This window comes from Mytilus californianus, unplaced genomic scaffold (assembly GCF_021869535.1).
Source record: "Mytilus californianus isolate M0D057914Y unplaced genomic scaffold, xbMytCali1.0.p SCAF_3, whole genome shotgun sequence".
Classification (NCBI taxonomy): Eukaryota; Metazoa; Mollusca; class Bivalvia; order Mytilida; family Mytilidae; genus Mytilus; species Mytilus californianus.
In genome coordinates, this window is record NW_026262679.1 from 25,758,242 (window position 1) to 25,902,420 (window position 144,179).

The 144,179-nt window shown below is 31.7% G+C and overlaps 6 protein-coding genes across 17 annotated transcripts in view; 4 read left to right on the plus strand and 2 right to left on the minus strand.

Annotated features, from left to right (window-relative positions):
• Positions 1–2,392: 2,392 nt before the first annotated feature.
• LOC127733429 (DNA-directed RNA polymerase II subunit RPB1-like) lies at positions 2,393–3,481 on the plus strand (the record flags this gene model as incomplete). Its single annotated transcript, XM_052242794.1, has 1 exon — positions 2,393–3,481. A coding segment is annotated over one exon (972 nt), but the record flags the coding sequence as incomplete, so codon positions are not given.
• Positions 3,482–21,047: 17,566 nt separating this feature from the next.
• Positions 21,048–63,681, plus strand: LOC127734218 (TIMELESS-interacting protein-like). 2 transcript variants are annotated; one of them, XM_052243975.1, is made up of 9 exons: positions 21,048–21,079; positions 43,494–43,642; positions 49,699–49,792; positions 58,051–58,126; positions 58,626–58,748; positions 59,369–59,479; positions 60,601–60,813; positions 61,460–61,550; positions 62,418–63,681. In XM_052243975.1, exons 2-9 carry the CDS (start codon positions 43,513–43,515, stop codon positions 63,008–63,010), a joined length of 1,431 nt encoding a protein of 476 aa, XP_052099935.1. In that variant the 5' UTR covers positions 21,048–21,079; positions 43,494–43,512; the 3' UTR covers positions 63,011–63,681. The 2 variants fall into 2 exon arrangements, with proteins under 2 accessions (XP_052099935.1, XP_052099934.1); XM_052243974.1 differs by lacking the exon at positions 21,048–21,079 and adding an exon at positions 35,421–35,539.
• A 2,574-nt stretch (positions 63,682–66,255) lies between these two features.
• LOC127734219 (alpha- and gamma-adaptin-binding protein p34-like) lies at positions 66,256–81,382 on the minus strand. Its single transcript, XM_052243976.1, has 9 exons — positions 81,300–81,382; positions 76,943–77,133; positions 76,308–76,407; positions 75,738–75,836; positions 73,910–73,990; positions 72,474–72,677; positions 72,133–72,240; positions 68,837–68,886; positions 66,256–66,517 (listed from the first exon to the last, which is right to left on the minus strand). The coding sequence occupies exons 1-9, from the start codon at positions 81,364–81,366 to the stop codon at positions 66,443–66,445; spliced, it is 975 nt and encodes a 324-aa protein (XP_052099936.1). The 5' UTR covers positions 81,367–81,382; the 3' UTR covers positions 66,256–66,442.
• A 37-nt stretch (positions 81,383–81,419) lies between these two features.
• LOC127734220 (IQ domain-containing protein H-like) lies at positions 81,420–118,282 on the plus strand. Of its 8 annotated transcripts, none has more exons than XM_052243983.1 (26): positions 81,420–81,585; positions 87,972–88,082; positions 89,424–89,590; positions 90,073–90,172; positions 90,947–91,066; positions 91,862–91,939; positions 92,891–93,062; positions 94,732–94,958; positions 95,795–95,809; positions 96,657–96,677; positions 99,390–99,523; positions 100,147–100,224; positions 101,258–101,366; positions 102,784–103,011; positions 103,590–103,740; positions 104,134–104,309; positions 108,722–108,994; positions 110,238–110,426; positions 110,689–110,809; positions 111,231–111,505; positions 112,080–112,265; positions 112,614–112,739; positions 113,068–113,129; positions 114,371–114,479; positions 115,037–115,090; positions 116,148–118,282. In XM_052243983.1, exons 1-26 carry the CDS (start codon positions 81,535–81,537, stop codon positions 116,232–116,234), a joined length of 3,420 nt encoding a protein of 1,139 aa, XP_052099943.1. In that variant the 5' UTR covers positions 81,420–81,534; the 3' UTR covers positions 116,235–118,282. The 8 variants fall into 8 exon arrangements, with proteins under 8 accessions (XP_052099943.1, XP_052099944.1, XP_052099937.1 ...); XM_052243977.1 differs by lacking the exon at positions 81,420–81,585 and adding an exon at positions 83,862–84,369; XM_052243981.1 differs by lacking the exons at positions 81,420–81,585; positions 115,037–115,090 and adding an exon at positions 83,862–84,369.
• A 5,688-nt stretch (positions 118,283–123,970) lies between these two features.
• On the minus strand, positions 123,971–143,918 carry LOC127734222 (probable tRNA (guanine(26)-N(2))-dimethyltransferase). 4 transcript variants are annotated; one of them, XM_052243986.1, is made up of 7 exons: positions 143,827–143,918; positions 134,253–135,694; positions 133,371–133,461; positions 129,536–129,808; positions 128,873–128,957; positions 128,054–128,103; positions 123,971–124,236 (listed from the first exon to the last, which is right to left on the minus strand). In XM_052243986.1, the coding sequence occupies exons 2-7, from the start codon at positions 135,665–135,667 to the stop codon at positions 124,060–124,062; spliced, it is 2,091 nt and encodes a 696-aa protein (XP_052099946.1). In that variant the 5' UTR covers positions 135,668–135,694; positions 143,827–143,918; the 3' UTR covers positions 123,971–124,059. The 4 variants fall into 4 exon arrangements, with proteins under 4 accessions (XP_052099946.1, XP_052099947.1, XP_052099948.1 ...); XM_052243987.1 differs by having other exon boundaries at positions 124,094–124,252; XM_052243988.1 differs by having other exon boundaries at positions 124,097–124,236; positions 128,895–128,957.
• A 139-nt stretch (positions 143,919–144,057) lies between these two features.
• Positions 144,058–144,179, plus strand: part of LOC127734223 (phosphomevalonate kinase-like) — an 8,678-nt gene continuing 8,556 nt past the window's right edge. The window contains exon 1 of the mRNA XM_052243990.1: positions 144,058–144,179. This exon is cut by the window's right edge and continues 21 nt beyond it. Coding sequence (XP_052099950.1) covers positions 144,115–144,179 — 65 coding nt within the window. The 5' untranslated portion in view covers positions 144,058–144,114.

The following is a 144,179-nucleotide window of genomic DNA, read 5'->3' on the forward strand; positions in this document are numbered from 1 at the left end:
TCCTTAGTAAGTTTTGTAAATAGTTAATTTATAATCATGACCAAATCAATGATAGTTCATGATAATACAGAGGCACTAACTACAAAAAGAGTTCAAAATATGATGGAGAATTGATTTGGTATGTTTTTGTCATTTAGTATACTAATGACGTGTATTGTTGCATGTTTTAGATCCCACTAACCACAGACAAAGCGGCCTATTAATTAATATTCGTTTTAATCAAGTACATAATTTAACCAAAGCTTCGATTTATCATTTCCCATTTATTTAATAAATAGCTTGCAATAATTAGTATACGTTAGTCATATCTCATTTATTTGTCCAAATATAATGAGATCAATAAGTAATTTTAAAAGGCGGTGTAGCTGTCTGCCTGTAAATTTACACGTATGCTTAATTCATTTTTCTACACTTTATAGTTCATAAAGTTGATTGAATGTTTGAGTTCCAATACTAATAGTTTCGTTTAGGTTAAAACCAAATTCTTTTTTCTCACTTTGCAACATCAATATTTTATTCAGATCAAAGAAAATGTTTATATCAATGACTGAATACATCATCTACAGTCTTTGGGTAGGTAAAGTCAAAAACCTTAATACTGTCACTGGAAGAAATAGTTCACTTATCATTGTTGCTCACCCTATAATCATATAATTTTTACTTAATAATCTTTGGTTGTAAAGAATCCCTATCAAGAAAATCGTCATTGAGACAGCATATCAACCAATCAAATACTAGTAACTAAAAGACATTAAGATATTAAAACCACTACCGAGTTTCCTGACTTGAGACAGACTAATGACCGTGGAGAGTTGTCTCCTTGGCAATTATACCACATCTTCTTATGTTTATAATGAACATGCGGCGCGTATAATCGAGATTTTATTAGATCCCAAACCTCAACCTTTTAAAGGAGATCAAAGAACTCGCGAAAAGTACATATAAGAACATACAATTAAATTCAATACAGGAAAAGTCCTTAACTCTTAAATGATGATATATTAGATAGCAAAAACACAAGTGAAACAAACAATACTAAAAAAAAATATACCACAGCAAAGAAGCTCGCATTTACTGAAAGCAAGCTCAAATTACTTAACCTCAGATATGAATTCATACCGTCCTCGACTCTTATATGGTTGGCTGTGCTTTAAACGATATAAAACAGCAACGACATAAACAAGTGTGTATGTACTTTATATTTTAGAACCGTCTAATGAAATGATTCTTCATTGACAAGAAATAGTATGTAAATTAATGATGAAATGAATGTCAATTATCATAACTATATTAAGCTTACCTTGAGCCAAAAAGATTAGAAGAGAACTAAGAAATGTCAGCCAATAAGACAGAAAAACCTGAAAAAAAGTAAAAATATAATTATGGTCAGATAATTTGAATAATAGACTTGTTACTCATTTCAAGATTTTTGAATCTTATTTGATTTCCGTTTCGAGAAGATAGTACTGATTGTAATGAGAATTATTTAGAAATTTGTCCCTTTTTTAAGATATGAAAACATTTTCATCTTGATCATTTTGTGGGGTTTTTTTTGTTACATTTTAACCATGCTTAAAATAACTCTTTTTCTGTTCTTCTTAAAAAAAATCTTCCAACGGTTAAACGTTTTAACAATTTCTTAATTTAAACACCCCCCCCTCCTTTCTTTTGAGCACTTTGCACAATGCTAGGTGAAAGTCTATCAAATAAACGATATCCTCATGTTATTTTCAAGCTAGCTGGTAAAGTAGTTATACTTTAATAAACGATTATTCGGAATTTAAAAAAAAAGATGGATACAATGCATTGGTTGCGTCCTTCTATACACCCCCAAGATATAATGCATCGCGGTTTCGTCCTTCTATACATCCCCAAGATATAATGCATTGGTTGCGTCCTTCTATACATCCCCAAGATTCAATGCATTGGTTGCGTCCTTCTATACATCCCCAAGATACAATGCATTGGTTGCGTCCTTCTATACATCCCCAAGATACAATGCATCGGTTTCGTCCTTCTATACATCCCCAAGATACAATGCATCGGTTGCGTCCTTCTATACACCCCCAAGATATAATGCATTGGTTGCGTCCTTCTATACATCCCCAAGATATAATGCATTGGTTGCGTCCTTCTATACATCCCCAAGATTCAATGCATTGGTTGCGTCCTTCTATACATCCCCAAAATACAATGCATTGGTTGCGTCCTTCTATACATCCCCAAGATACAATGCATCGGTTTCGTCCTTCTATACATCCCCAAGATACAATGCATCGGTTGCGTCCTTCTATACATCCCCAAGATTCAATTCATTGGTTGCGTCTTTCTATACATCCCCAAGATACAATGCATCGGTTGCGTCCTTCTATACACCCCCAAGATATAATGCATCGCGGTTTCGTCCTTCTATACATCCCCAAGATATAATGCATTGGTTGCGTCCTTCTATACATCCCCAAGATTCAATGCATTGGTTGCGTCCTTCTATACATCCCCAAGATACAATGCATTGGTTGCGTCCTTCTATACATCCCCAAGATACAATGCATCGGTTTCGTCCTTCTATACATCCCCAAGATACAATGCATCGGTTGCGTCCTTCTATACACCCCCAAGATATAATGCATTGGTTGCGTCCTTCTATACATCCCCAAGATATAATGCATTGGTTGCGTCCTTCTATACATCCCCAAGATTCAATGCATTGGTTGCGTCCTTCTATACATCCCCAAGATACAATGCATTGGTTGCGTCCTTCTATACATCCCCAAGATACAATGCATCGGTTTCGTCCTTCTATACATCCCCAAGATACAATGCATCGGTTGCGTCCTTCTATACATCCCCAAGATTCAATTCATTGGTTGCGTCCTTCTATACATCCCCAAGATACAATGCATCGGTTGCGTCCTTTTATACACCCCCAAGATATAATGCATTGGTTGCGTCCTTCTATACATCCCCAAGATATAATGCATTGGTTGCGTCCTTCTATACATCCCCAAGATTCAATGCATTGGTTGCGTCCTTCTATACATCCCCAAGATACAATGCATTGGTTGCGTCCTTCTATACATCCCCAAGATACAATGCATCGGTTGCGTCCTTCTATACATCCCCAAGATTCAATGCATTGGTTTCGTCCTTCTATACATCCCCAAGATTAAATGCATTGGTTGCGTCCTTCTATACATTCCCAAGATTCAATGCATTGGTTGCGTCCTTCTATATATCCCCAAGATACAATGCATTGGTAGCGTCCTTATATACATATCCAAGATTCAATGCATCGGTTGCGTCCTTCTATACATCCCCAAGAATGCTATTTGTTTGTTATACGAGTATTTCTGGATTGTTGTAACGACGGTTAGTTATTCTTACGTGTAAATGTATATATATTTTTTTTTTCTGAGGGTCAAATAAACAAGATGTTTTTATTTGAAGAAATGACAGATACAATGATAAAGTATATATAATATATCGGAACAAAAAATAAATAAAACAACAAATCTTTTTTCTTGTCATTTTGATTGCTACCAGCAACTTTTGTTCACCTTTAAATTAAAGCAGATTTTGCATTTGGTTTTCGTCTGCAAACAGATGTGCCGAGAAAAGATGATTCGGATTTCATAAGTTGAAATGGTAATGATCAATCATTTTTAACATATTTTATTATATAGCTTCCCATGTATAGATCCATCTTTGTAGGTACGTCTCATCCATACATTAAACTCTAAATTAAGTCAAACATTTTCAAGACAACAAAAAAACAGCTTATCTGAGGGTCTTGATTTTTATTATATTTAATTCTCAGTTTGGTAAATTTTATCTATCCTTTATTTTGTATCCGTTATTCTCTATTCTTTAGATGTTTTATTTCCATTAAATGGGCTCACAAGGAGCATAATACAATATAAGACATTAATAAGACAATAACAAACAAAGAAAAGGCAGTTTGAACATAAATAAACCACACACACATATATAAATATATATATATATATATATATACGTTTAACAGTTCTTTATATGTTATCACTCCATTATTCTTTATTTTTTCTAATTTTATCTATTCTTTATTTTTTTACCCATTATTTTCTATTCTTTAACCGCATCCGCACCATTCAGAAGATTGTTTGTCTTCCATTGATATTATTAATTTTGTTTGTAAATATTACCTGTTTTAAACGTATGTTAAGAATTCAAAATTTAATTTGATTGTTAATTAACATACCTTAATAAATGTGTTACGTACATGACATGTGAACAAAACTATTATTATAAATAAACATAGAATACCGTGAGTACGTATAACCTTCTTCAGGTATGCTCGATGCCTGGGGTTTGAAAAGCCGGAAACGTTTCAGAGCATGTATTAACCTTAGCTTAACTTAAGACTTAAGTGACCAAACAGATCAATCACAACCTTATTTTTAGTTATCTCATTACTTATTAATACTGCATAAAAAAGGAGACAAGTTTTCTTGCACAAAAATCTCAATAAATTAAAAACCAGGGCTGATATGCATAAAACCACTTAAGTTAAGATATCCTATCGTAGTACTAATTTATCGTAGGACATGTATAAAAATCCGACCTTTCGGCACATATCGTAACTTAAGTAGTTTTATGCATACCAGCCCAAGCCAATAAGTCGTACGTCTTGAAATCTTGCTTTTCAAATCAATGGTATTTTCTGGCAATCAAAATATGTGACTATCAAAATGTAGAATTTCTTATTTATACTTACATCCATTGAAACGGAGTTCGTCTTTATATCATATAGATTTTATTTCATTACTCAGAGCATAGCTGTATAAGCCCACATCTATGCTCAGATAGATTTAATAACAAGGCTTTCAATATGTGGTAAAGCTATAAATCAGATTTCAAAAACAGGAATTGCATTAACCTTCTTCGTTATTTTAAGTTTTGTTGCATTTTGATATTAACTAGCATGTAAAACATTTTATACTTCAAAATTATGATAATTGGTACGTACTGTTATAGACACAATCAATGCCTTTTTTTTCTAAAGGTTTATTTTGAAGCATGAATTTTTTTTCAATTTATTAACTGAAAATTTATACTTACATCCATTGAAACGGAAATCATCTTTATTCCATATAGATATTGATTTGTTACTCGAATAAATTTAACAAAACAAAGTTTCTAATATGTGGTAAAGCTATAAATGAGATTTCAAACAGATTGCATTCGTTCTCATTGGCCATGACTGAACATGATATGTAATTGACATTTACGATGTTTAAAATTAAAATAATCAGAGAAAATGATGATTGATTTCCGTGGTCATAACTGATATATGTAATGATGTATCGTTTTTAAAGCATATTAAACTTCATGATGAAGTAAAGGTTTCCGCTATAAATCACGATTTTTAAATCTTTTTTATTGAAAAAATATACTTTATATAATAATTTGACTTTAGTGTGGTAAATGATATCTAATAAATATATTGTTATATAAAAAAGATATCACAGAGAAACACAGATTGAATACGTTGTATGCTCAAACTCCATTAGGCAAAGTTGACCTCAGATTAATTTGACTGTTCCTTATAGCTTGGCCATATAGCTCCTAACGTTTCTACGTATTTATACATCCCTGGCTTACAAATGTTTTGGTTTGGGCGTTCCTTGTGAAAGTAAATCAAAATAAAGCGCTTCTGGGACGCGCATAATTTATCAAGTGTCATTTTCATGTTGTAGTGCGATATACAAATATGCCATACAGAACCGTGACAATTCAAAGTTCGTTCAAACGTGTAGGTTTTTTTTAAATCGTTGCATTTTAGAAGTGTTTTTTAATGCACACTGACATTTTGAATACTAGTAGATGTCGCTACATACAAATATTCAGTAAAATACGTAAAGGAATAAAAAACAAAGGATCTGAGAAAAATTTGCAAAATCCAGGTTAAGAAAAAAAAAACATACTTAATTAAAAAAAATATGCGTTAATGGAATGAGATTCTCATGCCTATCGAATCAAGGTGTGGTAAATTATACGAATCGGAGATATAAGACAAAGTAAGTGAACTTGGAAAGAAAAAAAATCTTGACTAAACTATCTCTAACACAAACTAATCATAAAAGAAAATCTAATAATTTTTTTTTATTACAAACAATTCCAGCAAACTTGAAACCAACAGAGACGAAGCAGCAGATAATAATAATGATAACGTTTGTCATGGCAATAGATAAAACATAAGTACATCTTAACAAATCATTATTTTTCTAACCATGAAACATCTGTTATATTGTCATCCATTGATTAATATTACACAATGTTTCTTGCATTATTCATTATTTTCAACTTTTAAAATTTTGCATTTTTCCATCGTGACAAGTTGATTAAAAACCATATCAATAATTCAATTATTAGTATATTTTTTATGTACCACATGACACTTAATTATACCTGCGGATGTTGCATAATGAGACCACAAGTGTGTTTACTAACTGTTTGTACATTTTCTAAATATTAATTTAAATTAATTGTCATAATTTCCCATGTTTTTTTTTCTTCTAGATAAAAAATTATAAATCACAGGAAAATTATTTCATACGATTTATTATTTTATTGTTAAGGTTTGATTTTCAGTTGACCAGTAAACCTAATTCATTGTGGCATTTACAAGTTTGTTACATTGTATAAACTACATTCATTAAGTGCAAATGATAGTTTCAATCTTTAAAAAAAAGTCCTGTAATATATTTGTGTTGAAATCTTTATCAAGTCATGCATATTGAGGAACTCAAAGGAAGATAACCGATGGCAGTTCAAAAATCAGAATGTGTGTCTTCCTAGGATGACGTTTGCCCCTACCATCTCCAAATAATTAACAAACAGAAACAGCCAAGTTGCTTAAATCCACGTTATTTGGACTTTGGTGGATAGTTGTCTCATTAACAATCATAACACATCTCCTTATTTCATATTAAGTCCATGTTTGATATGGGAAACCCAATAAATAACTCAGATGAATATTTATCAGGTCCTCTACTCATGACCATTGTCTTGTAGAAAAATCTGTGCAAGTTTGGTCAGATTTTGTTGAGTCGTTTTCAAGTAGTTGCGGATTTTTTTTAATCAATTGTAACATAACTAAATATGTATTTTTATACAGTTATGAACACTAACGGTCCTACATCCCGTCGGTACATATTGACATAGCGCAATGTCGTGCTTTTCTCAATCATATAAAAATGAGAAGATGGGATATGATTGCAAATGAGATAACTGTCCACCAGAGACCAATTGATAAAGAAGTAAGCAACTATAGGTCACCATACGGCCTTCGACAATGAGCAAAGCCAATACCACACAGTAAGCAATTAAGGTGGATCATCGGTATATATTTCCTCAGATAGATTTTTTTTATATTTTTCCAAAATGAAGATTTTTTCATGCTTTTTTCAAAAATATAATAAAAAGTATGGGTTACCGTGCTATTTTTCAAGCAACAAGTCGTGCAAAATTGCCCAAATTTGTATAGATTGTTCATGATAAAACACATTTTTGAGAATAAAAAGAAATCTATGAGATAGAATTTTACTATCATTCCAGTATACATTTTTTACTACAAGAGTTAACTCCCCTTAAATGGCCAAGTTGAAAAATTAATTCTAAAAACATAAATAATTGTTTTTTTTTAACATTTTGGATAATGCAATGAATCACTTATTTTTCTTTATACAAATAATCAGTCTAACACATAATTGAAAATCTGTCTCAAAATTTGAAGATTTAGGCAAAGAACTAGACCGATTGTGTACTGCTGTTGTACAACCCAAGATGGCGGTATACAGTGAATCTACCATAATGGCCCCTAAATCACTAATGTAAAACAACGCAGACGAGAAAACTAACGGCCTTATTAATGCTCAAAAAAATAAACGAAAATCAATTTTGATATACGGAACAACAACGGTTTTCAATGAATTACAGCATCCTGACTTGGGACAGGCACGTACATAATGTTTTGACAAGTAAGCGGGCGCCCAACCCTTCCCTAACATGGGACAGTGGTGCAACAGTACAACATAAGAACAAACTGTACAATACCGATCATGCATAGACCAGATAGCCACACTACGCATAATAATAGAACAGTCCTTAGAGCGGAACACATCCCTACTGATTAACTTTGTAGACTTTGAGAAGGCATTTGACAGCTTGGACAGAGAAACCCTTTGGAACATCATGGATCATTATGGAATACCACAAACATTCATAAACATCATCAGAAACTCCTATAACAACATGAAATACAGAGGTATACATGAAGGCAATATCAGCGAGAGATTTAATGTCAAAACTGGAGTAAAACAAGGCTGCCTGCTATCACCTTTTCTTTCCCTCTTGACAATAGACTACATCATGAAAGAAGCAACTGAAGGGAAAAGAAATGGAATCCAATGGACGATGTGGCAACAACTAGAAGACTTGGATTTTGCGGATGATATAGCCCTTATATCTAATACACAACAACAGACGCAAGAAAAAACATCCCTTCTCTCTTCAACATCTATAAAGCTCGGACTCAAACCAAACGAAGAAAAGACAAAAGTAATGAAGATCAATACCAAAAGTAAACAACAAATAAAGATGAACGACACCAACATAGAAGAACTAGAGGAGTTTACTTATCTAGGAATCATTGTCAACATAGACGGGGGTACCGACGCTGATGTTAAATCAAGAATCAACAAAGCCAGAGTCACCTTTAACATTCTAGGGAAAGTATGGAGTACCAAAAACATCTCAAGAAGAACAAAAATGAAAATTTTCAACTCAAACGTAAAATCTGTGCTCTTGTATGAAGCAGAAACATGGAGAACAACTAAAACAATGTTGTCAAGACTCCAAAGATTCATCAACTACTGCCTAAGGAGAATCATGAACATCAGATGGTTTGACAAAGTAAAAAATGAAGACCTATGGAAAAGAGCTGACCAAGAACCTATTGACATCCAAATCAAGAAAAGAAAATGGGTATGGATAGGCCACACACTGCGAAAACCAACAAGCAGCATTACAAGGCAGGTAATTAAGTGGAACCCACAGGGGAAAAGAAACAGAGGACGACCAAGAAACACCTGGCGCAGGCACACAGAATTTGAAATGAAGCAGCAAGGATACAACTGGAACACTTTAGAAAAACGATGGAGGGAGTTCGTCAATGGACTATGCTCCCCGGAGGAGGAGCCAAGGGCCTAAGTAAATAAGTACAATACAATAAACGAATAAGATATATGACAGACATCAGCCCACAACAACCACTGAATCACAGGTTCCTTACCTGGGACAGATACATACAGCATGAAGCGGGGTTAAACATGTTTGCTGGCGCTCAATCCTCCTCCTAACACGGGACAATGGTGTAACAGCACAACATAAGAACAAAACTATTGAAATCTGTTGAAAAGGGCTTAACTCATCAGATGGGTATATAAAACACAAAAACAACAAACAAAAACACAAAAGACACAATGAACAGATCTGCGAGTACTCACAAATACTAAAAGCTAATGCAAAGCAAATATCAATTTATAAAACAAATCATGTATCTAGACAAAAATATCAATCATTACACATCCAACATACAGACGTCTTAAATAGTAAGAGAAAACCCTGACCTAGTGCAAGGCCAAAATACAGTATCTGACATAAATATAGGACAGATAATGTTCATATGTGTATGGCAATACTATATAGTTTTGTTTTAATTATTGATAACAAAATCCATATTTACACCGACCATAGCACATCTCATTTCTTGGTATTATGATTTAAGCTGAAATGGCTTCGTTCATGTTTTGGAATCGGAAAACCCAATCCCCATAAGTTTGATTGAATTCTGCCAAGCCGTTTTCAAGAAGTTGCGGATTACTAAAGTGTAAAGCAAGGCCATATATAGGAATAATCATATGCATCACTTCGCTGTCTGGCGACACAATAATATCATATATCAACAGACAAAAACGATTTGAATCGTATTAACTATAAACATAAACTAGGGGCACCGAAAGGGTAGAAACTCCTAATACGCTTGCAGTAACTGTTACATAACATTTGTGTTTTAACTGTCATTGGGTCGGTACCACTTCTGATGGTCACAAAGGGTACCATCCCTCCAGTAGCCAGTGCTTCGGTAATGGCATGATCTAAATATAAGTTATATATTTTGTTTGTAAATTTTCATTTCATCAAACTATGTAAATGTGCTTAAATAAGGTTGCAACTCTATTAGGCAACATTAACCCAGTGAGTTAACCAAGTCAGGAATAGGACAGTTGTTTTCCATTTATTTCGTTGGTTGATAAAGTCTAACGTTTTATTTTGTCAGTTTTTATGGACTTCCCCTTTTTGAAATAACCTTGTTCGGTGTTTTGGTAAATACTTTTCTAGACGGTTTAGTAGTTCTATTTAGGCCGTTTTGGTTTTTCTTATTCTCTCGGACGTTTTATGTGTGTTTGTTATCGGTCATTGGCGAGTATGCCCAATGAAGATTATACCAGAACCACGTGTTGTGCACACGGAAATCACATCAATTGTATATTTATATGGAAAGTCAGAAATTATGTCATATGGATGATAGACTATTTTATATTCACTCTGTATAGCCCACAGTCGATTCATTACATAGAAAAATATTTTGAATAATGACTACATTAAAATTTGCTGAGTGTGAAAAAACGCACCGAAAGTATTATTCTTATTTTAGTTTCAAATCGTCAAAATAACGTTATAAAAGTATTCATAAAAGTTCACAAGAGATAGAGGCCAAAGAGGAAGGGCCAATTTCCCATGAATTTACTTTCCACCAGGACCATTTTATTAAAATTTTCAATATTTACTATAATTCATAATTTAATGGGTGCACTTTAAGATACGAAAGATATGATGGCTTTTTTTAAACTAATACCATATTATAAACACCTGGAGATAGCCCAAACCTCAACTTTGACAGATTTTGGCAAATGTTCAGTATCTATCTCCAAAATGTATGACAACATCCTCAATCAAAACCAAAATTATGTTTGAAGTATAGCTACTAATATGAAGGTATTTCACGACCTAGACTGCCCTTGAGAGTCTCGCACGCTCGGGAAGTAAACATATGTATTGTTTTTCGGAATAAAATCAATTCATTTTGGATAGCGAATGCTCGCCGAATTGTTTACCAAAACATGTTTGATTTGCAACTTTGTACCAAAATGTCTTCAACAGTTCACAATGAAGCCCTGAAAATTTACATTATAAATTTATGGAAATCAGTAAAATTTTGGGAAAATGGTTTAAGTATATGATATAAGCTCCTTAATTCTAAGGTAAAGGTGTTTAGATTTCTTTTAATCACCTTTACCAATTTATTTTGACAACACTTTATGACGAAATTTGTTCATTTGTAAAATATCATGCTTTCCTAGTTTTGTAACAACTTTTGAGTTTATTTTGTATTGAAAAAGGATGTTCATGATCAAAAAACAATTTCATATTTGGTGAGATTATGTTAATAGCTATAAGAAAGCGTCTCTAAAATTATTTCATTTCTTGAAGTTGCACGATGTTTCCATGGATGATGAACTGCACAAAATCAGCAGCGTTTTTCTGGGTTGAACTTCATCAGGAAGGCTCAAACCTGAACATTTGAAAGCCAAGGTGTGTGTAAATATGTAGAAATGTTAGTATGAGCTATATTACTAACGGGACATAAAAACAGAAGCCAAATTCATCCAAGGTTGACTTTGCCTTAGGGAGTTGGAACATAAGCTTCTTAATAATTTCCTCATTTGTCAACGGGAATTTTAGAATATTATGTTATAAATCATGTCAGTACCGAAGCTATGACTATACTGAATTGATGATACCCTTGGGGACTAACAGTCAACCATCAGGGGTATCGGCAAAGTGTTAGAAAATGAACTTCTAACGTTTTATCATTGATGTAATATTTACAGCTCTACATTATTATGACTTTCCATCATTCTATTATTGGTGTAAATGAAAGTAACACTTAATATATTTCGTTTGTCCGATAAGCTTTTCAGGATTTATCTTCATCAATAAGGCTCAAACCTAAAAATGTGAAAGGAGCGTGTAAATACATAGAAACGTTAAAAGACCCTTAATTACCACAAAAGGACATAAAAAATAAGTCAGATTAATCTAAGGCTCACTTTGCATGATTGAGTTGGAACATTACTTTCCTACCGACGCATTGACTACAGGGCCGATGATACCCTCGGGGACTAACAGTCCACCAGCAGTGGTATCGACCCAGTGTTGTAAATGAAAATAGCACTCCATAAACTGTATGCGTCAGAAGTTTATTCAATCGGGAACGACCAAACCTTAACATTTGAATGTGTAAATGAAAATAACATTTAATAAATTTTCTGCGTCCGAACCTAACAAATGTGTACGTAGAAACGAAAGAGCTATATGACAAAAAGAGACATAAAAGGAATAGACAAATTCATCTAAGATCAACTTTGATTAATATAATAATGTTATACAGTTCAGCTCTACATATCAGTAATATACGATGGAATGTCCATCATTCTTTTATTGGTGCAATATCTACAATATATATGATTAACAATGGAATTTCTATCATTCTTTTATTGATGAAATATGTACTATATTTATAATTCACGATGGAATTGCTATTATTCAATATTATTGATGTAGCATCTATGAGGTTATTTTTATGTTATATCATCAGTTAGATGTCACAAATAAAAATCATTTTACGTCGTGATTTATTTTCTGATACATATATTATAAGGTCTGTATATTTTGGCTTCTAACGTGGTTACGTATCCCATTAAAATATATATGATTAGTAAATATGTGTCAAATTTTGTATACATCGTTCTACAACATAGTATGTGCATAAGTTCTTAATGTTAAGAATGCTGAATTAACAAAATTGTTTTTCTTTATTGTTCCTTTGGTTTTGAATTTTTTTATTGTATGCCGGTTAAATTATGAATTTATAATAATAACGATAATAATAATAATATTAATGATAATAATAATAATTATGATTATGATCATTATTAAATGTATTATTATTATTATTTGCCGAATATCTCTGGACTTTTAGCTACAATCTGTCAATCTTTTGAAACAGACGATAGTCATTCATATCTTTTATATCTCAGCATTATATACTATTACGGTATGATTTGTGTCCATCGAAGGTCGTTCGTTGACCTGTTGTTGTTCACATCCTTGTTTTTTTTTGTTTTTTTTTTTGTGAATACATTTGTAGTTGTCTCCTTGGCAATCATGCCACATCTACTTATTTTATACTTTATGTGACAATGGTCTATCAAAAAATATAAACAGAACGTAACTTCATGAAACGAATCTTGTTTTCTTGAATTAACTGTTTTGAAAGATATATGCAGACAGAATTAACTTAAATAACTTTTGCTGTTAATTATCATTGATCATTACCCTATTCTATTTAAGAATATAATTTTTTAACCAAACCAGTTCTTTTATTTCTTTTTGGATGAAGGATTTTTTTTGGGGGTGGGTTTATTTCGATTTTATGTTTTGTTTATGTTTATGTTTTTTTTTTTTTTTTTTTTTGTTTGTTTTGTTGTTGTTGTTTTTTTTTTTTTTTTTTTGGGGGGGGGGGGGGGGGGGGGGGGTGTCTGGATGGTTGTTTTGTTTTGGGGTTTGTTTTTGATTTTTGTTTGTTTGGGGGGATGGTTGATTTAGGTGGTAGTGATCAATATATTTCTTTATGTATGCGCTTCGATTCGATTTTTTAATATTGAAATATTTTTTTCTATAAATATAGAATGCAAATTTCTATAATAGCTGATATTTGGTCAACAATTTACTGTTATTTATTTATATGCAAATACATAACTTTTGACAAAGGAGGAAAAAAGATATTAGACCCGATGATTATTTTGTCTCATATTTTTGAGAGATCTGTATGTTGCCTGCTGCAAGACGAAAGTTCTGCCCCTTTCCAACATATCCTCATTTCCCGTCCTTCATCCTATAGTCGACAGAACTTTGTATCTATTATTGTTAAATTATTTTCGTTCTGAATATACATGAAAAATAACCACTGGACGTAAAGCAAACAACAATCACTCTTAAATGTCGACTTCTTGTGATATAGTACTAGCAATGCAAAACTAATTTGTAGATTTTGTAGAATGAAACAAAATTGAGTTTTTGTTATCCCTTGTCTTTTCTTTTTTTCTTTTTTTTTATTTAATCCCATTGTAATACAACAAGTACCATGTGTTTACTCTTCCTGTGCACAAACCGGTTGTTACTCCTATACTTTTGAATTTTATCTCCATGCACATGTTCGTGTGCCTGTCTTAAATGCCTTCAATTTTTGTCCTTGTGATTTCGATTAATGACTTTCTCTCAATTGTGCATGGTTCTATAGTCTATCTTGTTATCAACTCGTATAATTTTAAATTCATTCTGGCGATATTTAAATTTAATATTCAATTCTTCTAGTTTTATAGATTTTCCCAAGTTGAAATAATGTTAATTGTATAATAGTTTAGGGCTACCTATCAATTGAATATGATTCTTGGATGATGTTTTCTCAAATATCTTCATCCCAAAGCTTACTTTTATAAGAAAATAAAAAATACGAGACGAACTATAAAATGAGTTTAAACGTGAACCCGTACATGACAACCTTGTCGTTTGCCAATAAGCAACACATAAGAACACGGAATTTGTTTTACGCATTTTGTGTAAAACTGTTGTTTCCTGTGTTATAATATTCAACTGATTTATTGCAATTTTCCTTTTTTTTTTCTTTATTTATTTGTTTTTGTGGTTAAGGGGGGATATTGGAGCCACATTGGTTTTAACATTTGTAGTGATGCGGTGTGCATTGTCATAGAATCAATCGTGTTTTCTTTTCTTTTATATGACATTTAACGTACAATATTTAAAGTTTGAAGGTATCGCTCAATGTCCTTGTCAATACAAATATGGCAATAAATAGTATTATTATAAAGTCTGCTAAGAACAAGTCAAAATAAATTATTGTTCATCACAATATATTTGCGTTTCCCTAAACATGTTCACTTCAAATCTTAGAATCCTTATCCAAATATTTTTTCTGCGGGTGGCTTTCTCACCAAAAATCAACTTATTTTTATTATTTCATTAATTAGAGTGAATTTTAGAATTCAAGAACTTATTTTAACAGAAAATGTATTTATATTTTTTTTCATTTTGAGGTAAATGTAATCTCGCTGGTGTTAAATCGCTGAAAAAATAACATACCCACCATTGAAATCGTTGATAGAATGAAATAAATTATAGAGAAAAATCACTTTTAAAAAAGAGTTAAATGAATCCAAGTCTTTCTGAAAAGGATGGTAATAAGTGTGTATTAGTGTGTACTTACCATTATTTCTTAAACGCTATTTAAATCGGACATAAACAGAAATATGCCAAGAAAAATAATTTCCTCCCGATGATCCAAAATTTGCAATATAGCTTACATAGTCGCTAGATTGATACTAAATATAGCGATACAGGTAAACAATTATTAATTATATCACAATGCCAGGTGATGCGTGAACCATCAACGATGAAACAAATTTTGACTTTTATGCTATGAAAAATTTATAGTGCGTCAACCATAACGCCTTTTGGTAGTTTTTATAACAGATAAATATCAGCCTCCGGCTACTGCACCGAAGAAGGCAAGACTGCAAACGCATAAGAAAAAATCTTAGATACAAACTACTGTATGATTTATATATTAAATTAAGAAGGTGTGATCAGAGACATACATATGTCTCTGATGTGATCATAGCAGGAGCGTGTTCTTTGTGTTATATTATGTTTACGTGTATCATTCAGTTGTTGGTGTAACAAATGTATTACATATGTATACATTGTGTAAAAACATGTAACCAATCCTAAAAACGTCATTTTTTTTTTGTGTATTACATGTTTATAGTGTCTCTTGTGGTTGTCTGTTATTTCCTCGTTCAGGACAAATGAGATGAAACAGTTATAAATACTTAAGTTATAACACGTACATTTTACTTTTACCTTTAAAAAAAGTAATAACTGCATTGCAAGTTTAATTGGTGTTCTAAAAATAATCGCGTTTTTAAACACGAATGAGTCTTATTTGAAGACTTTTCATGTGCCATCCCTGAACAAATTACGTTTAGCATGAATGACATTAATTCAAACTATTTCAGATATCCCGGCCATGTCCTAGAATTGAAAATATTCCCTTATATCCCATACATCAGTACATGTACATCTCCAGGCTGACAGAGGTATATATATTTAAATGGCTTTGTGTTTTCAATGTTTATTGCTTTTTGGCCCTGGTGTTGTCTGTTTTTCTACTACTTGTGATTTTGATTGTCCCCATCATGTTATCATGTACATCTTTTCTACTGAAAAATACGTTCTCAACACATTTTCTAGCCTATGATCCTTGTTCAGTCACTGCTAGGCAGTAGGCTGGCCAACATAAAAAATATATTGGACAATGATCCATGTACATCATATCATACTTTGGTTCTTCTTGAAATCCTGGATTAGACTTATTCCCAATAACTATTACTTGTTTGCTGGTTTATTACTAAATTATTCAAATATATACCATTAATAGTTTAAGCGACCCAGCACTACTTCTCAGCAAGGAGAAAAACGTGTAATAGTATATCTTCACCACTTTCTGTGAGTCTGTTGGTGTTAAGTAGGACGAAACCAAAGTAGAGCCTGAACCAGTTGAAAAACAGTATTTTTCCATTAAGGGTTATCTCAAAACACATTTTATATATATTTATTTGCACAATGATGTAAAATTAAAAGCGTAATAACACCAATTGTAATACATTTCTCAGTGAACTTATTTCAGAAATTAAGTAGAACTTATGGTAACATAAGAAACAAAAGAATTACATATATATTTTTTTTTTGTGATTCTCTCGATCTCTCTGAATCCTGATGTTTCACTTTTAATGAAGAAGTATTAATGTTATACCATATATATACAAGTCTAAATTGAAAACAACGTTCAAACCTATGAGTGCGTTGGATAAAAACCGCAATTTTTATACGTGTGCATGCAAAACAAATTTCTTGATAGAGGGGTCTAAATACAGCACAAACTACATTTTCCAAAAGACCAAAAAAGTGAAAAAGTATATTTTAACAAAACGCATTTGACTAGCAGGTCGAGCAACGGAAGTTCTTAAACCCTGCTGACTGCCATGGCGATTGCCAAATAAACGGATCACCAGATGTAACAAAATGGATCTTAATTATTAATTCAATACCAAACAGAAAACAATAAACTTGCGGAAAAGATGGTATATCGCAAACATGAGGTGCAAAAATTGGTACAATATATCCGGATTTCGACAATTAATGTCTCTTGATCTTATTTTTTTTCTTAGTAAAAAATATTCAAACGTGTTCCGTCAGATGAATTTCGCCCACCTTCTATACTGCACTTCTTGATTAGATTTTGTCAAAGTATTTCAACCCTGGTGTTACTTCAAAATAATTAGAACATTTAGACAAATCCTCTGTGAACAGTGTTTTTCAGATGTGCGATTCGGAAGCAAAGGTTTCATTTTGTTTACCTTTGTATTTATATGTTACTTAATTTGTACTTTTAGAGAGAGTGAATACTATATATACTGTTTGTACTATCAACTACAAAAACTTTTTTGTTGGCGTCTTTGTCAAATTTCATATTAACTACAAACATGCACTTGTTTGTTGGAGTCTTTGTCAAATTTACTTTCAGTTACAACAACTTTTTTGTTGTCGTCTTTGTTAGATTTATTTGCATGTTGGTTTGATTTTTTAGTCAGTTGTGTTGTGTGTCTGTGGTGTATGTTAACACAGTTTTGGCTGCTGGATCCCACTTATTGACACATTTTTTTGACCTATTATCTGTTATCATTATGATTATATTTGTTTAGGTCACTCTCTCAATTTTGTCAATATACGGAACGATTAACAACTGTCATATACAAGTGGGAGGTTTAGCTAGCTATAAAACCAGGTTTGACTCACCATTTTCTTTGGAAAATGCCTGGACCAATTCATAAACATGACAGTTGTTTTCCTTTCGTTCGGTAGGTTGATAAAGTCTAACGTTTGATTTTGTCACTTTTTTTGGACTCCCCCTTTTGAATTTACCCTGGAGTTCTGTATTTTTGCTTATGCCTTTTTACAGTTTTGAAGAGATACAGATATGAAACATAAGAGTACAGAGGAGCTGCACGTATGAACTAGTTAGTGTAAGATGTATGCAGAAAAGCAAAAACACATAGAATACTAACCCGAATAATGTCAGTCGTTATATTCCGCCGATCTCCGTCTATTCTCAGATTGTTACATTACCTCGATAGGCTATAGGCCGCTAGAGGGCGCAGAATTATTCGAGTTAATAGAATACGGGAAAATAATTTGAAATATTAGAAAAATTAAAAAAAAATCTCTACCACTAAAAAAAAAAGGAAAACGGATATCAATGCCCCACCAAATTACCAAATTAATTGTTTATGTACATGACCAAAGTCAGGACTCTGTAGTCGGTTGTCAATCTGCCATAGCTGACTTTGATCAAAGACATATAATTCCAGAAATTGGGAACTCTGTTAAATGGACACATTTTCTTTTGAAGTATCATGCGGCTCTCTCATATATATCTTTTTAACTAATTTGTAACTCACTACCGTGTTCCTTATGTGTTAATTTTTTTCCAATTTTTAGAACTTTTCCAAAAGGAGGGTCACGGTTTCGAGTGGTTAGAAAACTAAAATAATACTTGGTTTTGTTTAATTTAATTTATATGATTATGGTCACTAGTATAGTTGTCCCTTGATAGAACTTTTGGGTTTCAATGCTTTTAAAATACATAATTGAATTGGCCAACTGTTTTAATTCATGCACCACTGATTTGTCATATGGAGACGAAACACATGTTGTTCGTACTAACAATGTTCTCGTTAAGGCGTGTTGTAAATGTGTGTATTGGTTATTTCCAAGTAAAGAAATGTTGTTCTTATTGTATTAAGAGAGTTTATATGAGTTGTCAGAAGTTATTTCTAGTATTTCTAGTATATTGAATGAGTAATTAACGTACGTTTTACTTTATGTTATTAGATGTATCGATTACGTCATATATGGCGCAAATTTGTCATGTATTATTCAGAACGTTACCGTTGGGTTAATATTGTAATCGTGAACCCAAAAGTGTTCATTTGTGAGCTCTCAACTGGAAGAAATAATATGTCTTGATTGTTTTAGTAACAAAAGTTTATTATTATAAGTATTTTGAGTCGAGGACTTGTATATTTTATGTCAGCGTTTGACGTTATGTTTTTCTTCCTGCTTAGAATATTTACTTCCGGGAATTTCAAATAAATACCAGTGCAACGTCACGTTCGTCAGTCTTTGCTGTGTTTACATTTGGCTTGCAGCAAGGCTCAGCCCGGGGGTTTCTAGAGGTGAGAAGCAGCGCATTTAGCTGTATGCCTCGCAGTTTATATTACAAGTAAGGGTCGTAGTCTAGAGGTAAGAAGCAGCGCAGATAGCTGTATGCCTTGCATTTATTTACGTTGTCATTGTAGAATTTATTAAGATGATCCCGTTTGGTCCGTACAAAAATACAAGAGAAAGAATGTTATTTTAGTAGCTCCGCCCCGTATGTAAATTATATAATTGTTGCTCGAATATTGTACATGTATGGAAATATATCGGCTGTTCTAGAAGTTTAATAAAGTATCATTTTCTACTATTGATTATTTATTCACGCTACCAATGATGAGAGAGAACAGACAACAGATTTGACGGCCGTATTTATTTATCCCTTAGTTTAGTCACAAGTTTTGTGGGTTTATTCGTATTTGCTGGCTTTAAAACTATACAAAAACATAGCAAGAAGCAGAAATTACGACAAGGCGCGTATTCGCTCCCTGGGCGCATGGTTTTCTGTCTTGGACGCGTCATTGCATGAACTGTGAAAAAAATTAAAGTATGATGAACAGAAGAATAAAGTAGTGAAAACTATTGAATAGAAATCAGCATATTTGACTAAATGCTAACCGCATTAGGGTCAACATCAAAAGTTCAATGTAGATCGGAATAAACAAAAACTTAATTCACATAGTTTTTTGTGGACACCCCTTTTACTTGATTTGATTAATAACCTAACAACGATGCACATTTAGGACCGCACTTTGATACATATTTATTCAACCAGAAAGTTAATGTAGGATAACCAGATACATAGTTATATAGTACCTATATATATGTCTTTTAGGGTTTAACCGCACCTTTTAACTTTTTTTAATTAATTTTTTTTTCATCCAGCTACTTCGATCTGCTAATTTATGTTGTTCCTTAGACTGTGTCGACTTTTATTTTACATCTTACAAGGATTTGTATAGTAATACCATAGACATATTTGGTAATACTTTAGAATTTGTTTCTATCTGTACGATTTGTTTTTAATGATTTATATTCTCTGTATGCATTTCCGTTTCTTTCCTCTCGTGTTTTAATTTTTCATTTAGAATATGGGTTTTAGTTGCAATGCTATATATTTTGAATTATTGCCAATTTTTTAACGTTAAATTTGGATATGTAGTTTGCATGTGCTACTGTTTTTATGTTATTTAGCTATATGTTTAATCAAGGATTTGTCTCAGTATAGTGCACTATACAAATCCTTGGTTAAATATATTATATTTGGACAAAACATCAATAGAGCTTGTGTTTTATTGTTTTGTTCATCCGAATCGAAATAAATTTTCTTATCTATAATGATTGGCCAAAGGGAAATAACTAAGAGCAAATTTAGAGATTCTACATTGCAATGAGAAGAATCGAAATGTGTGGCGAACCAATATTGGGGCGAACGGACCTAGATTCACAGAGACATGCGCGAATAAATACCGCGAAAAACAATAACATTAAACAGAGGAAACGGCAGAAAATATAGACAGTGCCAGTGGTGTAAAAAAACTGAACTCAAACCGTCTTCAAGGTAAATTAGGTATGCTCAGCCCTACGTAATAAATATTGAAATGTGGGGGATCTCCAAACACATGAAGTCAGTGATGAGATCGCTGGACATTAACCCTCGCTTCTAAGCGATCATACCGTGTGTATGTTTCCCATCTACATAACAGGTTACAAAGCACTGTCTTCTTAGACCATTAATTATACTTTTGCGCAGCTTGGGTGGTTTAGAACTTAACGTTTTGAACTGATAAGAATAAGATAACAGTAATAGGCTGAAAGAAAGACCGTTAGAAAAAGATTTCCAAATTGCGTTTCGGTTCTTTTGCTTACATCAATACATGGCTTTAATAGCAGACATTAGCAGAGATGCAGACAATACACCTTATCGCTATTTGTCCGCCATTACTGGACATCACACAGGTTCCCGTAAAATTTTGACGTCATAATACAAAATATCTGACGCCACAATGGAAAAGTGATTGTTGTATGACGTCAATAGTTCAAGCGGGACAGATTCTCGGGTCAGCCGGGAATAGCGATAAGGTGTATTGTTTTTCCTGTCAAATATTGGATCCTGCATGGAAGACGGATATGCCAGTCCTATCAACTGTTTGCCAGGCCTGCTTTTTTTTGAAAAATAATAACTAGTTCCCAGTTGGATCAAGATGCACATTAAAACCTTGACTAGAACGACCAGGTTTACAGGTTGGGAACAACCCCCCCAAATGAGGGGTATCCCTTAAATGAGGGACTGTCCCTAAGACAAGGGATCATTTTACTGTTGTAAAAAAGAAAAATTTAGATTTTTTAACTTAAAAGTGGGAAAATTCATTATACTTGGAACAAGTTTTCTAAAAGAGGGGTCCAAATATTTTTAATAATGAAGATATAAGTCCAGGAATATCACACAATTCTTGGACATGTTTTGACCATATAATACCAGATAGATGTATAGTTCTTTGGGAAAAGTTTCTTCAAATGATATAAATATGTGCTCATTTGTACTAAAAAGTGGTTTTTACAAAAAAAAATAATTTTCACTTGAAATGTACCCCTCATAAAAGGGATAGTCCTTACATTGAGGGGTTACCCCACATTTGGGGGGTTGTTCCCAACCTGGGTAATATATAAGGATTAGCTGCTGAACCATTACTTATAGGTCCTTATGATATTTTTTGACAATTGCAATTCGCAAATTGTCAAAAAATATCATGAGGACCTATGAGCTACATGTATGGTTCCCCAGCTAAATAAGATATGACCAGGGGGGGTTTAATGACTGTGACCACATTCAATTTAAATTATCCTGCAACATCAAATAAATTAATGAGAATGTGTACTACACTTGCCAATGAGACAACTATCCATTAACTTTATGGATAGTTGTCTTATTAATTGGCATAAGAACAGTTACATGTAGATCAAAAACAAAGACAGTGGCAAGCTACATTTACATCAAAACGAATATGTGTGTTCACACATTAACTAAAATGTAAAAAATACTCTTAGAAAATTAAAATAATACTTGGTTTTGTTTAATTTAATTTATATGATTATGGTCAGTAGTTGTCCCTTAATAGAACTTTTGGTTTTCAATGCTTTTCAACTACATAATTGATTTGGCCAACTGTTTTAATTCATGCTCCACTGATTTTTCATCATATGGAGACAAAACACATGTTTTTCGTACTAACAATGATCTTGTTAAGGCGCGTATTCGCTCCCTGGACACATGGTTTTCTGTCTTGGACGTTTCATTGCATGAACTTTGCATCCAAAGGACTCGTCCTGATAATCATCAGAATTACCCCTCAGCTATCAAAAAGAAGCTTAAAACATGCTTCTATTCAATATTTTTACCGGAATTTTACTTTTGTTTCATTCATTGCTACATGTTATGATAAATCACAGGAATAAGAAAACAATTATGCTCACATGACTTATGCAAATTGGATAAACACAGAGAAGATAGAGATCTGTTTACATCGCCATATTTACCTATTACCAGCAATAAATGTATCATTAGAACTTTTGGTTTTTAATGCTTTTCAACTACATAATTGATCTGGAAGCCAAGGTAACCAGGACCAACATAAATTTCAATTTTGACGGCCCCAAACTGTAAAAATATTTGCCAGTCATTGGGTCTGACATAAAGGCGTCATTTGCCGGACCCTCTAAAATTCTGTCCCCTAGGTACGACAGGTCCGACGATTAGCTGCATCTCTGGCTTGAACCAATCCGGCTACCATAGCAGCCCCTGGGCATACATTCAAATGGCACAGCATTATAACTTCCTTACAATTTGTCACGTAACAAGTTAAAAAGTAAGTGATGATAGCCCTGCTTGAAAGATATCAAGTGATCCGGCCCCATATTAGAATAATGAATTATAATTACTATAAAAGTCGGAAAGTTTTGTGAAGTATTTGAGTTAATGTAAGTGGCAATTTGTAGATGAAAAAAAGTTGTGTAAATTTTGCTACTCTGGGTCTGAATACTTATAAGGAATCTGCATTGATGACCAATGACAACAGGTAATTAACTTTTTACAGAAGGTATTAGGCCAATCAAACATGTACAATATATCTCAATTTGAGTGTTTTTTGAACACCTGTGAGATAAGTGGTCCAAAAATGTGTGGTTACGCTTCAAACTTTATTTTTATCTTTTAAAATCTTTTTAACAGTAAGTGAAATGATCATTTCTCATGTTATCGTTTACAGATTATTAAATGGCGATTAAAATGATTCCAACATTACAAAAATCTGAGCTAATTTTAAAATTAAACATGCAGAATTGTAGAAGTGGTAAACAAATTTAAATTTATTAAGTGTTGATCATTTATGGCTCTGAAAATAAAACTAATTGCAAGATTATTCATTAAATATGTATGTCAACATACTCAAATATAATAATACTAAAATAAAATACAGTTATATAAATATGATCCATACAGAATATTTTTGAAATTTTCAAAGTAGAAACAAATATTTTTCAAGAAAGTGTAGTGTCTGTAACCAGCTCATTATTCTCCTAGAAAGAATAGCTACAGTAAACAATCAGCTATTTTTCTTTATAGATTTGACACTGAACACTAACATGATAACAACATTTTGCAACTTCTTTTTAGAATTTAAGTCTGAATAAATGAAAATATGGTTACTGACACTACAAAAATGATGTGGTGTCCGTAACCATGATGTTATAGATATTTTTATTTATCAAAATAGGCTTAATTTGCTGCATCATCATTGTCTTTTGATTAAAATTTTTTAAAAATTAAAAAAACTGATAACTGTTAAAAATATTTGAGCTGATAGTATTCCTTGACATACTAATTTGAATCCAGAAAATCTTATTGTAAAACCCCCATTTTGGTATCATTTTGTCATAAACTCAAAAGATCAGTTCTTTTGTAATGTTAGGTTAAGAAAATTCATCTTCATGATTATTTTTATGGTTTTTATATCCACATTATTTTTGTAGTTTCCGTAACGCAGGGATTTTTTTATTTCTGGGTCAAAAAAATAAATATTTTTTTTCATTTTTCAAAATCTCATGTTTTTTTCTTCCTCCAATTGATTTATACCATGTATATAGCATGTAGATTTGTTAAAGATCTGTACTTGACATTAGTATATGACATTTTATAAAATTTAAATACACTTAAAAAGTTAATTTAATGAACTCAAGTATATTTGAAGGTAAAGTATGCCTTATGTTTGTTTTATCTACAATTTTGGTAGTGTCTTATGATAGAAAATGATTTATTTTATGAAGTTCTGTAGAAATGACGTCCCTTTAATCCACAAAAAGTATGTTATTTTTAGAAAATTTTTGGAAAAAGTAGCCAGTGTGAATTGTCGGTAACCATCAGCATTTCTTTTTAGATCACCGGGGCCCTTCGGGCCCCATGTGAGCTTATGCCATCACTTGGCGTCCGTCGTCGTAAACTATTTCAAAAATCTTCTCCTCTGAAACTACTTGACCAAATACCTTCAAACTTTAACTAAATGTTACTTAGGGTATCTAGTTTATAAATTTTATCCGAAGTTTTGATCCATCGACAAACATGGCAGCCATGGCTAAAAATAGAACATAAGGGTCAAATGCAGTTTTTGGCTTATATCTCAAAAACTAAAGCTTTTAGAGCAAATCTGACATGGGGTAAAATTGTTCAATTGGTCAAGATCTATCAGCTCTGAAATTTTCAGACGAATCGAACAACCTCAGTGTCTTCCCTAGAAAATTTTTCATGCATGGTGGGTCCATGGTGAATTTGCAACGCGGTGCGTGACGCTTTTTCAGAATTGGTTACATAACATAATTTATATGTTTAAAGCCATATACCAATCTAATTGTTTTATTATAGGTACAGCAATTCATATAAGTCATGGAATTTTAAAGTATTTATCACAGATGAGAGTAATTAATGAAAGACCATATAAACAATAATAACAATAATCCAGTCTGCAATAGTTATTTACAAATTAATGTCATATACACATTATTTTGTTGATATCTTCCTCTGTTTCAACTTTCCAAAGGTCACCACATATTTTTCAAAATCAAAAGCTTCTTCCTTTGGTCCTTCAATTGATATATGCATTAAGCAATTGAGCACTTTTTGGCATAGTCTGTTTCTCAAAGGTGATTTTCATCTGTCTGACTACAATTTGATGAAGGAGTAGACTTCTCTAACCAACTTGTCAAAAAAGTTGGGCCAGTAAGGCGACGTTTCTTTGATGGTTGCTTGGACATGGTTGTTAAACTGATGATTGTTCTTCGAATTTTGCTGATAGAATGGTTTCAGCATCAACAGCAAGTTGTTAAATAAAACTTTGAATGTCATCATTGCTTCACAGAGATTTTACAGGAAACAATAAAAAAAAATTTATTTGCGTTAATTACAGAAGTCGTCAGTGAAGAATACCTGACATACTGACACACGGATGACATATTTGGCAATTACCTGTTTGGAAGCTAAGCTGACATTTATTTCATGACAATTAACTATTTTTTTTTAAATACATCCCTGTCCGATTTATTTATAACGCTTCATAATTGTAAAAATCCTATCTTGCCGAAGTGAAAGAAATTTAGCCCCACTTGTGAAAAAAAACGGCAAATGAATCCGCTACACGTGAAGCTTGTGGCCCATTGAAATAAAAATAGAACAACACAAGTTTATTCAAAACAATATTTCCGTAAATAAATACGTATATTTTGAAAGTTTTCTATCAAATCTTTTAAATATTTCATAAGACACGTCTTTTTCTCGGCCCGGTGGCGGTGATGTGTATTCTTTGATAAAATTAATCAACCGCGACTAATCTAAAAATAACTGATTGTTGTGACCAATCAAAAAATAATTCATCGATGTAAATATAGCTGATGAAGTAACTGTGAAACTTTATTAAAAAAAAATGTTTTGTCCATTCACGGTGAAATTACTGAAATTACGTTAGTTTTATTTTAAAATACCAGAGACTACACCAAATTTTAAATTTCTACTTTTTAAAGATCACAGTAAAATAACGATGTCAAACACCCGGCCGTTTTTGAGGTGAAATTTATACAGGAAAAGGTTAAACTTTTTATTTAGCACAGAAAGATATGCATTGGAGATAAATCTGACTGGTAACTTCTATTATGTAACCGAAGTCTCGAATATAACCATCTAATCAAGAAGGTTGTAAAATCCCGGCACGCGCGACGTGATGCATCCAATTATTAGTTGGATGAGTTTAAAACACCTGTAGAGTGTTGTCACTTGTTACTTCACTTTCAAAATATCGATAATAAATATTTTACACAGTTATAATTTTCACACATAGCGGGATGCATGGCGGTCGAAATTTATGCGTAGCGGTACCGCAATGCTTGAATAGCCTAGGGAAAACACTGAACCCATTGTTGAGTTGCTGCCACCAAATTGGTAGTTTTAACAAAATTTTGCCGTTTTTTGTTATTATTTTGAATATTATTATAGATATATATAAACTGTAAGCAGCAATAATGTTCAGCAAAGTAAGATCTACAAAAAAGTTAATATGACCATAATTGTCAATTGACCCCTTAAGGAGTTATTGCCCTTTAAAGTCAATTTTACACAATTTGTTCATCAAGTTTGCTAACATTTAAAAATCTTCTCCTCTGAAACTACTGGGCCAATTACCTTCAAACTTTAACTAAATGTTCCTAAAGGATATCTTGTTTATAAATTGTATCCGAAGTTTGTATCCATCGACAAACATGGCCGCCATGGCTAAAAATAGAACATAAGGGTCAAATGCAGTTTTTGGCTTATATCTCAAAAACTAAATCTCTTAGAGCAAATGTGACAGGGGTAAAATTGTTTATATAATTAATTGGTCAAGATTTATCGACCCTGAAATTTTCAGACGAATCGAACAACCCATTGTTGGGTTGCTGCCACCGAATTTTCTGCATTGATTTATATTCCCATGAATAGAAGGTCAACTCTTAATGGTTTTGATGGGCTACATGTATATAGTCTTTCATTTTAAGAGTGGTGCTATTCTTACAATAATCCTTTTTTTTACTAATTAAGAAAGGGGGTATAATTTTGCAGAATGCTCAAGTTAAGCTTTATTCCTGTGATTTTTTTTGGTTGGCATTTTGTTAATAAATTGCATTGGAATTATAATTGTGCAAAAAGACTTGGGATAGTTAATTAAAGACATAAATTTCCAGAGGTTAATTTTACAAGTAGTGTCCATAACCAGCACTTACCTTACCCCAAACAAAGTAGAAAATAAAACATTTCTCATTGTTTTTTCCACTAACCAAATGAGTTTTACAAATTTCAAGCATTACTTATTCCAGATCACAATTTTTTTTCTATTGTGTTGACCTAGAGGAGGGACGACACTTTGTACTCGGCATGCAGATTTGTCTTATATTATCAATCGGTCGCGGTGGTACTGTGCCATTTATATCAAACACTCATGGTGTGGACATCACCGTTATTGACATCTGGACAAGCGAAATTTGTTGAATCAATTAAAAAAACAAGTAATATACAGAAGGGCTAATTATACAATATACATTGTGTACATATACTTTGTACATACATAATAAACAAATTTGTTAGTTATTTCTTGGGAATAAACATATTTATACCCAAACTGACTGTTTATTACCAAGGGCTAATCTCGACATCGATAATCACTGAATTCTTCATATTTTAATTTATTCAGTCAGTTTTAAGTTTTTAATGGGCACAAAGTTTTGTAAAATACTAAATTTTAAATACTGCATTATTTCGTCATTTGTCAGTTAACAAAACAGAGATAACACTAGAGAGAAGGCAATTAAGCAATCCAATACACAAATAATGCATGATTGAATAATGAAAAAAACTATATTTTTTCATCATGGCTATTCATAAGACAAAATTTTCATTTCAAAATAATTAAAATACATATGAGTTTATATGCCTAAAATAACATATGTAGTCGTGGATTTGACAAAAATTTTTTTTTTACATTTTACTTACCGGAAATCATATTTTAGCGACTTATTATGAAGCAACAGCTGGATACTTAAGAAGATTTAGAATGTTCGAATAGTGTTCTTGAATTATAATATTAATAATAATAATCTTTATTTCAAGAGGGTATGCTCAATTAGTACAAACACTATTCTCCCTTGAGGCCCTCACACTCCACTCACAATGCATCACACAATTTCTTCAGAACAAAGATAAACATAAGAAAACATAATCAAAATTGATACATAATCATTTAAATAATTCCTTGATTTTCAAGTAAAAACTTAAAGCAGTTTGTTTTAAAAGTATTTATGTTTGACATGTGTCTTAGTGCTTCTGGTAGTTTATTCCATAAAGTTGGGCCAGAATATGAAAAAGATCTTCTAAATGTGTTTGTTCTTGCCTTTGGTATATTAAGTAATTGGGTAGTATTTGATCTAAGTTGCATTCCATTTTTATTTGTAACATAGGAGATTTTGTTAGACAAATATTCTGGGACAGATCCATATAAACATTTATGAACATATAAGGCCTTGTGGTAAATTACACGATCAGTACATCGAAGCCATGATAACTTTTTAAACATTGTATTAGATGGGGTATCTGGAAGTTCATGAATAATTCTAGCTGCTCGTTTTTGAAGTTTATCTAATCTATTTGTATTTTGGTCACTGGCCTGGTGTTTCCCCAAATTGTACAACAGTAATCCAAAATAGGGAGAATATAACCATTAAAGTATAACTTTCGTGTTTCCAGGGGGAGGGATTTCTTTATCCTAGACAAAAGATTTAGCCTGGTACTGATTTTTGTGCACAAAGTGTTAATTTGGGCTGTCCACTCAAGATTTTCATCAATAAAAACCCCTAGGAGCTTTTCGCCATTAACATCTCTAATGTGGGAGTTACCAACCGTCAAATTAAGAACATGGTCTGTTTTGCTAGTTTCTGTCTAGAACCAATAACCATAGATGTAGTTTTTGTTGGATTTATATACATCTTATTTCCCTTGCACCATTCTTCAATTCTGTCTAAATCATTTGTAATGCTGTCCTGGATGGTATTGAGACTACGACCTGTGCAGTGAATGGTAGTATCATCTGCAAAGAGGTCTGCTTGAGATGAGTTTATATGAAGGGGCAAATCATTAATGAACAATAAAAATAAAAGGGGGCCTAATATGGAGCCCTGAGGTACTCCAGATTTTATTTCTAGTGCCCTTGACTTGATTGTCCCATTTTCAACTTGTTGGAATCTATGAGATAGATATGATTTAAACCAGTTACATGATAAATTTGAAATTTTGTAGCACTGCAGTTTTTGAAGAAGGATAATGTGATCTACCAGATCAAATGCTTTTTTAAAATCTAGGAAGATAATACCTATAATTTCTCCATCATCAATGGCTTTCAACCACTGATCAATAAGTTTTAGTAAAGCAGTGTGACAAGAGTGGTGGCTTCTAAATCCAGACTGACTTGCATGAAGGAGCTTATATTTTAATAGGTATCGGTATAGGTGTTTGCAGACATGCTTTTCAAAAATCTTTGAAAGAGTAGGCAAAATAGATATTGGTCTATAGTTGTCGACAGTATCTTTAGGACCCTTTTTATGACTTGGCATGACACAGGCATTTTTAAGCTCAGAAGGAAATATACCAGCAGTGATACTCCTATTTATAATATAAGCTATTGACGGTGAAATAACTTCTGATGATAGTTTAAGTATGCGAGGACTGATCTGATCAATGCCTGTAGCTTTTGCAACATTTAAATTGCTAAGGCAGTCCTTAACTTCTGCAACTGTAATCAAGGGGATGTAAAACCAAGTATCTTGAGGTACTTTTGCTGCTACCTCCTCATAAATCTTATTACTATCAAATTTGTATGATTTAGATGTTGATAGGCTATCTTTCGGGGCAATATTTATAAAATGTTTGTTAAAAGCATCAACTATATGCTGAGTTTCTGTGATAACACCATTGTGTATCTTAAGTTGTGATGGAAAAGGAGAACTTTTAGTTTGGTTGAGCCCCTTGACATATTTCCATAATTCTTTTGGATTTGTAGCCTGTTCAATAGATGTTTTATAAAAATTGTTTTTGCATCATCTATAAGTGATGTGCTTTTGTTCCTCCAGAACCTGTATCTGTCTAGATCATGCTTTTTATGGTAATAATCCCTGTTTTGTCTGGCAGTTAATATTTCAGGGGTTAACCATTCTGGCCTTTGAACATTTTTGACTCGCTTTGTTTTTGTTGGAGCATGCTTATTTAAAACATTATTGAAAAGAGAATACCAGATATTTAAAGCTTTGTCTGTGTCATGTTCTTCTTTCACAGTATTAAATGGTTTACATTGAAGTTCTTATATAAAATTCTCTTCATTAAACTTTTTAAAACATCTATAAGTTATGATCTTGTGGCTAGAATCAGGTATTTCTTTAACATTTGTTTTTCTTGTAAGGCATACTGGGTAATGGTCACTTAATGCCAAATAAGGTACATATGTTTCAATTATATTATCGGACTTATTTGTATATATATGGTCAATGATCTTTTTACTTTTATCTGTTACTCTTGTTGGATTATCAGTAAGTTGTGTAAGACCATAGCACTGTATCATATGGGACCATTTGTTGTTACTACATCCTTGAGCATAGTCAATATTTATATCACCCATAATAATAATTTCTAAATCTAAGCTTGATGCTTTACTTATTTCTAATTCAAAAGCATCTATCCAGTCTACTTTCATATCAGGTGGTCTGTAAACTGAACACAAAAGAATAGGTTTTGTGGATGGAAAATTGATCTGAAGCCAAATTGATTCAACATTACCAATCTCTAAGTCTTCTCTCCTTTCATATGCCATTAAGTTGTTTATATAAACTAATACCCCACCCCCTGTTTTGTCTTGGGTTTCATGTCTATCTCTTCTTATTATGTCATACCCTTTTACTTCAATTAAATTATCACCTAATTCTGGATTTAAGAATGTTTCACATAGGCCCAAAATATGTAAACTTTTCTTTTCATTAAGGGTGAGTCTTATTTCCTCAATTTTTGGCAATATGTGCTGAATATTGAGATTAGCAATTTTTAATCCCCTTTTTTGAAGACCAAATGAATTCAGCAATTTAGGATCATTAATGCGTTTGCATTCAATTTGCAGACCACTTCCTTTCTCACCAACTATTTCACCCTTATTTGCATTGACACACTCATTAGCCTCAGGGAGAACTTCCATATTGTTAATTACACATACAGAGTCTACATTATTGTTAATTAAGGATTTAGAACATGTTCCATTTATGTCAATTAAAAGATTATCATAGTCACAAGCATTAATTGGCATTAATTTGAATAATTTTCACGTTCTGACATTTGTAAAATTAACAAAAATCTGTGCTTCGTGATTTCGCAGAGATCGAATAAAAATTCCCGCCATTTCAGTGAATTTCTTTATTGATAAAATTTACTTTAAAAGGTAAAAAAAATAATGAAAATATTTCATATAACGTGATCTTCTATCATTGATTAATCTTTTTATTTCAAAACTTTCTATATTTTCTGCGAGTGCAAGAGAGTATATTTGATATTAAAACATGAACAAATCAATCTTTTTCCAGATTCAAAATTGCCGAGGGAGGCTTAAATCGTACCACGTGACCTAAAACTTTTTGCACACAGCACCTAAGGCTGTCGCTCCTCCTCTGGTGTTGACCTTTATTTTTGATCTCAAGTGCAACCTTACTGTTCCCTGTATTGTGTTTTATCTGACTGTAGTGTACATGTACATTAAATGTCATTGCATTTTAATATTTTGTATTTGTTTAGATTTTTAATAATAATGATTTAATGGGGTATATTTTGAAATAATTGCAAGACACAGGGGTTAAAAAATCCACTAGCCTGACGCCTTGGACTAGAGCATTTACGCCTCAGGCAATCAAAAATTTTAACCCAATATGCCCGACGGACTAGTAACAAAAAATTCTTGGTGTTTCCAAAATAGAAAGTGGAAAATCCCTTCATCACTTCATCAATAATCTTAGCCAATCAGATTCAATTACGTCATCCGGGATTCCAAGAATTTGAACTGGTTTGTACAGGTCCTGTTGTACTTATTTTAAAAATAGAACAAATATCTCTGGGTGGCCCGGTATCATGTATTGATCGTAAATCTCATACTTTAAATATCGATTTCTCAGTACGGGGGGGAGGGGTGGGATTGTACATTTCTTATGCCGAGATTTTCAATTAACGGTACTGGGGGTATGATGTATTGATCGGTACTGACCTGTCTTGTCGGACAGCTGTGGAGCATGCAACCAAATATTTCTAAATATTTTAGTACAGGCACCCCAGGAACTTCATCAGTTTTAAAACGAAAAACTGTAGATGAAGGGGGTAATGAGACTGACAATTCATCCCCCAAAAATGCCAAATACGACCGGGAACAGCGGAAAGGAAAATTTATAGTGTCCCGGAAAGAAAGATTCCCCTGGGCAAGGTCGGCCGTGTTGCTGATGAAAAAAAACAGAGAATATCACCTTTATTTTCCTGAGCACACCAATAAAAAGTCTGCTTTGAATGTGGGAACAACTAAGTTAGGATAAGCACCACTGTTCGTTTACCAAACGAATAAAAAGCAGGTCAACAAAAATTATTAAATACAGTGTATAATGCCGCCTTCAAAACAAGGGACACCCACTTTGTAATTATGCAGCAAACTCTGATTTGTAAGGCATTCTCGGGCTAGCAGGTCAGTTTTGATGGGCTAGCAGTTCTTCCAACAGGGCTAGTAAAATTCTGCTGCAAATAAGTCCTGGGCTAGTTACCTGTAACAAAATTTTTTAACCCCTGAAAACAAGGGAAGTAACTTACAATGTAGTTTGTAGATACTAAGTTTTTTTATAAACATTAAGGAACATGTTCTGACTGTTTAGTTACTTCCAGTAGTTTTCTTACAAACATCAAGGAACATGTTCTGACTGTTTAGTTACTTACAGTAGTTTTCTTACAAACATTAAGGAACATGTTCTGACTGTTTAGTTACTTCCAGTAGTTTTCTTACAAACATCAAGGAACATGTTCTGACTGTTTAGTTACTTACAGTAGTTTTCTTACAAACATCAAGGAACATGTTCTGACTGTTTAGTTACTTATGGTAGTTTTCTTACAAACATCAAGGAACATGTTCTGACTGTTTAGTTACTTACAGTAGTTTTCTTACAAACATCAAGGAACATGTTCTGACTGTTTAGTTACTTACAGTAGTTTTCTTACAAACATCAAGGAACATGTTCTGACTGTTTAGTTACTGACGGTAGTTTTCTTACAAACATCAAGGAACATGTTCTGACTATTTAGTTACTTACGGTAGTTTTCTTACAAACATCAAGGAACATGTTCTGACTGTTTAGTTACTTACGGTAGTTTTCTTACAAACATCAAGGAACATGTTCTGACTATTTAGTTACTTAGTGTTCTTATAAACACCCAGGAACATGTTCTGACTATTTAGTTACTTAGTTTTCTTATAAACACCCAGGAACATGTTCTGACTTCTTAGATACTTAGTAAACATTAAGGAAAAAGGAAGGACATGTTATAATAATTACTGTATCAACTTTCTTCTTCTTTCAAAAAATTCTTTGGAAGTCTTGGATAATCTTAGTTCTTTTGAGGGTCAGTTTGCCTGAAAATCTTTTTTAAAAAATCCTTTGGTAGAAGCTATAAGATATTTTTTGTTCTTTATATATATGAAGAAGTAGGACGGATTTCCTTTGTGATTATTTCAATGGCAGAGTCAGAATTTAAAAGATATGAAATCCTATTAGAATTAGAATATTGGAAATAATATGGGTAATTTGAAACATTTTTCTCCATTTTTACATACATTGTCGACGTAATTCCATGAAATTATAATGTGATTCAGTGCTGCATATTACAAGTCACACTAGAAGGATCGACACAAGCAATTAGTGAAATGTTTTGAAGAGTTTTAAGTGAATATTGAAAGACTATTGAAAATGGCCCGTGTGTGAAATAAATTCAGGGGAAATTGGCCATACCTTTATACTTTTGTCTGTTTCATGTATCAATGTATAAACAGGCTATTGCTCTTTTTCGAGTATGCCTAAAAAATATGTTCTATTATTTAAATCTAGAAAATTGAAAATTGAGTCCCCTTGCAAGCAATTTAGACCCCAAAAAAGTTACATAATCTGGGAACATAACATTCTAAATTTCAGGAAAAAGAAGCAAAATTAGAAAACTTTTGATGACAGAGGAAGTATGATAGAAATTCCCAAGTACAAACACAATAAACATGCTGATTATAGTTTTGATTTTTCTATCAAATGTCACACTTCCTGGCCACCTTTTTGGTCTTACTCATTATATAAGATATTACTCATTATTAGAGTTATTTTCAGCATTATTACTTTATTTTACGAAAATGCCCTACTGTGTTTTATTAGATGATGTATTTTGTGACTTATTTTAACGAATTTACCTGAATGACACAAAAATATAAAACGAGGGCTTAAAGATCTCATATTTAGTTCATCCTTTATTTAGTTTTTTCTCTAGGAGCCTTTATTTTTTATTAGAAACTAGTGACATTTAAAAAGGTTAAGTGTAATACAATAATTGAGGAAGGTCATTATTAATTCTATAATTAATTCTTTATGTTTAACACTTTTATTTCTTATGTAATAAATTGACCTTGGATGACCAATATGTTGTTATTGGTCAGTTGTATATTGGCCAGTGGTAATTTAAGTACAGGTCATTGTGATCCACCTGTGATATTGATTTAATCTTGGCTAGAATTATCAATATTATATATTCTAACTGACCATTGGTCATCTGAAAGTGTTTATATATAGAATGTCCATGTTTTGACCCTATGAAATATTGATGTGGCTAAATGGAGTCAAAATCTACATTACTTAGATGGTAAGAGATTCTTTTATGATCATTTTTCAAGTAGTTATTTTGACATTGTTCCAAAAATGCTGTTTTATTTTATAAGTTTACAAACTCTCTAATTTTTTTTTGTATTTAATTTAAATTTAAATGAGTGATGAAAAGACTAAAGCATTTAGTAATGTGTCTAGATTATATTTCATACTTCAAAATATATAACAAAAAAATATGTTTCATTCTGTGTGTTGGAGAAAATGAAGTCAATAGTGATTAACAATGTGTAGTCCTAGAGAAAGGTCATTTTAACTCTTGATTGACCTGTAATATATATATATAATAAATATTCAACTTGCTTTACAAAAAATATTTAAAAGGTGGCTTGACTTCCTGTGAATACCACAAGGTTGTTAAGCATCCTCCTTACTATATCGAAGAGTTTGACTCTGGTAAATTGAAGATTAATTTTAGTTGACTGATTCTGATTATTTATTTAAAAAAAAAAACTCATTATACCTTAATCTATTAAAGACAAATTTAATAAAACCATACTCTGCAGGCAAAATTTTTGCTGCGATCCTCTTTTTCGGCAGTCCAAATTTTCTGCCTTTTATTCCAGACAACTAACTGCAGAATCAACCTTATATATAATTATTGGACTTATTTCTTCTTGTCCTGACAATTAGGCATGAAATATTTGCCACTGGATGTTAAGCAAACAACAGTCCATCATTTTCTTTAAATAACTCAAATTCAGTATTGATCATGTTGATGCATCTAATGTAATTCTAGATGGCATTAACTTTCTTTAGGCCTAACTTTACAGTAATATCAGATTTAGTTTTAAATAGCAAACACCAACATATATGCATGTATAGAACTTTACATTGTAAACACACCAAATTTAATTTTTAAATCTGACCTACTCATCAGTACATAATAGTCTTAAATTTTAAAATAATTTTAGTTTAAAACATGCTATAGAAGTGATATCTATAAATAACTGAATGGGAGAACAACTATTGTAAGTAATGGTCCGTGTACATGTAGTATTGAATTTATTAAAAAGTTGCATACATTTACTCGTAAGAAATAAGTACTGTAGTTCATTTTTCATGATATAGTCTAGAAGCATGAGAAGTCTTTCTTTGCTTTATTGAGTTGTAAGGTTGCTTGTCTTGATGACATATTCCATCTTATTTTCCATTATTTGTATGATTATGCCCCTGTTGCCTTGCCCCCGCCGTAGGCAACAGGGGGCATTAAGTGTTACCCTTTTTAACTTGGATTTACTTTAGGATCAGCTATGAAAAAAGGAAATACATATGATTAAAAAAATGCTTACTACATAACTGCATTCCTTGGAGCCTCCAGTTCTTCACACATACTTTTACATGTTTAAATCTATGATCTAATTAAGCCTTGTAGACTCTTTAGATATAAGGACCTTCAGCTGTAAGAAGACTTTTCTAACATGAAAACAAGGAATTATTTGAATCTTGAAAATTGATAAAAAAAAAAAAAAGGTTCCAGAATTTAAAATTATTCTTGATTCAAATAATTCCTTGTGTGAATATGAATTGAACTGACAGCAGAAGTTTATGACATTTGAAATGTTAAATTTAAGATTTTAGCCTTTGAAATTTTTATCATTTCTACCTAAATTTATTTTGTGTTGCATATAACATGTATAATGAAAGACTGAAAGATTCTTTGTTTTTTTTTCAAACTAAGGTTTACCTCCTGTATGAACTGAGTGACATGAAATGTTGTGTAAAGTATTAAAAGTAAACTATATGCTTAAAGGGAAAGTCCGCGATTTTTTACTTATCATTTAAATATGTTCATCTTAACATAAAAAACACATTCACAAAGTTTTAAATTTAAATTCTTTCTAATAACGGAAAAAATCAAGTATTTGTAACTTTTTTGGTTGACCTACGTCACTGGGTTGTGACGTTTTAACCCGATTTGTTGAATCATGGGAAAAAATAAAATCTGTTAAAGTCTTAATTGCTTATCAGAATTTTACGTAATTAAAAGCGCACAGATGACCGTTGGTCGTAGTTAATAACCACAATATAAGAATGAAAGAAAATGAATATGTGTGTACCGTTTTGTATTGATTGAATAAAACTTCCTATATGAAGTTATCTAAATATAAATATTTTCGAATTAATTTCATAAATTATTGAGATTTTTTCATAAAATATCTTATAGAACATTTTTACTGATATTGAACTGAAAATATTTTAAGTTTTATTTACCGTTATAACTTTGATAACCATTTCAATGCAAAATATTTGTGAACAGAGTGTGTATATTATTTTGTACAGTCATTGTTTATTTCTCGATTTGATGAGAATTCGTTTGAACTTTACCTTGCAGCAATTTAGCCTCAGGCGTACACAGGTGTGAATTCAAACGTACACAGGTGTGAATATTGTCATTTTGAATGGATTAACAGAAAGAGTATAGCGTGTTTAATATACCTAGATGAAATACCCGATGACAATAGAGAAACAATAATTAAATTATATAAATTAATTGAAAATTAACATTCAACTTTTTAATTCCGGAAGTGTTACAATATTAAAATGGAACAATTTTCGGTTACGTTCTATGCAATAAGCATAAAGTTAAGATATGAAGTTAAAAGAATAGTACTTTTAATCTTAAAAATTAAATGTTACATTTCCCAATTAATAATCATTGCACATCTGTTTAATTTACTTTACCGGAATTCTTCAACTTGTATTAAAATCTGGCGATGTTTAAATGCTAACAATCGTAAAACTATCACAATTTTAAAGTTTTTAACTGCAAAAATACAACAGTACAACATGCATGATTTTTTTTAATTTTCTTACTAACATTTCATTCTTAAATAATTAAATTCATTTGACAATCACTTAGACAAATTATTTGTGAAAAGAATACCAATTATCGTTTATTTCATTAATGAATATACATACATTATAAATCTAAGCTAATACATTAATTTGTTTGAGGATTCTTTTTAGGATAGCCGTCATTAATCCAAATCAGTAATACAGTTGTTGTAATTAAAGGCATATCTTTGTAATATATTACTGATATTGACGATTTTAGAACAGTTCGTCCCAACCTCGTTGTTCTTGAAACAATCTTCACTAGTATACTTGTAAGTTTCCTGACGTATAAGCGCCATTGAGGATGAACTCCAGAGATAGCAGACTAGTAGCGTATTTGTTTGTTGGGGCAGGAGAGGCCACGCAACCACTTGTACAGATAAACAAGCTTATGTTGTCAACACTATCAGAAAGAGTTCCCATTGTCGGATGGGGTATATGAAGGTTCCAAGAATGAACTATTGACATGTCTGACTCTGAACAGTTAGTTAACCGACTTAATAATGATCTATAGACATCGACCGCTTGTTCTTGATATTTGAAACTGCATGCATATATACGTTTATGAGGGTGATTATTTATCTTGTGTCTGACGAAAACTAAATGCCTGCATGGTTATATCTTGCCATACGTTTGTATTGGTTTGGTGGGTGTTCACTCAAAATCGTAATTCAAAAATTGTGTTTGTGAGATGAAGATTCACTTCAATACCGAATTTCGTTTATATAATTCACAAGTGTATACCACGGAGAAGATCTGAAGGTATATTACTCCCATTTTGTTTGGGTGTGAACCATCGATGTTTACAGCAATATTTAATGAATAAGATGATGATGGTAGAAAGAACTATGAGCGTCATGTGGCAAATATTACATGCATGTCGGACCATGAGTTGTCAATCTGTATGAAAAGATTTCCAATACAACCATATTGAGTAGGAATTTTTACATGCTATACTCTCGTACTAGTATTACAGGGTTCTTGTGTCGTTTAACTCAGACACACATCTTTTACTTTAAGATGTATGAAAGGTTCTAAATATATATATATATATCTTAAATGTAACAATAATCAAACGCCTATAGGCAATCACTAAAATGGTATGAAGTTTTTATACAGATTTATTCTTATTTACACAATCATTAACAAACTAAATAAATTTAACAAAGTAACACCGTGACACTACGATACAACAAATGGGATACTAATTATTTTTAACCATGCTATGCAGAAACTCAAAACATCAAGCAGGAACATATATATTAATATACCATTGTATACTGTTCCCAGCATCAAGTTAGTGCACGTGAATACCAATTAGTAACACGATGTGTGATTTTGTATAACTAAAAATATCAAAGCAAGCAATAACTTTCTCAAGCAAACATTTTTTTTCACTATGCCTCTCTTAAATTATCTCCGCTCCTTAACAATAACTATTTCGCTTTTCGTCGATCATTCTCTATATTGTTCTCTATTCGGTTATTTTTTTTTCATTATGCCACTCTATCTCCGCTCCCTTTTCCCCTGTCGTCCTAATCCTTATAAAGATAGGGACATTAGATAGAGAAGGGTTCTCTTATCTTCAATGAATTAATATTGATAGTGACTAAGTGCTGCATTACTTTATATATCTGCATGTTTGCCAATCGACAAAAGCTTGTATTTGCGTGAAGAATTTTTTTTCAAAAATATGGTCCAGAATCATGACAAAACAATATTCATTTCACAAAAATGTTCAAAGGTCATATTTATATTTTTTTTTAAACTTATTATCAGCAAAAATAGTGGATAATATTATTACCAGAACATCATTCATTAAAAGGTGGAATTATAATTTCAAAAACACACAAGATAAACAACGTTATACACAAATATATGGTTCAATAAATGTTACCTGTGCACACCGGGTACCTCAATAAAGAGGCCATGCATGAACCTGTATTATATAATTGTGTAATACGAATTTTTAGTTGATAGGATGTCACTGGAATACCCAGGGACGTGTATCTAATATACGTCCTTGGAATACCTAACTGAATGTGTCGCTCTGACACGACATCTATCAATGATTCTGACATACGTATTATCAATTCGGGAGGAAGCTAAAATATATATATTATATATATATATAATAAGATAACGTAAATAAAATTTAAAAAGAAAAAAAACCTATAAATTTTTCACCGAACATACCAGATAGAGTCACACATTTAACTGTAAAGCTAAGTGTCTTTATAAGTGACCGTTCCGAATTGATCCCGTATCAATTTGATATAATTTAAAGATTAGTTAAAAGAAACCCACTTTTAATAAAAAAATTGAGATGTCCGATATTTTGATATTTCAACATCTATAACCTGGGAATATTATACTATATCAACATATTATGTCCCAGCTAAAACCTCTTCCTAACATTGCTCCTTGTCAATAGCCGTTAAATATCATAATTAAAAAAATGTTATTTTATATCGTATAACTTTATTAATTGAAAAATTATCTTGTCTAAATACGGAACTATTCTTAATACAAATCAATGCACTTTATATAAAAGAGGCATACTAATGAATCTTCTGTAAATCAGTGATTGTTACAAGAACACTGCATTTGTCTTTCTTATAATTGAAACTGTTCTTTCTCATCAAATCTATATTTTTTTTATTCAACGAGATCTTATCATATAAGGATTTGATAACTATAGCTATCAGAACTGCTAGGTTATTTTGTTATTAAAAAAGGATAATTACCATCGAATCCCCTCGAAATAATATTGTTCAAAATGGTCTTCACACACAAACTTGTGCTTGCTATAGATGCAACTATTTGCTGTTTGTTTAAGGTTGTACAACCACGTCTGATACAATTCTTTCTTTTTTTTGTGGGATTGGGAAAACTATGTAGACTTTTGTCATAACCTTGTCTGACAGAACAACCGTACGCTTGACAAGACATTTTGACACTGAATAACTGTCTACGGTAATCCCCAATTGATGATGGGAGTTTTTAACGCACGGTCGGTAAATCCCCGATTCTTTTTGTTCTTTGTGGTTTATAGATATCACGTGACTTTTTAGATCGAACATGCCGACAAGATGGCGATATGTCGAGAACTGATAGTGAATTTCAAAAATCGATTTTGATCTCTTTACATAGAGAATAAAAGTTTTTTATTTATTAACATGTGGTTTTTTATGCTTTAAGAACAAAATATCAATTTTTCATTTTTTTGCGGAGTTTCCCTTTAAGTTATTGTAACAAAATATTTGTAGAAAGACATATATATATATATATTTACTGGTATGTGTATTATAAAAACATGGATTAAAAGTTACATGTAAATCTACTTGCATGCAGGTTTCATAGAGTTTACGGGTTTACTTTTTTGAATATTAAAATCAAATCAAAGTAAACTTGATAAGGCAAAGGGATTTAATAGTTTAGTTATGTGAGGGTACTATTTTTTTTTCTTGAATTGAAAAGGGGAATGTGAAGCCCCATCCTCACATAATATAGTTTTGTTTCTGTTTTCCTTTTAATAATAATTCCTTTTTAATATTCATGCCGACCCTAAAACATTTATTGAACATTTCACTTTGCTCTGTTGGATTTGTTTGTTGCCTTTAGGATATGAAATTATTCAATAAGGGGTCAGGTCTAACGGATCAAAGTGAAAGATCTGATTTTAATCCGATTGTTTCATGGATATTTTTGGTTAAAGAGTTTTAAAGTCTAGACAATTTAGGTTAAGCACCATTAAAAGTCCAAAACATTTCACTAAATAGTCTGTAAAATATTTTCAAGAATACCTTCATTTGCCTACCTACCTACTCATGATAATTCATTGAATTATGAATTTAAAAGGAAATACTGGGTCTGAAAACAATATTGAATTAATAGCATATATATGAAATTCTTGTTGCATTCTACATGTACATGTAACATAAATGTTTTTAAAATGTGAAACTAGAATGCAGGACTACATACGTTTGTTGTAGTTTTAGAACAAGAGAAAAAAAGGATTTCCTAATAAATAAGTTGCAAGTATGACCAGAAGAATAATGAAGGTCCAGATATCCAGATTGAATATCTTAAGGTTTAATGTTAATGACGTTTTAAAAAATTTGGCAAAAAAGGTAGCTGGTAAAAACATGGTTGTTTCTGCCTTGTTTGCCAAAGAAGGCAGTAAGAGCAATGCAGTTTCACCCTTTGGTATACTGACAAAGCAGATCTTGTCCCTGTTTAATGAAAAAGAAAAAAAAAGCTGACAGGTTTCTGGTCAGTGGTCAGAAAATCCTGTCTAGTCTGATTCCACTCTAAATAAAATGTCTTTTCCCTGCAAGTGTTTCTCATTCTTTCATTGCCATACATTTATTAGAATTTTTTATAATGCTGTAAAAGCAACTACCTTGAAAATCAAATGACAGCAAAAGGTGATTCTAAAACCATGTTGTAATTAAAATTGGTTAGTTCAGTAAAAGTTCAGTAGGTTACTTTTATATTAAGGTACAAATATTGTTATAAAGTATAAGCACCCTTATCCCCTTCCTTTCCTTTTACTGGTAATAGAATAATTGTTAAATGCAACAGAAACAAAATAAAGATTACTTCAATAAAAAAGAGTTTAGGAATAAAACATTAAAATAAAAGTAATCGGTAAGTGAGATAATTGTTTGAATGAAGTAATGGCCTACAGGATGTAAAAATTGTCAAAAGTCGTGCATAAGGCTACATGTACATGATGTATTTGAATAAAATTTCAAACTGTAGGGATATGTTTCGCAGTATACAATTACTGTAAATTTTTTCTATAAGAACAGACTTGAGCAATGTTTAGCACCACAAAGTTCTTTTGAAAGGTTTGGCTAGTGATATTTTTTATGAGCACAATGGAGAAAAAAACCTATATTGACTCTTACACTAAAATTTATTTTCTTCATATTAGATACTTTGCCCTGATATTGCATTCAGAAATCTTAGGATTACTGTTAGTATAGGTCTTTGTACTTGTATAGATTTATTTACCACTGTATGCAAACTGGCATGCTAATTGAAATTAATGTATGGTTAGATGCTTAAAGATTTATCTGTATTTCCAGTTTGTTGAAGAATAAAGACATGGAATCAGTTAATCTTGACATGGAAGATATATTTGAAGAAGAAGCAGCAGATGATGATTTCCCCTCTGTTGGGCCGCTTCCAGATCTACCTGATGGAGAGGAGGGGGCTGCTGAAGGAGAAGATGAAGGTATAGTGCTAATCATAGAGTCGACTCTCAGTATCTCAAAGTTGATCAGACTGACAAAAATAATTGGAGATCACAGAATTTTTGAGAGATCAGGAATAAATATTATTCAAATCTATGAATTGAGACGACATTTGAGCGTCCACTGTATTTATGTTTTGTCTGACTTATCTCTGTATTAAGTGTATGGTATAATGTATCATGGTGATGTGTGAAAAAAGGAGTTAGTTATCTCTGTATCAAGTGTATGGTATAATATATCATGGTGATGTGTGAAAAAAGGAGTTAGTTATCTCTGTATCAAGTGTATGGTATAATCATGGAAGTAATATTTAAAAGGAATAACAACGACTAATTAGCATGTATTAACAGCCTGCAGAGCTCTGTACTAAAGTCATATGATTTTATCCAATTATAGTCTCAGCGGCAAGACCCCTTTGGTTACTATCTGTGATACCGCGGTTGTAAAATGGCATCTGGAATTTCTTATCAGTCACATGATTTTATCGAGTCCGGTAATTATAAAGCACCTGTGTGAAATCCGAGGTTTATTAATAAGAAGGTGGCGCTGTATCATATAAAACCTCTACCTTCAGAAAGAAGTCGTATGATGTAAAAAACTTGAAAAACGGACGAGAATTGTTCAACCTACAACAGTTTAGCTTGGAAAATTGTATTTAATTTAGCATATTTTTGCTTTTTACCGTTTGTTTTAAACTGTTCTAAAAGTATTTTCCGGTTAAAAGCGGATCCCGAGTAAAACAGTTAAATACCGATGAATTGATCAGGTTTCACATGATGTTGAACAAAATAATGTAGACAGATGTAGACATAGAATATTTTACTGTTGAAATGTGCCAAGTTTATCGAGATTTATAAAAATATTTACTTTCAAGTAATTGATTACGTTATTGAAACTGGACAATGAAAATCGGGATCAAAAGTTCGTAAACATGTTAAATTTATATCTATTTTAAAAAAGTGTTTACAATTGAATACTAATATTAATGTAGCACGTTACAGCAAAAAGAAAATCAACCATACAATACGAGCTTGACGCTATCTGTCTAACCGCAAATTTATTTTATATGAATTTGTTTATGTACAAATTAAAGAATAGAAACGTTTAAAATTGTGAATATTTAATTTGCCTGGTATACACGGAAGACTTGGATTATTCGTATTAAATAAAAGGGGGTCGAAACATATTTTTTGTACAATCATTCAGAAATGTCTTCTTAATTAACTGCATGGTTTTAAGTATTAAAATTGAAAATGATCCACCCTTTTTCTTAAATTCAATATGTGATAACTGTCGGCCTAAACTATTAAGATCGAAAAAGACATAAATAGGAAAAATAGACTAAAATCAACATTGAATGACTGACTCTATTCGGTAGCGTACAGCAGCGGAATGTAACGAGTGAACTATTCGGGTTACTTCGTACGTACATACGACAACAACTGGTCTATTCGTAATTTTCCGGGAACACGAAAATGACCGAAAAGTGTCAGTGATTTGATCTATCACATGTCGAGAGTCAATTACCATGCCATATATTAAACCAATTAACGAGTTATCGAAAGATGGGCGGTAACGCAGATGAAACCTTTGAAGTGACGACGATGTTATTCCTTTCAATATTACTTCCATGGTATAATGTATCATGGTGATGTGTGAAAAAAGGAGTTAGTTATCTCTGTATCAAGTGTATGGTATAATATATCATGGTGATGTGTGAAAAAAGGAGTTAGTTATCTCTGTATCAAGTGTATGGTATAATATATCATGGTGATGTGTGAAAAAAGGAGTTCGTTATCTCTGTATCAAGTGTATGGTATAATGTATCATGGTGATGTGTGAAAAAAGGAGTTCGTTATCTCTGTATCAAGTGTACATGGTATAATGTATCATGGTGATGTGTGAAAAAAGGAGTTCGTTATCTCTGTATCAAGTGTACATGGTATAATGTATCATGGTGATGTGTGAAAAAAGGAGTTAGTTATCTCTGTATCAAGTGTATGGTATAATATATCATGGTGATGTGTGAAAAAAGGAGTTAGTTATCTCTGTATCAAGTGTATGGTATAATGTATCATGGTGATGTGTGAAAAAAGGAGTTCTTTATCTCTGTATCAAGTGTACATGGTATAATGTATCATGGTGATGTGTGAAAAAAGGAGTTCGTTATCTCTGTATCAAGTGTACATGGTATAATGTATCATGGTGATGTGTGAAAAAAGGAGTTAGTTATCTCTGTATCAAGTGTATGGTATAATATATCATGGTGATGTGTGAAAAAAGGAGTTAGTTATCTCTGTATCAAGTGTACATGGTATAATGTATCATGGTGATGTGTGAAAAAAGGAGTTCGTTATCTCTGTATCAAGTGTACATGGTATAATGTATCATGGTGATGTGTGAAAAAAGGAGTTAGTTATCTCTGTATCAAGTGTACATGGTATAATGTATCATGGTGATGTGTGAAAAAAGGAGTTCGTTATCTCTGTATCAAGTGTACATGGTATAATGTATCATGGTGATGTGTGAAAAAAGGAGTTAGTTATCTCTGTATCAAGTGTATGGTATAATGTATCATGGTGATGTGTGAAAAAAGGAGTTCGTTATCTCTGTATCAAGTGTACATGGTATAATGTATCATGGTGATGTGTGAAAAAAGGAGTTAGTTATCTCTGTATCAAGTGTATGGTATAATGTATCATGGTGATGTGTGAAAAAAGGAGTTCGTTATCTCTGTATCAAGTGTACATGGTATAATGTATCATGGTGATGTGTGAAAAAAGGAGTTAGTTATCTCTGTATCAAGTGTATGGTATAATATATCATGGTGATGTGTGAAAAAAGGAGTTAGTTATCTCTGTATCAAGTGTACATGGTATAATGTATCATGGTGATGTGTGAAAAAAGGAGTTCGTTATCTCTGTATCAAGTGTACATGGTATAATGTATCATGGTGATGTGTGAAAAAAGGAGTTAGTTATCTCTGTATCAAGTGTATGGTATAATGTATCATGGTGATGTGTGAAAAAAGGAGTTAGTTATCTCTGTATCAAGTGTACATGGTATAATGTATCATGGTGATGTGTGAAAAAAGGAGTTAGTTATCTCTGTATCAAGTGTATGGTATAATGTATCATGGTGATGTGTGAAAAAAGGAGTTAGTTATCTCTGTATCAAGTGTACATGGTATAATGTATCATGGTGATGTGTGAAAAAAGGAGTTAGTTATCTCTGTATCAAGTGTATGGTATAATGTATCATGGTGATGTGTGAAAAAAGGAGTTAGTTATCTCTGTATCAAGTGTACATGGTATAATGTATCATGGTGATGTGTGAAAAAAGGAGTTCGTTATCTCTGTATCAAGTGTATGGTATAATGTATCATGGTGATGTGTGAAAAAAGGAGTTCGTTATCTCTGTATCAAGTGTACATGGTATAATGTATCATGGTGATGTGTGAAAAAAGGAGTTAGTTACTGTAAATTCAGAAATTATTGCGTGCATTTATTATTGCGATTTTGTCATTTTAGACTTAAATGCGATTTTAATTTTTACAATTTTGAGAAAAATCCTGTTTAGTTCATTTAAAATATTTCAAAATGAGAGTTTAAATTATTGCGTTTACAACTTTGTCGCAATAATAAAAACCTCGCAATAATTTCTGAATTTACAGTATTTTAAACTATCTAATTCCAGTGGAAACCTAATTATGTCCCAGAAAATACCAGTTACAATGGTGAAATGAACTTGTACCAGTTGTTGGCATGATATGGGTAGTTCTTCTGTTACCTTTTCTAACATCAGACTCCGACTTCTTTTGAACTGACTTTTATGGTGTTTTTTGCTGTGTGTTTGTTTATTCCACATTGGCTAGAGTTATTGGAGGGTTGAGATATCACAAAACATCTTTAACCCCACAACATTTTTGCGCCTATCCGAAGTTAGGAACCTCTAGCCTTTGTTATTCTTGCATGTTTTAATGCCCCTGCTGTAGGCAACAGGGGCATTAAGTGTTAACCTTAAGCTTCCATCTTTCCGTCTGTCCCATTTTCGTTGCAAAGCTTGAGCGGGGGCATTCATGTCCTCTGACACATTTTTTAATTTTAAATTTTGGTTCAATTTTATGTTTTATAGTTTAGTGTGGTGTTCATTTTTCTGAACTAGTATGCATTATTGTTAAGGGGCCAGCTGAAGTCCACCTCTGGGTGGGATTTTCTCGCTGCGTTGAAGACTCATTGGTGGCCTATGTTTTCTGCTCTTTGGTTGGGTTGTTGTCTCTTCAACACATTCCCCACTTCCATTCTCTATTCTATTTATATTTTTGTCCATATACTCCTCCTCAAAATATATTATGGTTGATGTGTATGAGGAAAGCATAGTTGCTATATAAACTTATGTTTTTTCAGAGAAGAGAAACTCTCAATTTGAAAGTATTGGGGTAGAATTAAAAGAATGGTTGAGTGGGACAATACTGATCTACAAAATGCCAATATGTCTGTAACCATTTGGTTACTCCTGGGAGTTATTGCCCTTGAAGGAAGATTTTGTACTAATTTATAATTTTGCCAATTATTTCAAAAACTTTAATTAATTAGTAATCTTTTAGGAGCCTTTTATATATATTTCTCAACTAAAACAGACACAAATCGTAATATTGACTTCAAAATTCAAATTTCAGTAAAAATATTTCCAAATAAGAAATACTGGTATTCACAAATTAACAAATTGTTATTGGTTATTACAATTAGCAAGAAAACTTGATATGATTATTTCAAAGTCTGAATAACCTGGGACTATTATAATAATAACTGTTAGTATAATAGTCCCAGGAATAACTAATAATAATAAAAAGTCAGAAGTTCAAATGGGGTTTATGGAAGATTGATTTCCAATAAGTCATAAGTGGGTCATCAGGCTAAGGCTACAGTGATTTAATTAGATTGTTTACTGGCTCTGTATAAGAATGTATCCTTTTGTCAGTTACAACTAGATATATCCACAACATGGATGTCATGTATAGATTCTACCATTGCATCCATAATAATATAATATTCTTTCATGAGAATTCTTTTTTTTTATTAAAAAAAAAAATACCAACTTTCTTTACTATTCATGAGTATGAAGAGTTGAAAAGTGTTATTTCCCTTTAGTTCAATATTGGGGAAATTTTATCTGATGTTTTTACATGAACTTAATGTCCAGTTGGAGCTGCAATGGACCTTTTTCTAATGATTTGGTAAAAAGATCATAAACATCCTTTTCTCTTATTAAGATGGCAAAATTTTAAGAACATGAATGTAACATGAACAAATAAAGAGAAAAATTTGAAATATTACACCATCTTAATAATTAGAGAAAGCATTGTGAAATATTTCATTCAAATTATTATTATACCTCTACTGTAGTAACTCGTGTAGGAGCAGGGGCTGTATTGCAATCTCCTTGTCTGTTCCTCAGTCCATCTGTCTTCCTACAAATGTTTTCTTCTCGCTTTTCTTAGAAATTATTTAACAGAATGATTTCATGTTTGATCTGCAGCTTGACAATAATGAATTGTAACATTTAAGCAATTTTCTGTTCTATCAAATACATACTTCCTGTTTGCCAATACTTTAATTTTCTCAATGTGTTGAAATATACCTTGGACTGTATCAATATGTTGAATGATCTTTAAATTTTTCTCCAATACTACTGAAAAGAATGACTTCATATTTGGTCAGCAACTCAACAGTGATGAGTTGTAATGTGTGTGTGTGTGTTTGGATTTGTCAGACACCTTAATTCTTAAGATATGAGAAGGGTGTGCCTAGCACTAACATGTGAATTTTTATTTGAGAAAAATAATCAAACTGTTCCCAAATTATGAAAATGAATTGTAACTGTCAGCAAAATCAAGAAAAATGAATTGTTAATGACTTGATAGATAAATAAATAATTTATAACTGATAGTGAAAATAGCTTTTCATGTGAAAAGAAACCTTAGTTAGTACTTTGTAATTACAATATTCCATAATCCTAAATAAATTATCTGTTGTAGATAATACAGATGTTATGTCTAAATTAAAAGATTTATCAAAAGGAGCAGCAAAGAAAGTGGTGAGGAAACCCATGCCAAAGTTAGATGGGCAAAGGTATACACTCATATTTTACTTTAGCATCAAATAATTTCCCACAGTACTGTAAGTTCAGAAATTATTGTGTGCATTTATTATTGCTATTTTTGAAGAATGAACAAAAATGCGTAATTTATTCTTGTGAATTCAGGAAATTCTGCATAAAGATATATGTAACAGATATCAAAGTGTGATACTCACTCACTCAGTTGCATTATTTGCATTAAGAAAAACCTCGCAATAATTTCTGAATTTACAGTATATATAGAATGCAAGTAAGACTTCACAAAAAATACTTATCTCTTTCTTAAAAAGAATGCAATTTAGGGTTTTTTTTTTTTTTTTTTTTTTTTAAATATCACTTTTGAACATACTCTTTTAAGACAAAACAAATAAGATCAAACTTAATTCTCTGCTGAATGTTTTGCACAAACTACTGAAATTATTTTTTTTCCTGAAAGCAAAATTTCTTAGAAAAATCCTGATTTCACATCCATGTACATGTATATCCCTGAGACATACACAATTATATATAGGTCATAGATGAACTATATTAGAAATGATTGATTGTAAATAAATAGGTCTTTAATATTTGTTTACACTACAGAAGTTTGAACAACTTGTTTACTTAAGTTAGAACTTGTTGACCAAGGTCAACAGGATATAAGTAATGTTTGATCTCTAAAAGTTTTATTATTTGATTTTCTGATTTTAACACCTGCTTATGATAAAAAGGTCAAAGTGTCAAACTAAGGTTATGATAGAAAACCAAAGTATTATCAATTAGTTTATTATATTAATTAGAACAATTTTTTCCAATGGCTATTATCTAGCCTAGATCTTTACCAAACTTAAAGAAAATATAAGATTTGGTAGGTTGAGAGGGAGGAGTTGTAACAGGGATGCTTGTAAAAGTTAACTCAAAGATATTTTTGAAAATTATGATGAATTCTGTCATTGTTATCTTATTTGTGAATCTCTGCAGAAATAGGGTGATGTAATGACTTGTTTAGTTGTGTCAAGCTTTGTTTTGTCCCATAAACCTGTGTGAATCTCAGATTCTCTGCAAAATAGGGTGGTGTAATGACTTGTCTAGTTGTGCCAAGCTTTGTTTTGTCCCCAGTATGTCTTGTCTAGTTGTGTCAAGCTTTGTTTTGTCCCATAAATTGCCAAAAAGAGTAAAATTAGTCAGTCCTTTCAATTGTTTTATTTTAAGTTTTATTCTTAAAAGAATAGGATTATTTAGTTTAAAATTGAGAATGGAAATGGGGAATATGTCAAAGAGACAACAACCCAACCAAAGAGCAGAAAACAGCCCAAGGCCACCAATGGGTCTTCAACACATCGAGAAAATCCCGCACCAGGAGGCGGGCTTCAGCTGGCCCCTGAACAAAAATGTGCTCTAGTTCAGTGAAAATGGACGTCACACTAAACTCCGAAACATATAAATTAACTGAAATTAAAAAAACATACAAGACTAACAAAGGCCAGACTTAGGACAGACGCAAAAATGCAGCGGGGTTAAACATGTTTTGTAAGATCTCAACCCTCCCCCTATACCTGTAGCCAATGTAGAATAAACAAACACACAGCAGTACGCACAGTAAACTCAGTTTAAAAGAAGTCCGAGTCCAATGTCAGAATAGGTAACGGAAGAAACTAAGCAAAATGACAATGATACATAAATTAACAAAGGACTACTAGCAGTTTGACTATTTTAGTACAGAAATGTCTTTTTCTATATCATTTTGCCATAGTAAAAACTTGTTTGACCAAAAATTGATAAAGAGAAATAGCCTTACCCAAGAATTAGGTACTTACATCATCATCTTTGTATAAGACATCTTGTTGCAAAAGTTATTTTCACTTTAGGCTGTAGTTCATATCTAGATATTGATGGAATGATCTAAATATGAAGTAATTTTGGCAGTTTTCTTTACAGTAAAAAAGTTTGAAGACGTACAGCAAATTCCTAAATTTTATTAAAACTTCTAACAGAGTGTCTTTGGAATATCATAAGGATGTCATTTGATAGATTATTAATACTTGGTGATTTATATGCCCCCGCCGTAGCGACGGGGGCATTAAGTTTTACCCTTGTCCGTCTGTACGTCCATACATCCCAAAATTGGTTTCCGTTCTCTAACTTTAGTTGGCTTAAATCAAATGTTATAAAACTTATCCACAATTCTTATTACCACAAAACACAGATCGAGTTTGAATTTTGGTGGCCAATTTTCAGTTGTTGAGTTATGCCCCTTTACAAATGGAAAAATTGCTGAATTTTTCTATTCCGTTCTCTAACTTTAGTTTGCCTCAACCAAATGTTATGAAACTTATCCACAATGTTTATAACCACAAAAGACAGATCAAGTTTGAATTTTGGTGGCGTCACTTTTACCGTTCTAAAGTTGTGCCCCTTTACAAATCTCAAAATTGCTGAAATATTTGTTTCTGTTCTCTAATTTAAGTTTACGTCAACTAAATGTTATGATACTTATAAACAATGCTTATTACCACAAAACTCAGATCAAGTTCAAATTTGGGTAGTGTCACTTTTACAGTTCTTGAGTTATGGCCGTTTATAACGTTGTATGCAAGCAGGGACATCATCTGTGTCCCATGGACACATTCCCCATTTATTTTTGTATTCAACAGGCCAAAAAGAAAACCTCACCATACTTTTTCCTTGAACTGTATAGACTGGTTCTTATTGATATTGAATTTTTATATGCCCGTTTACGGGACGTATCATGGTATACCTCTGTCCGTCCATCCGTCCGTCTGTCTGTCTGTCCGTCCGTCGTCAACATGTCAGACATTAACTCAAAAACGCTTTAACCAATTTGCATAAAACTTTAGTGAATTGTTTATATCTATTGACGTGAGCTCCCTTTCGTTTTTATAAATTTTAGATTTTACGTTTCCGAGTTATGGGGTTTTATTCATTGAAAAAAGGGGGGTTTTCCAGTTTTCGGACAATAACTCAAGAATGCTTTCACCAACTTGCAAGAAATTTTGGTTAATTGTTTATATCTATTGACATGAGCTCCTTTTTATACGACCGCAAAAAAATTTTTGTGGTCGTATATTGGTATGACGTTGGCGTCGTCGTCGTCGTCCGAATACACATTGGTTTTCGCACTCTAACTTTAGTTTAAGTGAATGGATCTTTTTGAAATTTTACCATAAGGTTAAATACCACAAAAGGAAGGTTGGGATTGATTTTGGGGGTTATGGTACCAACAGTTAAGGAATTAGGGGCCAAAAAGGGGCCAAAAATAAGCATTTTCTAGTTTCCAGACAATAACTGTGGAACAGTGTATGGATCTCTCTGAAATTATACTACAAGTTTCCATACCACAAAGGGATGGTTAGGATTTGCTTTGGGGGGTTATGGCTCAAACTGTTTAGGAATTAGGGGCAAAAAAGGGGGAAAAACAAGGTTGTCCTGGTTAATGGACAAATACTTTAGTACAAAACATAATTTAAAGCAGTGTAAGGGAGATAAATCAAATACATCATTGAAATTATCTCCCTTACACTGCTTTTAAATTATGTATAAAGTAATGGTTAATGAACAATAAAGATATTTTAAAACAGTGTAAGGGAGGTAATCCAAATACAACGTTTTGCTTACTTCCCTTACACTGCTTTTAAATTATGTTTAAAGAAATGCATATTTATAAAGGAAGACCAGTAAAAATATCTGCGAATGTTGCATCATTTTATTTTACAAAAAAATCTATATGAAAGATTTGACACTATATTTTTAATTCTATTATAAAATAGATTAAGTTAGCACTATGGTAAAATTAAATGGGTAATTATGGTTGCCAACTCCATTGGAAATTTGAATTGAGATTATGACCATATCTTGAGGGAAAGAATTTTTTGGGGGAAAAAAGGGGGGGGGGATAAAAAGAAATTGTGGGGGGTCAATTTTTTCTCATTTCAGATTTCAGAAATTAAAAAGAATTATTCTTCAAATATTATTTTTTTTTCAAATTTCAAATATTGAAAGATTTCAAGAAGTAATCTTTAATTGCACAGTATGGCCCATTAGATTTGTAAAATCTTTGATCACATTTATTTATTTGTTATGCCGAATCTAACAGTGTATTTAGATTTTTAATTTTGGGTCCAGTTTTCAAAATAGTCTACATTAAGGTCCAAAGGGTCCAAAATTAAACTTTGTTTGATTTTAGCAAAAATTGAATATATGAGGTTCTTTGATATGCTGAATCTAAACATGTATTTAGATTTTTGATTTTTGGCCCAGTTTTCAAGTTGGTCCAAATTGGGGTCCAAAATTAAACTTTGTTTGATTTCAACAAAAATTGAATATATGGGGTTCTTTAGATTTTTTATTTGTGGACCCCGTTATCAAATTGGTTCATATTGAGGTCAAAAGGGTCCAAAATTAAACTTTGTTTGATTTCATCTAAAATTGAATTATTGGGGCTCTTTGATATTCCAAATCTAACCGTGTATTTAGATTTTTAATTTTGGGTCCTGTTTTTTAAATTGGTCTACATTAAGGTCCAAAGGGTCCAAAATTAAACTTAGTTTGATTTTAACAAAAATTGAATTCTTGGGGTTCTTTGATATGCTGAATCTAAACATGTGTTTAGATTTTTGATTATGGGCCCAGTTTTCAAGTTGGTCCAAGATAGGGTCCAGTATTTAAACTTTGTTTGATTTCAACAAAAATTGAATATATGGGGTTCTTTGATATGCTGAATCTAAACATGTATTTAGATTTTTGATTATGGGCCCAGTTTTCAAGTTGGTCCAAATTGGGGTCCAAAATTAAACTTTGTTTGATTTCAACAAAAATTGAATATATGAGGTTCTTTGATATGCTGAATCTAACCATGTATTTAGATTTTTTATTTGTAGGCCCCGCTATCAAATTTGTTCATATTGAGGTCAAAAGGGTCCAAAATTAAACTTTGTTTGATTTCATCAAAAATTGAATTATTGGGGTTCTTTGATATGCCAAATCTAACCGTGTTTTTAGATGTTTAATTTGGGTCCCGTTTTTTAAGTTGGTCTTCATTGAGGTCCAAAGGGTCCAAAATTAAACTTAGTTTGATTTTAACAAAAATTGAATTCTTGGGGTTCTTTGAAATGCCTAATCTAAACATGTGTTTAGATTTTTGATTATGGGCCCAGTTTTCAAGTTGGTCCAAGTTGGGGTCCAAAATTAAACTTTTTTTGATTTCAACAAAAATTGAATATATGGGGTTCTTTGATATGCTGAATCTAACCATGAATTTAGATTTTTTATTTGTGGGCCCCGCTATCAAATTGGTTCATATTGAGGTCAAAAGGGTCCAAAATTAAACTTTGTTTGATTTCATCAAAAATTGAATTATTGGGGTTCTTTGATATTCCAAATCTAACCGTGTATTTAGATTTTTAATTTTAAGTCCTGTTTTTTAAATTGGTCTACATTAAGGTCTAAAGGGTCCAAAATTAAACTTAGTTTGATTTTAGCAAAAATTGATTTCTTGAGGTTCTTTGATATGCTGAATCTAAACATATGTTTAGATTTTTGTCGAGCCTTCGACTTTTGTCGAAAAAGCGAGACATAGCGATCCTACATTCCGTCGGCGGCGGCGTCCACAAATATTCACTCTGTGGTTAAAGTTTTTGAAATTTTAATAACTTTCTTAAACTATCCTGGATTTCTACCAAACTTGGACAGAAGCTTGTTTATGATCATAAGATAATATTCAAAAGTAAATTTTGTAAAAAAAAAATTCCAATTTTTCCGTATTTTACTTATAAATGGACTTAGTTTTTCTGCCAAGAAACATAACATTCACTCTGTGGTTAAAGTTTTTGAAATTTTAATAACTTTCTTAAACTATCCTGGATTTCTACCAAACTTGGACAGAAGCTTGTTTATGATCATAAGATAATATTCAAAAGTAAATTTTGTAAAAAAAAAAATTCCATTTTTTCCGTATTTTACTTATAAATGGACTTAGTTTTTCTGCCAAGAAACATTACATTCACTCTGTGGTTAAAGTTTTTGAAATTTTAATAACTTTCTTAAACTATCCTGGATTTCTACCAAACTTGGAAAGAAGCTTGTTTATGATCAAAAGATAGTATCCAGAAGTAAATTTTGTAAAAAAAAAATTCCATTTTTTCTGTATTTTACTTATAAATGGACTTAGTTTTTCTGCCATGAAACATTACATTCACTCTGTGGTTAAAGTTTTTGAAATTTTAATAACTTTCTTAAACTATCCTGGATTTCTACCAAACTTGGAAAGAACCTTGTTTATGATCAAAAGATAGTATCCAGAAGTAAATTTTGTAAAAAAGTAAAAAATAAATTCCATTTTTTCCGTATTTTACTTGTAAATGGACTTAGTTTTTCTTCCAGTTAACATAACATACAGTCTGCACTTTAAGTTTTTAAAACATTTATTAGATTGATAAACTATCCTGGATTTTTACCAAACTTGGACAGAAGCTACTTACAATGAAAAGATAGTATAGAGAGGAATATTTTTATTAATTTTTTTCCTCATTTTTGTTGAGCCTGCAATTAACAGCAAAAGTAGGCGAGACACTACGTTCCGCGGAACCCTTACGAATTTTTTATTATGGGCCCAGTTTTCAAGTTTGTCCAAGTTGGGGTCCAAAATTAAACTTTGTTTGATTTTAACAAAAATTGAATATATGGGGTTCTTTGATATGCTGAATCTAACCATGTATTTTGATTTTGGACATTGGACCATAATAGGTAAATTAAAAAAATTCAAGTTCTTAGACCACATTCTTTCTGTGTCAGAAACCTATGCTGTGTCAAATATTTAATAACAATCCAAATTCAGAGCTGTATCAAGCTTGAATGTTGTGTCCATACTTGCCCCAACTGTTCAGGGTTCGACCTCTGCGGTCGTATCAAGCTGCGCCCCAGCGAAGCATTTTATTGATTTTTATAAATTTTAGAATTTACGTTTCCAAGTTACGGGGTTTTTTTCAAAAAAAAAAGGGGGATTTTCAAGTTTTCGGACAATAACTCAAAAATGCTTTCAGCAGTTCTCATGAAACTTTGATGAATTGTTGATATCTATTGATGTAAGCTCCCTTTAGAATTTTATAAATTTTAGATTTTACATTTTCGAGTTATGGGTTTTTATCCATTAAAAAAGGGGTGATTTTCCAGTTTTCAGACAATAACTCAAAAATGCTTTCAGCAATTCTTTTGAAACTTTGGTGAATTGATTATATCTATTGATGTAAGCTCCTTTTAGAATTTTATAAATTTTATTTGTTTATAGTCTGACAACAGATTTACTAAGTATTGTGCAACAGCATAGTGTATTGCACAACAGCAAGAAATCTTTAATTGAATATAAATTCAATTCATATAACCAATTTCAAGTTCTTTGACTACATTTATTCAGAAACCTATAATATGTCAAATATTTAATTACAATCTAAATTCAGACCTGTATCAAGCTTGAATATTGTGTCCATTTTTGCCCCAACTGTTCCGGGTTGGACCTCAGAGGGCGTATCCAGCTGCGTTCAGCGAAGCAGTTTATTTTACTTTCACATGACATGTTTTTATAAAAATCAGGTTTTGGGTCTGTGGAGATTATCCAGGAATATTTTAAATTTGTAGAATAGCAAAAATTATTGTATATCTAATGTTAGCACTGTTATATCTTATTATTAAGGAGAAAATAAAAGTTTATGGTCTATGAATTATAGTAGTTTATTATAGATGCATAGATGACGTATTGGAAATTTCTAATAACATCCAGTGTTTTAGAGGGCAGTATTAGGGAAATAAGTGTATATTACTTTTTGATACAAATTTAAAAGGTTCTTGAAATGATGACCAAAGTTCTTAACACTACTATATTAAGTGAATACACTTCTCATTTCTGTATTTTAACTTCAGCAGATTAACAGGAAGTAAAATATTTAAATCCTAGAAAAATTGTTTTAAACAAATCTATACAAGACAACCAAACTTTATTCTTTTTATTGATTTTATTGTAAAAAAAAATTATGAATTGTTGCTTTCTTTATAATTTTTGTTGTGTATCTTAGCATATATCAGGATATTTTTGTTTTTGCTTTTATTCACAATTATGGAGTGATAGTTAGCAGCAAAATATTCCTGGCCATATTTTGCCATTATTAACTTAAGTCAATCCACATATAGCAAAATATAAACATGCATGGAAAAATTCTGGCATACAGTGTACTATTATATGAATTATGTGTACTTTTTTCAGATTGACAGGTGAAAGGGGAATACCCATTCTTCCCAAAGTATTTGAAAAGGTTAAGTTTAAAGGCCAAGGGAACGAAGTAAGTGTTATATGATTTTTATATGTGTTATGGATATATATTCAAGAATACAAAAAATATATATAAAAAGGTGTAGATAAAATCATAGTTAAATTTTCAAATGGGTACCTTTGTCATGTTTGTAGGAAAATCTTTGAAATTGAGAAAATTACTTTACAAGTTCTCTGATGTTCTAATTTCTCAATGGATAGTATAGATTCAATAGCAAAATCTCAATCAAGCTTGAAAATTAACATTGTTTGAAAACTGTTGGTAGGAATTATAACTCCTATATAGGAAATTTTCATATTGGTATAAAAGGTGCATACTAATAGAGACAAACAAATGGCGGACACCACATTCAATAATATAATAGATTACCACTTGTGGCTTCACCAATCTTGGTGCAGTAAATCACTTTGTGGAGAGAATGAACCCTGATTAATATAGAGTTCTATGAAGAGATGTTTAAATTTAAGGTGTTCTTGTTAAACATTGATGTAAAAAAATATTATTTCAGACACAAGATTTAAGAATCATAATGAGATATTTAGAGCACTGGGCTCATAGGCTATTTCCCATGATGCCTTTTGACGAAGTCTTGGAAAGAATAGAAAAACTTGGGACAAAGAAAGAAGTTCAGGTAAGGTTAACTGTTGTAAAAAGTATTTCCACTTTTTAGCAGAAATCGGACATACTTGAAGTCAGCTTATAATATTGTGAATGCCACATTTAGGTTTTTGAGCTTGGGTCCACATGGCCAGGCCAAGGTCATGAATACTGCAAAAAGATCTAAAAATTCTTACAGAAAAGGAATTACCAGATGATACCTCAAGAACTTGGAACCAAATTTGGATACATGGTCACTTTTAATAAGAAGAAATTTCTATTGATTATGAGGTCAATACATCCTCAATCAACGTCACAGTTACTGATCTATATTGACCAAAATTAGTGCAAAAAGAGGTTTCAGGAGGATACTGATAAATTTTACTGGGGATTATAACCAAACTTGTTATACATGTTATATGGTCACATTTAAAAAAAAACTAACTTGCCAATTACTTGAATACTGAAAAACTAAATAAAAGCAAAACAATTGGAAGGGAAACTGCTTAGTTAAGAGCAAAAGTGAACTATCTATTGTTGTAAGATGGTACTTTGATAATTCAAATCTTTTGTCATGAACATGTCTGATTTATTACATGACAATTATAACAAAGTTAAACATGATCCAATAATCAAATTTGATATTGCTTTCAGACCTGTATAAAGAAGATGAGGTTAGATATGCCATTATTGAATGAAGATTATATACAAGATGCTTCTGATGATGAAGCTGGAGGCAGTGATAAAGATAAAAGTCCTAAAAAGGTAAAACAAATAGGAGTCCAAATATAGGACTTGACTGGCAAATCAGACCATTTGTTGACCATGTCCAGTCTTGTTCACACATCTTGCTGAAGTAAATTGAGCAATCTGCTAAATTCCTTTGGTTTTTACTCTGAAATGATTTTTAAATAAAAACTTGCTGTTTTATTTGCATTCAAAGGTCTCTTTGTTTGATTGTCCATTGGGTTGAGTTTTGTGTTAAGGTCCAGGGCTATGCAACTTATAATCATACATGATGTGATCTTTTTGATTGTTGATGCATCATGACTTGGGATTGAATTCCACACTAGAATTAAGTTACAGTTTTATAGATGAATAGTTATGGTAAAGTTTTGCACCATGTTTAGTTTATGTTTTATGCATAATTTACTTTGGTCAAGTTGTGTCATAAAGTCTATGCCAAAGAAAACAAAGCTCCATTTCTTTATTGAATTTGAAGTAACATGTTTTTTATGCCCGCCTACAGTAGAAGAGTTTTCCTGTATCAAGTTAAATTTTTTGGTCAAGGTAGTTTACCATGCAGTTGTGGTCACATAAACTTGATAGTTTGTACACTTGTTCATTTTGAAGGGAAATTTTTTAAATTAGCCAAATTAGGATTTGATCCAGTTTTCAGGGTTTACTGAACACTTAAATATGACAGTGCAAGCGAGGCATAGTCTCCTATTAACACACATTCTTTCTTGAATTTGTTAAGTTTTACAGCACACAAACTATAATCTGATGGAAATGGTATAAAGTCCATTCATTAATATTGTTCTTAGTTTTGCTATGGATTAAGTAGGACATATCATGTGTAACACTTTCAATAGATGTACATGTATGTTGTCTTGGTATCAGTTAATCATGTTTTAGAAAATATACCAAGGAAACATGTCAGTTTATGTATAAAATTGAGAATGGAAACGGAATGTGTCAATGAGACAACAACCCACTTAAAGAGCAGAAAACAACCCAAGGCCACCAATGGGTCTTCAACACAGCGAGAAAATCCCGCACCTGGAGGCGGGCTTCAGCTGGCCCCTGAACAAAAATGTTTATGCCTACACTTTAAAAACTCTTTAATATAAGTGACACATGAAGTTGTTTAATTTTGATTACAGAATGGTGTAAATCCTGTGGATGAGACCGAATGGGATGATATCATCAGGGAACACGAGGAAGAACAAAGATTGTCACAGGCACCAGCATCTCAAACAGCAACCACACCCATGTCTCAACTTAAATCACAATTGTCAAAACCTTTAATGGATCTGAAGAACACATCACAACCTTATATAGCAACCCCTATATCAAGTCCAACTGCATCCGTAGGGGTAGGTCATATTTACAGTGTCACACATTTTTCAACACAAGTGATTTAACTAGGTATCATCTGAATTTACAGTTGTGATTGTTTGTGTTGATGAAAAGGCGTTCATATCCACTTGTATAACTTAATGATGAAAGGGTTTTCCCAATTGTCAGTATTGTCAAGATTGATTAGGTACTAGAATAATTGAAGTGTCATCAGCAATGCATAATTATGTGTATGATTAGTGAAAAAAAAGTTCTTTAGTTGTTGTTATGGACTGATGTTTCACTTTTAGTGGTTGACAGGTATAATGATTTTAACTAAGAAAATGAAAGACAAAATTTCATACACATTGAAAAATATAAATTTATGAAAAATATTTAGTCCCATCTTTAATACATTATATTAGACTTTAATAGCTTGCTATGGTGTATGGGTTTTGCTCATTATTGAAGACTGTATGTTGACCTGGTGGAAAATTGTCTCATTTATGTGAATTGTTTACAGCATAAATTTGAGATCTGTTTATGATTATTTCAGTGTCTAGTATAAATACCACTCTGTTCAATATAATATGCAAATCCTGCAGGACAACAGGGGACATATACTACCATGTAGCAATCTTGTTATAATAAATATTTAAAATATATGAAACTTTACTATTCCAGGGTTTGACACCAGAACAGAGAGAACGAATTGAGAGAAACAAACAGCTTGCTTTACAGAAAAAGCTGGGAAAACCAGGATTTAAAGCACCTGGTAACACATTTTCTATTTAAAAAGAGGAGGGAGTTCTATGCATGACTTCTTTGTTCATCTGAAATAATTTGTTCCTGGATTGCAATAGAATTTAATTTTTAACGATTTAATACCTTACACATTAATAAGCATCATGTAAGTAAGAGAGAAAACTGACATATAAAGGTTTCTAGATACATTAGCCTCAGATGGGTTGCAGTAACCAGTTGTTTATTAACAATAAATATCCAGCCTGATTTTTAGGCTTGTGATAATTATAGAGATTAATTTTCCATGTTGGATAATTGCTGATGCAATTATTTATTAGTTTAAAGAAATTATCTAGCCTAATTTTGTGGCTTGTGATAATTTGATGGAATTCTGAATGGTATTACTTTTACCTTGTTGATTTCAGTTTACCTGGTTACTGAATGCATCAATAGATGTTTGTTAGTTGAAGCCATATTATTTATGTGCATTAGCCAATTGGTTCACTTGGGGCACTTGTATAGTCAATCAGATTAAATTTTAATACCAATTGCAGTCTTTCAAAGATAAAAATTTGCCTATATATAAACATAGATGAAATAAATGAACACATATAATATGACCCACAGTTTACTACAGACTTTACAAACTAGTGAAATGCTCCCATATTTCTTTAAATGTTTTGTGTATCTGTTGTGGTTCCAATCTTTGACCAGAAGTTAACAACAAATAATCACATTTGAGTTGTGTTACACAATGTCTTATGAATTGATGCATGATCAGATAGAAATGTTATTAACAACATGCCTATGATGTCGGTCATATAATTCTATGTATTTTTATATTTAAATGTGCAGTGTGTGAAGCCTGAAATAACTTAGTTGTTCTTTGTATTTCCAGCAGTGCCTAGTTCACCATTCAGAACACCTCTGTCGTCACCAGTTACACAGAGATATTCACCAATGATGCCTCCACCTGTTCCATCACCATGTAAATCATCACCAGGAAAGCCTTCGTCATCACCAGTAAAGATTTCTTCTTCACCATGTAAATCATCACCAGTAAAGCCTTTATCTTCACCATGTAAATTATCTCCTGGATCGACACCCTCATCATCAAATACTGTAACATTTTCATCACTTGTTCAGAATGGCAATACAGAGGATTCCGACCTCGGTGTAAATAAACTGTCTTACAATTCCTCACTTGATACACAGACATGCAATACCGGTATCCAAAATGGAGAAATGATAAATGGAGGTTCTAAACCAGTTGGAGACAGCGAGATGAGTGAAGTTATACCCATTATAGGTAAAACTGTGATGAATGGAAGAAGTTCACAGGCAGGAGACAATGAATTAAGTGAAGTTATACCTAATCAAGATCTTAAAAGAAACAATGATATTACTGACGATAATAATCTAGTCAAAAAACATAAACTAAATGTTGAACTGACAGAAGATGAAATTTTATCTAGTATGGAAGAAAATTGATGATTATTTGTATTTTATCGTTACACATAAGTGCTATTTTTATTGTTTTTATGTTTTATTTAATTCTGATGTTTTGTTTTCTGTTGTGAAAATTTCACACAAAGTTTTAACTCCTATTTCAATTTATTAAGTAGATGACTTATTTAAGTAAACATATATGGAGGCTAGATTGTGTTGAATTCCACTGAATTCTGCTGACCATCAGATGTATCATCAGCAAGTAATTCCTATAGTATCGTAAATATTTGACTTCAGCAGTATATTGTTATTTGATTATTGTTTCACATTCCCACTTGAGTAAAACTAATAAAAGTAATAATTTCCCTCAAATTTAATGAATCATAAATTGAAAGTTACAAAATTCTTCCCTATTGTTGTAATTTAATGTTTCAAAGTTTACAAATACAAAAGTCTTAAAAAGACCTAAAAATACATTTTTGATCCATATCTATATTTATCTACAAACATGATCTTGTTCCCACCTGTAGTATTATCAGCAACTTCATCAACTAAAGTTCAAAATGACAGAAGGAACTAAAAAAGAAGTTTTTAAAGAGTAAAAGAAAGATTTTATTAGCTGTGATATTAAGGGACATTAGAAGCTCAAGTCCATGATATTGTTTTTTTTTATTGTATTTTTGTATGGAGTCAATAAAACACATTATACTATACACTAATGTTTCATTATACAGCCTGCCCATGAATGCTGACAATTTGTTGTTTTATTTGTTTGTATGATTGTAACCATGTCAACTTTAATAGAATGTCTATGCTCATATAAAAGAACAAGTGTACCAGCAGCTTGACAGTGATGAGATGTAACCTGTGAGCGCTTTTACGATCTGTTTGACACAGACTTCCTGTTGTGAATTTTTCAATATGTTGAATGAACTAAATATATTACCCATTCTAAAAGCAGGGGCTGTAATACAATCACTTTGTCGGTGTCGGCAACGTCAACAATGTATTAGTTGTGATTAGGCCAGTTTATTGGGAACCACTCTTGGTACCGGTAGGTCAATGGTAACTGCATACAATGTATAAGCATTGCCACATCTCATTTCCATGGAGATTATTTGGCTCACCCCCTTAGTCAGGGTCTATTGACTTTGAAACTTTCGCTAAGTTCATGAATTAGTTTGTGATTAGGTCAGTTTAAGGGGGACCACTAGTTGTAGGTCAATGGTGTTTGGTATGTAGATGCATTAGTATTGGCACATCTCATTTCAGTGGAGATTATTTTGCTCTGCCCCCTCAGTCATGGTCTATTGACTTTGAATGTTTTGCATAGTTTACATGTTAGTTTGTAATTATATCAGTTTATGAGGAACCACTGATGTAAGTCATTGATATTTGGTATGCAGTTGTATTAGCATTTGCAAGTCTTTTCCATGGAGATATATGGCCACATCCCCTTATCATGGTTCATTGACTTTGAAACTTTACAATGTTAATAAGTTGGTTAGTGTAAAGGGCGTCAATTATGATAAGTCAATGGTATTTGGTATGCAGTTTTATTATTGCAATTTCAGTGGAGGTTATTTGGTCCTGCACATTAAGTCATGGTTCATCGACTTTGAATGTTTTGCATGATATTGCCATTTGGATTCAATATTTGCATTATACTACCAAAACTATTAAAAAGTTAGACATATCTCTGTGTTAACAATTTATTAGAATATTGGGCAATAACGCAAAAAATTGGTAAAAATTGTCATTCAAGGGCAATAACTAATAAGGAGTATTCTGATGATTTTGATCATGTTGACTTATTTGTAGGTCTTGTCTTGCTGATCATTTTTGCTTTTTAAAGTTTCTCTCTATGTGATATAATTTTTCGAGATCATAGACATACATTTTTAAAAATGGTAAAATTCTTCATTTTGGAGCAATAACTCCTGTAAGAAGTCGTATGACAGTTTCGACATAATGGACAAAAGGTAGAGCTCAACTTTCCTAACATTTTTGCCTCACTTAGATTTTCTCTATTTATAGCGGTTTTCCGAAATAATAGGGAAAACTTCCATTTTACCCCTACTTTCTATTTCTAGCCATGTTGGCCATCTTGGGGCCAGGTGAGCTAAAAATCAGTGGAAAAGGACTCATCAGACCAGCAAGAGGCACCAAAAAAACAATTAAAACAAATTTGTTTTAATTCTATTCATTATTACTATTTTCTAGAACATTTTTTGTCAACTTATAATAATCAGTAGAATCCTTGAGGAGAATATACAAAACATTGAAGAGTTCAATTTCTCACTGTTTGCAGGGAGACCTTTTTTTACCACTAGATTTTCCTATCTCCTATTAAAAAAAAAAAGGAAAAGCCAGGTTGCTGTTTAACAGTTAAACCCTGATATATGTTCTTTTTCACCTTTGGCTGTAAAATGATAATCTTGGTTTTTGTCTCGCCTGTGACATAAGTCGCAGTATGTGAGACAAAGGTTACAATCCAGCATCAGCAGCTGCAGCATAAACTATTTTTATTTAGCTTTTATATTTCAGAGGGTAGAAGACCTAGAGGCTTTATACCTAATATACAGATGCTTTATGTTACGAAGTTTCTGTCTGTTGTATGTCCTTTGTCCTTGACCTTATTTTCACAGTTCAGCACCTGCTTGAAAATAAAGATAAGTTTTTTATAATGTTAATTTTTCACTTACTATGAGTGATAGGATAACTTTATTTGGTATATGGATTCCTTGCAAAGTTGACATGTCTGTCGATGTCCGGTCAATGATCAAGGTTAAAGTTACTTGATTAGGTCCGTTTCTCAGATACTGTAAGAGTAGGTCAACTATATTTGGTGTATGGAATGATTTGTAAGGTGTAGATGTCCGATGTCAGTTTTCATTTTACCTTGACCTCATTTTCATGGTTCATTGGTCAATGTTTTTTTTATACTATAAGCAATAGGTAATCTATATTTGATGCATGCATAATTGTAGGGTTTATATGTCTTTCTGGCAGGTATCATCTGTCCTTGGCCTCATTTACATTTTTCATTGTTCAATGCTTAATTTCAGTATTTAGGTCCTCTTTCAAGATACTATAAGCAATAGGTTAACTTTAATTGATGCATGGAATGATTGTAAAGTGTACATGTCTGTCTTGCAGGGTTCATCTGACCTTGACCTTTTTCATGGATCATTGATAATGTTAAGGTTATGAGATACTTGTAGTAAAACTTTATCTTTAGGACTATCAGCATGAAATCAAACATGGCTAGTAAAGCAAGCGAGACATTTCAGTATGTGCACTCTTGTTGAAATATATAACATAACATTGATTTTTTTACTGATACATTGAATTAAACACTTTGTTTCATATGATAGCCACAGACACTTAAAATAAATGGAACATTTCATGACATAAGAACATCACAGCCTTCCTTAAAATCTTTTGTGTAAAGTTTGATTTGCTATCCAGTATTTATGTTTCATCACCACTTGAATCTATACCATCATCATCATCTCCACCCAAAGCTTTCCAAAATGATACTGCTACCTAAAGATAAGAAAGATCATTTAAGTTTCCTTTAAGAAAATTCAACCAAAAAGTTTTGTGGAAATGAATCCATGCTTCCTAATATCGTGTTTAAATATCTAATGATTTTGTTGGAGCATGAACTATACTCTATTTTATATTAAACAGAAATGGAAGCCAAAAAATTGAAAGCATCATATGTCCCATATCCCATAAATGTATGTGTATCAATATAATCGATATAAGTGTCCACCTGTTCATATTTATTAACCATGTAATTTGATATAATATATCACTTTCATCATCATTTACACTTATCTCCATGTTATCTCATGTTTATTTGCAAACTGATGAACCAATCAAACGTAAGTAATATTCTAAAGTGACAGATGTTGATAATTGTGTCAGACGTGTCTTTTATAACACAGTTTCAAAAACTCTTAAATACATTTTGTAATATAAAGTCGCAGAGTTTTACATGCTGTTTAGATATATAGTTGCAGGACTTAAATTATCTCCTTCTTTATATCTATGACAGATTAATAACAAGTAGAAGATACATAAACAACTGTGTTAGAATAGGAATTAAAAAAAATCCAAATACAAGCTCAAGTGTGTGGACAAACAAGAAGAGACAGCAAAAGCCTATTTGCAATCTTTGGAAGAAAACATAGAGTTTGTCCAGAAAAATAACTATTACCAAAAGTTGGTTTCTTTTTTAGGGAAATTATTGCTGTTACAACCTTAACCTTTGACCTAGTTACCTCAAAATCAAAATAGGGGTCTTCTCCATCCATGGGGCATTATCATAAGGTAAAATTTGAGCTATATGATTCAAAAGGCATAATTCAGAAACAAACTAGATTTGCTTAATTTTATGGGTTTTTTTTTGTAAAAAATTTAAATCTAAACCAAATTGAATGCAAATGCATATCAGAATATTATTTTCTTTTATTTTTCTACCTTAGAACAATTAAAAAATTATTTTGAAAATTAATTTGTTTATCTCTACTTGCTTTAAATGCTTAATTTTTTCATTATATACATAATACAGATATCAACAAATGTTTAGAAGTTGCACATTTTGATACATACAACATGGATAAAGAATCAAGTAGCCTGAGAATTGATATAAAATTATGAATGAAACAAGAAGAGGGGTATGGCTTGGCTTGAAATGACAAAGTATAACACATTAATATTTCAATGGCTTATTATGCAATGGAAAAATAAAATTAAGTTTTAAATTATTTTTCAGTTAGTACTTCACCATGTGAACATATTTTGGAAACTGTTCCATTTAAAATATAAAGAAATGTCCCCTAACTACTTAAATTCAGCCGAAAAAAAGTTTGTACGCGTTATGACCTGAGATGTTCTTCTTCAATGCAGGTCATGATCTGCATTTTCATTTTCATAGGTTGACAGGTATGGGAATGGCAGAATGACAGACAAGGGTAAAACGATATGGCCCAGACCCAAGTCAGCAGGGCCATAAAAATTTGCAAATCTATTGATAGCTGCTGTGACCTTGGCCTTTTGACTAAGTGATCTCAAAATCAATATTGATTTTTTTGGTCCCATGTGACATTATCGAACCATTTTTTGGTAGATATAGTATTTATTGTTCAAATATTGATGCCCAGACAGCATTCATCATGTAATGATCTGAGTTTGACTTTAATATTAACTCTGCAGGTTTAGTAAAAAAAAACACCTTTTCATGGATACAGCCCCTAAATGATTATGAATTCACGAAACAGCAAATGTACACAAATCTTTACTGTTTGACTGATACATTTAAATACCTGTGATACAATACAAATTGTTCAAAGAAAAGACCTAACTAGATTTTTTTAAATATCTGAACATAATGAACATAACACAATGCTCACGACTGGGGAAGTAACAAAAAAAATCTTTAATTACCAATGTAGAATATATGTCTAGCCATTTCAAGAAAACGGTGCATTATTTTTCATTTGAAACAGTGGCAAAATTTGATAATAAATCAAATGGAAAGTTATTCATAAGATAAGGGCTAGAATAAAGTTTGTAAACCCTTAATATTATTCATATGCTATTAAAGTATCCTGCAATTATTTCTTAGTCCCACAACCATATTTTATCTTGGGAAGAAAGGAGAAAATAAAAAATTCCAAAGAAGATAAATGACTGACAACAAATGATTGCATTTTTATGGTAAGCGAAGGAGTTTAAAACATTTATTCAACAATTTGTTATAAAAAAGAAGCTTAATTTGATATTAACCTTATTTAACCTAATAGTATTTATAAATTTATTGTCTCATGCACTTGGTACAAAAAAAACAAAACTAACCTTCTCTGCATATGCTTTTCTTTGTTCAGGAGGTAAGGTATCTGCTTTCTCTGAAATACAACAGAATGATTAAACTTATTTAGCTTGGTAACAGTACCTGTGGTGTATAAATTAAAGACAATAGTTTTTGTTAATAATTTGCCAAAATGTAGTTTATATCATGTTATTATAAAAAGTATGGGTCACTGAGCACTTTTTTTCAAACTACAGTTTGTGCAAAATTGTCAGATTTTGAATAGGTTATACAAGGAAAAAATCAATTGTGTAATAGAAAGAAAACTTAAAAATAAAATTTTAAAATAAATTTTGAGAAGATAGCTCTTATAGTGTGGTTTAAGAAAATTAAAAGAAAAATTGAGAACACAACATGTTTTCTCGTTACATAACAAAATACTGTTGATTCATTAATTTTCTAGGGTACCAATTTCGTGGATTGAGAAAAACTAGCATTTTTGTGGATATTTGATTTCATGGTTTTGATAGTCTGCATACATTCCTATAGAAAATTTGTAATTACTGTAAATTCAGAAATTATTGCGTGCATTTATTATTGCGATTTTTAAAAAATGGAGAAAAATGCGAGATTAATTATTGCGATTTAAGGAAAATCTGCATACAGATATATGTATCAGATATCAAAATGCGAGTTCTTATTTTTGCGATACTCACCCAGTCGCATTATTCGCATTAATAAAAACCTCGCAATAATTTCTGAATTTACAGTAGTTGGACATTTAAATTTTTTGTTTCCCTGTCCCTACGAATTGCATGAAAATTGGTATCCAATGAATAATTATGAATCCACAGTAGGTCAATTTAAAATAAGATTATCTGAGTTATCTCCCCTTACAGGATTGAGTATAAAAAAATTGATCAACAAAAAGAAATGTTCTGTTTTGGTACAAAAAATTCAAAAGAATAAAATAAAAACACAAAACACAGTGTGTATATTATAAATAATTGTCACTTTATTTAAATGAAAGTCTAACAAATTAATTGCATTCTTTAGTAAAAATTTGCATATTTAAGTACAGATCTAGATCATACTTGCCAACCTCTGACAATGAGAAATCATGTCATGACATGACATGACATGTCAAAAGCGTGTGAAAACACGCAACGTAGATGCAGACTTTTTAATATGAACAATGTTCACATAATTTCACATTATACAAATTTGTTAATATAAAAAAACAATATTCTACTATAACCTTTATTGTATTCAACAGTGGTCTGTTTTGCTGCTTTTAAAGCAACACAACTAAGTACAAATTCAAAACAACTGCCAGTTTGGTTACATTTACTTGATAACAAGGCACACAATATATCATTGTCAAGTTCTGATCAGAATTCAGTGTGATTTTCTTTATAATTGAAAATGCTCTCTCACAGTCAGAATTTATATTTGCTGAACTAAAATAGCTTTATCAAGCTTTGAAAGAGTGTCATAACGTTTTTTCCCCATCTAAAATGTCATCTAATATCTCTGCCATTGCTCCCAACAAACTGTATATGTTGCTATTGCCTGGTCAAAACTAGGTAGTTCATCAGAAGACAGCTGGTACTATGAGAACTGATCCAACAGTTCCGTGATATTTCCATCCCCTATGGCCTGTGGAAATCTGTTGGCAAGATTTGAAATTGAAAAAGAAAAATATTTTATTATTTGATTACCATTAAACACGTTAAATGCTTAATCAAATAGCTACATTGTAGTTCTCCTCTCACATGTATTGTTATGATTGCAACATAGGGTGCACAATTCGTTACTCGTCCCTCGATCATTTAAACTCCAACTCCCAAATATAATTTATTAATCTTGAATCTTAGATGTACACATCGTTTTCACTTAACAATCGGCTCTTTAGACGACGGTACAGGTCCTGAAAGCGACCTCTTTCTGTGGACATTTCCCCTACGTGAATTTGAAAGAAAGAAAGTCACAAAATCGTAAAAACTAATCACAAACTACTTACCTTAAGTGGTTTTTGCTGTTCGTCCATATAGAAAAATAAACGATTACTTCGAAATTTTCGGTATTTATCGCCTAATAATGAAAAAAACCGAGAATCGTGATATCACTAACGTTCAAAAAATCAAAACAACGAAAAAGCGTGTACACGCCATGTGACAAAATCCTTGCGTGTAAACCGTTGAAAAAGCGTGTATTACACGCGAATATCATGTCAGTTGGCAACTATGATCTAGATACATGTATTATTTAAAATAATACATTGTAATGGATTACAGCTGATTAATGATTACAATTACAATTACCCCAAGTCTGATTATTTTCAGCTAATTTATGATAAATGTCTAAAAGGATTATAATTGAATGGATTACAAGTGTACATCATGTTGGGTTTATGTGCAAGTATATTATTATTTTGATAAAATGTTGCTTCAGTCCAGAATAAAGAAACAAACATTTTAACAAAATATTATATGAAAGCAAAATTTTTGTAACCTCCAAGCTTGCTCCCTGTATAAAAAAATTGCTTAGTAAAGTTTTATTTTGAAATAAATGTAATTTTTGTCTGGAATAAAGAAACAAACATGCGTAAACGACAATTTATCAAATTATTATCTGAATAGCAATTTGAATCCTTCCAGCTCCTTGTTATAACATTTTGTTGAGTAAAATTTAATTTCGAAAAAAAAAAATTTGTGTTTTGTCCAGAATTTAGTAAACAAAAATACTTCAACAGCAACTAATCTAAAGTTTATTTGAAAAGCAATCTGTGTCCTACTTGAGCTACCTTATTAAAAGTTTGTCAATAATTTTTTTAAATCAAAGGTGTGAAATTTAATGTCCCTGTCTTAAACAATATTACCTAAGGGCAATGTCCTGTACTTAATCTTTTTGATATTTAACCCCCAATAAACCTAATTATGACACGGTATGCCGCTATTCCCTTAAACAATTTTAACCAATCTAAAAAAGTAATTTCTCACTGGTATTCTTATTAAAGATTATATCATTTATTTAAACAAAATACATGTTTAATGTTACCACGTTTATGGCAAGTCAACACTTCACTAGAATTGCACAACATAAATCGAACAATAAACGTCCTTTTATTCTTTTTAGAATTCTTAAATTCATGGTTTGCTGTGACCAACGAAACCCTCAAAAATGTAGATACCATGAATAAAAATGAATCGACAGTATTCTTAGTAATTAAAATCATTTATATGTTTATGATCACCACATGCTCCTTCTTATTCTGATTGAGCTTTTTGTTATTTGTGTTTTCTTCTTCTGTTATTGATAACATGACTTATGTTTTATTCACCTTTCATAAAACTGAATTTGGCAAAAAGAGTCTCAAAAGATCCTCCTGGGTCATCATTCCCTACAGCATCAAACACTGCCATGTCATCATCTTGCAGAATCAAATCATCTGTAAAATATTGAATCAATTTGAAACCACTGCTGGAAATTGTTAGAAGTGCTTTTATTAAAATATGGGGAGAACATATTTACAAATTTGACACCTTTATGTGAGTTAAAACATATAAATATTGATCAGATTATAAATCAATACCTAAATATACAAAAAAAATCCAAGAATGATATGTAATAGATGCCCTGAAAGTTAGGAAACAACCAATGAAGTATAATTAAAATAAGAACCTATTCTGTCAGTCTTCGATTTGTTGTTATCTTTTTTATCATTTGTCTTTCCAGATGTCTGATTGTTCAATTCTGGGTCGTCTGATTCATTTAAACGTTTACAATCACCACATGCCCCTTCTGATCCTGATTCAGGCTTTTCATTGTTTGTTTTTTCTTCTTCCATAAGTTTTCTCATATACGGACTATGTATAGATGGGTTGTCTAAAAAAAAATCAAAACATACAATTAGCAATATTAAGATAAGTTAAACTTAATTTTTGTGTACAATTTTTACATAACATCAGGCATTTGATTTTGGAAAACTTAATAAGTTTTATAAACTTGTGTCTTGTCCCTTCTATATATTGAATAAAATAAAATATGTTAAAACTGGGTAAAGATGCGCAATTAATTTTAGGTAGGCAGTAATGGTAGTCTTTTCCTCAATTCCTCTGCTCAAACTTGGATATGTATGATGGCATGTTTGAAGCTGAGACATTTTCACATATGTGGTTACATTTTCCGGGTACGAAGTGAGATTCATTTTTCCGTAATTTAGCACACCCTGAAAAGCCTTTCATGATGCTGCTTTTCAAGGTAAAAAATCCCTTTTTTCACATAAAAAGTTCTTTGCATACATTTAATACTACTCCATAGTTTTTACACCTCTATTCTATGGTCCTCTGCTCTCCTAATCAGCACAAATGGTTAAGCTCAGTCACTTGTTAAAAACTGATACTTGTCCAATATCACTGCACAGAGACTTTTTGTTAATGCACTACTTTTGAGTTTTTATCATGTTGAGGTGCATTAGTGATATTGATCCAACTAAGTTGATGTTGAACATTTTAATAAGCTTTTTGTTTTTGCTTTTATTTGTTTGGATTGTTGATATTCTATGCTGGCTCCATGATATAAGTAAAAGGAGCTGTTGGGTAACACAATATCTTTTTATAATTTACTATTTAGGTATCCAAATGATACCTCCCATAAAAATTAACACTGGTAATATATGTAACACTAAGAAACGTGTACAATCCCCCAAACCTGTCCATATGATGGCACTGAACTCCCAAACAAACAACTTACCAAATAGACAATTCAGAAGCATGAAGTAAAGTTATCAAACAAGAATATTGCTCAGAACTCAAGTTTGTTCCTAAAGAGAAATGGAAATACTTGCTCTAAAGAATTTGGATTTACAAAGTTTTTTGGTGTAATAAAACACTTAGATTAATGGCTGGTTATAAAGATAAAAGCAATTTTTTTGTCCTTTGATACCAACAACAAAAGCACTCAGCTTCGACATGAGCAATTGCTCATATCTCAGGGACAATCAATTTAAAATATCTTTCATAACCAGTCAAAAAGTATATATTATTTGATAGATCAAAACAGTTTTTGAGCTGTACACTTCAAATTTACTATTCTGTGGAAACAAAAGAAACTGTTACCCTTCATTTCCAGGTTAGACCATGTGTGAGCATGTAGAGCTTGAATAATTCTTCTGATTCCTGTGGTTTCCTCAAAGTCATCTGTAAAAAGTAATAAAACAATGCAAATCAGATGTATATTTAAAAAAAACAATTCAAATAATGGCAAGAAAAATACTAGTTGCCTCAGTGAAACTGTGTTGATTTACAATAAGAAGAAGAATATGTGTCATAGGACAACTAGTCCCACATTTCCATGTTCTGTGAACAGTTTAATTTGGATTAAAACCATAATTAGCATATGATTTAATAAGTGCACACATAATGAACATGTGTATTAAGTTACAAGTTTATTTGACCACAACTTCATGGTAATCTACCTTAATAAAAAAATTTAACCTAAAAATGTACTGGTTTCACACTATCACATATCTTTGTTCAGTGAACCATGAAATCATGGTCAAAACTGTAATTAGGTATATAATTTAAAAAAAATAACATTTTATAATGAACCTGTGTAATAAGTTTCAAGTTGAAAGGGGAGATAAAAGGTTACCAAGGGTGATTTATAAGGAAAACTCTGATCAAACAAAATTTTGTACTCAGCAAATTATACCTCCTCTTTTGTATTTAAGAAATAATTCATGGTTACTTGAATTTATACTAACTTTACCACGGGTTAGCCTTTTATGATAAATATTTTATCATGAGCAATAGCGGGAGGTAAAATAGTTGCATAAAGGGCCTGTCAACTTGAAGTAATATCAGTATAAATTCAAGCCCCATGAAATATTTCTATTCCAATAGGACTAATACAGCAATTTTTTTGCATCAAAGCGCTCCAGGTGGAGACATATATTTAATTTTTGCTGTTTCCGTAATTAATCACACTATTAATATTGATGTAAAAGACAATGAAAACAGAATTAGTGACATGCTTAAACGATTTACAATATAAACATACTAAGACAGGTTTGGAGGAAGTTTTATCTTACTTTTATTTAAAAAATTGGCTTTCAACAAATTTTTTAAATGTTTGTTTATGTTTCCTAGTTTTGATGATTTTCGGTTTCTCATTCAGACATTTTTCCATTGAATGCTTATATTCTTACATAATTGTTCAATAACATCATTTACACAGATTGACCTTGGGTAACTCATTCATAATAAGCATATGACGTGGGAGAATGGTGGGAACAGCCTAAACAAATGATGATGTTTCTGATCAGATGACATACAATATACCGGGGTATTCATATTTTACCACAGTAGTGTACTCAAAGATTTTGAAGGACGTCATATTAGAATGGCATTTTTAAAGTGCAAAAAGATTTCAACTGTTTCATTTGTTATTGGTCCAAAGATAAAATATAAGAGCTGAAAACTGAAATTATATAAACAGATTTAATTGTAGGAAATAATCCTATGAATTATGAACTATACGTATTTGAGAAGTACTAGACTAGAGACAGGTAATGAAGAACAAATTCTGATATCAAACTTCTATCTCTGTAAAGTCTCATTGTCCTTAAAAAGTGATGTTTTTGGTCAACTGGCATATCAGAAACTGCAGTCCATTTTTTTTTAAGAACTACTATGTTAAACTTTGAAAGACTACTTCAAATTAATGAAGGCACTCTGGAGGTATAACAAACTTCTATCCTTTTTGCATTGCATACCTTATTTAAAAAGTGTACAATAATATTTGCTTTGAAATATTTGACTCTTGAAAATGTTTGTTTCATGAAATTTTCATTTCACAGGTCATTTGTTGGTATGTAAAAAAAAATTATATATAACAATAATCTGTATATATTGATACTGAATTAACTCTTTTTATGTTATTTACCTTCATATTCATCATCATCATCCGATTTCAATGGAGACAATTCTACAAGTTCAAATTCATTCTTAATGCACCATTCCTGAACAGTGTTTCTCTTGACAACTGAAACAAAATAAACAGGACTTACTGCAAGTGTCTCCTCCTCAATGAGAAATACGAAGAAAAGGTGTTAAATGGGTAATACATTGTCATATATTGTCATTATCTTTTAATTTTATCTTTCATTTAATGTTTTGAATACTTATGCATATGATGACTACTAAAACATAAGTGACCAATGTATCAAAAAGGCAAAACAAAATATGTAGTTATGTAACCTGCATCTCTAACTACCTTAATTGTTCATCACTAACCCAAGCCAGCTGAAAAATTGTCATTTTCAGTCTATTTTTCAATTTTGATATGACCTTGAGAGGTGAACATTGACCAAAGGGCCTGAAAGGGGTTAATATGCATGTTCAAAACTTTATTACTATCTGTTCTGTTAACTACTTAAAGGTAACATAAACTTCAATACATCAGATATGTAAATAGTATTTAGAAGTAAACAAAGAAAATTAACTGTTGTCTAACCTGTCTCATTGCAACATGTTTCACAAACCAATATTTGTATAGGAGGTGACAATTCATTTAAATATGGCAACCATGACTTGGCCTTGTCAAAACTAGATTCCTAAAAAATAAAAAATATATATGGCAATACTATTGCATTAATCTTGTAAACATATCATTATGTTGGATATTCATAAATTCTTATCGTCTTTAATATGCAGTATTTTTTCAGATTTATTTTCAACTTTACAATGGACATGTAGATACTAATGATTCACATTTACACTATAGCCATGATCAGGACTGGTGTAACGTAATACCAATGTTTAAAAAATAAAGGCAATTGACCCTAAGCTAGCAGTATCATAAAATAATGGTGATTTTTAATTACTTACCAGTAAATATTTTTCAGCTATTTCTTATCAATTGGCCTTTTCCTAGTTAATTCTTACATCCTGAGCAATTATTGATTTATAAGGAGAGGTAATGTTTTTACCTATGTGTTGTGTTAACTTTTTAAGTTTTGAATTATATTTGCAAATTTCAAAACTAAAAATCATCATTATAAAAAGAAAAGAAGTGTTACAGATATTTTCTGTGGAGCAACATGCAAAAAAAATCATTTATAATAACTTGCTGTAAAATTTTATTCTCACCTGATTTGGATTAAAATATATAATAACAGCTTGAACTAACTCTGCAAATTCAGTGTTACCAATGGTACGTTCTGAGGTGTGACAGAGCTCAATGTCTGCTGTGTAATATTTTGTATCAATGTGCCAATTATAGTGCCATATATTTTCCAAGTCATTTACTCCACCTTCTAACTCATTTTGGTTTTTTATTCCTGAAATAAGATTAACAATAGAATAACCGATGCACTCAATCTAAAAAGAAAACATGGAACAGGACTACTTAATATCCTTTATATCATTAACTTTCATCATACAAATTAATACATGTACACAATATATGTAAGCAAAACAAACCTTAAATTCATAGCAAACATGATATCAAATATGACCAAGGGTTTTAATAGAGTTACATTTCTATACCTGGTATTAATCTTGTGAATCACAAAATAATGGTTCAAACACTGATCACTATTTCATGGTGAAGTACCTTAAACCAAAATTCTAATCTAATATAGCATAAAAGAAAGGGATGGACATACAAACCAGAAAACAGAATTGCCACCTACAAAAAAAATATGATTTTTTTGTAGATGATGTTAAGTGCCAATAAAATGCTCCGCTGGGGCGCAGCTTGATACAACCGCAGAGGTCGAACCCTGAACAGTTGGGGCAAGTATGGACACAACATTCAAGCTTGATACATAACTGAATTTGGATTGTAATTAAATATTTGACGCAGCATAGGTTTCTCACACAGAATGAAAGTGGTCTAAGAACTTAAAAAATTTTAATTTACCTATTCAAACCATATCATTATTATTTGCTTTTATATATAAATCAGAAATAACCAATTTAAAATGGACAATTCTAAAGAAAAAAAAGGGAAAAAAAATCCCCCCCCAATTTTTTGAACCCCCTTATGATTCAGCACCCCAAAACTCAATCCCAGCTTTCCCTTTGTGGTATGGTACCTTGCAGTACAATTTCAGAGAGATCCATACACTTGAACACAAGTTATTGTCTGGAAACTAGAAAAATGCTTGTTTTTTGGCCCCTTTTTGGCCCCAAATTCCTAAACATTTAGGGCAATTACCCCCAAACTCAAACTCAGCTTTCCCTTTGTGATATGGAACCTTGCAGTACAATTTCATAAAGATCCATACACTTACACACAAGTTATTGTCCTGAAACTAGAAAAATGCTTGTTTTTTTGCCCTTTTATGGCCCCTAATTACTAAAATTTTGAGGCAATTACCCCCAAAATCAATCCCAGACTTCCCTTTGTGGTATAGTACCTTGCACTACAATTTCAGAGAGATCCATACATTTGAACACAAGTTATTGTCTGGAAACTAGAAAAATGCTTATTTTTTGCCCCTTTTTGGCCCCTTATTCCTAAACTTTTTGGGCAATTACCCCCAAACTCAATTCCAGCTTTCCCTTTGTGATATGGAACCTTGTAGTACAATTTCATAAAGATACATACACTTACACAAAAGTTATTGTCATGAAACTAGAAAAATGTTTGTATTTTGCCCCATTTTGGCCCCTAATTCCTAAAATTTGGAGGCAATTACCCCCAAAATCAATACCAGCATTCCCTTTGTGATATGGAACCTTGTGATACAATGTCAGAGAGATCCATACACTTACACACAAGTTATTGTTATGAAACTAGGAAAATGCTTGTTTTTTGCCCCTTTTTTGCCCCTAATTCCTAAAGTTTGGAGGCAATTACCCCCAAAATCAATCCCAGTATTCCCTTTGTGATATGGAACCTTGTGGTACAATGTCAGAGAGATCCATACACTTACACACAAGTTATGTCTGGAAGTTACAAAAATGCTTATTTTTGGCCCCTTTTTGGCCCCTTATTCCTTAACTGTGGGTACCATAACCCCCAATATCAATCCCCACCTTCCTTTTGTGGTATTGAACCTTATGGTAAAATTTCATTGAGATCCATTCACTTAAACTCAAGTATGAGTGCGAAAACTAATGTGTCTTCGGACGACGACTTTTCTCTGACTTTTTTCCGGTTTAGAAAATACTCAGATTTCACCTTGAACTCTTTACGCTTATCAAATTTGACGGAAAAGCAATAATCAGCTGCTTGCATTTGGATCGCAATCATCAACAATGGACTATTAATGTCATTATGAAGGTGTTAATTGTATTGTTAAAATAAAATGTGTGGTAAAATAGTGATAGATGTCAACCAAAAGATTGTTTTACATCTTTGATAAAACTAATTGTTTTGAAATTTGTACTTCACAATCATTTCAGCGGTGTACCTGTTTTAAGAATACAGTTTTTTACATCCCATTAAACAATGGTCTAGAAAAGAAAACTGTTGTTTTGAAGAAAGGGTCCAACAGTAAGAATATCTGACTTTTTCTTTGTCCTTCAACAGGAAGTATCAAATAAACTGATTGAAGATAAATCCTGTGTTCAGAGAAGTCAAATTTTACACTATTATTTAAAAAGTACTATAAGGAATTTTGTTCTAATATTACAAAAAATGTTATAAAATAGATATATGCAGAATCATAATAAATGAGACAACAATGTTGCAAACTGATTTTTTTGTTAGCAAGAAGGGAAACTAGTTCTTAACAAAAATATATTTTATCATAGTTGTCAAAAAAAAATTGGAAGTGGCGAAAAAATATTGTTTTGGCGAAAGAGGTGGTAAAAAAATGTTCAACCCAATTTTACTTTCGTTATCAGATATACAAATTTGCAAGAAATCATAATTATACGACTTTTACCAGTCAGGGGAACTACTTAAACAAGTGATTTCATTATCACCTATTTCAGTGATTTGATAAATTCAGTTATCACCTATTTAAGTGATTTTGGTGTTTCCTTTGATCTTCAAATGCTAACTTCACTGATTTTTCCATATTTTGACAAACTTTTCTATAATTTTCCTACATAGAACTAATTATCCCTTTCTTATGTATATTAATTTCACCAGTGCCCTGGGACAGTAAGTTAGTGTGCTAAAGCTTTTAAAAGTACCCTTGGGAATTTTTCTATAATCAAATATTCATTAACTACTCTTACTATCAGACAAAGGTCAACAAAATTAGGTAACCTGATTGGTTTTCTTTAGAGTTATAATGATCTACTTCAAGGTTATGTCCTGATCTACAAATTATTCCAGTTTTTGCATATTTTAAATAAACTGTAAAAACTGACAGTCTATTCAAGCAAAAGACAATTTCTGCATGTACATAGTTGTTTTTTCAATGGAATTCTTGTCTTTTTACCAATAAAAAAGGCAAGCTTGTGGGAAAAATATCAAGAAAATGTTATAAACACTTGTTGAAGTGATTACATTTTAACTTCTCAAATTACTAGTTTCAGTGATTTTAAAAAGTCAGTGTCTACTTTTGTGAAAATTTTTAATATTTCACAGCCAAAATCACTTGAAGAAGTGATTCTGAAATCACTTGTTTAAGTAGTACCCCTGACTGTTTACTGAAAATTATAATTAAAAGTAAAACAAACGTACGATGCAGTCAAGTAACTCCGCCCATATAAGGCTTTTATCTCATGTACTTCTGCTTAATTATATACAAATTGTATCAAATTTAATATAAATCGATTCACTGACAAATCAATTTTGAGTGGTTTATCTCATTTCTCAAAAAATATTTGACATAAATTTTAAAATCAACAAAACAGTGGGTCATCTATGTTTTTATCGAAAATGTGTTTGTCCGGCAAATCCGCCCATGCACAGTAAATATGTATAGAGGGCCAGTTTATCACATATTTATGAAAGGAAAAGGTGATCTATTAATAGATCACTTATAAAGGGATTCCAGATAATCCAAAAAAAAAAAAAAATTTCAAGTCAGAAATGTTTTGTAAGCAATAATATGATAATCTTTAGCTTCAGGAACTGTATTATATATATCACTAGATATATTCGTAATAAAGGATTTTTCTTTAAAATTTGACATGCAATGATGTTAAGTACAGTTCCTATGAATAAAATAGCAGACGAAATATTCATGGAATTGACAATTACGGATGTAAATGGGAGTGGGCGGGTTTACCGGACGTGCGGAATTACCGGACACTGCTGTCATGACTGTATACAAAATCCACTTGTTAACTACCAATAACCATTGAAAGCTCATCAAGTAGCACCTGTCTCATATGAAATTGAATGACAAAAATTCTGTTGTGATAACACCTGGGGCTATTATACTAGTATAAAACTATAATAGTCCCAGGATACACCCCCTTTTTTAACACTTGATAATTATTTTCCTCCCTGTTCATCAGATCCGTGTTATGCTTTCATTGAATGTATACTTATGATATCTTATTGTGTTTTAAGTTTCTTTTTGTGCATATTTACTCTTTATAAATTCTTCAGAAGGAAAGCTATCACAACATGATGTAAATAATGCACATGGATTTGTCATTTCAGTTACCGGAAGTGTGAACTACGTCACTACTTCGGGTGTTTAAATAGTTGCTGAGGAACACATATGGCCGCATCCTGCGAACGTATAGATTCTGTTTTGTTTTGATGCTATCGCAAATTAAGAAATAGCAATTTTAAGGGAATAAAAAAGAACAATTAAATAATAATGATGGACGTTGAACCGCGACCAGAAGAAGTTGGTCAAATATTGTTGAAGGTAAATAAATTAAAGTGACGTTTCACCTGTACCCTGTTGTCAAACGGTAGCTCTTATAACAGTAGAGGGTGATTTTCTATCCATAGACATAGGCATGAATATTTTATTCAAAGTTGGTGCAAATAAATACAAGTAATATAAGCACTGTAGAGCTCTGAACTAAGACAAGTTCAACATTTCCGCTCTAGAATAACTCTGCATGTAGCTATAGACGACACTCAAATTCATGCATTTTCCCGTACATTTCCTACATCATTATGCTTTTGTTATAACATCACAGTAAGAAGTGCTGAGAATCGCTTGTTCAATGACGTAATATACGCTAATTGACCTTGGGTCAAACGGTGTAACTCATTCATAAAAAACAACTGGAGTGTGTATTAGTAAATTAGTATGCTGATGATGCACACTTTGTATGATGCACTGTCAATGTAACAGTTTACGTCAGAACATCAAGTTTATTTCAATAGTACGAATATGTATTGACATGACACCCAAATGATTACCATGAACGTCTTTTGTTACTAACTCTGAAGGGATAAAAATCGGGATAAGAAAAAAATGTCAGGCTGGCTCAAATATTTTTTGGAAGCCATGCCAGTAACCCTGGCACAGAATTTGATTGAATTTATTTTAGGCACTATTGGCTAAATAGTGGTCAATCCCACTTTATGGAATGTGAATTTCAATAATTAAATTCACAGACTTCTGTCATCTGAATTTCAATTAGAAGTATTCACTACAGCTAAAATGCAACAAAATTAACTAAAAACATAACATATCTGTTTATTTACAACCAGACAAAAAAGAAATTGGTGAACTTCTGGTAGGGACGTGTATAATACCGGATTCTAACTCGGTGAACACACAATTTTTTTCAGGATTTTTACAATCCCCCCAAAAAAAAGTGGCCAACCTACAGACCCATCCAGTTACAAATGTACATCCTTTTTTTCAGGATGTAACTGGATTCACACATATACTTTTATTTGGCTTAATAAGACTTGACATGTAAATGTATGGGACTGCTGAAGTAAATTAACTCTTGTATTTTCACAGGATATTCTCATAATTTTAAAGGACAGTACCAAGCTTGTATTTGTTTGGTGTTCACAACTTAGTTTCTAGTGCCCTTGTTGAAGTTTGTACCTACAAACAGAAATACATTTCTTTACTCACTTTTTTAATTATATCACTGAATGAATTGTTTGGGAATAAGCTTTTATGATTTAGTGCATGGTCAAGGCCAATAGGTCATGAGATAGTGTATGCTAATTGATGATGCCTAATTGAAACCAACTATTCATTTATCTCATAAGCATTTATACCAGATCCTCTTATTTTTATATTAATAAATTCTGTACTGCAGAAGTTTCCATATGCCTAAACAACATAATTTCAGATGGATTTAATTTTTTTAAGGGTTACTTCATGTAACTAATGTTAAGGAAAGGTTTTAAATATGAGATTGATTAAGGTAAGCTAGCCTCAAGATTACTTGGATATTATTATTTTTCATAAAATTTACATCTATAAGCCAACTACATCAGGAAACATACATTTTGTACTTCACTTGCAATGTGGAACAAGCTTGTAAATTGAATAAAGAATTTCACAGCAGCAACTGAAATGCATGTACAGGAGGTATTAGTCCCGCTATGCAGAAAGCTCTAGTTGTTATTAAATTTGTCATTAATTGGTTGCTGTCTCATTGCTGTATACTGAGGACCTGCACATTTCCTTTTATTCAAAATTACATATATATTGAATTTTCCAACAAATCATTCAAATGTTTTCTAGATTTCAAAATTACATTGATATAGTTAGAGATAATAAAGATTTGCAAAGTACATGATACTTGCAGATTATGATCAAAAGGTTTTGATATATGAACTGATCTTTCATTTGATAACATATATATAGAATTACTTTAGCTGAAATGGAAACCTTTCACGATTTAACAGGATAAATTTCATTGTTTATAGTCAGTTCAATCGATCAGTGAGTGCATTCATTATTGTAAATTACTGGGCAACCTATTGAGGTTTTTATAAGGGATATTAATTTGGGGGAAAATGTATATTTTGTTTTTTATTCAAAAGGCCTAAATATTTGATAGCTATATTTATCTTTTTATGGAAAAAAATATTTCTTCTTCCTAAATATCATTTATAATAAATCATATTTATATCATAAACAAAATTAACCCTGATGTGATCCCCAAATAGAAAATAAAGTTTTCTAGTGTTTGTGTCATAAATTTCCAAACACAATAATTAAGATAAGCAGTTATACATTCAAAATATTGGTTAATGCTGTATTTCATTAATTTATGGATTAAATTACCAAATTTGTGTGCCTAAGAAGTTTCAAAAATCTTTTATTTCAAAAATGTCGGATGTTAGTGCTGAAATATTTAATTTTCTAAAGAAACATGAAACATCTACTCCCGAGACCAAACCTACTGTTAAAAAGTCACTACAACCAGGCAAAAGGAGATCACCATCTAATGAAAAGCGAAAAAGTTCTCTTTCTGGTTCACTTAAAGATTTGCCTGTCAGTGTCAAAGAATCTGATGAAACTGACTCTAAGGAATCAAACACCGAGCCATTGGCAAAGAAACATCCGTCAATGTTTGATAATGAGTTAATTGCCTCTTTAAGTAAAGAACCTTTGGTTTATACACACCGTGTGCAATCATTCAAGCCTATGTTTTATGAGGAAACACTTGATGATAATAAGATTTACAGTCATCAGAGGGAAATGCATGAAATATTAAAAAATGTAAGTTAATTTGATTGGAATACATTAATTATCTATTGCTGGTATTTGAAATTTTAGTTTACATCCATAAATAAAGATGGGATTTGTATTATTTTTGTTATATAAATATTTAAGCTTTTTATTAATGTGGATAACAAAATTTTAACTGGAAATTTCTAAGAGTCAGCACAACATTTTAAATGATTTTTATTTGATTTTTAATTCACAGGAAATCCAATGATAATAATAAAGATAATTCCATCTTTATACATCTTTATTATTATCATTGCATTTCCTGTCAATTAAAAATCAAATAAAAATCATTTAAAATTCCATCTTTATACAATATATATACTTTTTTTTACCAGCTGACCTTGTGGTATTACATTGTACATTAAAAATATGCCTGGAAAAATCTTTCATGAATATAACATGATATATCATGTAAGCATTCATTATTTTTAAAATTGAACCTCAAGACTCATTGTTTTCTTTTGAATTCTGAGTCTGTATTCTGGTATTGAAATTCATTTTGTATTTATAAATTCAAACAGTTTTCCCCGTAATATAAAGCTCCAGAAGTTATCTGTTGAGAAAGCTATTTCAGAAAGCAAACAAATGTGTTATTCATTTGTAAATGAGGTTTTGTCAGTGAAGCCATAGAGTGTTAATGAACAAGTACTCAAATTTTTATAATTGCATTCAGATTTATGTTCACATTTTGTGAATTTAAATGAACAACATAAAAGGTATTCAGGAGTAAGAATTTTTGTATTTAATATTTAAATAGATGCATGGTATTAAAATTAATAAGTTTTTTTTTTTTCTCTGGTTAAACCTGGAATTTAATTTAATATGAAATGGATGTGATTTTATATACATGTACATCACTGTTTCAAAAAACGCATTTGGTGTAGATAAACTTTTCTGTAGGCATACACAAAAAGAGATTAATTGATTGTTTGGTGCTTAACGCCACCTTAGCACATACATAAAAAGACTGCTTTTGGTTGATAGCGTTGGTAACAATGGAAATCTTATATATATTTACAAATAAAGCTATGTTATTATACTCTGCTTCCCGTACAGACAGAAGAAAAAACTGAGGGCAACAAACTAAACACTAATTACATTAACACCTTCTGGTATTGCTAGCAAGAGGTACATTAATGTATATGTGTCTCCATTTAATAAATGAATTTTGCCAGTATTTCATTTTCACTTATATAATTTAATTTTGGATTTAACACGTCTTCTAATTGGTTGAAAGTGTTTTGTCTATCAGCTTATAGACATAATTTTGTCATGTGACCGTGACATCATCAATGTTTTTATCATGATTTACTCCTTTTTAGAATTAAATTATAAGTAATGGCTGTAATTTTTTTTTTGTCTATTTGAAATAACCTAAAAAATGTGGTGCACACGTTTGAATAACCGTTACACGTGTTATTCAGTGTGCACCACATTTTTGATGTTATTTCTTCATAGACTGAAAAAATATGACAGTCATTCCTTAAATATTTTTATTTATTTTTTAAAAGAGTACACAACATGTTGTTAGAAGTTAAAAACACCCAATATATCCAGAAAACTTTATTATTGATCTGCATATGATTAGTTAAGTGGTAGATAAATATGTTAAATGGACTAAGAGTTGAAGTTTAATACAGAATTAAGTAAAAAAAAAATAATAATAGCAATTGTCAATATTGAATTGGCATATATAATATGTAATATCAATAGTTGGTTATTGTTACATGTATACTGCGAAGGAAATAGATTGACCTTCCATTTAACTGTTTACTTGTGACTTGCTTCAATATCAACAAAGGCTCTTAAGGTTGACTGGGTTCTACTTGAATTAAAAGAATTATGCAGAATTTAACTTTTCTTATTACAATGCCAACAACTGTGACAGAGTGTTTACTGTGATCTGTGTAGCTTGTTTAGATTTTATAATTTCATACTAAACATGAAAAAAGATATTTGTTTTGAACCAAACCTTTCACATTGTTTAAAACAACAGCAAAAAAACAGACATAACAAGAAAACAAAAAATTATTGTACATGCATACATGTATTTGTTTCCGCAATATCAACAATAAAGTAACATTTTGTTGAAAAAATATATAAAGATTTTTCCACTTACCTACCCAACTGTGGACCATTAAGGAACAGGAAACAAATGTATTTTTATGTTTGGCCTTAACTTAAATGGTGGTAAATCTGTCCTTTCTGCTGTTTCAGCATGTTATGATAGGCATATTAGCAGAAAAAATCATTTGTAAATGAATTGTAATCTTTGAATTCAAAGCACCACCTATTGTAAGAAAATTCATATTCTGCACTGTTTTTCTGTGTGAAAAATTTGGGGCAATTTATATATTGAAAAGGCAAAAAAGTGCAACGGTATTGATCAGTCATCACAAGTTATAAAATAACCTTGTTTTTTTGGACTTGTGGGATTTTGATAATTTTTTTTTTAAATTGACAATTAGAAGCTAGTCTGGTGATAACTCAAGTTTTCTTTAACTGATCTTTAAGAAATACTGGGATGATAAATTAATTGACTACAAGCTCCCCTCTATCATTTTGATGATTTACCAAATTGTCATTTAAGAGTTATGGGATATTATTTGTCAAAATATTGGCAATTTTTTAAACACAAAAATGTTTTGCACAAAGTCCACTTTTTTGTTATCCCATTTATTTAATTACAATCTAAAAACCAATAAAAAAAAATTACTCCTTTTCTATTTTGACAATTTTCAGATTTTTTGTTCTGGATTTATGGGACTTTTATAGTCAAAAGAAATGGGATGGGCCATCATGGCTTTATGATCTATAAAGCTCCTGTTTATTACAAATTTAATCTCAAAAATGACTCTTTGCTGGCTTGCACAAAATTATAGCAACACGAAATGGTACCTGTTATGTGTGATTACAGCTGTTATCCTAATGCTAGCAAGTTAAAGGTTTGGTTGGCTTGCTTGCTTTGTTTGTATTAATGTTTGCTCAAGCATTGTAATTAAGATTGACAGTTCTGCAAACAATATAAGAAGGCGGAGTTAAACCTGTATATAGGTAAATTTGATTATTTGATAATGTCCAATCAAATTTGAATATAATGCATACAAGTTTAACTCCACCTTTTTATATTGTTTTCAGATGGCAATCTTAATTACAATGCTTGAGCAAAAACATTTATACAAACAAAGCAAGCAAGTCAACCAAACCTTTAACTTGCTAGCATTATGCTAACAGCTGTAACTCCTCTAACCATTTTTAGTCCAGATGTTTGTATAAATATTTTGAAGCAAATTGATCACAGTCACTTTTTGTGCATAATTTTTTCTGATTTTCAAGATGTTGAAACACAGAAAAATTTCAGACATATTTTTATTGGATATTATATGTGGTACCCATTTTGTAATATTTACTTGCCGACATTTTTCAACCCAGACTATTCAAACTGACTACAGTGTTTGTCAATATATTAAAGATGTGCGCCCTCTTTTTTTTATTATGATCATTATACATGCCACATATGTGCTCCATACTCTGTTTGTATTTCATTGTTTTCAGTTTACGTTAACTTGCATTCTGATTTTATTTTTTAGGTACAAGATGATTTAAGACAACTGCGTGAGAAGATTTCCCAAGGAGATACTGCCAACATTAACATACAAGATTTAGAGAAAGCATTATCTAAAACTGAAGAGGGTTTACAGGTGAGATTTAATATATATGTTCCGGACCATATGAGTATTTGGACCATATGCATATATACTCATCACATGGTCCGACCATACGCGTATTGTCCGGGTAATTAACCGATGATGAACGTTGAGAAGGTGTTGCATAAAAATATCTATATATGAAATTTTGACTTATTCAGTCATATGGCAATCAATATTACATGATTAATAAAATAAAGTGAATTTTACTTACAAGTAAGAATTATTATAATTGACAAGTAAGAATTATTATAATTGTAAAAATCATTTTTAAATGGTCACTATCGATTTGTCCTTACCAAACACAATATGTCAACTTTGGAAAATATCTTCAAAGAAATTTTTAAATGAACTGTTAAAACAAGAAGTCACAGGAACTTTGGTCATTAAACTGTCTTTCTTTTCTTTTTTCAAATTTCTTTTTGTGTTTGAATTTGTTTTTATAAATTAAATTTCTTAAATATTTCAAATTGTTTTAGTATTTTAAATGAGTTCTTGCTTCTACTCATACGATCGTACAATAACAGTAAGATCGTATAATTAGGAGCAAGAAATCACCAATTAAATGAAAATATGTCGAAATAAGAAGAAATTTTGTTTCTGATATAATGATTTAAACATTTCAAAAAAAGAAAATAAGTCCATGTCTCAAACGCCAGTAGTTTCAATTACGAACGCAAAAGTCTACAGGAGAAAGGCGCGTTAAATTGATTCTAGCAAAGGCCAGATAACAGTATATATTCATAGATTCAGACAATATGTAAAATATAAAGGAATCCAGTTACTTACTTGTGTCGTTTTAAGTTTCGAAGAATGAGTGTTCCTCCGAAGGAAGCTACAATTTATTTGCAAAATACCTATATGGTCTAAATACTCATATGGTCCAACCTGTTCATAACCAAACGAGTATAATACTCGTACGATCCGACCATACGCTTATGGTTCAAATACTCATATGGTCCAGAACCTATACACATTTTTTAAATAGATTTATGCATGAACATAGGCATATATAAACTAAAATGTATTAAATGTTTTATGATATTGAAAACTTTATTCTTTTCTCCATGTGTTTCAGAAAAGAGAAAACGTTTTTTTTAATGGTTTTTCTGCCATTTAAATAAAGAACTACCTAGTAAAAATAATTATTTAAATATATGGGGATTTTTTGTATTATTATAGTGTAATATATAATATTACAAATAATCAAGGTCTCTCAGTACCATCATTTTTTGTTTAATAATATTTATATCATACATATTCTGGTAATAAATAAATGTAAAAAAGACTGCCAATTAAAATGTTTTGTAAGTCATCTATAAAATTTTTTGACAGACAAAAACAGAACAGATAATTAACCAGTACAATAATCAAGTCCAGACTTTACCTTATGCCACAGCCAGTAGATTTGACCAGAATGTATCTTTAGAAACCACGTTAGATTTAAGGACACATAGCAAAGTTGATGATGTTAGAAGAATATCTGGTCCAGTTTTTCCAAGGTTAGTCCTGTCAATGTCAAAACCAATTAGCTCAAATGAAAGTTAATAAAAAAAAACCCTGATATATAGGGTAGACATCAATGAGACAGAAACCCAACAATTTGAACAAAGCAAAACCAAAAAGACTAGTTTTACTTTTATGAAAAGGGAATGCCTCCTCTGGCTTTTATTATATTGAAAGGGAAAAATGTAGTTTTAGTGTATTCAGCACCATTACCCATTTTAGTAATCTGTCCTAAAGATGGTTATAATTTCATTAATGTTAACGTTGCATTAACCTGCATCCACTTTAAAGTAAAGGATATTATATATTTATATAACACTCAATAAAAACACTTGAACCATAAAGTTTTTGAATGTATAAAAAGCAATGACAGTGAATCGCACATCTCCCTTTTTTATAATCATAAACCTTGTTAAACAGACAAGACTTATCAATGAGATATTTTATATTCACAAGAAAAACTGCCATATATTTACAGAGAAAGGAATGTACACCAACCACAACCACCTTCTGGGTCAGGAGCCTTACTTCCTAAGAGGCAGGCTGTACAAGTGTCTGGTCCTACTCCAGGACAACAGGTAATTTTTTAACAGATTTAAACTAGGTAGTATTACAATGCAGACATAAGCTAACTGCTTTATTTATATAAAAAGGTTCATAATTACTGTAGTTTTTTTTGCATTTATATGAACTGTTTTGAATAATGAACATCTGAAACATTGTTCTCTGACGTCATTTGATGTTATCAACTGCTGCATTATATATTTTTTAAATGAAAATAGAAGAGCCAGAGCACTAGAATTTTTGTTTTATTCTACCTACTAGTATTTTGCATATGAAGAAGGTTTTATGTATTTTTTTTTTCTACACTTTGGAAATCTTTAAATGTTTGAAAAGAATTACAAAGGTTAATGTTAAAGTCTTATTTGAGTGTTTCCTTGAATTTGTTGCAGTTTTGGAGTTATAAGTCTAACTAGAGATCGGCATTTGTATCAAATGAATTTTGAGCAGTTATGTCCTGTTAATCTTTATTGTCATTGATGGTGAACTTAAATTTGACAATAGAGTTCATTTCTTATTTCATTATATTTTAGCTTTAAGTCTTAGAACCAAATTAATATGAATTAGAAAGCTCAATACATGTTTAAGTGACAAGTAAAATCTACATCTTTGGTATTTATATCTCCTGCACTATTAAATAACTTTGAGTCATTTGTTTTTAATGTGACATATAGGATTCCTTAAAAAAAAATTGTACAAATACTTATCAACATGCATTTGAATTAACTTGATTTTGATTGCAATGCTAATTGTTCATAGGCTAGTGTTTCATGAGCATTGTTACATTTTAGGCTAGACATGTGCTTACACTGAGGACTGTATTGAATCCACAAAACAAATATAACAGAGATTCATTAAATGACAACTTTGGTATAGTGCTACCACTCATTCAACAGAGAAATAAATCAAAGGTTTGTTATACTGTAGTAGACAACTGTCTTGGTTCCTGCTACTTTGCATGTCAAGTGTGGTAAATGTTTTATAGATTATCGATAGTTTTTCAAAGAAACGGTTGTTTCTCAGCTACAATCTTATCGAAGGGCAACATATGTAGCGAGAAACATTCTCAAGTATGAAGACCATTGATAATCTGTTTATCACTGTTTTCCTAGGCAACATCAATGACATATGTTCATAACATCATACATATCTTTTTCTGGACTGAGAAAAACTATGCTGTTACCAAGGGTAAAAAAACGGTCATATTTGCCAGACATGACCTAAACTAAAAGGTCAATGGCCGAAATGGCAAATTGGGATTCAGGTCAAAAAATTATTTTTTTTACAGAAATAATTTTGGTCATTTAATTGCAATCAGGTTTCTTAATTGAAAATTTTCACTAAATTTTATTTTGAAATGGTTTCACTGATAATAAAACTGCCACTTGAGTCTGAGGGCCCTCCCAATAATCATATTAATGCTTTCGGGAGATATTGGCTAGTGATTGCTAATCACATTTTACATATAATATTACCCACATCTTCATCTATTCATGAATATCTTTTAATATGATATTGTAAAGTAAGTTATGATAAAAATATTTACCTTTAATTCAACACAAATAGATAACTTTTAGTCACTATATTATTATAAGAAGAGTTCTTTCCTTTGCAAAAGATCTTCAATAATTATACATCTATTAAAGTAAAAAGTATAAAATAGAAATTGGTTTATTTTATATATGTGATATTTTTACTTTTTCCAGCCATCAGGAAAGACAGTTTTGGGTTCTACTATTGAACCATTAGCAGTATTACCTAAGGCTAACAGAGTCGACACACAGGTAAGTAGTATTATTGTTACATTGTATCAGAATTTACATTGTCAAAATTTAATTTCACTTTTGTCTTTTTTAAACATAAAAAAGACAACCTCTATATATATATATATATATATATATATATATATATATATATATAGAAGTCTATAAAAAGGACCAACCAGCAAATTTACTATGTACCGGATCGTCTAGAATAGACGATACTGTGCAGATAAGGAAAAAATTATATAAGTCTAGAGATTTGCACAACGATACTAATATAAGATGGTATTATACGAAGATGTTGTTAATAAATCGTGTTGACAAATATTTCGGCTTAACAAATAGCCTTCTTCAGTGTCAATTATTTTAACAACATCTTCGTATAATACCATCTTATATTAGTATCGTTGTGCAAATCTCTAGACTTATATATATATATATATATATATATATATATCGTCTTTCAACACTTGAAGCTGGATGTTGTGGATGCGATTTAAAGTTTGACCATAATTCTTCTTTCTTAGGATAATTTTTATGGGAATGGAACCAATTTTATTATCATGCAGATTAATGCTAGTTCCAGACACAGTTTCAAACCATCCATTAGGAATTATATGAAGTGTTTCATAATTTGTCCAATGTGAAGACTTAAAGACATCTAGATTTTGACCCCTAAATGGAACTATATTTTTCACAAAAAAATCACCAAATAGGTATGAAAGACCAAAGTGAATATTAAATCAATGAAGAAAACTTAAACCATTAAAAGTATATCATGAAGGAATTGTTTACAAAAATCTGACCAATAAAGCATACTTACAATCCTATAAGACTTTAATTCCACTTAAATGTTATTATGAAAACTCATTTGATTATTAAAATTAAAAATAATTATCAATTAATCCAAAAATTTTAGATAGTCTATCACTTTTCGAATTTGACTAAACAAAATTGATCAATTATTTACAGCTTGCCCCACCAGCTATAACAGAAGATGATGCTAGAAGAGGTATACTGAGTCTGATAGAGAGAGGTCTGATACCTCCTGCTGCCCAGCTGACATTAGATCCATCTCCTGTCAAAAACAAATTAGTCACTCTTCATGATCCCGTGGACAGAAATAAACCACCTCAACAAGCAGGTATATATATATAATATCCAAACAGCATCTGATTTCTATTGTTATTGATGGATATTAGTTTCTACTGTGTGTAAGGGGTTTAATCAATATTGTAGAAAAATTGCTAAAAAAACAAGAAGAAATGTTAATTCTCTAGTAAGAAGTTTTTTGTTTTTTTTTTGTTTGTTCTATCCCATACCAGACCAAACCAAATACTTGAAAATTGGATCATTTGCTGCTACTTTGCTAAGCAAGTAACATTAACAAGTAAGAGCAAAGACTGGTCATCTCAGAGTGGGGATAATGTGGCCAGATAGGGTGACATGAATAGCTGTAGACTGTTACCTTGTGAACTAGCAAGTTAAAATTCTTGCATGTATATCATGGTGGTCTCAGGGGTGTGGAAATATTTGTTGTGAGCACTTGTCCCTGGGCAAGTTAAACTGTAAATGTTTACTTGTCCAGAAAAAAAAGTTACTTGTCCTGAATTTCCCAATAAATATTGAAGTATTTTACAGTAAGCTTGTATAATTCTTAAAACTGTTTTGTATCGCAATATAAATGATGTTTGTAATATTTGTTTATGTGTATAAATAAAAGGAGGTATGGGTTTAACATCAATGAGATGGAAACACAAAAGTTAAACAACCAAAAAACATATAGAAGGCAATTACTGTTTTGTCCATTTCCCCCAGACACCTGTTTAATTTTACTGTTTTCTTTCATCTGACAAGCTTGGTGTTTTGCAGAACATTGATGATCACATTCAAATTGCATTTAAGAGGTAGCTGTATTGTGTTTGAAGCTTGGCCTATGTAAATCGTGGGGTTTACTATCGCAAATTGAGTTTACCTAGTGATGCATAGCAGAGCTTTTAAATGGATATTTGCAACAGTAAACCTAGTTTTACCTTGTGATGCATAGCAGAGCTTTTAAATGGATATTTGCAACAGTAAACCTAGTTTTATGTTAGCCAAGCTTCAAATACAATACACTTATCTCTATTCTAAGGCAAACTAAACAAATCAGTCTATTTCAGACATTATTTTGATGAAAAATTTCATCAAACAAAAATTCTGTGATATGGTGTTATATGATCTTTTGCAACTAAACAAGGTGACATCATATGTATGCTTCTGGTGTCAAATATAAACACCAGGCATTTCAGGCTTCTTGTACGCCTCAGAATGTAATTAAGTTACATGTATGTAAAAAGAACCTTTTTAGGTGGAAATGTGATTTTTTTATTCATTATTGGAGAAATAACATGTCAATACATTCAAGAATTCAAAATGTTGGCTTCCCTTAGCTACAGACAGGTAGAAAGAGGATTTTACGCTTGTCATCTAATCAGAACCATTGATACAAAATGATCGCATTAGAATATAATGTTCTTGACTTGATATTTTCCAATGGATGTTAACCACCTACCAATTTATCCGTTCATCCTTGGTTGAATTCCTGAGCACTGTACAGTGGTAATTTCTCAACAGATAATAGACAAATAGACAAATAGAATGTAAAGACAATGTTCAGCTTAGGTTGGTTAATCAGTGGTCAACATATTCTGTTCTGAAGACTACATTCAAAATGAAAAAAAGTGAGAAAATATCAGTTTTTATTCCTGCCAAAATGATTATTTATTTATATTTTTTTAATTTTGAAGCTGTTGATGTTTTTTTTACTCCAGAACCTGTAACCACGCTGGCTGGTGTTCGGTTAGATGTCAGTACAAAAGGAAGTTCTCAGTCAGATAATATTACCAGGATGCCTGTTGTGCCACCACATCCTAAATCAGCTGGTAGTACAGAGACCAGAACACCATCAGCCAAGTCGAGGGCTACCACAACCACCATTCCACTAGTAAAGACTCCTGCTACAATGAAGACATATGAAATGGTGTACACACAACCAATGGTAGGTAGAAGTCTTTGTCTTAGACTTCATATTGTATTAAATTAATATAAATGTGTTAAGCTTGTATACTCAATTTTATATCAAGGTAATATGCAGTATTTTTTAACATGAATACATATATGCATTTTGTTCTACAAATAAATGTTTGCAATATTAAAGTGATACAGAATACATATTTATGTTTCCTAAACAAAAATCTCATATAAAACAATCTAAAAAAACGGAGCATTTTTTATGTCCCCATGAAATCCTTCTATTTTTCATGATGTAAATTTATTACCCTTTTTATGTTAGAATTGATAGGCAAGTCATTTAGAAATTCATTTCCTTCTTTTGCCAGAAGTTTTTCAACAGCAGTGTGTGATTGTATTTGTAGTATTATTTTTTTCAAAACATAAAAGTTGTATGGTGTGAAGAGGTTGCATTTGAAAAATAGTTGAGTTGTACATGTCTGAGAAATGTTGCATATTATCTTTAAGTTGCTATAATCATCGTAGAAATTATGTTTTTGACTTGATTATATATTTTTTTGTTTGGATAGGTTGCTAACTATTTATTTGCTGAGCTTTAAAAAAATTAATTGATGTTTATGAAGAATATTAATGTTTTTCTTCCGTAACTTGAAATTACAGTTGAAGCCGGGTCTCTATTTTGAATAATAAAATATTGACTCCTTTGGGTGTTTTCATTTATTATCTGGAAATAGATAATATTTTATCTACTTCAGAAAAAGTTATAAAACAATGGTCATCTTTCTTTTCATAGTCTTTTAAAATAAATCATAGAAAAAAAAATGTAAAAGATTTCTATTATTCAATTGCCTGTTCTAATTTTAGAATCGTTACTATGGGGTAAGATAAACAGATCAACCCTTTATCACACTACTGTTATTTATTGTTTATTGATAACACAGATTAACCTTATGTGACCTTTCTGCACTCTTTATACTTAATATGAATGTTTACCTTTCTTCTGCTTCAATACAACTTCTTTTCCTTTAAGAAAGTCTATCTTCTGCTAGGTAAAATATGCTGCTATACAGAATCTTGCATTGTATAGGTCAAGATATTCATGTTGATAATTGATAAATATGTTTGGTAGACTTCATTGAAAATTGATTCTAACACTGCATATCTTCAGTGCAGTATTTCTACACTTAATAGATCTTAATACAGTGAAGTTTCAGTTTTTAAATGCAAGAATTTTTTTTTTTAATAAAGTGTTAAGAGTGAGAAACAATATGGTACTGTATGAGTTGCAGTTTTAAGATCCCCAAATAATATTAAGACAATATGTAGACAAACTTCTATGTTCCTTTTTTTATTCTGCCTGATCAACAAACTTTTGTTCTTAATATATATTATCATGAGACTTGATAACCTTTTTCATACAGTGACAACAGCAAAACAAGTGTCTAACAGGGAAATTTAACTTCTTTGATGTTCACATTTTATTATCCAAAATGAACTACAATGTAATAAAACAAAATGATTAATCAGCTAAGAATTAGGGAAATCTATATAAAAAAATGGTTATACAGCTTCATATGTCTATCAGATGTGAGAGTTTAAACTTACCTAAGGGAGATAATTTGAAGGAATATGAAAATATTGTAGAAATCTTATCTTTATTCTTAACTTCTCTGTCTCATTAGATTTAGTTATATATATCCATATGTATTATTTGTTGTATTTTCAGCTAGGGACAACACCACAATTGGTACATAAATATTTTTCTATCAGGGTTTGGTGTGCACCTGTATAGATATATATCACCCTGTAGGGGGGTAGTACATTTAGTTAGTAGTTCACCTCATGTGCTTTCATGGTACATTCTTCCTTTGCATCTTTCTCTTTACTTATTCAGGGAAATTTTCTGAAGTTTTATTTTGTGAGGTACATTATTGAAAGGCAATGATTTGCTCTTAGTTAGGGAAAATGAATATGTATATGTTTCTATTTAAAGATGAATTTAGCATTATTTATTTCCTAAAGCTTATATAATTTTGACCCAGACATGTAGAGTATGTTCCCTTATCCCTTCCATGTTCTATTAGAATTCCCCTGACCATAGATTACATTTTACAGGTACAGTACTTTAGATTAACTTATCCTTTCAAGAAACAGACTAGAATATGGCATACTATTTTTTCTATCACTGTTATAAGCAAAATATATTTTTCATGATTATTTATTGATGTAAGTTTTGATTTTTATTGCAAAATAAACAAGTGCAAGTGAGGAAAATTAAAATTTTTCACCTTTGAAAATATTTTAAAAGAAGTGAATGGCAAATTATAATGCAGAATTATAATTTTTTTTTTTAAATAAAATATCCTATTGAACAGAACAAATTTTCAGCTTTTACTTTGATTAAAAGAACAGGCCATGAATTTTTCACTTTTTTTTTTGGTAGAGTAAGTTGCTTTCATAGAAAAAAAAAAACAATCTTCAACCGAAAATGGTACAAACAAAAATCAGATTTTAATGATTTTATAAATTGTAACTTTTTTAAATACCTCAACAAGGGGGTTAAGAAAAGTGATTGTCACAAATGGTAAATTCATTATTTCAAAATTTTCTTTGCAGCCATTAGCAATTACTTTTTCATGCTGAATAATTGGTAAAATGCATGGCATGTAAAAATGGAAAAGGTTTTGTTTTTATAATTTCAATATCAAGCCTCATTTCAAACTATAACTTCTATTTAAGACTTGACTTCTACTGCAATAAGTAAATTCCATAAAAGATTATTTTTGGTTATCTACAGTTTGATTCCATTTGTTAAAAAGTAGTGGGTTGATTCAATTTATTCTATATTTCATGTCAAATTCTTTTTGTATTATTACCTTACAGCTTTAGCCCAAAAGATGTCAGGGTTAAAGGTTTCCATCATAGACTGTCATCATATTGAAAAACATGTAACTGTTATACAATATCAATTCCTTTGTTTTTTCATAGATACATGTTGTACCCAGAATAGAGAGATTGACTGGATAGAATCTTCTCTGGAAATCTAATATGGATTATAATTATTCAATTGTTGTTTCGTTTACAGTTATAGCTTTACCCTAGGAGAGATAAATGTTTATTATCACAAGTACTTGAAGCATCCTTGAATATTAAAAATTTCATACTCCTATTTTAATTTTTTTTTTTTATTGGTTAGTTTCAGCTTGGACCATACAGTGTACAATGGTTAGCCCACTTAGGTGTTGCAGTATTAGAGCGACCTCTGTATTGTAAAGGCACACTGTTGAATGTATTTCACATCAGTTATTTTGTTCCAGCATGACAAATGGCATGTTTTGATTATTTCAATTTTCAGTGATGGCATGATGTGAAAACTTCTCTTATGTTTAATTGTTTCACATATACATATCTGTTATGTTACGCAGCAGTTCATAAGATGGAGACTGAATACAATTATGTCAGGATTCATTTTTTAATTGATAACATTTATTTTATGTTTCATTGTTTCATGGTAATTATATACTGGCATCATATAAGATTAATAATTTTAGAATCTTTCCATTTTTTACATTTCCCATTTAATTCTATAAATAGTTCTTTGTATAGTTGAGGGTATACAGGGGTTAACAAATTGAATTCTTCACAGTGTGACTACTGAATTCACTTTCAATGTAAAGAAAGGGTGACTTTGACTTTGATGCATGTAACTTACTACTGTATATCTGTTGTCATTCTTTTTTTCAATTCTGAATATTACTTGTAATAAATTCATGACATCTAATGATTTATGTCAGAAGTTTTGCAAGAGTTACCTCCCATTTAAGCAAGTAGGAAATTCTCACAATTTGCCCAATTTCTCAAATTTATTTGCAAGCCTCAAACTTTTTGATTTTTACTTGTACTCATACCTTGTGTATAAATGCATTTCTTAAAATGTTTGTTTTTTTATGCTATAAAAATCACTTGTTTGTCCCTAAAAATATGAAAACAAACAGAATTTTGGTATAGAGACCAGCTCCCAAGAAAGATACCCCATCTAAACTCTAGCGAGGTGAAGTAAAGTAAGAAGAATGTGCTTATTCTATCAGCTATCACAGTTTTTTCTACACGGTTGTATTTGATGAAAGGAATGCACCAGTACACTCTAGTCTGAAAGTTTAATATTGTCTATTGTATCTTATTCTATAATAATAATCAAAGAATTATTTATATTTAACAAATAGTTTCTTCTTGTAAATAATATCTTGTCAATAAAATCTTTGATTTTATGTACAGTAAAATAGAAATATAAAATATTCCATAAATTTGAAAAAAATCTATATACATTTCTGATGGTTTCTGTCAATTTAATGATACATTCTTGCCAAGTCAAAAAGCTGATTTAATATTGAACACTTGTACATTTGTTGCTACAAAAGTTTGTATTACAATATCTTGATTATTTTTTATTTGATTTTAGCCTCCACCTACTACTCCAGCCAGTGGGGACCAAAAGCAGATTATGCACAGATTTGCTATACAGAATGGAAAGGTTCGAGACACATCAGCAGATTTTATGGCATTTAAACAGCATTACTGCTTGTCTTGGGGCAGGTTAGTTGAACTTTTAAACAATAACTGACTGTTGAGGTGATTTTTCCAACTTTTATGTCAGGTTACAAACCAGAATTACTTAACTAAACAGTGTTCTGACCGTTATGGTAGATTCTTATAATTGTTCCCTGGATTGATAGCTCTAAAATTACTCTTATGTTGGTGGACTGCAAGATTTTCCTTCAGTTTTCTACATACTCATGAAAATTTATCACTATTTATTGTTGAATGAAAAAGACAGAGAATTATAGAATAAGCAATCCAAGAATTCAAGTATAGAAAAATATTCACAAGTGTCCTAACAATACATTATTTGTACAAAAATGGGAGCTTGGGAGTTTATTATTAGTGTTCGGTCATGAGTTGAATATTATTTTCTATTTGAATTCTAGGATTAGTAATTCTTTTTATTACATTCAATTTTGAATGAAAATAAAGTATAAACTTTATCTTCTCTTACACATTTTGGATTGGTTTTGATGCAATGTCTTGACAACACCCATTGTTGTAAGATGTCAGAGGAGTGACATTATCAGTTTTCAATTTACTCAGAACTTAACAGTGTTTCATTGCAACCAATGTAATAATATATTTTAACATCTAAATTTTTCTGTACATTTCAGTATTGTTACAATGATGGGACATCTACTAAGATTACTGAACAAATATATGATTCCTATTGCATTTATCAATGGTGACAGGTAAGTCCGGATATTTTTTTATCCTGCAAACAGCCATTTTACTATAGAAATAAAGGTGAACAAATAATCTTAACTGTTCATAATTTAGTAAATCATATATTTAATCAAATAAATTTATAAGATTGATAGTGATTACAAAAATTGAAACATGATGTCTCTAACAACAATAGTGATTACAAAAATTGCAACATGATGTCTCTAACAGCGATACTGATTACAAAAATCGAAACATGATGTCTCTAACAACAATAGTGATTACAAAAATTGAAACATGATGTCTCTTAACAACAAAAGTGATAACAAATATAGAAACATGATGCTTCTAACAACAACAGCATACTTTATACCAATCAAGGACCCACAAGGGGCATACAGAGCATACATAAAGATTAAAAACATTGATACCCAAGACAACTTTGTGTAAATTTTCAATAATGTTGAGATAATTATTTATTTTCATGTGTTGGTAAATGCAGTAAAACTCTTAAATGTACGCTTAAGCTGGTAGCTTTGTTACTAATAAAAAATTTGTGTATTTCATTAATATAATGCACTTATGGGACAAATTGAATAACCAGCCAGCATTCTGGTGCAAATATTAAGAGTACCATGAAAATATGACAATGTGTTTGACACACATACTTTATACTTTCAGAAAAGAATTTTTTTATTGCAAATTTAAATCAAATTATGTTTTGAAAATTTCCTGAATTTATAATTTAATGGCGCCAATGGTATATTTTTCTATATCAAAATTAAAAAATTCATTGATTTTTTGGTTTCCCATGATATAGCGAAAAAATTCAAAAGAGATGTAAAGAAGCAATCAATCAATCAATCCTATGTTGAATTATTTCTTATTTACATTTGTTGGGTCTTATTTGTGTAATTATCAGCATTTGCACTATTACTGTATGCTAGGGGTAAAATTGGCAAGCAATTTGAGCCTAGCCAATGTAAAATCCTTAACAAACCTTGGTTTGAGATGAGTTGTTTCTTCAATGAACTGTCATTGTAATATTCATTATTTCAGACTGGCAGATTTGGCCTTAGAGTTTGAGTTAGAGAAAGCTCCATCAATCAGAGAAATTCTGTCTGTTGTCATCAACAGAGATGATGTGGAGAATATAATAAACAAACCAGTAAGATAATACTGATAAACCTTTCAGAAAAACCTTTATTATCCTTGAAAACAACATATGCACTTTTATTTTACAATCTTGGAAAAGCAATATATAGGTATCCATCTATAAATGATGATTTGGACTGGTCTTTATTTCTGTATTCTTAATTTTTAGGCCAATTTTCTCTCTTCTTTTTTTTGCCCATTATTCTGTATTTTGTAAACCCCAGCAGACCCTTAATATGTTTCAAATATATATGTTTGATTTTCCTAGAATTTATCTCTTTTTTTTTTTTCTTTTTTTTTTACCAACTTCAAATATTTTATTGCATTAATAGTTGTGAACAGTATCCCTTAGCGCTATGACAATGACGCTAAGGTTTCTCCCTGTGTTGTTAATTGTTAATGAAACTAGGGGATTTAATTAGCAAAAATATCATACATTTATATTCTGTATTAGTTGAATTTATCTCCCAATATTCCATTTTTGTACATCAGTTGTCTGGATGGTTTACTGTTCAAAAGTGGTCTATTCCATTCATATATCAGAGGCATTCAACTTTGTATGATAATATGATTGGAAGTTATACATACACATATATGATATCAGGATATGCTAACATGATTACTGTACAAGCACCTACAATTATGACATACTTGCAACTTTTTTCAATGTAAATCAAGGACTGCATGGGAATCTCTAAGCAAAAATTTAAAAAAGGAAGACTCATTGATGTGTCAGAAAATGGACATTGAAACAATGTAGAATAATTGTAGGACCAAGATATATAAATTCATCAGCAATTTGTACATTTTTCCTTTGATCTTACTGTCTAATATTTGTTAAGATTATGGACAGGATTTGAGACTCATAAATATTAGGCAATGATGTCATGTATAAGTGCAGCAACGTTACGTGTACATGTCTATTTGCGTCAATTTATCAATGAAAAGCATGCAGCTTCATTCATACAACCGAACAACTATAACAATGTTTTGTACGCGTAAAAGTTGTTTTTACTAACTAATTCATTTATTTCATATTCTCAACCCCAAAAAAAAATTTTTGTTAAGACAAATTGGCAATAAAAGAGTAATGACATTTTATTTCTTGATACTGACTTCATCAGCTCAAATATCAGCATCGTCCTGAACATGCATGAAATATTTGCCACTGGACGTTAAGCAACAATCAATCAATCAAATATCAGCTCGCCCTAGCAGGCTCGCTTGATTTTTTTGCTGATAAAGTTGGTATCAAAAACTGCAGTTATTCTATATATATAGCACAAATAATTATTCATCCCTCGCTTGATAAAAAATCCTATTTATTTTAAAATAAAAATGGTCTTAAGATTTAAATAATATAATAACAATAATGAACCATTATCGTTAAAGTGTATATAATTATGAAATATCTTCTTTTTTTTTCTTAGGGAAGACAATATAGAAGTTCATCAGGACAGGATATTGCAGCCACTAGAATACAATCAGCATGGAGAATGTTTAGGGACAGATCAGAGTATCTGGAATATAGGAGAAAGAAATGGGCAGCTGGTGTCATTGCCATCTCATGGATCATGCATATTAAAATGTCTAAAGTCAGGGAACAACTTCACCAAACGAGAGATGATAATCTTGAGGCCTTCAGAAGAAGGGCAAAGGTCAATTACATATGAGATGCATTTAGCATCTTCATTTTTAGTGGAAGTCTGTTTTAGGATTATTTTTTTGAAAATCCCAGTATTTGTAAATGAATAGTTTGACTTAAATGTGATTAGAATGAATATTGTAATTGTCTTTCTTATAATATGATCATTGAAAACTAAACAAAAGTTGTTAAAATACTTCTAATGTATATTTAATATGATTTCTTTAATAAGTATAATATATGTTTGTGGTAATTAATTAAGGTTACTAGTATGATTATGATTATGTTTTAAGGGGAAAAAAATACTGCAAGTTCAAGAGGAATCCTGAAAATTTTGCATTATTTGTTAAAAATCTCATGTTATCTTGTTTCCAAAAGAAATTTCAGCAACATTTGGAGATTTATGTTCTTTTGAATATTTGGACCTAGTCCTCTCATAACATTAATTCAAGTAGACTGGAATTATTGTCAAATCAAAATATTTTGTCTGAATTTTAAATTATGTGCTATATTGTATGTTTCTGTACATGATTACTAAAAACATTTGCACATTAATATTTATTTTCTAATTTATTGTTTTTGTTTTTTCAGAAATTTGCAATGTCATGGGATCGCATCAAGAATTCTAGAAGAGTTATTATACACATTCCTTCTCTTGGTTTGTCACAAGATATCAGAGATAATATTAATGACTTTGCAATCAGACAAAATACACAAATGGCTCGGCTGTGTGATATAAGAGGTTATTATGCATACTTTATTTCAAAGTTTCAGAGAACTTTATTTGCTCATCGTGGACAATTTTGACAATTTTTCAGGATGATCATTTCTTAGTAATAGAACTTTAATTCAAGAAAAACAATGTTAAATCATGGTGCCTTTTTAAAAGGTTAACAAAATAAGAAATATACAAGAAATAATGATTTAAATGATGATAGAAAAAAAATGTGCATACCTGTTCATGTTGTTGTCCAACTTTTGGTCTTTAACACCAAATTACTTATGCCTTAAGGTATTGGAGTTATTGATATGAGTATGATTCCTGCCTCATTGACTATTAAAGAAGTAAATTTTGGGATATTGACCTGATTGTAATTTAAATTTTTTTTAATGTGGTAATTGATTACTGTTTTAGATCCCAATGTAGATGTAATTTATGTATCTCCTGTCCCCATACACGATGAGACAGAGCAGTATTATTCCAAACTTCTTGGTCTAAGGCATGCGGTAGATAGTGGAGAAGTGGAGGACCAAGCTAATATGGGGGAGAGATATCATGTTATCATGCCAGAGGCTATAAATAGCTTCCAGGTAATCAGTTTAATTCAAAATCAAATAAATTCCATCCAAATTATGTCTATATTAATAAGATAAAAGGATGTCCACCCGTATAATTCCACAGTGAGATTTCAATATTTTAAAGATGTTGTTACCCATATATCATTTTATTCTCTTCGAAAAAAAAATGAAAAGGTTCCTGATCTTTTTTGTTTGATAATTGAGGTAAAAAATGGGACAATTTTACAAAATTTGAATAAAGAAATAGTCACAACAATGTTGTGCTAGTTAACATCTCCTCTCAAGCTGGAAGATGGTCTTTAAGAGAGCCCTGCCACATCATGCTTGACCAGAAACTATACATGTAGTTAGGCAAAATATGTATACTAGTCACTATCAAGATGGGATTATTACAAGAAGATTATATGATGAAACAGATATATTGTATGAAAATACATTTCTACAGAATATAATATAGTACTTTTTGTTTGCCATTCAAAAAATGTTCACATGCATGATTTAATTTTACTGGATTTGATGCATTTAAATTTTTTAATGGCCATAGGTATGATGTCTAAAACCATATTGGCAGGACATATCTTTTACAATTTCATCTTCAAATTTGTCAATTTTGTGTAAAGGCTACCACTAGAATAGATTAAGTCAGACATAATTGGGATATTTAAGACATTTTTTTTTCATTCAAGAGAAATAACTCTATTTTGATGCTTTTGATAAAGTCTTACATATTTTAACCATAAAAATGGAAAACTTTGTTTCCAAAAAAAATTTCAATAATGCAAAACAATTCATGTGCTGCTTGAGAAAAAAAATTAAAACATGCAACCACAGGACAAGCTTGAGAATAAATATATGTATGGTAATATTATAATTGAAATGACTTTTTTATGATTTAACATTATATTTCAGACTGCAACAAGTGTTTGTATTTATTTCACTGTGCCTTAGGACTGTTCCATTGAAACATGCATGATACCCAGGGAAGGCACTTTGGGAAATGTAACCATCTATGGAGACAATTTTAAAACTTCTCTTACACTTTCACTGTGCAAAAACATCCACCCATAGATGAGATTTTGAAGTGCCTTCCCTTATCCCTTGTTTGTAAATATGGAACAACCCTTACTGTTTATTATTGTTATTGTTATTATTTAGTTATTAAAGATTTTCATAATTAATGAATAATTTGACATGTTTGTGTTTGAGTAACTTAATTGTTGGGTATGTTGCTTATATTATACACAGAATATAAAGGTACATATCAGTATATGGAAGATACATTGTTTAATACTTTAATTTATCTAATTTCAATCATGTATTTATGGGAATGTTATATGCAACACAGCCTTATATATAATTTATAGAACAGCTAAACTAACATAATATAAGAAGAACTAATAATTGTACATTCATTGGAATAACAAGAAAATTATAATGGCCATCAACTTATACAGTGTACACTGTTTTTAGGCAGTTAAGCTGCCTTATGCGAGCACCCTAGATTTGTGTTCTACCCAATAAATGCTGAAATACGTGCCATTGTTATTATCTAGCTGGCTATTATGTTATTTATAACTAATTGGACATTTTTTTAATACTTTTATTTCTGGAATACAAAAAATATGACCAGAAAAACCTTAAATGATCGTCGAACTACCCAAAACTTTTGAAGTTGCACATAGGAAGTAGTGCTCTATAGAAATCCGTACGTAGTTTATTATCCCCTGTGCTTTTGGCTACGATGTCAAAGAACAATTGTATGAAATATTTCATCGCCGAAAATCGGTAATTACAAGTCGTTTATATTTCCCAAATGGCAAAATGCGCAGGAATATTGTTCATGTACAACAAATCTCTATGATAGAGGAAATGAAGTTATATAAGTGGGTGGTAATTTCTAACTTATCTTGCCAAATAAGGTTGTTGTTATTTTATGAATGAAACGAGGTCATGAAAACAGATGTGGAAATCGACGTTGATGGGATGTTTTAAGTAATGTGGACAACTTGTCCCCGAGACAAGTCGGACCGAATCCACTCAAACCGTCTAAGAAGACAACTTTGACCGTTTGTCAGATTTACTTAGGGTTTCATAAAATATTAGACTAACATGTCTAGCGGAGCCATTTATCTTTTGTTTGTGCATTGGGGTCTATTAAGGGGTATTTGGAGGGGCCTGAAGAAGGGAGGGGTTTACTATAGAACCCTATGAGATTTTATTTTTTTTTAATTTTCAAATGACTATTTCTCGAAAACAGTAGGTGATGCAGTCTTCAGTAATGAGAACAGGACAATACAAAAAATCAACCAAAATATAGGGTGAGTCCCTGGGGGTCATCCCAACCCCCTTTAATTTGAAAATGTACTTTTATCTTGTAAACCGTCGCGATCCCCACCCCTAAACAATATATATACTTGAATGGGACAATTAAAGAAATCAAATGAAAATAATTTGGGGGAGTCCCCAGTGTCGTCCCACCCCCTCCTGTTTGAGAACTTGGAAATGGTCAAGATCCCCACCCCTAAACCATATATATTCATGTATGGGACAATAAAACAAATCAAAAATGAAATATAGAGTGAGTCCCTGGGGTCACCCAAACACCTCCTGTTTGAGAACTTGTAAACGGTCGAGATCCCCACCCCTAAACCATATATATTCATGTATGGGACAATATAACAAATCAAATGAAATATATGGGGAGTCCCTGGGGTCACCCCAACCCCTCCTGTTTGAGAACTTGGAAATGGTTGAGATCCCCACCCCTAAACCATATACATTCATGTATGGGACAATAAAACAAATCAAATGAAATATAGGGGGAGTCCCTAGGGACACCCCCGCCCCTCCTGTTTGAGAACTTGTCCCCACCCCTAAACCATATATATTCATGTATGGGACAATATAACAAATCAAATGAAATGTATGGGGAGTTCCTCGGGTCACCCCTACCCCTCCTGTTTGAGAACTTGGAAATGGTCGAGATCCCCACCCCTAAACCATATATATTCATGTATGGGACAATAAAACAAATCAAATGAAATATAGGGGGAGTCCATGGGGACACCCCACCCCCTCTTGTTTGAGAACTTGTAAACAGTCAAGATCCCCACCCCTAAACCATATATATTCATGTATGGGACAATATAACAAATCAAATGAAATATTTGGGGAGTCCCTGGGGTCACCCCACCCCCTCCTGTTTGAGAACTTGGAAATGGTCGAGATCCCCACCCCTAAACCATATGTATTCATGTATGGGACAATATAACAAATCAAATGAAATATAGGGGGGAGTCACTGGGGTCACCCCACCCCCTCCTGTTTGAGAACTTGTAAACAGTCGAGATACCCACACCTAAACCATATTTATTCCTGTTCATCATTTCAAAAAGATTTGAATGACATACAGGGTCAATCTCCTTGGTGTCACATATGCATATCACTTTACTAGACCAAACCAATATGAACTGGACTTTGCCCAATGTCAGGAGACCATGGGAATGACGAATTATGGGGGCTTTGTTTGGGAGACTTCGTAACGGCATCCTGTTACAATTATTTCTTGTTTATTATAAAAAAATTTTGATCCAAAAAATGAGTAGATTATTGAATTTACTTTAATTGTTTATTAAATTATTTCTGGGCCTATAATAATTTTCATTTATGGCTCATTTTAAAGAAAACATATAAATCTTTCAAGCAGTGTAAAGCCCGAGAATGTTTGACCAACTGTTTTATAATCACCTGTCATTTTATTCCAAACTTGGTATGGAGTAACATCATGCACTTGGGGGGTGAAGATGGGGGTCATTTACATTGATATATGAGTTGCTTTTGAAAACCTTGATGAAATATTAATTAATTTGCCTTAATAATCAATTCATTTAATGAACATAAATGTACAATATACGAATGTTTAATATTTGTTCTTTCAAATCTTAAAAGAAAATTGAAGCAACATTGCCACAGTTTTCATAATTACGTTTGCCTTGGTTTTTGGTTAACTGCCTACAGCGCTTACAGTGCTTTGATTTAATGATAGTTTACCTTCAATTTGTCAAAATGTCAACGATGATGCTATTAGGTAAATTTTTCACATTTTGATAACTAATGGAAAATTGAATGTCAAGACAGATCTCAGCACAGATCACTTGATGATGCACAAAAAAATTAAAGATGAGTAGTCAGTTCTTGTATTAAGATTTTAACAAGGACACTGTAAGAGATTGTCAGCTGTTGAAATTGAAATTGCTCAGGTTGAACAGATTGATTCAGGAACCAGGAAACTTTATATTCAAAATACCAGCATTCCTCCATAGTTTTACATTGTGAAACAATCCGAAAAGAATTGACTATTTTCAAGAGAAAAAAACCTGTAACTTTAGAAGGCTGCAAATTACACCTATTTTGTTACTTTTCAGGGTCACAGATTTTGTTTGTCATCACTTCTGAAATACAGTCCTAGAGCTTTAAGAAGAATAAAAACATTAATTAAAGGAAGAGAGGCTTACATAGTAACTGGGGTACCACACAAGGATGACTTAGCTATAGCAGACTTTTTAGATGTTCCTATCTTGGCTCCAGAGCCTGAAGTAGCACATCTCTACTCCACTAAATCAGGGTGTAAACGTATCTTTGCCAGTGCCAATGTAGAAATGCCTCCTAGTGAATATGATGTATATAGTCTTGGTCAGGTAAGATTTGATATGGGCTCACAACAATGGGCAGAATGCAATGGGTTATAAAAATGTTTCATTCATTATTTTTTGTTCCCCACGCAAGGGGACATAGAAATACTGGGCATCTATCTGGTCTTGTTAGCGCTCTCACGTGTACAATTCTTTCCAGATTTTTATGAAACTTATATCATAGGTTTATATAAGCAATGTCTTTAATGAGTTCGAAAATCAGTGCCGATCAATAATTTTTAAAAGAGGTATGTCCCATGGAAACATTGATTATATGGAAAATTGCATTGTAAGTGCTCTCACATGTACAATTTTTGCCAGATTTTTATCAAATTCATATCAAAGGTATATAACAGCAATGTCTCAGACAATTTCTAAATAAGTGCTGATCAAATAGTTTTAATGAGTTTCTCTTGGAAATATTAAATGTATCTGAAATTGCTCTCAAGTCTTCAACTCTCTAGTAAGATGATTTTAAAAAGTTTTAAAGACCAAAAAAAATTTATTTTTAGTTATTGTTGTTGGACAGATCAGATAAAATATATGCAACTCGGGGGACATTGGAACTCTGTTCTTTTATTATGATAGATAAGAATAAATGATAAATAAAAATGGATAGTAGAAATTTTCACTCAGGCTGAATTTTTATGTCACATTTGGCTATTGTGATGCATAAAGAAAAAAGTGTCAAATGAAACACAAACATCACAAATTCAAAAGATCTTTTTCCTTCTATAACTGAATTTTCAATAATTTATGTCAACTAAAACGAAATAAAAGATGTAAATTATATTGTGGAACAGCAAAAAGTTTATATTAGAAATTGGAAGTCTTAATTCTAGTTTTAACTATAAAGATTTTTTCAAATGAAATATACATATTTGTCTGACATATTTACGCTTCTCAAAATTTCAGGTATTTACCAGCTGCAACTTTTGAGTATAAAATATATCTAATCATTTCCATCAACTTTTATATAGACTTCATTCTAACTTTTACCTTCACTTATATAAACCAATAGATACAAGCTTGACAGATTTGTTTTTTGAAAATCCATAACAAGGTGTTGAAGGACAATTTTTCAAGATAAGTGATACAGGCCCCTTAGAGCCTCTAGTTTTTCACTGAGCAATGGAAGCATTAATATTATTAAACTGATTTTGCTGCATGAAATATTGAAGTTTTCATAAGATGTCTTGAATTCAATAAACTTGTATATGTAAGACAGTTAGTGCCTTTTTTTTTCCAGTTACATGAAAGTTTAGCCCAGTTAGTTACAGAAAATCTGACAGTACGTAGATGGTTGTTTAAATTAGATGATGAGTTTGATGGACGAGGGATAGCGTATTGTGATATTGCAGACCATTTACAGTGTTATCCATGGGCATTGAAGGAATCCAGACGATATGGTGATAAATGGGACCGTAAATGGGCTCAGGTTAGTGAACAATCACATCACTTATGATTTCTTTGTCACAGGTAATATTGAAAAAGTGTTTTTATTCTTTGAAGGAAACCAGTTTCCATAGATATCATGACTCAGTAAAACCACAATACTACATAACATCCAAAGAAAATGAAGGCTACGCCTTGAGCCAATAGAGCTAACCTCGACCCAATACAACTGTTCTTGAACATAAAACAGGATTAATATGAAAACACATTTAATAACACTGTAATACCAACTTGTTATATTGTAGGAAGCTGCTTATATAAAAATACATGCAGAAATACCAGAGGTGCTAGCTACACATGCAAAACCAGTTAATACAAAATTATATCCTACATGGGATTCTTTCCTCGATGCATTTCTTAGTCAAGGTAAGTTCTAAAGATGTACACCTTGTTAGAATATATATGTAGCTATAGATTTATGCCTTAATCATTATATGATTGATTGATAGTTGGTTCCTTAGTGCTCAGTTGGAAATAGTTCATGCATGTTCAGGACAAGAGGCCTAAATAAAGTATGACAAAATTTGAATATTATAGTATTGATATATTTGTACCATATTAGTGCTTACTGGATGTCTGACATGTTATAAGAGGTAGATTAGTATCACTTTGTGATCTGCAAATTTGGCCAATGTGTTCTTATTAATCATACCTGTTTGTTTTTAATGTCAGATCATCACAAAAATTGACCACACACACTTCTATCATGATTATTATAGTAAGTTGGTTATTAGAATGTCAAGGTTCCACTAAGAATGTGCATATGTTATATATTCCTATTTTACAGGTGGAGTGATAGAAGCTTGTCCTCCATCAGATACAACAACAACTATATCAGTAGATATGTTAATAGAACCAACAGGAAAATACAATATAGTATGTCTTGGTGATCAGATTCATGCAGACACACCCTTCAGTTGCTGGGGTGTGTCCATACCACAGTCTTCTATAGAACCTGATGATTTAAACATTGCTTGTAAAAGAGTGGCTGAAGCATGTAAATCCAGGGGAATTCTGGGACATTTCTGTGTTGACTTTATCACATTTATTGATCCTAAAACAGTAAGTTACATTAATGGTTATTTGAAGTAATAATACAAAGTTCTAATTATACAAAGTGTCATACATAGAAACAAAAAGACAATATAATAATAAGTAGATGTAGTATGAATGCCAATGAGAAAACTCTCTACCAAAGACCAAATGACGTAGAAGTTAACAACCATAGGTCACCGTACAGCCTGCAACAATGAGCAAAACCCATACCTCATGGCAAGCTAAACAGGTCTCAAACTTTTAAAACATGGCTGGCAATGCATTTAGAATATTTTGTGTAAATTCTACAATTGATTTAAAAGAAAATTTGAATCATATATAAAGCAGTGGTAGAATCTGTTTCACTACTGTTATATAACCAGACATTGATCTCTGTATGGATAAGTGATTTCAAAGAATTGTGTTCCTTTTGTATGACTTCATTATATAGTAGAAATTTTTCTATGCTTTCATAATGACAACATCAGAAATTGGCAAAGAAATGTTATGGTATGATTAAATTTGAATAGTTTAAGACGTTAGATGATTCAAACCTATTATGATTTATAAAAATTGTGATTTATTTTGATTTTTTTTTCAGGAGACCCAGAAGTTATGGGCCTTGGACCTAAGTTTACATTATAGTGACAGTCTGTCTATGTATCAATTAATGCAGTATGTCAGTAATGGTGCTCTAGATACTTCTACTCATGAATTCAATGTTCCTGCTCCTAAATCAGATAATACAAAACGACGGAGGAGGAGGCTAGCTGGAGAAAAAGAAGAGGTCAGTGTGATCGTTGTTTATGTTTGTATTCTCAGTTCAACATTTTATGATATCTTTTGCTAATTTCTTTTATAGTGTTCATTGATTTATTTAGATTAAAAAATTCAGTGCGTATTTACTGTTAAAACAAACTAAAATTTGAAAAAACAATGTTTTTTTAGCATCAAATTCAGTCCAAAATGTAGGTTTTTGTCCATTTTTTAATAAGGATTGTAAGTGGATTTTTTTCCCTAGAGAATAGCTTGTAAATGATGTATATTTGAAGCTTTTTATGTTTATTTAGTTGGAAGTTGAAAATTAAAAAAAATGTATCATTTGTTTCATCACCTGAGTTGTATCTTATTTTAGGCCCCACCAAACACAAGTAGATATGGAGTGATGAGTACAAAGTTATTACATACAAACTTAGCAGTGGTACATTACAGTGTGTTCTTCCAGATGTGTAGAGCTCATGGTATAGGCTATGATATTAAGGTAAATTATGGGCTTATTTATGTTTAACAGAACAGAACAGATCATACCTGTACAGAACAAAGAGATTTAAGTTGGAAATGAAAGAATTTTTTAGTTTGAAGTTTTAAAATGGAGTACATAAATTGAGAAAAAGGCAATAAAGAAATATAGATAAGAACAGTAGCAAAATGATTTCTTTTGATGCTTTGTATGTTACTACCAAGAAACCATTGTTATTATAATACTCTTTTTCAAAGATTCAAAGTTAAAATTATTTGACTATCATATGTTTTGTGTAGGTGAAGTCTTTCTAGTAATTGACTTAATGGCTACTAAATATATATTTCAGGAAAAACAAGGCACAGTGTTCACATTGATTGATAATACAAAGAGAGAAAGATTAGGAATGCTGTAAGTTTATTTGACAATTTTGAAACAATTATTTTGATCTTGTTATTTTATCCTTATACATGAGATAACAAGTAGAAAAATTAAATCATAAGCATGGAAGGTCTACTACAATGTACATGTTGTACCATCCAAGTTTTTTTTTCTTTTTTGGCATTACAAGATGTATAGACAATACCAGAATTTACAATTTTCAGATAAATTTTAAATTTGCATTCTCTAAATTGTGAAAGGGATATGTAGCAGAAATATATACAGCAATAATGGTGTTCCATTTCCTGTCATCCTATGATATCTTCAAAAAACATGCATGATTGTTTTACTTCAAACCTTGGTTTGAATTGTTTTATTGAAAAAAATTTACACAATTATTCATTAGCCAATCAGAGTTCTTACATTTTCAAAGTTACCAAAGAGCCATTCCTGCAAAATATTAAAGTATTCAGGTTAAAACTCCATCAAAACATTTGTATGGAAATCTCTTCCTTAAAATCTGGAAATTTTTTTTTAATTAGCACTCATATTGAAGTTTGAAATAAAATTTTAGCATTTTTGTCTCTTGCAGTATGCGAGACACATGGATTACTATCCAGCAGAGGTGACAATGTAAACTATTTGTATAAAGCTTTATATTTCAGAAGGTAGTAGACCTGGATGCTTCATATCTTGTATATAGATACCTTATGTTAGGAAGTTTCCGTCTGTCATATGTCCATTGTCTTTGACCTCATTTTCATGGTTCAGTGACTGCTTGAAAAAGAATGGTTTTTTTTTGTCAAGTGATAACTATATTTGGTATATGGGTTCCTTGCAACGTCTACATGTCTGTCAGGTAGGGTTCACTTGATCTCACATTGACCTTAATTTCATGGTTCATTGCACAATATTTAGTTTTTATGGTTTGGTCTTTTTCTCAGATACTATAAGGAAAAGGGCCTATATATTTGGTGTATGGAATGATTGTAAATTGTACATGTCCATCTGACCATGACCTAATTTTCATGGTTCATTGGACAATGTTAAGTTTTTGTGGTTTGTCTATTTCTCAGATATTATAAGCAATTGGTCATTTATATTTGGTGTATGGAACAATTGTAAGGTGTACATATCTGTCTAACAGGGTTCATATGACCTTGACCTCATTTTCATCATTCATTGGTCAATTGATAAGTAAAACAGGCAAGACATTTCAGCATGTGCACTCTTGTTTGAAGCATGTATAATGTAATGCCTGTTTATTACAGAACAATAGGTGATGACCTGAAGTCATCTCTAGCTAACTTTGCCAGGAACTTGTCAACTATACATCATGAGATATCAGCACCAAACATGCAGGGTGAAACTAATTTCAAGGTAAGCTTTCCATACAGATATATGTATTAATACAAAAAAATCACCAGAGAATAATATGTAGATATCAGCAAAAGCTTTACAAAAAAAAAAGATATTTGTTACAAAATGTATTTTAAAAAGATGTTAATGTGTGTAAAATATCTTTTTGAGTAAAGCCTTAGCTCATTTTTTGACCCAAAACTATGCATGGAATGGTCAATTTAGGTCAAATACCTAAATTTTGTGACCTTTCTGCACTTAAGTGCCCAGATTATGTTAACCTGTGTATTTATCAATAAAATTGACATATCTTTGAAAGGCTTTAAGTATTATACTACTATATTTGCAAATTCAGTAGCCAAATAATGGCTCTTATCATACCTCTTTCTTTATGAATAAAAAATGAAAGCAAATTAATCACATAATTTGAAGTCATTTTACTTGTGGATCCTGACAATGAAATTTTTATTGTAAATGCCACAGTCAGAATTGTTTAAAAAATAGATTGACTTTGAAATATTAGTATGATTCAAGAAATAAAAACCCAAATTTAAACATACATGATTTCCTTTATAAAGTATGGATACTGTTTGGAACATCCTGAAGCTATTGCTCATTCAGAAGCAATAAAGGTAAAATGTTTGATTTTGTGTACCAAGGGAAAGGACAACAAATGTATTTCCACAGGAAATAAGGTCAAAGAATATTACTTGCACGGTTTTAATAGGGGAAATTGTAGCACTTTAGCAACAGGTTTTTTTTTATCTAGATTGGTATTTGGGATTATGTCATTATAATATTTTGATAACTGAAAATCTACAGATTTATTACACAAATAAATAAGTGACATGAGCCTTTAATGATCAACTCCTTCTATAGTTTTCAACTCAGATCCTTAAAATTTCACCAAAAAGATTAAACACATATTGAAGCTGTGAACCTGCTATTGTAGAATTGTTTGATGAAATTTTTTCCCCATTTTTCCAGACTTGGGAACTAAGTTTTTTTTCGGCAAAATTCATGAAAGAGGGTACAAGTTTTGTGTAATCAACTCCTCCTACAGTTTTCAACCCAGATCCCTGAAGCTTCACTAAAAGATTGCACATATGATGAAGTTGTGCACATGCTATTTTGTAATTGTTTTAGGAATTTTTACATTTAATATTACACATATTTAAATTTTCAGTCTAGAGCATTCTGAATTGATTAAGAAACATTTGCGTTTTTGGTCTATTTTTTTAGCAAAAAATTATAAAAGATTTCCTATTTTGTGTAATCAATTCCTCCTGTTTTCAAACAAGATTGATAAAATTCCACTGGAAAATGTCACACATTGAAGTTGTGCACCTGCTATTTTGGAATTATTTGGCTACATTTGGGAACTTGATAAGTTATTTTTTTCATTTCCATTTCCATATATTTAAATTTTCTTTATATAAATATAAGAAGGTGTGGTATGATTGCCAATGAGACAACTCTCCACCAGAGACCAAATGAAATAGAAGGTTACCACAATAATTTATAGACTCCATGTGTTTAAGAAAGATTCTGTGTGCAATACTGACATTTGAGTCATTCTTTATGAACTCAATTAAATTGTTGTTTAAGATATGCCCATGTTCTTGGAAACTTTGGCACATTTTCCTGTGATTACTCAGAATACTTATTCAGCTGTTATTTATTTTTCAGAGTGCTATAAAGGATGTTGAAGCAATCTTGAACATTACAATTGAAAATGCTGAGGAATATGAAGAAATACAGAATAAAACATCATGAGTAATGACAGAACTATAGTAAATTGCAATATTCATCAATAAGTGAGAAATATACCAGGAATGTGTATTATATGTCTTTTTGTAACAATTACTTGTTTCAGTTGAAAGATGGAAAGAAATAATGTAGAATTCATTCTCATTGTTCTAATATACCAGCATTTATAAAATGTTAAGTACTGTACTTGCATTTGATAGTTTTAATATTGTAAATCTAATCAGGGTTTAATCATTTTAAAATACAGTTTGTCCTTGTCAATAATGTGTATTCATCTAACAACTTTCCCTGTATGTTACAATTTTATTTGTTATATCTGTGATATATTTAAGAATTCTGTGATAAAAAATACTTTTATTTTTACAATATAATGTTAAGTCTTTATCCGTCCAGGTTGAATCTTAATTCTTTAAATTTTATACATATATACTAATTCCAACATTAGATATCATATTTTTATGATGGGTTGCGGTCTCATCGGTGTAATATAATTCCATTCTGTCTAACTTTCAGTCCCTGTACAATCGTAGAGATTAAAATAAGTTTTGAAAGTAAAGATTGAATTGGTAATCTGAATTTCAAACTTTTCTGTTACTTAGCAATTGTAGAGACATGACAGTTATTACAGTTTAATAACCCACTATCAGTATCTTATTTAAAAGTTTTCCTTAAGGTATATTTTATGTTCACCATTGCTAATGTTAGTAATCTTTAGGTACATTACGGTGTTCCTAATTATTTTATGCCTTGTTATGTTTAAATGTATTATTTTCATTTTTTCTGCACTTGAATCAAAATCAGCAATGCACAATGTAGATAATTTATGTAAAAAATTATCAGTGTTATACTTATACAAAGCATTTTCTATGATTCTACAGATTAATTTATCATTGAACATTGTTTAAAATCTTTATCTCACTATTGTACATATTGGGCACATTTCTAGTCATAATGTGTGTGTCTGTCTGCACGACTAATATAATGGTTATCATGATGTATTGAAGTGCATTTATTTATTTAACCTCGAAAGGTGCTGCAATGATATACTTTAGGCCTGTATTGTATTTATATGTTTAATTGAATTATTTATAAATAGGTAAGTGGAGGTAAGAACAGTGATTGTATTAAAATAATATTTTACTTGGAATCAGGTTTTCATAGATGAACATAAACAAATTATAAACTAATAAGTTTCTCTTTAAATAGCTTTTATTTTTTATGTTTTATATTTTAATCAATACAACTACAAATAAAAGAGAAGTATTTACTTATACAGCTCCATTAAAAAGTAGAGGTCAAGGTCTGGTACGGGGCCCTTTGTATGTTAATAGTAATAATTTCTAGGTTTTGGTTAATAATATGATAAAACAATTTGATATAAACATTTATGTTGTAATTATGTAACAATGTTGCATTAGTCTATTTGGTCTAAGGTGTTTGAAAGAGCAGATTCTGATGTCAAAAATATAAATTTTCTGCATTTTCTGGCAAAATGACAAATTTAGAAGGTCTTATGAAAGGTTAAAAAATATGAAACAGAGAAGTGTAATCAAATCTTTGGTCATTTTTATGCCCCAGCTGTAGGTGACTGGGGCATTAAAAGTGTTACCCTTGACTGTCCGTCTTTCCAGTCCTTTCATCTTTCTGTCATTCTGTCTTTCCATTCGTGCCATTTTCGTTTGTTTGAAGCTTGAGCGGGGGAATTTGTGTCCGCAGACACATTCTTATTTTATTTTTTATAATTTTAATACTTATAAATACTTCACAGATGAATGATTAATTTCTGCAAATTGAGGGACCAAAAAGGCCACTTAAACCTTGTCTTTTGGTGTTTGTACTGTTCCAGTAAATTGTTTCTTTACATTTTATTTTATATATTTTTTTTAAATCAATATTTGTATTCTGTGATTAATTACGTTTAACTGTTTATTGTTATGTTATTTTATTAATTTAAACCTTGTATTATCTTATTTTACTTTTATTAAGTAAAATAAAATCTTTGGATGTCATGGATCAAAACATATATAATATAAAAAGAGATTATGAAAAACTTTTGTCTAGTCATATTTTATTTCCAAGATTTTTTGTATTAGATTTCATTTTACACCAGATTAGATCAGAAATTTGTGCAGTGTTGGGATCAATATAACGTTAACTGGATGACAACATTAACTTATGGGTAATGTCACCAAAAGGTCAATTTTCAACTAGGGTGACAATGTCAAAAAAGAAAAGTGCATGTGTGAAATGCTTCGCATATGCATAGAAAAATGTCATGTGATACAACTTTTTCAAACTCCACATTGAAACAACTACTATCTTGGAACTCTCCTTTTTGTTCTTGGAAACATTTTAGTAAGAGATAGAATTACTATACAGTAAGTGCTGCATATTTGGATAACCATAACAGACAAAATTTGTACATATTAAAACTGATAGCATTGAAACCAGGGTTTAATATTTTAATGAACTAACTCTGTGTTTCTCATTAAACTGGATAGCAGTAGTCAACATACACTCAAATAATATAAGAGATGTTGGCTTAATAAACACAGATGTTTTAACTCAACTGCCCCAAAGGGCCAAGTGAGCTTTTGTCATCTTCTGTCGAAGTCGTTAGTAAAATTTTACAAAAATTTTCTCTGAAACTACTGGGCTAAACTTAACCAAACATAACCACAATCATCATTGGGGTATCAAGTTTAAAAGATTTACCCTTTTTTTGTGTTTTGAGAAAAAACTTAAGATGGAGAGAAACGGTATACAGAAACCATGATCAACAGTACAAGATTTTTTTGTCTATTCTAGTCTACAATGTTGGAGAGTTTACATTGTTGAAGATGCACATAGACCAAGGGGAGCAACACAGGCTCTTTAGAGCCTAGAGTTTATATAGGGGTACAGAAATTTTTTCCTAGTGGATCACAGCCCTTTGTGACGAGACTTGTTCCTTTTTTTTTGTATAAGAGGATACCAGGAGTTACCAAAAATATTAGTTATTACAGCAGACCACACTTATCACTAATACTCAATTCCTCCAAAAAAATGATGAATAAACAAAGGTATTATTATAATGGAGTGAACATGAAGACACATCTTGTCTGCTTTACTGACCATAATCCAATTTATGTTGAAAGTCTTAAAAACAATTATTACATTTGTTGCAATGGATTTTCAAGGAAAATGAAAACCGATGATTTACATGTGAATTAAATCTTATAATTTAAATCCTCTGAAGTCGTAAAACAATAGGTGCTGTAATCAAATGAAGCTGCATCAAAACAAATTGAGAATGTGTAGAAAAAAATATAGTGCCTTGCATTTTCTATTAAAAAGTCTATGGACAATGTAATAAAGAGAATAAATAATCAAGATATATATAAATATTCAACTCTTGGCCGAAAAGTGCTGATTATTTATAACTCATTCCCCACCTCCGTTCATGGGTTAATGTTGTTCTGTCACTTGTTGAAAATTGTTCTATTGATTGATTGTTGTTTGCTTAACTTCCAAGAAAAAAAATCTTTCTATATTTGAAATCTTGGATTAGTTTTTCTATAAGCACATTAACATAACATTGTCAATGATCCATGCAAATGAGGATGAGGTCATAAACCTTGCCAGGCCTTCATGTACACCTTACAATGGTTCAAAACACCAAACTGTAAGTGATTTATTGCTTAAAGTATCTAAGAAACAGATCTAACCATAAAGGCCAATGAACTTTGTAAATGAGGAAATGAGGTCAAGGTCAGATGAACCTTGCCAAACAGACATATACACCTTGCAATAATCAATACACCAAATATACTTGACCCATTGCTTATAGTATTTATAATTTGATAAACAGAAATAACATTTACCTGTGAACCATGTAAATGAGGTAAAGGTCTGATGATACTTGCTAGACAGACATTTATACCTTGCAATCAATCCCCACACCAGACCTAGTTGTCCTACTGATTATGGTATCTGAGCAACTGACTTACCATTGACCAATGAACTATGTAAATGAGGTCACCATCAGATGATACCTGATAAGACAGATATGTATACCTTACAATCATTTCAGACACCAAATATAGTTGACCTGCTTACAGTATCTGAGAAATGGACCTAATCACGTAACTTTAACAATCATGAAAAATTCACTCTGACCCATGAACCATGTACATGAAGTCAAGGTCAGATGACACCTGATAGACATGAATACCTTACAATTATTCCATTCACCAAATATAATTGACCTACACCTACTGCTTATAGTATCTGATAAATGGACCTAATCCCCTGCTTGCATATAATGTTATAAAGCGACATAACTCAAAAATGATAAAAGTGAAACCACCATATTCGAACTTGATCCGAGTTTTGTGGTAATAAGGATTGTGTATAAGTTTCATAACATTTGGTTGAGGCAAACTTAAGTTAGAAAACAGAAATGAAAAATTCTGCAATTTTTCCATTTGTAAAGGGCATAACTCTATAACGGTACAAATGACGTCACCCAAATTCAAACTTGATCTGTGTTTTGTGCTAATAAGCATTGTGTATAATTCCTAGCATTTGGTTGAGACAAACTAAAGTTATAGAATGGAAACAAATTTCGGGACATACAGATGGACAGGGGTAACACTAAATGCCCCCGCCGCTGCAGTTTTTGTCGAGCTTGCAAAGTTTATTTCACGAAAGCAAGACATAGCGATCCTAGATTCTGTCGGCGCTGTCAACATTAAGGTTTAGTCTGTGGTTAAAGTTTTTTTGGACATCAATAACTTTGTCAAACCTTCATGTAAATTAGATGAAATTTGGACAGAAGCTTGTTTATGACCAAAATACAGTATCCAGAGCAAAATTTTGAAAATATTTATTTTCATTTTTCCGTATTTTACTGATAAATGGACTTAGTTTTTTTACATTTAACAAATAGATGCAGTCTGGGGTTAAAGTTTGTTACACATCAAATACTTTGTCAAACCTTCATAGAATTTTATGAAACTTTTTTATGATTTAGAGATAATGTCTGAAGCACATTGTTATGAAACTTGGACAGAAGCTAATCTTCAAGACAAAGAAATAGCATCTAAAGAGAAAGTTTGAATCTTTTTTAACATTCTGTAAATCTGATAAATGGACTCACTTTTTAAGTCAACATTACACTTTTACACTGACAGCAGCAATGGTAGGCAAGACACAGGGTCCTGCGGAACCCCTTACAAATTTTTTTAACCAGTTGCTGAACCATGAAAAGGTAGTCAAGAAGATACGACATACAACAGATGGAAAGACACCTGTACATAAGATATAAAGCATCCAAGTTTTTCTACATTCTAAAATAAATAGCTTCATACAAATAATATATGCCCCGGCTTCTGCTTTTTACATCTTTTGACACTGGCGAGACAAACTGTCCTGTTAAATCTTGAAGGTGACCAGTATTTTTTCCTTGTGAGACATACCAGAACTACCTGTATATTATGCTAGAAGGGCATTGTTAACAAGATGTGACAAAAAACTTTTCACATGTATTTCAAAAGCAAAATAGACTACCGGGTATTCATATTTTGTGTATAGAGGCATTAATTTTTACATGGTTAAATATTTGGTCTTTTATATATCAGTGTTGTTTTCAGATTTAATCAGTTTTCTAAATAGTGGAATGCTGTATTTAGTTTTTTAAAATGCATTAGCTACCAGATACAAAAAAAATAAAATATGATTTTTTTTTGTTCAATCATTAATGAAAGTGAAATAGTGAAATAATAATTCGCTTTTAACAGCCAGTTTGGTTCAGTTTTGTCAAATCAAGCAAAGAAACATCACTTATGAATTATTCACTCTCATAGAATCCATATTCATGTGAACTTTAATTGATCCCTATAGGTAGAGATGGGTTATGCATGAACTAGGCAGTTATTAGATGGAAAAGAATGTAAAAATTGGAAGTGAAACAAGGGTAAATCATTTGGTTGACTGATCGATCTAGAAAAACTCCTTCTTATACAGGTAAAAACTATTATTAACATACTTTTTTAACCTATATAATGAAATCAAACAGACCTAGAAAAATCCAATTGCACGAGTTTGCAATCTATTTATATCTATGTTTATGTTTATATCATGTTATATGACCGTCGGCAGTCTTCGGAGGTCACCTTGATGGTTAATTAGATGGCGTCTAGACTAAAATACACACGAAATACTGATACATACTATCGAGTCTATGTATCGTTAATTGTTTATTTTATACTTTTAATAATTTGGATATGCATTTTAATATGTTATAATTTGAATATAAGAATTTGAGTCAAATCGGTGAATATCAATTCGACAGCCAATGCCTCTTTAAGAGCCAAATTACAATCTGATGCATGACACTTTTACTTTGATCTCTTTTTTAAGGTAACTTAATACTTAATAATTCTGTGATGTTTTCTTGATAAGATCACTTTCTCAGCAGGGTCAATATGCACAATTCATTACAAGAAGACTACTTCAGTAACAGTTTCTTTAGTTTCTCAGTCCATATCGTAAACTAGCATATGTATGATGGCTCAATTAAAGTTGAGACAGTTGCACAAGTTTGTTTTGATTTTCAAGCTTGATTTGAGGGTGGCAAGTGAGCTAAATTTTATGCATGTCCCAACCCTAAAAGGTGGTCAAAAATATCACTTGTCTCATGAAATGATTACAAAATTTGTATCATAAATATTTTTTTAAATAAGTTTGTTGTAATTATTTATTAAAGGGACATTTCCTGTCAAATTCATGTTCAAGTTTTTATAATTCTTTTCTCTTCACATCAGCTCTATAAAACGGCACTTTAGTTCAATTATGTCCATTTTTAAAATCACATAATCCACAATGTATGACAGAATAATATTTTATGCTTTTTTTAAATGTGTTTTCCTCACTTTAAGGTCAATTAGGGGTCATAGTTAAATGTTTTAGTGTAAATTATTGATATTATACAACTATTTATACAATAGCTCAGCTGTATATAGTCCCTAGATTTTATATCATGTGTACATGCTCATCTGTGTGGTTGCCTCAACTTGACCTTATTTTTAAGGTTTAATGATTCCTCTTCAGGTAAATGATTAGTTTCTTGGTAACTATAAGAAATAGATCAACAGACTCAAGGTGAGGACTATATGCCCATTTGACTGTAACCTTATGTTTAAGGTTATGTGAAAATTTTGTATTGCAAAAAAATCATATATTCTTAAACTGATCTAATCACAAAACTTAAACATGTAAACTATGCAAAACATTCAAAGTCAATAGACCAGGACTGAGGGGGCAGGGCCAAATAATCACCATGGAAATGAGATTTACTAATGCTAATACATCTGCATACCAAATACCATTGACCTAACACTAGTGGTTCCCTATAAACTGACCTAATCACAAACTAATACATTGTTGATGCGCTGCTGGAAACAGCATGCCTAAGTCTTGCTTTCTTGATTTCCTTGACTCGAGACAAAAACGGTTCATCTGTAAATGAAAAGGACACATATTTTTGAAAGCTAAATTCTGCTATGTTGAAATCAAGAGGACAGAAATTTTTGCACAAGATTTCGGTCATTATTGTCTCGCCTGTGACGAAAGTCTCAGAATGCAATACATTGGGATTACAATCCAGGTCGACATTGAAACAAGGCCATAATTACATCAAAATTGATTTGACCAATTAAAATTCTTTAGTTCATTATTAAGGAAGGTCAAAAGCTTAAAAATATCGAACTGATATACTTTAGTATCAGGTAATTTTTATTTCTTTGCAGACATAAAAACAGTATAAACAATCAACAACAAATTTCCAGTTCTAATATCTTGGATATCCCTCTGGTGATTGATGAGATGGTATGCAATGCAGAAATCTACATTTATCTCCATAATTACATATTCCCCTTTTTATAAAATGTCTGCATGGATCTTTCCTCCTTTCTTCTGGGTTTTTTGCTGTTATCCAAGAGGCCTGCTTTTTAGGTTTAGGGGTTTCCTGCAAATATTTTAATCTACTATCATTATGAATTAATACAAATACCTATATAAATAAATGTGGATAGTGTCCACATGTGGACACAGATGATGCCCCCGCTTGCATATCATATAGTTATAAAGGGACATAACTGAAGAACAGTAAAAGTGACGATACCCAAATTTGAACTTGATCTGAGTTTTGTGGTAATAAGCATTGTGTGTTAGTCTCATAACATTTGGTTGAGGCTAACTTAAGTAGAGAACAGCAACTAAAAATTCAGCAATTTTTCTACTTGTAAACATACATAACTCTAGAACGGTTGTGTATAAGTTTTATAACATTTGGTTGAGACAAACTAAGTTAGAGAATGGAAACGAAAAATTCAGCAATTTTTATGTTTATAAAGGGACATAACTCAAGAATGGTAAAAGTGTCGCCACCAAATTTCGTACTTAATCTGTATTATGTAGTAATAAGCATTGTGTATAAGTTTCATAACATTTGGTTGAGACAAACTAAAGTTAGAAAACGGAAACAAAAAATTTGTACTTGATCTTAGTTTTGTAGTAATGAATATTGTGTATAGGTTTCATAATGTTTGGTTGGGGCAAACTTAAGTTACAGAATGGAAACTAAAAATTTTGCAATCTTTCGATTTATAAAGGGCATAACTCAATAATGGTTAAAGTGATACTACCCAAATTCAACTTGATCTGTGTTTTATCAGTGGAAGTCAAAAATAAACATTGCATTGTATAAAGCATTGATTGTAGTTGATTCAACTATAATCATGGACAAAGGAAGATAACTCCAATTTTAAAAAATTACTTGATATTTAGAAGAAAATAAAAATTTAGCAATTTTTCCATTTATAAAGGGGCATAACTCTAGAACTGTATAAGTGACACCACCAAAATTCAAACTTGATCTGTGTTTTGTGGTAATAAGCATTGTGTATAAGTTTCATAACATTTGGTTGAGGCAAACTAAAATTAGAGAACGGAAACGAAAAATTCAGCCATTTTTCCATTTGTAAAGGGGCATAACTCTAGAACGGTAAAAGTGACACCACCAAATTTCAAACTTGATCTGTGTTTTGTGGTAATAAGCATTGTGTATAAGTTTCATAACATTTGGTTGAGGCAAACTAAAGTTAGAAAATGGAAACAAAAAATTCAGCATTTTTTTCATTTGTAAAAAGGCAAACTCTAGAATGGTAAAAGTGACGCCACCAAAATTCAAACTTGATCTGTGTTTTATGGTAATAAGCATTGTGTATAAGTTTCATAACATTTGGTTGAGGCAAACTCAAGTTAGAGAACGGAAACCAATTTTGGGACTACGTACGTACATACGTACAGACGGACAAGGGTAAAACTTTATGCCCCCTCCGCTACGGCGGGGGCATAAAAATGTCATACTCTATATTCATTTTGATCAGTTGTATAAATCTTTAATATATTTCAGATAAAATGTGAATAAAGAATTTGTTCATATGTTCATATATGGACCCTTAGATGGCAAGATATAAATTCTATAGAATGCATTACAAAACTCATGCTGATGAAGATAACTCCAATAACATATAGAATATATTGTAAAATGTATGTCATAGTGTTGTTTCGATGATCGGAATAAATCGGAAATCAGTTGGTTGGGCCTGGCGATGTCGATAATCAATTGGGATTTTGTTCAATCAATTGTCGTTATAGTTTCCGGACTTTTAGCATATCAACTTCCGGTCCACTTCCGGTTTTCAATTTACATGAGCAGTCAAAGAAATTGTAACGAAAAATATCAGTCGATGACAATAACAATGCCAAACATCCTATAATCAAAGACATAAGCAATTTCTTTCTTTATAAACGTGGTAAAAGCATTGACTATACAAATTGATTGTCTGTTATTTAAAATAAATAACTTTTTCTGAAATACTTTTCTTTCAATTCCAGTACTTGTTACTCGAGGGCGTACATGAAATCATTCTAATTTTAGACAAAATAATTTTTTTGCTACATTAGAACATGGTGCAATGGCTTTTATTAAAGTTTCATCCATTTGTTGCGTCAAAAACGTCACATTCCTTTCCAAATTGCTTGTTAAACATCGTTTATCTTTGTAAATTTTCCCAGTTTGTCCGCCATTGAAATATATACAAATCACGGATTGGATACGGATCAACTATGTAAGAATTCCACATTCTTGCAATTATAAGTTCAGACGCACGAATGACACAGCTGACAAGAAAAATGATCACAAAATCACACGAATTAACAGACAATGGTTGGATCCCCTAAGTTAAATGTATATATTTCAATGCAAATGCATTGTTTTATTTTTTGATTAATTTTAAATTGCTTAAAATTAAATGCTTTATTTATCTTTTTTTTAATGAGAAACATTCAACTTTTTATACAGCTATGTATTTGAAATTATAATGTGAGTAATACCATTGAAATTTAAAAATTTTAGTGTGATTGTTGGTAATAAATGTTGTAATTATAAGACAAAATATGGTCAATCTGAATCTGGATTTTAATTGATTCACTGTTTTAATTGCTAAATAAAATATGAAAAGGAAACAAAAAATCAAATATGAACATATAAAACTCTGCAATGATATGGAATATACGCTGTTGACATGTACAAATGTGACTAAATGCATGATTTCATTTTAAAATAAAATGCTTCGCTGAGCACAGCCTGATACAACTGTAGAGGTCGATCCATGAACAGTTGGGGCAAGTTTGGACACAATATTCAAGCTTGATACTGTCTGAATTTGGATTGTGATAAAATTTTCGACATAATATAGGTTTCTGACACAAAATAAATGTGGTCAAAGATCTTAAAAATCTATTGCGCAATACTGTGCTATTGCGCAATACTTTCAATTGAAGATTTCTTCTTGAAACTTTTCAAAAATTTTGAAGAAAAAAAATTGGGAAAAAAAATACCCCCCCCTCCCCAATCTTTTTGACCCCCCTTGGAGTAATTACCCCCAAACTCAATCCCAGCCTTTCCTTTGAGGTATGGAACCTTGTAGTACAATTTTAGAGAGATCCATACACTTAAACACAAGTTATTGTCTGGAAACTAGAAAAATGCTTGTTTCTGGCCCCTTTTTTGCCCCTAAAAATTCCTGCATGTTTGGGGCAATTACCCCAAACTCAATCCCAGCCTTCCCTTTGTGATATGGAACCTTGTGGTACAATTTCAGTGAGATCTATACACTTACACACAAGTTATTGTCCGGAAACTACAAAAATGCTTGTTTTTGGCCCCTTTTTGGCCCCAAATTCCTAAACTGTTGGTACCATAACCCCCAAAATTAATCCCAACCTTCCTTTTGTGGTATTGAACCTTCTTGTAAAATCCATTCACTTAAACTAAATTTTTGTCTGGAAACCAAATGTGTCTTCGTACGATGACGACAACATCATAGCATTATACGAACCCAAAAATTTTTTTGCCGTCGTATAAAAAGGGCAAGCTCTAATGATGCAATTATAACCGATAGTCGGTTGGTTACTGTCAACCGATAGTAATAGATAATCGGTTGATAATTTCAACCGATTATCCAACACTAGTATGTCAATTACCTGCCCTGGTATGACAGTAAATGGAAAACATTACCATATTCCCTGTTATCTACACTCATATTGCAACTAATTGAGAAAAATAACATTTGAGGCCTTTTACAAGGTGTATTGCATAATTTCAAAGTTTGCATGATTCTTTTTTGGACTACTACTTAAATATAAATCAAATGTTTCTGCATCAATTCTTATTGTAAACTACCTAATTCTGACAAGCACTATTTATTGTAAACTACCTCATTCTGACAAGCACTATTTTCCTGATCTTGATCTGTTAACTCACTTTCTGTAAAATATCAAAGAAATATACCATGTTTTAATATAACTTTATATCTAAAAGAGACACACAAATAACAAAAAGAAAAGATTGTTTTTGATATAAAAAAGTATGTCTTCCCTGGTTTTATTTTCCTTTTTCAAGTTTAAATGGCAATAAGACTTTACTGCTGGCCCATGAGTATTCGTCCTAAGCAATCATTACAAAAGAATGGCTAAGTATTTGAAAACTTTATATTTTTTTACCAAGTAAAGTCCAATATTGCTCCACAATGTATGAAAATATTTAAATACATAACAATTATTTTGATTGGAGTTGTAATATTATGATTAAAATCTCAAAACTCCAAAACAACAATAGCCACAAGTTGCTACAAAGGAGCCAATGTTTCCTGTCCATATACTTGAATTTTTCATATATCTTGCATTTCAGAGGGGCATAACTTCCACACAAAAATAATGATCTGTGCTTATTTTCCCATTCATATGAGAAATGTAAGTGCGAGAGTGCATACAACATTGGTTTTCCATATTATTTACCTTTTTAAAGGCCATAGCTCCCCCTAAATATATTCAAACCAAGTTGTTTTCCAATCCTTGTTAGATATTGCAGATACAAACCTTAAAGTCCAATAAACTTTAATGAAAAATGTAGCACAAAAGCAATGTTGATTTTCCATTTGATTTACACTCAAGAAAAATATTTAATCAATTTCTTTAACTAATACAATGCCAAATTTTGTAACTATCCAATGCAACAGTCTTTTGCTTAAAATTACCACATAATTTTCTTTTCTTCACCTCTTCATTATTGCCATCTGACTCCTTTCTGTCATTTTCCTCCTCTTCCTCAATCTGATCCTTCTGTTAAAAATTCAACAGTCATTTCAATGCAAAGAAAATTTTTCTTCAAATCATCAAATATATTCATTACTTATACAATAACAAGATCATCAATTCAGATGTCTAGAACATAAAATGAAATTAGGAAAGAAACACATCTAAATTTTATGAAATTAAAACTAATGATTAGAGGAAAAATGGATTACAATACTGCTAACCCTCAATTCAAACTTATAACTTCCCTGGTACTGATCATTAACTGTGTAACATCATGCCAGTCTACAACTCTATTTCAATATAACCTTCTTTCCAATAGCAACATGACGGGGGCCTCATGTGGAGCTGGATCTGCTTACCCTTCTGGAGCACCTGAGATCACCCCCAGTTTTTGGTGGGGTGCCTGTTGCTCAGTCTTTAGTTTTCTATGTAGTGTTTTGTATTCTGTTGTTTGTCTTTATGTCTTTTTTTTTTGGTTTTTTTTTTTTTGGCCATAGTATTGTCAGTTTGTTTTCAACTTATGTGTTTGATTATCCCTTTGATATCTTTCACCTCTCTTTTAGCGTATCAGAAACTTGTGTATTTGAAGAAAAAAAAATGACCTGTTTGCCTTTTTTTCCTTGTAACTTCCTTTTTCTCTCCTCTTGTAACTCATTTGACATTGTACGTGTGGCTTTAGCCTTGGGTCCCCAGTGTGGTTCAGGATTGGCCTGATATCTGAGCAGTTTATCTTTCCTTGATTGAGGATTAGCCTCAGGATGTTCCTCAAATGATACCTTAGTAGAACATTCTTTTTCAAGTAAGGTTTTTATTGCAGTATCTTCTAATCTTGCTGGTTTTACAGGATGACCTTTGACCCAAGCTCTGATAATGTCCTGTGGAATAAAATACAGTACATGTTAAGTTTGATCATCAACAATCCACATAAAGCTGATGTAAAACTTAACTACTATGTTCCCTTAAAGTAGCCACCTAAATCATGTCAAATTCTACAAACAAATATCTTAAGATATTCAATGTCTCATTGGCAATCATACCATCATCTCCTTGTTACTAGAAATACAAAAATTAATTTTGATAATTTTTTCTACAATATTTTATAGATATAAGAAGATGTGGTATGGGTGCCAATGAGACAACTCTCCATCCAAGTCAAAATTTATAAAAGTTATCCATTATAGGTCAAAGTACAGTCTTTGTACTACTTTGACAACTACTGAACATCAGATTCCTTTATGCCTGTTAATACTAATTATTCCTTAAAGGGGCATTATCTATGATTTAGACAAAAAATTAAATACCCGGTATATTTTTTTTTATTCAAACATTTATAAAAGCAGAATTGCGAAATGATATTTTGCTGATTTTTTTATTGGCTTGCAAGTCAATAATTCTACTTCATTTAAATCCTTATTCATTCCAGCTTCAATTTGAACCTCAGATGGAGATGGATTGCGCATGTGCTAAGCATGTTATGTTATCAAAAAGAAAAAAATGTAAGTTTTGAAAAGTATAATAAGGAAACCATCTGGAAAAACAATTTCTTGTCTAATATAATCATTCTTATCAGGTTAAATGTTGATTTACATATTTTTTAAATCTATGACATGTAAACCAACAGACCTCAAAATATTATTAATATACAATTGCACATGCTTCTTTAAATGCAGGAATTTCCTGTTTTATTGGTTTATATCTTGATATCTATATCATTAACGGGAATTTCGAAGCTTAATACAAAAATTTATGATAAAAGAGATGATTTTTCATTTCCTATCGTTAATTATCCATTTTTAGATGGTGACGTTCCCTTGTCACCATCTTATGGTGTTTATATATCTCAACTTGTACGATTCGCTCGTGTATGTAACAACGTATTAGATTTTAGCGAGAGAATTTTATGTATTACTGAAAAATTATTACACCAGGGTTTTCGATATCATAAACTAGTCAAAACATTTACTAAATTTTATCATCGGTATAAGGACATCATTCGTAAATATAACTCAACATGCAGACATCTTATACGTTCCGATATTTCACATCCAATCTTTTATGGTAATATTCTTTACAAAGCACAAAATGTCAGTATTCACCTCAAAAGCTAACAAAACCTTTAAACAGACTTATTAAGAAGGGATATAGTTACGATACTGTTGTCAGGTCATTAAAGATTGCATATTTTGGCTTTAATATTGATTCACTTATAGGGTCTTTGCATCGGAATTAAACATATTTATTCTAAAATCAGTTGTTGGCATGACACGGGTTATGTTCTTCTCATATATTTTATGATGGTATAATACTAAACCCCTAACAGGAGGGATTGTGCCTGATATTCATATGATGAAGACATAATCTTTCAATCAGTTTAATTGAGGTCTGGAGCTGGAATGTCAGTAACTGCTAGTAGTCTGTTGTTATTTATGTATTATTGTCATTTTGTTTATTTTCTTTTGTTTCCTTTTCTGACATCGGACTTGGACTTCTCTTAAACTGAGTTTTACTGTGCGTACTGTTGTACGTTTGTTTTTTCTACATTGGCTAGAGGTATAGGGGGAGGGTTGAGATCTCAAAAAACATGTTTAACCCCGCCACATTTTTGCGCCTGTCCCAAGTCAGGAGCTTCTGGCCTTTGTTAGTCTTGTATCATTTTTAATTTTAGTTTCTTGTGTATAATTTGGAGTTAAGTATGACGTCCATTATCACTGAACTAGTATACATATTTGTTTAGGGGCCAGCTGAAGGACGCCTCCGGGTGCGGGAGTTTCTCGCTGCATTGAAGACCCATTGGTGGCCTTCGGCTTTTGTCTGCTCTATGGTCGGGTTGTTGTCTCTTTGACATATTCCCCATTTCCATTCACAATTTTATAAGAGTTTTCAGGTACCTTTAGACAGTAGAAAAAAAATAGTCACATCGTAATGGGAGCTATTTTATAATCTGTTGTTAGGAGCGACTGCTTAACCTAAACTGGCTCAGGTCTAAAAGGCACTTACCACAGATTCCAGTAACTTAATTAAGGCATATCCACCAGGGGGGGGGGGGGGGGGGGGGGGGGATATAATCTGGCAATTATTTTTTGCTATTGTGTTTCAAAATGTAACATTGAAAATGATTTGTCATAATGAACATGATGAATGAAGAATTTCATTAGTCTGAAACATCCCATACTATATCTGTTTAATCACACTGTCACAATAATGATCCTCGTGCTAAACATTGTTGGCGGAAATGCCTATCACACAAAAGTACTCAAATCAGTGATCTGGAAGGATTTTTTCTCTATGGGCCCAGGGCCCCCCAAAAATAAATTCAATGAGCCATTTTTAGAATTAATGGGCCATGTTGTCAAATGAGTGGGCCATTCGTTTACAATAAAAAAAATAAATAAAAAAAGTGTATATTTCACTGTACTTACAAGTATGATTCTAATTAATATCATGGATATTGTTCCTGTGATTTTGTAATTTCAATTTCAATGAATATACAATAACTTCTTCCAAACCGGACAATATTTACGATACCTTTATTTACAATGTTAAAACTTGTACTGTTCCCTTGTTCATGTTCATGGTTTTTTTTACATTAAATTTGGGTCTTCGTCGATACCATACTTATTCCAGACGTTCCGTATTAGAGGACGTTTCTGACATTTCCTCTGCACTTGTATTATTATTACTTCATCACAATGACAAGAATAACAGTAGAGAGCAACGTTAATTGATAAGACACAACAACAATTCGCTGAAGGCATGTTTACAAAATGTCAAAACGAGCCAAAGACCAAAAAAATTGACAAGGACAGTTAAGCCCCTTTTATGGAGACAAATACTATGCTATTCATAAAAAGGCTTTTGGATTTTTCAATCGAAATAATAGCAAGCTTACTTAAAAGATTATAATTAGGTACTAGCCAATTTTCACAAATTTAAAGTTGTTTATAAAAAAATTATATCATGAATGATGGTTAATTACGTTTTTTGGGTTATCAGTCATACCGCATGTTGCTAATATTACAATAGGAAAACACCCGAGACGTCCCAAAAATATATAGGTGCTCCTATCATTGGAGTAAACACTACACAGTTGTGTACTCACACATGGCGGCACGAAATACGATCGGAAATCCATTTGACGATATCTCAACGTTTCAAAACGAAGTGAAAAATATCATGCGCCACGCGGGCGCTTACATTTGTCACTCTATGCGCCATTTCTGGTCGATAAGTGCAATTGGCGCAAGGCGCACGTCCTTCCCGATCACTGCTCAAATTCTGCATTACATATGAAGATCTTTGCCATAAATTTGTATTGATAAACACTTTAAGATCTCTTTCTAATATTGTATGTGTAAATCAAATATTTAATGAATGTATCATAATCATGTTAATCTAGATAAAGATTTTATTATTACTAAAAACGATCTACAGACCTACCCATAAGACATTGTGAGGAGCATCTGTCTTGATTGAATTCTTCATGGCATGTGACAATGAAACTTTATATCCTGCATTTAATAAGGCTGATCTGAATAATAAAAGTTACAAGGTATTATAGCAGAATAGATAATGCATAACATTTATCTTATTTGAAATTTGAAATCATAAGATTTCAATACAAGAATGTCAGTATTAACAATCAATTTCATACATATAAATATACTCCATTTATGTATCTGAGTACATTGTATTCCAAAATGGTGTCAGCCTATATTATAAATGGTCAACATGGTGAAATCAGATGGTAGTGGTTGTATTTTTTTTATGTAATACATCATTCTAAAATTAAACATAAAAATTTACATCTTCAGTTGTTTTTCATGTAAATCATATACACACATATCTTAACAATGAAATGAATACATTGTATGATACAATCAACATGATCAATAAGGCCATTTGAATCTGTAGGTCAATACAAATTTGTAAGATATTTTGACAAGTACATGTATGTTATTTAAAAAAATTTTTGTATGTGATAAAATTGAGGTTAGAAATGGGAAATGTGTCAAAGAGACAACAACCCAACCAAAGAGCAGAAAACAGCCGAAGGCCACCAATGGGTCTTCAACACAGCGAGAAAATCCTGCACCCGGAGGCGGGCTTCAGCTGGCCCCTAAACAAAATGTGTACTAGTTCAATGAAAATGGACGTCACACTAAACTCCAAAACATATAAATGAACTAAAATTAAAAAACATACAAGACTAACAAAGGCCAGAGGCTCCTGACTTGGGACAGGCGCAAAAATGCAGCGGGGTTAAACATGTTTTGTGAGATCTCAACCCTCCCAAAGATACATACCAAGTTATCCACTCACCTGAACTGTATAAGTGGCATGGTTTCAGCATGCACAAAACCAAACAGTGAATCTAGTTTGAAGTAAAGTGGAACTTCTTGTAACTCTTCTTTCTGAAGAGTTAACATTCCCACAATTCTCTCTGATGTTTTAAGGGAATCTTTATTGTCATTGACTCGGTTTATCACACTGTCAATAAAATCAATGTCACAAATAGGATCTGCCCAAATCGGTCCACCAATGTGATGCTTACTTCCACAGTGCTCACATTTATCTGTGACTGGAGGGCCTGTAGCTGGACTGTACTTGAAGTTATTTCCCTTGGTGGGTATCATGGCTCCAATTCTTTGTAAAGAGAATGACTTACACTCATTGCAGCTATAAACCATAGCCATTTTACTAGCTGACCTTTTCACTTTACCTTGACCTGTATGTACCCTAACAAAAACTCTGAAGTAAAAGTCAATGCTCAGTGAGATTAAAGGTACAATATATCTAGAGTATCTATTAGCATGTGATTCAATACACTGTAGAATAATTCTCAAACCCATCTCATGACATGATGTAGTTCTCAAGGACATTGCTCCATATTTAGAGTAACAAGTTTCACCGGCATTCCCACATAAAACAGCAGCATCTGTACATGTTATACATAGTAAACCACCATCTTTAACAGCTTGAACAGTGGCATCCAAGAACTTTGATGGACTTCCATAAGGGTCAAGGTCAATAACATCAAAATGTTCCTTGGGATTCCTATTTCTGTACATTACCATGGCTGCATCATCACAGCTTGAACTGACCAGTTCCTGAAGATTGTTCTTTTCAATATTTTTATTGATAAAAGAAACAGCATTTTCATCAAAGTCATTAGCTATAATGGAATTGACCCCAGGAATTTCCAATCCAAATCTCACTGACCTTAGTCCTGAAGCTGATAATCCTTCCAAAATTTTAATTCCATTGTCATACTTCTTCCCAGGTTCTAACTCCAATTCCTTTTCATCCTTGACCTTGTCAGTAGAAGAAGTGTCTTCCTTTTCATCCTTGACAATGTCAATAGTGTCTTTCTTTTCATCTTTTTGATCAACTTTCATACAGTCAGATTCCTGTTTGACCTTCGACTGTTTAGATTTTTTACCATCTGTTGAATCTGTTAACCTGTCCTTGGCAAACTGAGATATAACAGCAACAGATAAATCTCTGTTGAATTCCTGTACTGGGTTATAGAAAACATTCTTTGGAAACAAAACCTCTGCTTTCCCTTCTTTGACAGTATTACATTCTATCAGAACCTCTGCTTTACCTTCTTGAACAGTATTACATTCCATTGTCTCTGTACCTCCTGGTTTTACTGTTGTACACATAAACCTTAATAAATGTGTTTGATATTGTGAGGTGTATAATGGTCTACATAATCCAAACGTCTTGATCATATCTGGTAAATTCCATTAGGGAAAGATCTGAAAAGAAAAGAAAATGTGTTTATATTAACAAATGATTCTATGATTTCTTGCACCTGTTAATTTTGTGAGATAAAATTTAAGTAACATTTGTCTCCCTTGATTTTCTTTCCTAATTACTGTGAGTTCCTTTTTTTTTAAATTTCTAATAAATTTTCTTCATGTTTCCATAGTTTTAAAATCAAAAAATGATTTCAATAATATTTGGAATACTTTCCTTTAAGCTATATACAATATGACAGATGAACATTTTGGAGTTTTCCTTCAAAATAGCTACTTGTTGTTTAAAATCTTTGAATATTCTCTTTCTTCTGTAATTATTTCACAGTATCACCTTGATCACAGATTTTCAGGCCACAAGAACAGTTGGGTTACTTTTTTTGAAAACATTAGAAAACTAACGTGGCAGAAAATTGTGCATTGATACCACAAGAGTGCACATGCTGAAATGTCTCCCCTATTTTACTTATCATTGAATTCATGTTGAAAGTCTGTAATATGAAGGTTTTACTACAAGTATCACATAAATTTAACATTATCAATGTTCTACGAAAATGAGGTTACGGTAAAATGAACCATGCCAGACAGACATGTACACCTTACAATCATTCTGGGGCCTCTTTGGCTGAGTGATCTAAGTAGTCGTACTACTGTATAACAAGCCTGTCAACACTGAGGTTGTGAGTTCAAATCCTGCAAGTGGCAGATGCACTCGACTCCAATCTTAGTTGACTAGGATTGTCAATTTTCCTACCAAAGGTCGGTGGTTCTCTCCGGGCTCTCGTGCTTCCTCCACCAATAAAAACTGACCGCCACAAAATAGCACAATAGATCAATCTTACAATCATTCCATACACCAAATATAGTTGACCTATTGCTTATAGTAACTGATAAACTAACAAAATTATGAAAACTTATCATTGACCAATGAACCATGAAATTGAGATCAAGGTCATATGAATCTTGCCAGACAGACATGTACACTTTACAATCAATTCCATTCACCAAATATAATTGACTTATTGCTTATAATATCTGAGAAATAGACCAAACTACAACAAGAGTGCACACGCTGAAATGTCTCGCCTTCTTTACTAATCATTGATATTATGTTGATAGTTCTAAATATAAAGCTTTACTACAACTATCACATAAACTGAACATGATCCAAGAAAATGAGGTCAAGGTCATATAAACCAAACAAGAAATACATGTACACCTTACAATCATTCAATACACGAAATATAGTTGACCTATTGCTTATAGTTTCTAAGATACAGACTTAACCAAGAAAACTAAACATTGACTAATGAACCATGAAAATGAGGTCAAGGTCAGATGAACCATGCCAGGCAGACATGTACAGCTTGCAATCCTTCCATACAACAAATATAGTTGACCTATTGCTTATAGTAATAGACAAACAGACCAAAACACAAAAACTTAACACTGAGCTATGAACCGTGAAAATGAGGTCAAGGTCAAATAAAACCAGCCAGACTGACATGTACATCATAAAATATTTCCATACACCAAAGATAGTTGACCTATTGCATATAGTATTAGAAAAAAAGACCAAAACTCAAAAATTTAACATTGACCACTGAACCATGAAAATGAGGTCAAGGTCAGAAGACACCTGCCAGCTAGACATGTACACCTTACAATCATTCCATACACCAAATATAGTAGACCTATTGCATAAAGTATAAGAAAAACAGACCAAAACACCAAAACTGAACTATAACCACTGAACCATGAAAATGAGGTCAAGGACAAATGACACCTGCCAGACAGACATGTACACCTTACAATCATTCCATACACCAAATATAGTTGACCTATTGCTTATAGTATTATGAAGGGACTGGAGTGAACTGTATTCTATGTTAAACATTCATGCATAAGTGACCTTATTTTAACATTTTCACACCTTCCAATGTTTTTGTTAATTACGGTTTAGTAATGATCCCTTAAAAGTTTTTATTATTTATTATCACTATTAATGTTATTTAAAGATTTTTATAAAATAATCTATTTCAATGTAAGTAATCAGCAGTTAAATAATAAAATACATTCCATACACCAAATATAGTTGACCTATTACTTATAGCATCTGAGAAGAAGACCAAACAACAGAAACTTAACATTGACCAATGAACCATGAAAATAAGCTCAAGGTCAGATGAAACCTGTCAGACAGACGTGCACACCTTACAATCATTCCATACACCACATATAGTTGACCTATAACTTATAGTATCTGAGAAGAGGACCAAACAAGAGCAACTTAACATTGACCAATGAGCCATGAAAATGAGGTCAAGGACAAATGACACCTGCCAGACAGACATGTACACCTTACAATCATTCCATACACCAAATATAGTTGACCTATTGCTTATAGTATTAGAAAAACAGACCAAAACACAACAAGAGTGCACACGCTGAAATGTCTCGCCTTCTTTACTAATCATTGATATTATGTTGATAGTCCTAAATATAAAGCTTTATTACAACTGTCACATAAACTTAACATTAACCAAGTAACCTTAACATTGACCAATGAACCATGAAAATGAGGTCAAGGTCAGATGAACCATGCTAGGCAGGCATGAACAGCTAACAATTCTTCCATACAACAAATATAGTTGACCTATTGCTTATAGTTTAAGAAAAACAGACCAAAACACAAAAACTTAACACTGAGCAATGAACATTGAAAATGAGGTCAAGGTCAAATAAAACCTGCGTGACTGCCAAATAGATCATAAAATATTTCCATACACCAAATATAGTTGAACTATTGCATATAGTATTAGAAAAAAAGACCAAAACTCAAAAAACTTAAACTTTGACTACTGAACCATGAAAATGAGGTCAAGGTCAGATGACACCTGCCCGCTAGACATGTACACCTTACAATCATTCCATACACCAAATATAGTAGACCTATGGCATACAGTATAAGAATAACAGACCAAAACACAAAAACTTAACTATAACCACTGAACCATGAAAATGAGGTCAAGGTCAGATGACACCTGCCAGTTGGACATGTACACCTTCCAGTCCTTCCATACACCAAATATACTAGACCTATTGCTTATAGTATCTGAGATATGGACTTGACCACCAAAACTTAACCTTGTTCACTGATCCATGAAATGAGGTCAAGGTCAAGTGAAAACTGTCTGACGGGCATGAGGACCTTGCAAGGTACGCACATACCAAATATAGTTGAACTATTGCATATAGTATTAGAAAAAAAGACCAAAACTCAAAAACTTAACTTTGACCACTGAACCTTGAAACTGAGGTCAAGGTCAGATGACACCTGCCCGCTAGACATGTACACCTTACAATCATTCCATACACCAAATATAGTAGACCTATGGCATACAGTATAAGAAAAACAGACCAAAACACAAAAACTTAACTATAACCACTGAACCATGAAAATGAGGTCAAGGTCAGATGACACCTGCCAGTTGGACATGTACACCTTACAGTCCTTCCATACACCGAATATACTAGACCTATTGCTTATAGTATCTGAGATATGGACTTGACCACCAAAACTTAACCTTGATCACTGATCCATGAAATGAGGTCGAGGTCAAGTGAAAACTGTCTGACGGGCATGAGGACCTTGCAAGGTACTCACATACCAAATATAGTTATCCTATTACTTATAATAAGAGAGAATCTAACATTACAAAAAATCTTAACTTTTTTTTCAAGTAGTCACTGAACCACGAAAATGAGGTCAAGGACATTGGACATGTGACTGACGGAAACTTCGTAACATGAGGCATCCATATACAAAGTATGAAGCATCCAGACCTTCCACCTTCTAAAATATAAAGCTTTTAAGAAGTTAGCTAACGCCGCCGCCGCCGTTGCCGCCGCCGCCGGATCACTATCCCTATGTCGAGCTTTCTGCGACAAAAGTCGCAGGCTCGACAAAAACTTAACATTGACCAATGAACCATGAAAATGAGGTCAAGGACAAATGACACCTGCCAGTCAGACATGTACACCTTACAATCATTCCATACACCAAATATAGTTGACCTATTGCTTATAGTATTAGAAAAACAGACCAAAACACAAAAACTTAACATTGACCAATGAACCATGAAAATAGGTCAAGGACAAATGACACCTGCCAGACAGACATGTACACCTTACAATCATTCCATACACCAAATATAGTTGACCAATGGCTTATAGTATTAGAAAAACAGACCAAAACACAAAAACTTAACATTGACCAATGAACCGTGAAAATGAGGTCAAGGTTAGATGAAACCTGCCAGACTGACATGTATCCCTTATAATCATTCCATACACCACATATAGCTGACCTACTGCTTGTAGTATCTGAGAAACGGACCTAATCACGTAACTTTAACCTTGATCACTGATCCATGAAATGAGGCTGAGGTCAGGTGAACCCTGTCTGATGGACATGTAGACGTTGCAAGGAACCCATATACCAAATATAGTTATCCTATTACTCATAATAAGTGAGAAATTTACATAACAAAAAAACTAAACTTTTTTTTCAAGCAGTCGCTGAACCATGAAAATAAGGTCAAGGACATTGGACATATGACAGACGGAAAGTTCGTAACATAAGGTATCTGCATACAAAGTATGAAGCATCCAAGTCTTCTACCTTCTGAAATATAAAGCTTTATACAAATAGTTTACGCCGCCGGCGCCGCCAGATAGTAATACCTATGTCTCACTTTCTGCGACTTTCGTCGAGGCAAGACAAAAACTAAACAGTGTCCAATGAACCATGAAAATGAGGTCAAGGTGAGTTTAAACCTGCCAGACAGACATGTACACCTTAAAATCATTCCATATACCAAATATAGTTGCCCTATTGCTAATAGTATCTGCGAAAAAGACTAAACCACAAAAACTAAACATTTTTTCCAATGAACCATGAAATTGAGGTCAAGGTCAGAGGAAACTTGCTAGTCTGACATGTACACCTTTCAATCATTCCGTACACCAAATATAGTTGACCTAAGTCTTATAGTATCTGAGATATGGACTTGACCTTGTAACTTTTACCTTGATCACTGTTCCATGAAATGAGGTCATTTACCCGGTCAAGGTCAGGTGAACTCTACCTGATGGACATGTAGACTTGCAAGGAACCCATATACCAAATATAGTTATTCTATTACTTGTAATTAATTTGAGTATTTCTTTTGACAAAAAAAATGGACCATAAAATTGAGGTCAAGGACAATGGACATATGACAGACGAAAACTTGGTGACATAAGGTATCTGTATACAAGGTATGAAACATCCAGGTCTTCTACCTTCTGAAAAATAAAGCTTTATACAAATAGTTTACGCCGTTGCCTGATAGCATGCCCTAGATAAATCAGAGTTCAAGATAAGCTGCGTATTTGCATGATCACGCAATACAAATAATTAAAAACCCAATGCAATTGCCCATTGCAGGGTTCAATAACCCAATTAATTCAAAGGAAAACCCAATTATATGCCAAAACCATGAGTTCTTAACGCTTTTATTCGCTATCCTTTGCGTTATTTACCCTTATCTGATTACAGTCGTCGCGTAAATCTATTTTTATAATATTTATAATTGGAAATGTCCTTTTGTTCTTAAAATAGAGCCCTGCATCAAGTAGCTGTAATGGGTCCCTGTTGGAATTTTCTGTTGCTCAAAAGGTACACGTGTTTATGAAAACATTTCGATCTTCTCAGCGTTTATCCAATTATCGTGTGACATGCTGTCATATTTTTTCCAATTGCTCGGGATTTATCATAACATACAATGAATTAAAACGAAAGTAAATGTCCGATAAAAATATTGAATAGAAGCATGTTTTCGGCTTCTTTTTGATAGCTGAGGGAAAGTTATGATGATAACAAGACTCAGTTAGTGATTTTAGGAAGCGTCCATTGAACGCACGGGCGTGTTTGCGTACCTTAACGAGAACATTGCTAAAGAACGATAAACACGGGGTTTCGTCAAAAACGAAATCAGTTGGAAAAAGTGAAAGGCCAAATCAATTATGACATGATATGTAGTTGGAAAGCATCGGAAACCAAAAGTTCTGATAAGGGACAACTTAACCCATATTTATGTAAATTGAATTAAACAAAAACAGTTTATATATTATTTTTTTTTCATTTTAGTTGATGAATGAATACACTTATCTGTTGTTTACGTCAAATTATGCAGCTTGACACTTTCTTTGTTTTGGTCTAATTGTTCTGGATGCTTAAGATAGTTGTCTTATTGGCAAGTGCAGTATAACATTGTCATTTATTTACTTGATGTTGCAGAATTATTTGTAAATTTAAATTGAATGTGGTCTCCATCATTAAACCACCCTATAAATCTCAAGGTTTTGGGGTATATCTTAAATCTGGGAACTACTTTTTATTTTTATTTAAAAGTAGATCTGGCAAATAGGTGAAAGGACTGGCAAAACTTTCTTACAGCACCTAAATTTCACATATATTACATAAAAATCTAAACACTTAGCCACACCTACCCCAACTATAAACTGTAGGGTGATCATATGGGATCTAGAAAGGCAATTAGTTACTGTCCAACTAGTGACACCAGCTGCAGTTTACATAAGTTTTGAGAAAATACAAAACTGACAGAACGTTTAAAACGGGACACAAATTAAACGTACAATTGCTCGTCAGTGAATAAACCAAATAAAACAGCTAAGCACATATACAAAGAAAGAAACACATTTAAGATGGAAACACATCTGGGGTTGATATAATGTGATTATAACATGCCTAAATATTCAATATTGTGTTGATGAAAAAACCCAATACATTAAGGAGCTTGGTGGTGAAAAACCAAATTTGATATTTGCTTGAGGGGTGAATTGGAATTGATAATGCAATTAAAAAACTTTATCAAACTTTATCACCCAATTACATAAAAAAAATGGTGGGTAAAAACCCCAATTTGTGAATTCTTATCTGGAGCTCTGTCAAATGCATTTTATGTTTTAGAAAATTAAAAACTTATCTGGATATTGCAGTGCACTTTTTTCGTTCATACAAAAGATGCCAAAATAAACAAAGTTGGGAAAGAGGTTTGAGAATTTCCCACAGGTAATAATTGAAGTGAACTGTATTGTCATTATCAACACATATTCATTAGCGGGAGAAATATGAATGCCTCCTCAAATCAAACCTATTAGAAAAACGAATTATTACAGAAGAGTGTCCACCATGCACTTGCACTGCACTATCATTAGAATAGTAGAATAGAATGATGGTATAAATGGATGAAAATTTGCCAGTAGAGTTATTAAGATGATCTGCTATATATATATAACTGTTATACAAATATTAGATTATACTGATAACAAATGATTGTCCCATGATTATATCACTACAATATAATAATCATAAGGATGAATTCTCTGTCATTTATCATCATCCACACAGGAACTTGTCTCAGAAAAAAATACATCTATGTACATGATGTACCTTAACCTAACTTTCACAATGTTTCAGGTATAGAGATATTTTATATTTTCTTAGACAAGTGCCTGTGACTATCCACCAGAACTTGCAGTCATCCGATGTTCAGTACTTCAGTACTTTGATTAATTTTCTATAACACAAAATGCATTTGAATTTTATTTACCTAGATCATGCTATGCTTTAAAATTTTCCAGATGCACAGGTTTGTCTGTACTCAGAGTAAATTTTGAGATGAAACGCAGCCAAAGTGTCCACATGAACCTTAAATAGACACAGAATCTGAACATGCTGAAAGGAATTGCAAAGAGAGGAATTGGGTCTCCTGTTTGTAAACCGGTAGTAACTGTTAATTTTATTTACAACTATTTTAGAATCAACTTAAATCTAGAACTTAACCAATGGTATAGACACCTATCTATTGTTGAAGACTATATATATATTGTCATCAATATGTCTTTTGGTATATTTTGTGTCAATATTATTCAGACAATATGGGGTTGCTGTCACCTCACATATGTCCTTTTCTTAACTTTGAAAATATTGTCATGACAAATTTTCCTACCGATTTTTAGCACACTGTAATAAAACAACTATTGATTGTAGTGCAGTCTCTTACCATTCGTTTTAAATGCAAAATTTAAAAGTGATGAAAAATTAGAAATGTTCTGCAACATCCGGAAGCATGTGGAAACATGTAAACTTTAAACCAAATGCGGACCACCTCAGCTTGATACTGTCCAGTTCATAGATGGATTAAAGATCGTGTTATGAGTCTTGTTCTGAAGTCTTAACATATATGACATGAAATATTTACAGAATCAGTACAATATGTCTGTTTCCCATTTGAGAGAGAACCTGTAAATTTTCAAACGCTGAAGGTTTTCAGATTTTTACGAATCTGAGTATGGAGAAAGTTCCGGAACTAGTGTTTGTTATGAGTGGGAAAAGAAAATCTGGAAAAGACTATGT

Bases quoted from the DNA above. Each gene is read 5' to 3' on its own strand.
- LOC127734220 (XM_052243977.1), top strand. From the start codon at position 83,977: ATGTCGGATGTTAGTGCTGAAATATTTAATTTTCTAAAGAAACATGAA. The intron at 90,173-90,946 runs GTAATTTTTTAA...GTTACATTTTAG, and splicing joins GTCCTACTCCAGGACAACAG to GCTAGACATGTGCTTACACT. The intron at 103,741-104,133 runs GTTATTATGCAT...TTACTGTTTTAG, and splicing joins TCGGCTGTGTGATATAAGAG to ATCCCAATGTAGATGTAATT.
- LOC127734219 (XM_052243976.1), bottom strand. From the start codon at position 81,366: ATGACAAATCCATGTGCATTATTTACATCATGTTGTGATAGCTTTCCT. The intron at 77,134-81,299 runs GTAAATATGCAC...ATCTTATTTCAG, and splicing joins TTCTGAAGAATTTATAAAGA to GAATAAAAAACCAAAATGAG. The intron at 76,408-76,942 runs GTGAGAATAAAA...TTTATTTTTTAG, and splicing joins TATATTTTAATCCAAATCAG to GAATCTAGTTTTGACAAGGC.
- LOC127734218 (XM_052243974.1), top strand. From the start codon at position 35,511: ATGGAGTCAAAATCTACATTACTTAGATG. The intron at 35,540-43,493 runs GTAAGAGATTCT...CTGTATTTCCAG, and splicing joins AAATCTACATTACTTAGATG to TTTGTTGAAGAATAAAGACA. The intron at 43,643-49,698 runs GTATAGTGCTAA...TATCTGTTGTAG, and splicing joins TGCTGAAGGAGAAGATGAAG to ATAATACAGATGTTATGTCT.
- LOC127734222 (XM_052243986.1), bottom strand. From the start codon at position 135,667: ATGATCAAGACGTTTGGATTATGTAGACCATTATACACCTCACAATAT. The intron at 128,104-128,872 runs GTAATTTTAAGC...GATATTTTACAG, and splicing joins GAAGAAAAGAAAATTATGTG to AAAGTGAGTTAACAGATCAA. The intron at 124,237-128,053 runs GTAGTTTACAAT...AAATATTTGCAG, and splicing joins ATAGTGCTTGTCAGAATGAG to GAAACCCCTAAACCTAAAAA.